The sequence below is a fragment of the Arvicanthis niloticus genome, chromosome 30 (assembly GCF_011762505.2).
Source record: "Arvicanthis niloticus isolate mArvNil1 chromosome 30, mArvNil1.pat.X, whole genome shotgun sequence".
Lineage (NCBI taxonomy): Eukaryota > Metazoa > Chordata > Mammalia > Rodentia > Muridae > Arvicanthis > Arvicanthis niloticus.
The window spans coordinates 19198701-19342879 of NC_133438.1; the positions used below are offsets into that span (position 1 = coordinate 19198701).

The 144179-nt window shown below is 41.4% G+C and overlaps 2 protein-coding genes and 1 long non-coding RNA gene across 4 annotated transcripts; 1 reads left to right on the forward strand and 2 right to left on the reverse strand.

The window, feature by feature from the left end:
• The first annotated feature begins 674 nt into the window (after positions 1–674).
• Enpp1 (ectonucleotide pyrophosphatase/phosphodiesterase 1) lies at positions 675–61544 on the forward strand. Of its 2 annotated transcripts, XM_076928028.1 has the most exons (25): positions 675–888; positions 26005–26077; positions 27350–27466; positions 28527–28652; positions 29821–29881; positions 32898–32995; positions 35043–35122; positions 35254–35373; positions 35969–36078; positions 37796–37861; positions 38154–38226; positions 40850–40958; positions 42517–42648; positions 44628–44659; positions 45254–45381; positions 46616–46685; positions 47591–47678; positions 48716–48882; positions 49781–49832; positions 51329–51480; positions 53089–53218; positions 54332–54412; positions 55163–55295; positions 56582–56744; positions 59762–61544. In XM_076928028.1, the coding sequence occupies exons 1-25, from the start codon at positions 703–705 to the stop codon at positions 59930–59932; spliced, it is 2718 nt and encodes a 905-aa protein (XP_076784143.1). In that variant the 5' UTR covers positions 675–702; the 3' UTR covers positions 59933–61544. The 2 variants fall into 2 exon arrangements, with proteins under 2 accessions (XP_076784143.1, XP_076784144.1); XM_076928029.1 differs by lacking the exons at positions 675–888; positions 26005–26077; positions 27350–27466; ... (4 more) ...; positions 35254–35373; positions 35969–36078 and having other exon boundaries at positions 37797–37861; positions 38180–38226; positions 59762–59965.
• On the reverse strand, positions 10979–14780 carry LOC143441000 (uncharacterized). The gene is made up of 4 exons (XR_013108264.1): positions 14585–14780; positions 14214–14362; positions 13815–14031; positions 10979–11110 (listed from the first exon to the last, which is right to left on the reverse strand). It is a non-coding gene; the product is annotated as an uncharacterized LOC143441000 (long non-coding RNA).
• Positions 61545–114569: 53025 nt separating the features above from the next.
• Positions 114570–117723, reverse strand: Ccn2 (cellular communication network factor 2). Its single transcript, XM_076928030.1, has 5 exons — positions 117449–117723; positions 117139–117361; positions 116658–116909; positions 116313–116524; positions 114570–115939 (listed from the first exon to the last, which is right to left on the reverse strand). The coding sequence occupies exons 1-5, from the start codon at positions 117509–117511 to the stop codon at positions 115643–115645; spliced, it is 1047 nt and encodes a 348-aa protein (XP_076784145.1). The 5' UTR covers positions 117512–117723; the 3' UTR covers positions 114570–115642.
• Positions 117724–144179: the final 26456 nt, after the last annotated feature.

Consider the following 144179-nt stretch of genomic DNA (forward strand, 5'->3'; position numbering starts at 1 on the left):
TCTTGATATACTGCTCAAACAATTAAAGTGCTGATTTCAAAGGAGCAAGACACAGACACCCGGAAGCCTCCGGAAGTCTAAAATAGCTATTAAGTAAATATATTAGGATAGCAACCTCAGATGCCACATATCCCGTTTGTGTGTTTGTGCAAACCCATCAGTGTTGTGTAAACCCTGTGTACCACGTTTAGCAGCTCCAGGCAGAGAATTTTTGTTTGCACTCGTGGGAGAAAAAGAAAGTCACCTCTCCATGCTCTCATTTGCATTTCCCTGGTGAAACTCGCGCAGGTCTGCTCCGGGCCACCTCTCTCCCGCCTTTGAGACCTCGGGGCCCGCTGCATCCTCTCTAGGCTCTATTTTGGGGCTCCATGATCTCATGCCCTCTGCAGACCACACAGTGATTCCAGTCCAGCCCTCGCTGGGCCACGCGGGGCGATTCCAGCAAGGGTTCGTAGGGTGCCACGATCGCGGGCGGGGACAGGGTTTGGGGTGGAAGTTAAAGACACGCCCACGTCAGGGACCCAAAATAGCCCACGCGCCCAGGGCCCGAAATCAGACAGGAAGCCAAATACCCCGGGCGTTGAGCGGCTCGGGCCGGAGCGCTGGCCGAGGGCTGGAAGCCAAGGGTCCGGCGGGGGCGGCGCGGGGCGGGGCGGGGCTGCGAACCTATTAAAGCTCGGCCCTCGGGGGCAGAGTGGGGCGATGGAGCGCGACGGCGACCAGGCAGGGCACGGGCCCCGGCACGGGCCAGGGGGAAACGGACGCGAGCCCGAGTCTCCAGCCGCGGCTTCGCTGCTGGCGCCCATGGACCTAGGGGAGGAGCCGCTGGAGAAGGCGGAGCGCTCCCGCACCGCCAAAGACCCCAACACCTACAAAGTGCTGTCGCTGGTAGGTCGGTGCTCGCCGCGACCCGACACCCGGGAGGGAGCGAGGGTGAGCAGAGAGCATGGTCAGCACCCGGCACCGGAGAGGGCGCCTCCTGCGCCAGCACGGGGTGACCTGCAGGGTCCTTACCCTCGCCCAGCAGGAGCAGACTGCTAAAATAGTCACCTTGAAATACTGTCCTCTTCCTCCAGAGAATACAGGATACTTAGAGGCGGAAACAAATGATCAGCTAGTCTTAGGATAGCGCAGGGATGTTTGTAGCCTTTTAGGTGGCCTGCTTCAGGGAGCAGGTGGTGCTCCTGGCTTTTTTAGATGAACTCATTCCAGTTGAAAGATTTATCACAGCTTTTTAGAGTATCGGGAACTTTAGAAAACACCCATGTTTGGCTCTGCCGTGGTATTTCCTGGCAGTTGTTTAGAAGCACCATTGATATTCATGTTTATGTGACTGGGAAGAGGCCTGGGATTCATTGCCCACTCTTTGAACCACAGACAGCGCTGTTTGTGTTGCAGGCACAGCTGCCTGCTATATCCTTCTGCTATTTTGTTAGGACAGTTGCGGGATCCACAGCCAACTTTTTGGAAACGGGATTTTTCACTCCGGATCTTCCTTGGATCAGAAAAGCTGAGTCCCGTAGTCGTTCTAAGTTTTAGTGGGGACTTCCATTATTCTTCCCAAGCTCAATTTTGTTGTGTTAAAATGGGAGCGCGTAGCATAGTTTCAGTAGTACTGGATGCGGGAAATAAATTCAGAAACCGAAGGAAGATGTAGTTATTGTATAGTATGTGCAAACCACAGCTTTCTGTGGATAGCGCACCCTCAAACATATGGCTACACTTTGTGGCTTGAGCACTGTTTTGTTGAAAAAAAAAAAAAATCTCCTTTCCGATGTTTGAAGTCTCCTGTTTGGCATCATTTCCATGTCCACTGCTCATAAGGTTCTATGCAGACACCGTCGCACTTTGAGAACCAGAATTCCTAGACTGAAGAGATGGTGTCATATCCTTAGGGTTTTTTTTTTTTTTTTTTTTTTTTTTTTTTTTTTAAATAAGTCTGAGGTTCAAAGTAGAAGTCTCTCAAACCACAGGCTGCTGTATCCCAGGGTATAATGTTGTATCATATGTCACTCATACGATATTGATGGGCATTTATTTAGTTTGAGTCTAGAAAGTCTTTTTGTTGTATTTTTTTTAATGGAAGATCGTAGGTGTTACAGGACTATTTAAATTACTGAGTATCAATACCTTTAGCTACTATGATATCCTCAATAAAGACACACTGAATATTTATGAAATTATAACATAAGACATGTTTATAAACTTATATATAAGCCTTTAAAGGGTTTCCAGTTACTGAATTCTGTTTTACTCATTTGCTTACAGGCTCACAATAGATGTCAGCGCAGGTCCACCTTTAGAACACAGAGCTCTCACTCTTTGACACCTGCAGTCAAATGGTTGGCCAGCATTCCACCATTACAAATGGTTCTGATGGTGCACCTCAGAAATTGTCATGCATGTGCCCTAGAATTTCCTCAGACAGATCAACCATGAATGTCTGGTATATTTGGATACTGCATATTTTATGAGTTAGAAAGAATCCTTGCCTCAGATAAGATTTATCTGAGATTTATATATTTTTTAGTTAATGTGTATGACTGTTTAGCATGCACACGCACACATGTATATATACACATATATGTGTACAAATATATTTGTATATATATATGTATATATGTATGTATGTATGTATGTATGTATGTATACATATATGCTTTATCCATTCTCATCCCCCACTCTAGCTGTCCAGTGTTCTCAGCAGAGGCCCAAAGCAATGTAATGGAACCTCCAGATCATATGTGTGTGTCTGTGTGTTTGTATACCTTGTGCCTGGTACCCACAGAGGCCAGAAGAGGATGTCAGACCCCTTGGAACTGTACTTTACAGTGGTTATAAGCCATCGTATGAGTGCTGGAACCTGAACCTAGGTCCTCTGCAAGAGCAACAACGTACTGACCTGCTGTGCCGTCTCTCCAGCCTCAGCTTCATGTCTTTTGATGGGCTACTGAGAGACATAAAGTATAAGCCGCTTGATTCCCCACTGGAGGTCTTAGTTCAGGATGGAGCTGGAAGTGGAACCTATTTTTTCTCTTTTCCTCCTCTACTTTAATAACCCTCTATCAGAAGCCCTCAAAGCAATTTGATAACTGTCATCAAAGAGCTCTGGGATATGTTTTCTAGAGACAGCCATAATTATTGGATTTATCTTGTTTCTTTTTTTTTCAGATTAAGCATCAGCACATTTTGTATAAAGCTAAAGAATCAGGTTAAACTAATTGCATCCTGGGTTAAATCAGGGAGGCCCCCACTCCCTGGCCACAGGATTCCAATGGAACAGGATAATCACAGGGCTGCCTTGCACAGAGGGAGCATGAAGCAGCGGTGATACGATTGTGGATTTTTCTCAGATTTTCTCTCATTAGTCAAAAGAATGTAGTTACATCAGAGTAAACGAAGAAAGGGGGATCTTGTCCTGGGCTTGCTTGCCCGGGTGCTACTTCATCTCAGGACTTTGGGCAATGGTAAGGATTCTGCCTAAGTACTCAGCAGGACTAAAGAAAGCAAGAGAGAAAAGCAAGCACTGCTTTCAATGCCCTCTGTGACATGGGTTAGCTTTCCCTGGCTGTGATGAACTACGCGGGCAGTTAAGTTGCCAAGGGAAAAGGCTGAGCAGGTCATGGTACTGAGATCAGGGTACCAGAGGTCCCATTATGTTTGGGCCTCTGCTGAGAACACTGGGTGTTGGGGTGGGGAATGAGAATGGATAAGCAGACATAGATGGAGCTCAGGATCCCACAGTCCCACAGAATGAACGCCATCCATGACCCACACCCATCTCCCACGAGGCAGATTCTCAAATCCACTATCTCCTAATAGCACTGCCCTGTGGACTAAGAGTTTTAGCTCATGAGGCGTTGGGTAGATATTTGCAATCCAAAGTATAACTGTGTCGGGTATGAAGTGCCTTTGCTTGGTTCCACATCAAGCTTGAACTGAAATATTCACTCCTAAAGTTGAGCTCAGGTATTTATCTAAAATATCATTGCTTTCTATTCTAGTTTTAAAAGGACAAGCAGCTTTCCAGTAGTTTGCAGTATGTGCTGTAGTTTGGGCCCTCTAAAGCATTACTTTTATGAGTTTGTGATTTTTTTTCCCCTATAATTGTGAAGACGGAGATTTGCTGTAGGGCACAGGCTTTGCTGTTGGCAGTAGTAACCGAAGACTGCTTTGGCCTTTCCATAGAAGAATTCTTTCTAAGAAATGGAAGTTGACCTTGGTCTAGCTAGACGAGGGTGTGACAGGCTAATTCTCTAGCTCTCTCCCTCTTCCCATCATCCTATCATTAGACTACAGTGTTCACAATAACTCTCTCAGTCAGGTTTGGATTGACATTTAATTTAATATCTGCCTTGAGCATTTTATTTCAAAATGACCAGGCTATCTCCAAAGCCAGAACAGTCTAAGGTTTGTCTCTAAAGGTATTTGTTTCATATGCTCTAATATGTACAGAGGATTGAGGGGCCCAGGTACATCATGTTCCTATTGGGTCTATGACAGAACCTGGCTCACATCAGCAGTTTGGTTTGTTGAAAGAATATACCACACGCTTTATTTCTAGTTAGCACCATGGGAAGACAGAACACTAAGTCAGAATGTAAGGAATCCAAATACTTGGCTGTACCTCAGGGTAAGATAAAAACAGGGATAGTGTTTTATTTGGATGGCGGTGATGGAAACGGTAATGAATGAACAGGATGAGTGAGAGCCACCTGTCTTAATTTAGGTTCAGGATCAGAAACGTAACCCTGAGCTTTCTTCCCCATTGGCACATACAACTCGGGTGTGGCCAGACCAGGATATATAGAAAAGCCAAAATAAACCTCCCTCATCTATGGCAGGACTTCTTGTGCTTTGGTAATTCTGTTGTCTTACTTGTCTTTCCCTGAATTCAGCTATGGATTCTCCTGCAGATGTTTTCCTGGGTCTTGTCTCCTGTTCCTTCTCCTCTGCCTTGAGGTCCGTCCGTTCAGTTTCTTCTGACAGACTCTATAGCCCAGCGTTTGTACCCCACCTAGTCTCTTTCTCGGGAACACAGCCACCTTCTCAGAACCTCTTTTATTCTTCTTCTATTTCACTCTGCCTCGTCCCTGTCACTGAAACATCTCAATCATGACTCTGGACCGTTGCCACAATGGCCATGTTGAGCATGTTAAACCGTCCTAGGATATGGACAGAAATTTTGATTGCCAACCCCTTATTTTCTTCCAACTACTTTTTCTTTTCCAGATACCAATATTTAAAATTAAAATAGTTTTATTTTTATAGGCAGTATTATTTTTTTTTTTGAGTTTGATAAGTACCATCGAAATCTCTCTGTCTCTGTCTCTGTCTCTCATGTTTAAAGATTAGCAGATATATTTCACCTGAATTAAAGGCTTTGGAGATAAAGCCACAGAACCTAATCATGATTCATAACTTACTTTTTTTTTTTTTTTTTTGCAAGAGAGCAGCATTTCAATTTTCAAGTAGCTTATCAATGAACAAGCTTTGGGAAGATAACATAACTGGAGAACTGTCTTTCAGTAAAATAAACTTGATTCCATCGACCATGAAATATGTCCTGCCCAAGGTGATCAATAAGAAACTTTGGGCTTTTGGGGTCAAGAAAGAACAAATTATTTGTGTTAACATAAATCTGCACTGGAAGATAATCAAAATGTTGATTCAACATGAGAAATACCTCACTGCCTAAATGAAAGTTATGCATTTACTAAGGAGAGAAAGAATTGAAGAAGGTTTTTCAAAACAGTGGGAAGAATGTTGTATTAAATATTAACTGGAGCACGTGACCACAGTCTTTTAGTTAGCGAGGGCTTCAGGACAACAGTTGAGTAGTCTGGAATGGTTGTTGTTTTCTCCTTTTGTTTTTCAGGAGAATTGGTGTAAATGTGGGTGGTAAAGTCTTGATGGTTATAAATGTTTATGCTGTGTAAGGAAGTTTCAAAAGCATCTTCCCATATATGTTTTTATTGACCTATGGTACATGAATTCTGTATTAGGAAAACAGTTCTATCTTTCAGTTAAGGAAACAGGTGCAGAGGGATTCTTTCGGGATTCTAGAATGCTTGTGTGCCTGGAAACCATCTGGGGTTGCCTTAAAGGCAGAGATTCCAGAGGTCTCAGGTTCTGATTTGGAAGATCTGGAAGTTGTGGAATTCATCCAAGAACTCTCTCTCTCTCTCTCTCTCTCTCTCTCTCTCTCTCTCTCTCCCTCCCTCCCTCCCTCCTCTCCCCCCTCTGTGTTTGTGTGTGTTGTATATGTATGCAACAGTGTGTTTGCTACAGATAGACATCAGCTTGTTCTGTTGTTCCTCAGGTACCTTCCTCTTGTGGTTTAAGAGGATTCCTTCAGTAGCCTAGGCTTCCCAGCAGCCCAAAGTTCAGCCTGTCCCTGTTTCCCCATCTTTGGGATTACAAGCACCTGGCTTTTTCCTTTCCTTTCCTTTCCTTTCCTTTCCTTTCCTTTCCTTTCCTTTCCTTTCCTTTCCTTCCCTTCCCTTCCCTTCCCTTCCCTTCCCTTCCCTTCCCTTCCCTTCCCTTCCCTTCCCTTCCTCTTTTCTTTTTCCTTTTCTTTTTTCCCCTCCTTTCTCTCCTTCCCTCCCTCTTTCCTTTTCTCCCTTCTTTCCTTCCTTCATGGGTTCTGGGGACTAAGCAGAGGTCCCCGCTCTGACACTGTAAGCTCGTGCTATCCTTCTGGTCTGGTGTGTACTATTAATGACTAACCAAGGGTATTCAGGTGCAGACTATTACTTTTCTCTATCTCTACTTCTAGAAATGTACATTGCTGAGCAAAATCCACGGCATTAATTATAGCTAAGACCTTAGCCCTAATCCCACCTCATCTGTTCACCCTCCCTGTCACATCCAGATGCATCACTTCTGGCTACCCCAGTCTGTTCCCTCCTTTTCTTTATGATATATATGTATGTATATAATGAATGATAGAAATCCAAGAGCTTGCTGGTGTGGTGATGCACAGTTGATTATATGGTGAGACATGTTTCTCTTGATAATTTGCTGGCTCACTTTTCCTGGGCAGCCCACAATCCATGCACATTTAGTTACTACTGATTCAGCAATTGTGTGTGTGTGTGTGTGGGGTGGGGTGGGTGTATGGTTGTGTGATGTTCACAACCAAGGCCATCACTGCTTAATTCTTTCACTGTACTGTAGGACTTTGCAATTATTCAGCTGTCAAACATCCTCTCCAGCTGTGAATTGGGAACTGTAAGGAATAATGTTCTAGCTTGTTCCTGTGCAAGGCATTTTTGAGAAGAAATTTTTTTTTTGTTTCTAAAGTTAGTTTCTTGCCATTGGAAAATTTGTGGCATTGGCGCACACTTGTAATGGGCCATCTGAGGCCTGTAGTCTTTTACAGAGAGAACCAGACAGGGACTCAGTAGCTTTTATGGCGACATTGTATGTCTTACCAGAATTCTCCTCCATAGAATCTCACATTAATCTAGACCATCTTCATGTGATTTTAGATAAGTAGGCTTATAATTCAAAGGCAATACAGCTGGAGCAAAGTTTCAGCCAGAATATTTAGGCAGCAGTTTTCAAAACGAAGTTAGCAGATTCTTGGGAGTTCCCTAAGGAACTTCCAGGGGGAACTCTGGCTCAGAATTACCTCCTCCTCCTCCTCCTCCTCCTCCTCCTCCTCCTCCTCCTCCTCCTCCTCCTCCTCCTCCCCCTCCCCCTCCCCCTCCCCCCCCCCCCCCCCCTCCCCCTCCCCCCCCCCCTCCCCCTCCCCCTCCCCCTCCCCCTCCCCCTCCCCCTCCCCCTCCTCCTCCTCCTCCTCCTCCTCCTCCTCCTCCTCCTCCTCCTCCTCCTTCTCCTTCTTCTTTTCTCCTTCTCCTTCTCCTTCTCCTTCTCCTTCTCCTCCTTCTCCTTCTCCTTCTCCTTCTTCTTCTTCATCATCATCGACAAGGTTTCACTATGTCTCCCTGGTTGTTTAGGAATTCTATGTGTAGACCAGGTTGTCTTCAAACTCCTAGAAATTCCTACTGCCTCTACCTTTGGAGCGTTGGGATTAAAAGGTGGGTGCATCATACCCATCACAAATCAGTCTTACCTTAATATAACAGGAAGACGGTTCTTGTCCTTTTGCCATGTTGGTTTTGGATGATAGTGTCTTAGTGTAATGGAGTGAATGAACCCGATGGTGCCTTGGTGGAAGGGGGTTAAGGCAATGTGTGTTCGTTCACAACCAGTTTAAACTAATCCCTGACTAGGTACAAATGAATGAGGCTGTGACTATAGATATTTAATTTGGCTTTGGCAATTCCTGGGGGTCACTCCTAATCTACTCTTCTACCTGCTGGCCCAGCCTCCTCCCCAGAGGTATACCCCAGACACTTGCTGTTTCTCCTGGCTATGTGTACATTGTCCATCTCCCCTCATGGTGACTTCCTCCACTTCTTGTTCTTTTTTCTTCCTTTCTTCTCTTTACCCTCAACCGGGCAACGCAAAACCCACCCACCTCTAATCCTTCCAGTAATTGGCTGTAGCCAATCTTATTTAACCAATAGTTTAAGGGACACGATTTGCATAACGAAAGCTTGTAACCATGAAGATTCGCTGGTTGGCCTAGACTTTCGGGTACAGAATTTAGCATTATAACACATAGCGACAGACCACACCTCCATAGCAACGGGGCTCAATTAGACAAATAGTCATGGACTTCTATTTAAACATCAACCATAACACGACCCCCCCCCAAACTTTATTTTAAAAGAATGTCCTAGGTAGAGCAACAAACACATCCCTTAGTATACTAATTTTTATTAATTTTCTTTTTCTTTTCTTTTCTTTTTTTTTTTTTTTTTTTTTTTTTGGTTTTTTTGAGACAGGGGTTCTCTGTATAGCCCAGGCTGTCCTGGAACTCACTCTGTAGACCAGGCTGGCCTCGAACTCAGAAATCTGCCTGCCTCTGCTTCCCAAGTGCTGGGATTAAAGGCGTGCGCCACCACCGCCCGGCTTTATTAATTTTCTAATGATAATTATTAAAGCTGTCATTCATTTTTATGTATGATAGAACTGAAAGTATGCATATAACACACCAGCCAGTGATGGAAGTACAGTAGTTTTCTATCAGAAATGAGAGCCTGCATTTAAGTTAAAACCAGATGGCTTCCTCCACTGGGGGTGGTTTACAAGCATGCACCACTATACCTGGCTTTTTTAATGTGGGTCTTGTATGTCTAGCAGTTTCCTCACTGAGCACTGAGCCTCCCCCTCAGCCTTTATAGATTCCAGACACTTCTCCAGGCACTGCATCACTCAGTCCTGTCAGCCTTTTCACCCTTTGTTGGAGGAGGAAAAGTCACGCCTCCGAAAAGGTTGAGAGATTTTCTAAGATCACAAAACATGTAACTCTGTGGATCTCACCCGTGTGGTTGTCGGTGAATAGTTTTAGAGTCAGACAGAATTATGGTTAAACTAATACTGTGATTAGCTGATTGAGTAAGAAAAGATTGTGTCCTGAATCTCATCTTCCAGAGCTGTGAAGCTAAAACCACACTGCGTATTGTTTGGAGAGTCAGATAATATATACGAGGTGGCACATTGTGTTCCCTAAGCAAGTATTGTAGTTAATATAGTTAATAGTGTGACCTGGTAACAGCTCAGTGTCATCCCTTTGGAATTTATAAGAAATCAAGTGTCACGGACCCCACCCCAGACATTCTGGGCCATCATTTTTTGAGTTAAAATTTGGAGTGTCCCAGCATACCATGGGTTTGAGGCCCAACAAGTGTTTTTTTTTTTTTTTTTTTTTTTTTTTTTTTTTTTGTATCTGAGAGTTCTAATCAATAACCAACCATGCCACTCCTATCATGCATTAAATACAGAAAACAATACAAAAAGCCAAAGCTAGCCATGGCCTGGATTGTGGGAATCGGGTTGTGTGCTGGTCTTACTTCCAGTGGCCCATCTGCCTCCCTGGACAACAGTGGGTCATGTGACAAGGGACTCTTCCCTCAAGGCACAGTTTCCCTCTCACAGAGAACTAACTCTCCGTGCCCTTGCCCGAGGCTCTTAGTTTAATTACCATCCTCACCCTGCTCTGACTTGCCCCTTAATTGTTGTTTATTGCTCCAAGTATAGCCAAGTTTCTGCTATGATCATTCTGAGTTTGCCATTTATCTATCCAGACACCATATTGATTTTTCTTACAGCACACGGTCAGGAGAGCTCTCCGGTTAAATGTCCACCTCAGCACGCTCTATGTGGTAGGGCAGATACTTGACACAGCCAAGCAAAGGGGTCTCTTGGTGGTGCTCCTCAGATGATGGTGAATCAGATTAAATATTTATTCTTGGCGCTGAGTTTGTTTTGAGATACCGCATTGTTCAAAAACATTGCCTTTCAATGGAATTCCACCTCACATCATAGAGATTTGAATTTCTGGGAGTAACGTAAATGAAATCTGTTCAGGTGGGTGTATGTGGAGCATCGTGGATAGATAGACTCCCAGCCTTAGCTGTTTTTAGGTACCCAGGGAAATGAATACAAAACCATTTGTGTATTGTTTATTTAAATACTTTATACAGTCAGTTTGAAGAAGGTTGCTGTGAAGAACTCCAGCAGATACAAGTATTTGTCATCCTTTGGAAACAGAAAAAAAAAGCATCGCTTGTTTTTCTGCAATGGTTCAAACAAAATGAAGGGATCATGTAGAGTAAATGTTATTTGTTATTCGATATTTGTTATTGGATATCTTTTCTCTTTAGACTCTGTCAGTTAGAGAATCAAAGAAGTTGTCAAGATGTCTTTCCCAAATGTTTCAGCTAGATTTTCCCCATTATGTCTGTCTGTCTGTCTGTCTTAGGATTTTTTTCATTGCTGTGAAGAGAGACTATGACCAAAGGCAACTCTTATAAAAGACAACATTTAATTGGGGCTGGCTTACAGGTTCAGAGATTCAGTCCATTATCATCAAGGTGGGAGCATGGCAATATCCAAGCAGGTATGATGCAGGAGGAGCTGAGAGTTCTACATCTTGATCTGAAGGCCTCTGGGGGAAGACTGACTTCTAGGCAGTGAGGAGGAGATTCTTAAAGCTCACTTCCACAGTGACACACTTCCTCCAACAAAGTCACACCTACTCCAACAAGGCCACACTTCGTAATAGGGCCAAGCATATTCAAACCACCACATTATCTCTTTCTCTTCATCCATCATCTCTATCTATCAATCTATGAATCAATCTATCCAGCAATCTATTCATGTATTATCCATCCATCTGTGCAGTGAATGTGTGTATATGCAAATAGAGGTCAGAGATCAGTTTTCATATCATTATTCAGGAGCTAGTCACCTTCCTAAGAATGGTTTTATAAGGTTTGCTTGTTTCCTTCTGTGTGTTTTCCTTCATGTATGTGTATATCACTGCACACATGTGGGGGTCAGAGGATAACTTCCTGGAGTCTCTTCTCTCCTTCCACCATGTGGGTACCAGGGTGGAACCTAGGTCATCAGTCTATACAGCCAGCACCTACCACTGGAGCCATCTTGCTGAAGGTCCTTCACTGGAACCCAAGAATTTCTGCCTGTCTCCACCCCTTCACACCCAGGACTACAGGCATATAGCACCATGTCTCACATGCTTGCTGTAAGGGTCCACAATTCACCAAAGAATGATACCCTGTACCCAAATAGTATGCAAAAGCAAAGATCGTTTTATTCTGCAGAAGTCCAGCATTCTGGGGTCTACCGTCTACTAAGATGTAGGTGCCTAAGTGAACTCACAGGCCCAATTTAAAACATTAGGGGAGTTCTGGGGAGAGGGTAAGTGACCTTTTTCTTAATATGTTGATTCTATATCTAGGGACATTTCAGAAACATTGCTGGGGAATGGGGGGCCATAAAATTGTTGCTGGAGAAGTCTGGAAACTATTGCTGGCCCACTGCTCTTACCTGAGGCCAGGTGGTGGTGCAGCTTCTGACTGGCTGCCTGAGGTCTGGGTTTTTTTTTTTTTTTTTTTTCAATAACTGACTCGCCAAGTTCTTGAAAACAGAGATTTAGGCCTAGTCTCCTAAAGCCTGTCATAAAGTCAGCCTGTCTCATTCCCTTATTCAGTAATGGGTCATGTTGAATCCTTGAGATGTTTTTATGGGTTGATATTGTTTGAGAATCATCAACTGAACAGTGGAAATCTGTTCTTTAACAAACAGGGACCATAAGTCGAGGCTAATATCCATAGGATAAGAGGTCTGGTCAGGGCAGAGACAATGATGGTCAACTAAGGAGACCAGTTGAAGAGGAACTCACATCATCCTTGAGTCTGTTCTCTTTCTATTCTTTTGTCTTGTAGTCTCTTTCTGACTAAAGCCATGGATTCTTTGACCACCTCTGAGTGGTCAATATAGAAGCAGCATTTCTCACCTAAGGCTGCACAGTCCTCCCTGCTGTAGGAACAGCAAACCTAGGCCTCTTCTCCTCTGTAAGACTATTTCTGCCAGGGAGGATAGGGAATCCTGCAGGGCCGTGATGGACTTTTCTATTTCTTATATACCTGCCTCTATCACCATCCATAGGCTTTATAATTTTTATCTTAGAGTATTTGTGTCGGGGCCCCTACACTAGCAGCTCTGGCCAGTCCTATGCCAAGAAGACTTGTTACCTAGTAACACAGCAGAAATGGCCACCCTTTTTATCTAATTGTTTGGAGGTGCTAGCTGGTTGATGACATCTTCCTCAGAGTAATAAGTCACTATAGGCACAAGCTGTACTAGAACACAAAAATCATCAGTTGTAATTACAACTAGTCCATAAATGCATAAGGTAAGCCCTGAGGTACAGGTTCACCAAGTGTTCTCGGGGGGGGGGAGCAGCATGTATCCTGCAATGGTAGGGGTTACAGCATGGTTGCAGAGGTGGGAGTAGGCTGAGGGTACCTCGTATCCAATGCAGAATCCCTGTCTAGTAACCAACAGTTCTGTATTAAGTCTAGTGTGAGAGGAGTTAAGAACTAGTGTCCAGTTGGCCTCTTGTCAGCCATTGTGAACCTGACGACGAGGTTGTCCTATCACCTCTTGGGGTACCCAGATAGAAAGGGGTTCCCAGTTTATCCACCACTGCAGCATTAACTTGGGAGTGTTATATCCACATCCTGATTCCAACTATCTTAACAGCCATCAGCATGGTCAGGATCACAGAGTGAGGTCCTGTCCAGTGAGGTTCCAGAGTCTTGTGGTTGTGTCTCTTAAACCAGACTTTGTTACCTGGTTTCAAAGCAACAGGTGTTAGGTGAAGGAGCAGACTCATAAACCTGGCGGATGTCAGGCCACAGTTTCTTCTAGACCCTATGGAGGGCTTCCAAGGATTAAAAAAATTTTATATTGGGCATATTCAGCTAAGATATAAGACTGGAGGTTAAGCAGCATAGGAGGGGGCTTCCCATATAGGATCTCAAAGGGGGGGGTGAGGACTTAAAGTATAGGGAGTGTTCCTAGCATTATATAAGGCATAAGGTAGGAAGGATGCTGGTTTCAAGAGTTAATTTGGTCAAGGCCTCCTTCAGAAATTCCCATACTTGCCTTTGGGTTGATGGCACTGGGATGCTAAGGATGGTTTGCTTCCAGGCTGTCTGACAGCATGTGTTGGCTAGACCCCCTTGAATATGTACCCCAGATAGCTGACCTCAAGTTGACAAAGCTGGGCCTTCTTAGCAGACACTTGGTAGCCAAGTTGACTCAGCTCCTGTAGCAGGTCTCCTTTGGCCTCCTGGCATATTTCCAAGTCGTCCCCACCCCACTCAGGATGTCATCTGCATACTGGAGTATAGTTATTTGGTAGTACTCACCCACGTCCTGATGCAGTGCCTCGTCAAAGATGGAGGGTGAGTTCTTGAATCCTTGAGGCAGGTATGTCCAAGTCAGTTGTCCCTTGAAGCCTCTTTCCAAATCTTGCCATCCAGAGGCAAAATAGGCTGACTTTTGGGTGCTGAAGCTTCCAATGGATGTTAGGGGCTGCTTGGTTAACAAAAGCCATGTTCATGGCTGACCGGTGCTCTCTGGCTTCTGGGTCAAAAGGAGTGTTGGTCCTATAGGCTTCAAAAAGCCTTTTAAAAATATTCCCTGGACTCTCATTCTTTTCCTGTATCACGTGGCTCACCTTAGATAAATTTGTGGGCCATTTGGCGGTCTCTTGGACCACCCCTCTCCCATCAGAGTCTGGTGGTAGACCTGGAGCCTCTCCTTACCTTCAGCTGTGTTAAAATTCCAGTTGGGTAAAGTCAAAGGAAAGGCTGCACTGATAGCATCCTGGACTTGAGTGGGCAGCCCATTTGCTCCTGGAACCAATTTCTGGGTGACTCCCATGATCCTCTCTCTCCTCTGTTGTGAAGAGGACCTGGAACAATTCCTCAGAGTCAGCCCAGGTGGGCAGGTGAGTGAGCATGACTGAATCTAGAAGACCTGTGAGAGCTGATGGTCTCTCTAAAAATGGGGGCATCTGTAACTTCCAATTGTAAAGATCATTACTGGCAAATAGCCCATATGCCATGAACTGCGATTTAGATCTGGTCTCCCGAACTGCCAATCTGAAATTTGTCATAGAGTCAGCCTGTCTCACCTCATGCTTCAAGGCACTTTACACACGCTGGTTATATTCTGTCTCCTGCGAGTGATCTTTCCATCTTCTGTCTTCAGTCAACACCAGGCTCCCTGGGATGTACCTCAGTGTAACTTCTCATGTGAAATATCTCTTTGCTGCTCTCTGGCCTATCTCCCGTGTCCCTAAAGCATTCCACTGCTATTAAGTCATGTGGAGGCCACAGCACTTAGTGGTTAGGGGACAGACTTTGGAACCAGAATCCTGGGGTGTTGACTTTACCTCTGCCAACAACTGCTGTGTGTTCTGGGCAGGACCCCAACTTTCCTGTGTCTTAGTTTTTTATATGAAAAGGGATAACAGTTGCCACCTTTAACCTGATAAACTCCAGATGCAGAATTAGTGTTTACTGTTCCTGCTGTGCTTTGTGATTTATTCACTGAGAAGTTGGAGCTTCTCGGGTAGCACTGCTGTGTGACTGGCTGGACTCTGGTGGTACACAGTCACCTGGAAGATACGAGCTTTGTTCTCATAGTCTACACCCGGGGGCCTACGTAGCTGTCCTAGGTTCACCTACGGGAGTTATCAAGTGGCAGTTGTGGGAAATGCTGCCCAGGGCAGAGGGTGGAAAATAAGAAGATTGTGGTCTTGGAATGAGGAGGCAGGGAACTAAGAGGAGGCTGCAGCCTTTACAGAGGCCCTGGGAAAGAGGAGCATGTGTCCCCGTCTCAGCCCTGCCATGTCTGCTGTGCAGAACGCCTGTTTGAGACGTCTCTCTTTCCTTCCCCACCCCCCTCTCTTGCATGTGTGTGTGTAAATGTGGTAGGTCCAAAGGTCAGTTCCTGGCAAAGTCTTGCAGTCCATCTGAAGGGTTTGGGTTTTTCCGAGTGACTGGAAAGTACTGAAGTATTATTCTGATGGTTGTTTGGTTTTGTTTTCTTCTCTTGGTATTAACAACAAGATAAGGTCTGATTTACATTTTAAAAGATCGTTTTAGTTAGCATTAGTGATAGGAATAGAATGGAGAGTGGGTATAGCAAGATATGCTGTCTTATTTCTATTTCTGGGACACTTTGTGACTTCTACCCCATGGGGTGGGCACAAGTAGTTATTGTATTAACATTCTAATGAAATAATATTAAATACAGTAAAAAAATTATTACCTGAGCCACATTTCCAATGTGCAGTACTAAGTTTTACTACAACAATGAGATTTACAGGTGTATAGAACATTTCTGTTGTCTTAAAATTTCTATTGGACAGCAACTATGCATTGTGATATCATAGAGGTTTTGTTTGTGTAATGTGGGGATCAAACCCTGGGCCTTGTACACGCTAGGTAAACAGTTTGCTACTAAGCCTCAGACCCAAAGTTCTTTTTTTTCTAACCCTTTATTGTTCTTCACCTCACAATTGAAAGGGTTAAGCATAAATGTTCTTATAAATATGCTTCTGAGATTCTTTACTCACATAAACACGTGTAATTAAATTGAGTGAAGTCATAACAAACATGTTAAAAGTTATTATGGTTGGAAAACTGTCATCCCTCCCTAATTATAAACCCACATATCCATTACCTGTTGGTAAAATCTGTCCTTAAGTTGCCAGTATTGTTGCGATTGTGCAACTCCTGGGTCTTTCTCAAAGGTTAAAGGTTGCTCGATCGCCTTTATACTGTTGCTAGTAAAAAGAAAGATAAATAACTGAAATTTATTTGACTTTCTCTCTGTTTCTATGGAGTCTTCCTCATTATTTATTGCATTTGTCTTTTGGCCATTTCATAATGCACTCTGGTTCATCTCACTCCCACCCTCCTACCTGCCTCTCATACCCCAGTCACCCCACACTCCTCCCTACCTGTGCCTATTCCAGTTTACCTGTCATAAGCCTCACGTTCTTTTTACCTGTGCTTCTGATGGCTGGCTGGAAGTAAGGATTCTTCCAGTCTCTGTCTTAGAAGCTCTGTGGACATTGTCTTTCTGAGTTTTATGGAGACTTCCCTTCATATATGATTGAGGTATGGACAGCCTTGTTGAACTCTGACAAAAAGGGAAGCATCTACTGATAACACACTGAAGTGGATGTCCAGCAAGGCTTGCTGCAACTCTCTTGTCTCTTTCTGTAGCATTCCTGTCTTCAAAGTGTGAACGAGATGTCCTTACTCCAGGGTAGGTAAGACACTCCTTGTGTTTTATTGTCTAGTATCCAGCAAAGGAGGCTCACATGATTTCCTTATGGCTAGTTACCAGAAAGAAAGATTAGTGTTTCAGTGACCTGCTCTGGGGAAGAGAAATGCTAGTTTCTGAAGGCTTGTAGGACAGAAATAATTAATAAAGGCTGAAGTAAGTATGAATGTGGATACATTTAATATCACACATTGTTGGCAGGTTTTTGCTGTTATCATTTTGCTCCAATAAATGTCTGTATGTGCATATATTTGTGTGTTTATGTATCAGGTAAATTAGTAGCATTGGACTCATAGGGTAAAAGATGTTCCATTTTGAGTTTAGAGTCACCTAAGTGACCATCAAATGAACTGAAGCATTTGAGAAGATGTGATGAAGACACCCGTCGTTCATCTTTGCCGAAGATTTCCAGTTATCAGTCTTTTCAATGCTTGTTAATAATATTGGTTTACAGCTTTTAATTTTTTAGAAAATTAACATTTGTGTATACATAAGGGGTAGGGGATAACTTCTGAGAGTCAGTTCTCTCTCCACCACGTGGGTCTGAGGGTCACACTCAAGGTCTCAGGCTTGGGCCAGCTCCTCTATCACCAAGCTGCCTCACTGGTCCTAGATTTTTACCTTAAATGAAAGAGAATACTTACTATCCTATTTCTGGGTTTTGTTGTCCCCTGTCCCCATTTTAAAACAATTTGGAGACACTTCATTTCAGTAATTTCACTTTATATCTTTAAAGATATGTCATTTTAATTTTTATTTATGTGTGTGCATGTTGGTATGTACATGGGGTTCCTTTGGAGGCCGGTAGAAGGTGTTGGGTTTCTGGGAGCTGAAATTATAGGCAGGTATGAGGTAATCCATACGGGAACATCTACTGATAATGCACTGAATGTGAACGCCCAGCAAGCCTGGCTTCTTTTAACACATTTCTTCCTTCAAAGTAGGAATGAGATGCTTTCCTCCAGGGTAGGAATGAGGAGTCTCTTGTCCAGTATCAGGCAAAAGAAGGTCACGTGATTTCTTTATGAACTTAGGTCCTGGGTGAGCACGCTCAGCTACTAAGTCATCTCTTTAGTGTCTCATTTTACATCTTTTAATATTTTCTTCATCTACTATTTTATTTTTTATAAGGCATTCCTTCTACTGGACACCTCCCCTCAAGCTCACTGTGTTAAAAAAAAACGTTAAATTTATTTATTTATTTATTTATTTATTTATAGGTGACACTAACCTGCTGCAGCTTGTGCATGGCAGTCAGAGTACAGCTTGTGGAAGTCAGTTCTTTTCATTACTTTGTGGCTTCAGAGGATTGAATTTGGGTTATCAAGCTTGCTGGGAAGTGCCTTTACCGCCGAGCCATCTGGCCAGCCCCAAATCTCTCTTTTGAATAGGTAACTTTTCTTCAGGATCAGAAATAAATAGACTATGTAAAGGAAGGTCACACAGAAGAATATTTTGTTATACAAAAAGTTCTATCAAAGACAAAAGACAGTTAAAATATCAGAGCAAGAACACTCTGGTGATATTTACTGACTCCATGATTGATCCAGGGCACCCACCCTTGAGAGCATAAACTGAAATTCTCCTGTGGGAGGCTGCGTCTGAGTTGTATCTTCTAGCCTTTTGAAGACTGATCCTGCTTTGCTTTTGTGGGTTTCCTGCCACTGACAGAGTGCCTTGATGCTTGTGCCTCAGGCTTCAGTGAAGGCATAAGAGTCATGGAGGGGTGACATCAAAGCTGAACCAAGACATTACTTTACGCTATCAGATGGACATTTTCTTCTTGAGCCTTTAACTTCAGAGAGAAATAGTCTGTGGGAGCACACAGGGAGAGACTGGAGGAGCCTTTGCTCACTGAGGTGGAGGCTGCAGACAGTACTTATTCTCCTCTTTGAAGATACTTGGTACTTATTAAACACAAATTGTGATTGAACACAAGCGGAGAGTAGATAACTTGGTTCTCTGCAGATCTTCCCCACAGATATCTCATTTGAAGGACATGACAAAGGTGAGCTCCCAGTGACCTTCCTCTTCTGTGTCAGGGCTGATGCTGGAGGCCTCATAGTTAATTCTAGTGGTCCATGTTCAAGGGAGAGCCCTCTCCCTTACAAGACATAAGAGATTAAGTTGTCGGGGAGAAGTAGGTTCATAGATAGTGCTGTATTTTATCAGGGAGGAGGAGAGGTGCACGCCGCTCAGAATCATCACATCCTAAACGTAGTTTGTGTCTTAATTCAGCTTAGTAGAGGTTTGGCATCTGTAGAGGTCTTTGTGACTGACTGCCCACAGTTCCGAGCTCCGTTAACAAGATCTGGCTGTAATTTAAAGAATATTCTTATAGTTTAATTTGTATTATTCCTTTTCTAATTTTTAAAGGCTAGCCTTTAAATTTGTTATTTCCTTTTAACGGATCCTTTTCAAATCTTTTTAAAATTATAATTTGCAACTCCCCTGCTTTCTGAATGGAAGGCTCTGAGTCCTTTCTCCAAGTGCAAATTTACCAGAGTAGTTCATCAAAAAGCAAAGACATAATATGTAGGTGTTGGCTTAAGTACCCAAGGTACCAACACCCTCTTTTGAATCTTAATTGCAGTTTATAATCTGATAGAGCTCTGTCTACAAGACAAGTCCAGCCAACTGTCTGTGTTTAGTTAGTAAACAAATGCTTGCACGGGATTTTCTGTTGTCAGGTTTCCATTAGCTGCAGGCTTTGTTTCAATGATCTTCATTCATGAAGGGTGAACTTGGGAAAGTTGAAGACATCTGCCATTATCTTTCTTTCCCCTTAGGAAAAGTTTCAAGTCTCAATGAGTGACACATAAGAACAATCTAAAGTGCTTCTACTGAATAACTTAAGAGTTTGTTTTGTGCTTTCATCACAGAATTTTCCCCCATCTCCTTTCTTGCCTCTTTTGTCCTTTTGAGAAGGTGTGTGACTACTGATGATTGATTGATTGATTGATTGATTGATACAGGAATTAGAAAGGATGTCAACCAACTCTACTTTGTTCAATGTTCATAACAGCGTGATAGACTGTTCTCTTGGAAGACTCTCTGGGTGGCCTGGTTCTCTCAGCATCTTGGATGCTCTCCATGGAAACTGATTTACCTCTAACCCCAGGCATATTTGGGAACTTCTTGTGTGTTATGTTCAAGGCTTGGTCCTTTCATAGGTAGAAAAATAAAACAAAACAGAAGCCAGAAGTCCCAGTGATCCTATGAAGTGTTCTCAGGCTTCATGGCTGTCAGTTTTCTAGAAGTTGCCATAATGTATGCCCTAGGAGGCACTGGCTTGGTTCTGTTCTCTGGTCTGTCTCTAGCACTGCATAGTGGAACATGTTGTTCAGGGAAGTGCTGGTTCAGTAAATTGGCTTTAAACCATCCTGTCTGAAGCTGGGGCTCTTTTTGCCAGGCAGGTGTGTGCTTTTTCAGTGTTAGTGTTTGAGGGAGATCCAAGCATGAGGTTTGCCTAGGTGATGTGCCTGTTCGGGCTGTGGCCTTTCTCTCCCATTTCCAGTAACACGAGTACCTTAACATACAATTCCACTCTAGCTCGGGAGGATCTACTGATAAGTCAAACAGTGGAAGAGAGATGCCCACGGGTGGGTAACAGACACCAAGGGCATCAACACTTGCCTGGATAGAGCTCCAGAGGAAGATTATAGTATATGCTTGAACCTTACAATATTTAGAAGATCTCCAATAAAACATTAGCCTTTGCATGTCCTGTGGAAGTTGGGTTTACTTTCCTCTAGTTGCCATACCCAGCAGAGGAGTCCTGGAAGACTAAAGTGCTGCTGAGGCATGACTTCTTGCAGGGTTGGTTTCATTTTGTTTTTTAATTTCTCTTGCAGATTGGCCTAAGGTTAGAGGTCTCAGAGGCAATGCATCCCCTTGATCCATTTTCATAAAACATCAGCATCCTTTCTTGCCTGTTACGCTTGGGTGGCAAATACAACAGTTGCCCATTTTGGATTTTTTCCCCATGTATTTATTGTTGGTATCCCTTTATGGGCTGGGCATAAAGACCCTTAACAAATGGACCAACTGGGTCAAGTCAAATGTGAGAAAAGGGCAATTTCTGCTTCTTTCCTCAAATTGTGTTTTAATTCAGGCACTGCTTGCTGGTTTTTTAGCTTGAGGGTTTAATTTGTGCAAGGTGCCTTGTTAAATGTGGAAAGCACAGAAGGAAATAAATATGTCTATAGCTGCCTGGAGCTCACAGTCAGTCAGAGACAGGCAAATAAACAAACCCAGGTCTGAGGTCTGGGTTCCCGTAACCTAAGGAGGAGGAGACTCTGGTCCAGAAGAGCAAAGAGCAGTGCCCTTCCAAAGTGAAGCAGACAAGCCAAGACTTCATCTTGGTATGAGACCATGCAGACTTATACCACAGCCTTCCAGGATGCTGCTGAAAGACTTTTCTAGAAGTTTCTAGAACAATCCATCTGTGTTACTTCCACAGCTAAAGGCTTCAAGTTCTCTCCACCGTTCAGGTCTCTTCCATAACCCCTGTGTCCCACTTCATACTGAGTTTCTGTCTTGCCATTTTTCCATTAAACTCCAATACCCTTGATGAATTATTCATTTTTCCGTACTTCAGTTTAGTGCAGTCATCACAATCACTCTGAGAATGCTCTTGGGAGGATTAAGTGACTTAATATAAAAGTCTAGAAAACACTAGGATGGGCTGTGGAAGTGACAGGCGTTATTGTTATTTTCTCAGATTCTATACCTGTATGGGGCTTTTGAAGATCCTGTAGCACATGCTGTGTTTCTGTTGGTTAACTGTTGCTTCTTGCTAGTTGATGGAAGGCTCCTTCTGGAGTTGTTCTTGGAGTTGTTCTTGCTAGGCGGTTGCTCTGAAATGAAGGCTTTCACCACAATGTCTTCTGTTTGCTTTGTGTTTGTGCTTCTCGTTGAAGCTCGTTTTGTTACACACTGCAGACAGGTAAGCACTTATTCACTGATAGAGAAGGAAATCACTTTTCCCTCCAATATCTTTTTGTGGCCTCGTTCTCTCTCCTTTTGGCTCTCCATAGGGCTACCAGTATGTTAGCATCTTTTGCGTGTTTTCTACTGTAGCTCTTGTGAAATTCTGTTGTGTTAATTTATTTTAATGTCCCCTGCCTCACATTTTATGTCTTCATAGGCTCAGAGTTGCTTCCATTGCTGTCCTGGCCATCGGTGCAGGGAGTACACACAAGTAGGCATTCACATCTTGGTGAATACTTGATTAAAAAAAATAATGAAAATTAAAATAATGTTAATGGGAGCTGGCAAGATAGCCCAGTGGGAACAGGTGCTTGCTACTTAGCTTAAAGAGCTGGGTTCAATCCTCACTACCCACTTATGGAAGTTAAGAACTGACTTCCATGTGGGAGCATGTACACACACACACACACACACACACATACACACACACAATTATAGGTAAATGTAATATAAAATTAATGCTATTATGTTTGAAGGAATCTGTGAGAAAAATGAGGTTTGTGAAAATGTCTGGTTTTTTGCTTAATGTCAAAGAAAAACCTAATGAGTTAGTTAAGGACTCTTATTAAACAGGCAGGGAGCTAAAAAAATAAATATCCTTTGACATAGAGGCAAAACATTTCAACGGCTTCGTTTTTTACTTCATGAGTCTCAGATTTCCAGGATTTTTTTTTTTGATAATTTTCAAGAAACTATCAAAATATAAATTGAATTATTCAGATTATGAATGGAAAATACCAATATATAAAAGTGTCTGAATTGTTTCAGAGATGAACAGAGTTTGTTGAGGGGTTAGAGAGGTGAACCCTGGTACAGTTCCCAGCATGCACATGATCCTCACAACTGTTTGGAACTTCAGGGATCTGCTGTCATCTTCTGGTCCCTGTGGGCAACAGGGTGCATATACATACACACAGGTGGCACATTCATATACATAATAAAGAACATTAACATAAATGCCAGCTGGACTTTGACCTCAGATTAATCTACATTAAGAAGAAAAACTGAGCCCAAGTTTACAGTTCTGAAAATGTTCCAGGGAAATTTTCCACTAAAATGATCTCAACTAAGTGTGCTACAATAGAATAGCAGGCACTGCAAATTTCGTTTTTTTTTTTTTTTTTTTTTTTTTTTTTTTGTTGTTGTTGTTTTTTGTTGTTGTTGTTTTTTGTAGATATAAGGATACATGAAGAACATTTTGTTGTTATGCGTACATGTTTTAATTCTGTTACACATTATATTATAAAATGTAATTACAAGGAACTTAATTTTTGACAGTGAAGAGCTAATTATGAAAAGAGAATTGTGTGCTTTCTGGTAGTTAATAAGCGGGCAGGGTGTCACGTATACACAGTTACGTGTAAAATGGTTAAGCCAATGGGCACAGTTTAAATGGCTGTTGAAAATCAACTCTTTTCACTCTGTTCTTTTCCCTCCATTTCTCCCACACAAGTGTTCAAGTCAGCTTGATCCTATTTAGCTATTCCACCCACGCCTTGACTCCCAAGTCTCTGTTTCTGTGTTGTTGATTCTTTCTTCCCAGTTCCCAGGCTGTGCCAAGTTTTCAGCCAGTCTCCCACCCCATGCCTAGACTTTAGGTCCATTGTGATCTGGATAGGTCAAGGTTTGCTGGCTGAACCTGAGGGTTCCCAATCACTTGGTCGCCCCCATCTCTGACGTTACTGCCACCCTTCCCCATGGTGCAGTCTGCATCCGGTTCGTCACACCAGAGCTCTGCCGTGACTCCCTCATTCCCGGTACTCCCGGTAGTGCTCCCTGCTTGACCAGCCTTGAGCTGTTTCCGCTTCCAACCAACCAGGCTCTTGGTATATGTTAGGTCTTTTACTTTTTTTTTTTTTTTTTTTTTTAAGTTTTGTCAGTCTTCTCTGAGGCTAGCTTCTGGAGATGCTTCCACGGTAGAGAAGAGAACGTGACTTTTTGAACCAGTTTTTCTGTTCTGTTCTTTTTTGTTTCAAGTACAAACAGTTTTGAAGTAACTGCGCTCAGATAATCTTTGCCTGCCTCTAACTGTATAGGCGGTGCTGCTTTCCTGGTTCTCTGATACCTACCATTTCACTTGCCATGATTTAATTAGATAACACTGGCTTGCCAACAACATTGTTTGAAATTTAGGTATACTAACATTGAATAATTACAGGTTAACTTTATTGCTAGCCCAGTAGTGAGCAGATCATCAGTAACCAGTCCTATCAAGTATTTCAGAGTCAGTGATTGGTCAACAGGCATCTGTCAGTCAGTCCATTCATAGGCAGCATGGTGTGTTTGTGTTGCTACCTTGGCGACCAGGGTTATGCCTATGTGACATTCTATAACAGTGGGTAATTGAAAAGGCAGCTGATTGATAAAGCAAGTGCAGAAATGAGCAGAAAAATGATAGTGCTGCAATTAAAATTCAAACAAAAATAAAGATGGTGTTTTTGAGGGCGTGGCTTGTGTGGGACTGTTGACCTTACCACAGTTTGATGGATGAAGACAGGAAGGCCGGGGAATGGTGTGAAGACTGCTGCATGGGTGTATATGAGGAGAGTGGTTGTACCCATAAGAATGGGGAGCCCCAGGAGAAGTGACAGTAAAATCATTAGTGAGGGGTCACAGTGGGATAGCAGTGTGAACTTAGGAAGGAAAACCAGTCTTCACAGCACAGAAACAATCTTTATTTTGTATTGTAGGTTATGTAAAGGAGGGGAGGGGAGCAGGCACATAAGTCTAAGCTGCTTTAGATGGACTCTACAGGACAGACTTCAGTTCTCCACCGCCTTAGTGTTTGTGCTTACAGTGTGTGAAATATAGATTAGTAGTTCTCCTAGCTTATCCTCTATGTGGATAGTTTACGGCAAAAGACATCTGGGTGATTTGAATAGCTGCACACTGATTGCCTTTCTGTAGCATCACACATTTATGTCACCATATAAACAGTTCCAGAGAATCCCGTCAGTACCCTTTTCTGATACTCTATTCTGTTCTTTTGTCCTTAGGGCGTTACTATTTACGTCTTCCTCTGATAATTCCCCACTTTTATGTATATGCTAATAGTTATACCAGGTATGTGGAAGACTATATATATATATATATATGCTTACATATATATATATAGTCTTCCACATACATATATATATATACATATATATATGTACATACACACATATATGTATGTACATATATATGTATATATACATATATATATATGTATGTCATATATATGTATATATATGTATGTCATATATATGTCATATATATATATATGACATACAAGTATATGTAAGTATGTACAATACATCAGTGGATACATGAAACTGGAGTAGTACTGGACTCTATATCTGTATCATCTCTATAGTTTTTTTCTCTCTCTCTCTTTCTCTCTTTCTCTTTCTCTCTCTCTGTCTCTGTATCCTCTGTATACCAGTCTGTCCCAGAGGTAGCTCTTACTCTTCCCTTGGTCACATAGCACTTTTGGGCACAGTCCTTTCTCTGTGAATGCCTAAGTGCCCTGTGAGCTGACATTTCAGGGTGCTTTGAAGGCAATGCCAACTTGAAAAGGTGGGCAGGGGATTGCTTTGTGGGTTATTTTCCTCTTTGTCTTCTGGTCCTCCAAATTTGTTATTGACCTTAGGGCTTTCAAGCTCAGTCTACTTCATTTTAAAGGCAGGAATCACGGGGAGGGAGAAGGTGAGAAAACAAAAACCCTGGAAGGAACCTTGAGAGATTGGTACAGTTGAGCTTTCTACTTTTATAGATGCATAAACAGATGTGTAGAATTTATGTTCTACCCTGGAGCTCACACTGCCAGCTCCTGGCAATGTTGCAGCCCAGTGGTCATCCCCGTGACCATGCATGGTGCATCTGAAGGTGCTGTGATAGGTTTAGGCTTGAGAGTTCGTACTTAAAAGAGGCCTGGAGTGTTCCTAGACGGCAATAAGAAGTGAAGTCTCTTAATAGATTTTTTTTTTCTTTTAAGGATTACAACTTTCTTCCGGCTAATTCCTTTGTGTGAGCCAAGTGTTTCCCTCATTGCGTTAACTTTGGATAATTTAGAAAGTTGCTGAGTGACATTTATCACACTCCAAGAACACGACTTAAAGCACAAGTGTGTGGTTTGAAATGTTCAAAAAGTGAACCTGTTTCTGTGATCAGCTGCCACATCTGGAAACACCTTCACTAGCAAAGTTAGAAGCACTGAAAAGGATGAAGTTGGGGGAGTAGGAGGACTTTAGAAGACTCTAACGGTCTTTTCTCTCCTTACAGGTTTTGTCAGTATGTGTGCTAACAACTATTCTTGGTTGTATATTTGGGTTGAAACCAAGCTGCTCCAGAGAAGGTAATTAATGCTGTGAGGTTCTTTGTGCCTGTGTACCTATGGATATATATGGGTATGTGTGCCTATGTGCTTCTCTGTGTGTATATGTCTGTGTGTGTTTCTCTGTATGTGCATATGTGTACACTTACATCTGTATGTATATGTGCATGTGTATTCAGCATTATGGTATGATTGAGATAACTGTAACTTTCAAGTCCTGTGCCTACTTCACAGATGTTGACAATTTCTTAAGTTTGATGCTGGTTTAAGCATTCTTCCTGATGTCCTATCTTATTTTGGCCATACAAAGTTTTTTGTTTGTTTGTTTTTTGTGTTTTTTTTTTTTTTTTTTTGCTTACAAATTTTTATATTAAAATGTGGAATAGAATCTTTGACCAAAAAACCCAAACAAAACAAACAAACAAACAAACAAACAAACAAAAACAAAAAACAAAAACCCCAATTCCTCCCACCAAAAATCCCATGAAGACATGGCCAGAGGTTCCTCCAAGCCCCAAGGAGTTAGTTGCTAAAGCATCTCTGGAGGTTGCTAGGAGACCAGTTAGTATCCCTAAGGGACCAGAATCTCAAGAGGACTTTAGATATTTCTGCCATGCTAGTTTCAAAGTAGTAATGAAATCATCACACTTCTAATTATGTTTTTCTGGTATCAAGAACAGGTTCTACACAACACTGAAAAACCACCATGTAGATAATGAAAACAAGCCACAGGCAATTTCAGTGGTCATTCTTTTGTTTCAGCAGTGTTTCCCCCTGTACCCCATATGGTAGGATATTGGTCATCCAGTTTTCAAGACTAAATATATTTTTGTCCTGTTCAATTATCCTGCTATTATAATACTACCCATCTAAATGTTTAGTGATTATTTGAAATATGCCTATTTTACCTGTCTGGTTAGGACACCCTAAATACACTCAAGCTTAATGCAAATGAAAAGGTGTGCTTTTGTATTACTTAAGCACTTCTTCATAAAATGAACTAATTCACCTCACATCAAAGAAACTATTAGCCATTTTAATCTGAGTTCAGGGTAGCTAGCAGATGCATATGAAGCGACAGCAGTTACTGTGGCACCACACCCTGCCCCCTTCCTCAGATAGTTTAGGGAAGTGAGTTTCCTCACTCTAGTTTCTCTTTGTAAAATTGCCTGGTTTCCAAGTGACAAATGTATTACACTCCATGGTGGTGGCATCTTGACTCAGGTGTGCCTTAGCTGGTGCATGCTTTGTAATTGTGTGATTGACAGTACCTGACTTATTCATAATTTTCAGTAAAAAGTTGCAAAGGCCGCTGCTTCGAAAGGACATTCAGCAACTGTCGCTGTGATGCTGCCTGTGTCACCCTTGGGAACTGCTGTCTGGATTTCCAGGAGACCTGTGTGGAACCAAGTAAGTGTGGCGGGAGAAGGGGCGGGGTTATAGGGAGGGGTGGAGTCACGGGAAGGGGCGGAGTCACGGGTGTCAGGAAAAGATCTCCCAGGAAGCTGTGTAGCTCCCTGTCTGTGGTTGGATTAACTCAATTTTTTTTTTCTTTTCTAGACACCATTTATTAGGTTTTGTTTGTTTGGTTATTGAAACAAGGTTTCACTATGTAACCCTGGACATCCTGGAACTTGCTATGTAGACCAGGTTATACTTGAACTCACAGAGCTATTTCTGCCCTGAGTACAGAGCTCAAAGCATATACCCATCATACCCAACTTAGATTTTCTTTTTCTACTTTAGAATGTACATGTTTTCTACTGTAGCCTTTCCCTTTCAACACTTAAAGAAAAACCTTCACTTACTTTATCTCTAAATTGTGTATGTGTTTAATGTGTGACAAAACTTTATGGCTTAATTTTTTTAAATGTCCCAAAAGAATACTTTAAAAATGTGAATATTTTCATTATGGATCTATTAAAGAAAGAATTCTTGCCTATTTACTGAACATTTTAAAAAATAAAACCATTGAGACAGAAAAAAAATTGAGTCAAATTTAGGGGATTTTGTTTGTTTGGTTTTGGTTTTTTTTTTTTTTTTTTTTTTTTTTTTTTTTTGACACAAGAGTCTTGTTCTATAACCCTGGCTGGCCTCCAAATTGCCATTCTCCTGCCTCTGCTTCTTGAAAACTAGAATTATAGTCGTTTACTAGCGTGCATAGTTCTAGACTAAACTCTGAGAACCCTGGCAATGGCTGCTGGGACCAGCCAGGGTTTTCTTATGCTTGTACAATGATGATAGTGATGTGCCCAGTTTAAAAACAATGAAATCCCGGGTTTCTAGTGAAATAGTACCAGTGTGAGCCTGCCTGTTTGCCATCTGTCAGCTCAGAAAGGCTGAGCAGAAGCAGAATCTCAGGACTCAGTTATAAAATGAGTTGCCGTCTCTTATCCTCTTGTCCAAGATGGTGTTGATTTTACGAATGTGTTGAACCGTAAGTATTTGTTTGTTTGATGCTGGTGTCTAGCACACATATGGACTTGCAACAAATTCAGGTGTGGTGAGAAGAGGCTTGCCAGATTCGTGTGCTCCTGTGCAGATGACTGCAAAATCCACAACGACTGCTGCATCAACTATAGCTCGATGTGCCAAGGTCAGCTTCCCTACACTGGTCTCTCCTGGAGCCTGGCATCTTCCAGGACCTTTGGGGGGTTTTTACATCACCACTGCCTTTCCTAGGAGAAGCTGCATTCATTGTCATTACAGGAGCAGATGTGTTGATGGGCCAGTTCCATTTGCTGAAAAGGACTTGTAAAACTTACATTACATTACATCATGAACGTGTGATGTCACCCAGCTGAATGATAGTCACTATCTGTACAAGGTTGACCTTATTTTACCCGAAGCCAATTTTCGATTTTTTTTCCTACCACCCTCCTCATGCCATTTAGATGGTGTTTGCAATACTTAATACTGTACTTGAGTAAGGATCCTGTTCCAGTTCTAGCCAAGGTTTCCTTGTAATAAAGGAGCACAGTCTTGGCCATGGTTTGATGAGACCAGGCACATTCAGGGTGGAATGGCTGGAGACCAAAAATTACTTTGAAGGATGCTAACAGTGTTCTAATGTTTTTGCTCAAGAATTATAAGGTATCTTGAAATCTCTAACAGAACTTGAGTCTAAATGTGAGGGAACTAAGCCACCAAAGTACCAATTGTGTAGAGAGTCTGGGACAGGCTATACATTCTGGCTGAAAATACTAAGATTGAGAAAACAGGAATGATATCTCACAAAGATGGAATAGTCCCTGTATTTCATGGAGACAATCTGAATAAGTTGTGAGGATATTTCAGTCCACCAATACTAAGTCCCTTCTATTAAATTGCATAGTGTTTGCACATAACCTGTGCATATCTTCACACATACCTTAAATGCTCTTCAATTACTCACAGTACCTGTGAAATACAGGAACTCTGTAAATAATTGGTATACAACACCACTTGTGAAATCGAAGTGTAATGTTCAATACAGATGCCATTCAAAACAATACATATTTTCAATCCACAGTTGGATGAATCTGTGGGTGCAGAATATTCAGAGACAGGGGGATGTGGAGTATATTTGCATCCTGCAATTTTGTTTTCTCCTGTTGACTGTTATTTTGAAACAGAATAACGCTCTATATTCATGGTATTTGTCTTCTGTCAATATATCCTGATGTCTGTTTGTTTTGCTTTGGGGATCCCTGCTGCTGTGTCTAAAAACACTGCATTCTTGCCATTATCAAGTACGCTAACTTTATTTTTTGAAAATATTCCAGAAGAGAAGAGTTGGGTAGAAGAAGCGTGTGAAAGCATCGAGACACCACAGTGTCCAGCAGAGTAAGCTCATGTCCCAAGACATACATGTTTTTCCTTTTTTAAGAAGGGTCTTTTTTTTCTCTTTCTAAACTAAGTTTAAAATAGTAATAAATCATTGGCTAATTAAACATTTGCTTTCACCAGACCATGTTTGCTGCTGGTTCTCCAGAAGTCTGTGGTATGATCCTCACTCTGGAAGCTAGTAGAAGGAGACACACCATGAGTAATAGTGGCTGTTATCAGCGAGCGTGGTTGGTGTGTTTGTAGCCTTCTATGGAAGAAAGCATCTTGGCTCTAGTTTGGAGTTTTTGGTGTTGAACTTGTAGCAAATTATAGTTCTTTAAAAAAAATTGTTTGTAATTGTATGCAGTTTTGGCATAAATAACATATCCATGGGAGAAAGTTACATGAGTTTTGCAATTCATTGGTGTCCTTTTTTGAACTATTCATGTCAAATTACTCTCTCTCTCTCTCTCTCTCTCTCTCTCTCTCTCTCTCTCTCTTTCTTTCTTTCCTTAACTAATTATTTCGAGACAGGGTTTCTCTGTGTAGCCCTCACTGTCCTGAAACTCCCTCAGTAGACAGGATGGCCTAGAACTCAGAGATCTGCCTGCCTCTGCCTATCTAGTGCTGGGATTAAAGGCACATGTTGCAGCCCAAGCTGCCCCACGGTGGGTGCCAAAAATGTTGAGAACTGCACTACACCACGTTTGGGGGCCAAAATGTCTTGGACCATTCTGTCAATGTTGGAACCTGCACTGCCAAAAGCCTTGGGGACTAACTTGTTAGCCCACACTGCCCCAAGCAGCTCCGGTCTGCTGGTTGGGGTTCAGCAAGAGAGAGAGTGAGGACGGACTCAAAGAATGGAGACCAGACAGAGTGTGATTCAATCCTGTTTATTCTTCAGTCTCTCTTCCTAGTCCAAGTCCCAAGTCTTGAGTTCCTAGTCCCTAGTTCCTAGTCCCCAGTGCCTCCAAGTTCCAAGTTACTTTTTCCAAGTGCTAAGTGCCTAATGTCTAATTCCAAGCTCTTCCTCCAAGTGCCAAGACTCAAGTGCCTACTACCTAATAATAATCTCTTCTTCCAAGTTCTTTAGTCCAAGTGTCTTCTACCTAATAATTCCTTCTGACTGCTTCTTGCCTTTTATATATCTCACTTCTAAGCCACACCTTTAAGTCACACCTTTAAGTCATGACCTTAGGTCTTGTCTCTAAATCTGATCTCTATGTCACACCCTCAAGTCACACACCTTTAAGTCTCACACACCCAAGGGAAAATCCTGGGTATCTAAATCAAGATGTTATCAGAGTGTGCTCAGCCGTTGTAGGCTATTGTAATCAAGTCTCTTGTCAGGGTATATGGCTCAAGATGGCTAATGGATGATAGCCACCTTCTGTCAGCTCCCCACAGGCATGTACCACTACCACCTTGCAGAAATACATGTATTTTACCAGTTTAAAGTAATGTCTTTCAGACTCTAAAATACTTTAAATCTGTATTTTTATCTTATTTTGTTCATGTGTGTATTTATTTTGTCATACAACTTTTTTTTGTTTGAAACAGTAGTAATGACAACAGAAACTAAGTCTAAACTAAACAATTTCATCAGTAGAGAGGTTTTTTTGGGGGGGGGTCCTCTCTAAGCTGTTTTATAAATGCCAAGATATACTAATATTTTAGACTTGCTCAATATTTCTTTCTAAATGTTAGTCATTGCTTTAAAGTTAATGTAAGATCTTTACTGGAAAATAAAACTTCTGTCATAATTTAGAGCATGCTATTCTGGGAAATTTTATGTCAGTGTATTTACCTGGTGTTCCACTCACCCGGATTTTCATTTTTTTTTTTTTGTTGACTGATATAGTTTTGTGCAGTAACTGAGACCATACACAGTTGATTATAATTACCCAGGAGGGCTAGGTCATCAAGAGTAGTTCCTGAGAATTGTACAGCAAAGTTATTCCTTTGGTATGGTTGCTTTTAGGTCTGGATGTTTGGTTAAGATGGGAGGGCTGTGAAGATAAGAGAGAGAAAGCTCACTCACCCTCAGATTTTGAAGTTCTGGGAAACTGTAGGAAAAGTGTTCACTGTTATTTAGTTATTTAGTAATGCAACTTTTCTACCATCCATTAGTAAAACTATCGTGACTCAATTTCTGAGCCATGGCTGTTTTTTTTTTTTTTTAATCTATAGCTAGCTATCCTCTTTTGCTAAGTATACTTGATACGTTGTTTTATGCCCTCTTGGGCTTTCTGTGGTACACACCTTCTGCGTCTCTCTGTGAACTCATGTTTCAACATTCCTAGTCACTTCGCTGTTTAAATATGGGAACACTGTGTTTCTCACACTTCTGCACCATATACTTATCTCTTTGAAATATACTGAACTTAAATACATCCAGGGATGCAGCTGATGGGCATAGCGCATGCATAGTATTAGTGAGGACAGATCTGGGCTCGATCCTCAGCATATAAAAAGAAAGCAACAAAGCCTAATTATAGCATATGTTTTATGTCTAATGAGGTACCATCTACTGAAGGGAAGACAGAGGTTTGTTCAAAAAAGAATTAATAAGAAAGATGTAATTTATTTGTCAAATTTAGTTTCTTAAAAAGTGTAAAAATCTTATAATATGACATTATCATTTGACCAAACATTTGTAATGGCAGGAATTGTGATTGAAGTTTCTGTGTTCAAAAAGCTCAAAATAGTATGAATTCTTATAAATATTATTGATAATACGTATATGTGAATTACTCCTTGATAAAATATGTGTACAAATATAAATGCGTAGAGGTTGTTCTCTTGTCTTGCTGACTTTTCAGATTACCTCAGTTGCATGCTGACCTCACTGAGAAACGTTCCACTGAGTGTGGAGCCAGGGAGAGGGTGGGACCAGGGAGAGGGTGGGACCAGGGAGAGGGTGGGACCAGGGACAGGGTGGATCCAGGGAGAGGGTGGCGCCAGGGAGAGGGCATCTTCATTAGATGTGTCTTCATTTTGTGTCTTTACACAGTTTTCTTTTTCTCATTACCAGATTTGAGTCACCCCCTACTCTCTTGTTTTCTTTGGATGGATTCAGAGCTGAATATTTGTCCACCTGGGGTGGACTTCTTCCTGTCATTAGCAAGCTGAGTGAGTAACTTCAGAGTTGAGTACTGAGGGGTCATGACTTCGGAGATGGATGAGGGAAGGGGGATGTTTTTGGAAAAGTACTGTGAAGCCTCTCACTGTTTTACCAAACTTCTTCATTGCAGAGCAGTGAACTTGTGAGACCACTAGTGTTGATATTGTAGATCTTGGAAACTGCCCCAAAATACTTCTAGCTTAGTCGGTTGTCCTGGTATCTTAACCCTTGACCATGGCTACTCATATTTATTCTTCTTAAGAATTTTAGGAAAATATTTACTTACTTCCTAAGTTTTCATGTTAAAATAGAATTGAGAAAGCTGACAATTTTGGAAACTAATATACAACTCGTGTAGCCTACTAGCCTCTGTTATCATTTGGGTCAAATTGAATATCCATTCACTTTTGTGTTTTATTTTTTTGAGATGTCTTATGTAACATAGGCTAGCCTTAGACTTCCTGTGTAGTTAGAGCGTCTTGAATTCTTGATCTTCTTAGCCTTACTTCCCAAGTTCCAAGGTTATAGGCATGCCCAGCCATGCCCACCTTCAGTTTCTTTATCTTAAAGCTCTCATTGAATGACTATCCTCCAAACTACTGATGAGCTAGGATGGTTTTTATCTCACTGTCATAAATAAAGGCTTAAGTCTTAACTTTAGTGAGTTAGCATCATTGTTGGAAGTGGGAGATCACAGTGGATGTGACACCTGTTAGACTTTGTTAGCTGTTACTGCTCAACAGTCACTATCCTGTTCTCCATGCCCAAAATAGAAGGAGATATGCACAGTTATTGTAGTATTCTGGAATTCTAAAATAGCTCTTAGACAAATACATTATATCAGTTTAAACCTTAAACTTACTCTCAGTAAATGCATATATATATATATATATATATATATATATATATATATCAATCATTAGGCTGTATTGATTTAACATTTTCTGTTTTTAATGTCTGCCTGGAAGATAATCTTTTCAGTAGTCACTTGGCATAAATCAGGCCTGTGGACTTGGAAGGTGTTAGCCAGCCCTCTGTCCTTCCCTGAGACTTATCTCTGTGGTACCTAACATGGTCCCTGAATTCAAACTTAAGAAGCTGTCGGCACTCATGTGTGACATTTAAACCAAATCAAGGCTTAGCTAGCTTAAGGTACAACACTGGGTAACCAGGACTGTTGGGGCTTGTGGCATGACTCAGAGCCCTTATGTATGCAGACACATGTCAATCTGGGGACTATTTTCAGATAACACATTTCAAGCGCTGGGGTCAACAACTGTATATTCCTTTCCCGAGAGTAGACAGTGGGGAAGAGTGAGACACAGGGATGGATCAGGAGAAGGTCACCAGCATCTGACTCCTTGGTTCCCTTTGACATGCCTTTTGTTTTTAAAGTAACTAAGGAGCTCATCCATGGGTGGCTGGTTTGTGCTTATTTATAGCCAGGGACAATGTCACCTTAACTACCGTGTCGTGTCTTCTTAGTCTTCATTTATGGATTTAGCTGAGTGCAATCACTTTTCCCCTACTCTTACTGTTACTGAGCTATTTGAACACTAAGTACTAGACTCTTCCAAGCATTAAGTTAGTACATCTGTCCAACTATTCAGGCAACTGATGATTGTAGGATACCTGCTTACTTGGCTTAATCACTTTGCTTATTGTTTTTCTAACAAAGAATATAAGGTCTGGAGTCGAGGCTTAGGTGGTAGAGGGCTTGCCCAGCATGCATGAAGCCCTGGGTTCAGTTTCCAGTACTGTATAAAACATGTATAATGGTGGACAGCTATAATCCTAGCACCGGGGAGGTGAGGGCAGGAAGCTGGAAGTTTAGTTTCTCCCTTGCTGTACACCAAACTCGATGCCAGCTTGGGTTACATGGAAGAGAGGAAAAGAGAAAGAAACAAATAACACATTTTATTTCATTTTAATACTAAATTTGTAGTGGTTGTGTTACTTTGGACTCATTCTGAATTTTGATCTGGCTGTGTGATATAATTACTTTATATGATATGTCTAACAGCAATGTCTGTTACTGTTTTGTTTTCTGTCTAGAAAACTGTGGAACATACACTAGAAACATGAGGCCTATGTACCCTACCAAGACATTTCCCAATCATTACAGCCTTGTCACAGTGAGTAGGCATCCGGGCATTCTGTGTTGGGACCAGGAAGGTGTAGTTGAAGGGCATAATTCAACTTCAGATGAGGCTGAGAGAATTTGCTTTGGAATATGAACTATAATCTGCGATCGATCTTTCCTTAGGGACTTTATCCAGAATCCCATGGCATCATCGACAACAAGATGTACGATCCCCAAATGAATGCTTCTTTTTCGCTTAAAAGTAAAGAGAAATTCAACCCTTTGTGGTACAAAGGGCAGCCGGTAAGCTGCTTGTTGTGGCTACTAAAACAGTTTATTATTCATACTTATTTTAATCAGAGAAAATTAAACTGCTTTCGTAGGAATTTCAGCAATGTTTGATCTCCCTTGTGTAGTGCAGGCGACTGTTGACAGTCTCATATATATGTATGACTGTGAAGTTTGCTTCAGAGTTAGGTTTGGGTTGTACCAAGGCTCTTTTTCCCCCAGGCTGAGCCTTCTCTCCTGAAGTTCTAGTTGTTTGACATAATAGTTTTTATTACTTACTATTTACCTTTATATGTTTATGGTGCATTGTGTGATAATTTGATGTAGGTACACACCACGTAATGATCAAATTAGTGTTCTTCATATTTTCAGCTTCTTTAACATTTAAATTTCTTTAATATTTAATTAAAAAAAATTCAAAGTAATGCTAAGGGGATATAAATGTTAACTACTATGGTTTGGTAGCATACCTCATATACAAGATTGTGGCAGCCTAACAGCTGGACCTTGAGAACACTGTGTCACTGAAGGAGAATGCATTGGTACTGTTGTCTGTCTCCTTAGAGGTTAGTATCTTCATTATCCAACCCCCTTCCATTGTCTTTGCCAGATTTGGGTGACTGCCAATCATCAGAATGTCAAGTCCGGCACATACTTTTGGCCAGGATCAGATGTAGAAATTAATGGGATTCTACCAGATATCTACAAAGTGTATAATGGGTACGCACGGATGAACTTTCCCTAGGCTTCGTAACGTAGTACAACTTCTATTTCTCTTTACTCTTCCTTTTATTCAATCCTCAGTTCCAACACTTGAATGACACTCTGCATTAAAGATCTTCTGAAGAAGAACTTCTTTAGAGAGTCTTAGACGGTACTGAATAGAAAGTGAAATCAGATGAACAGTTTATAGAAACACAAAATGTGTTTTGATCTTGGGCAGTGTTTTTTTTTGTTTGTTTGTTTATCTGTTTTGGTTTTTTGTTTTGTTTTTAATGAGGTAACACTGGGCATGTTAGTGCAGGACTGTAATTCATGTAGCAAGGCACTGAGGCAGGACGGTTGTGTTTCAGGCAAGCCTAGGTGGCAGAGTGGGATCAAGGCCAGTTTATGTGAATGCAAGGTCATCCAGAATTTCATAATCAGACTTGGTTTCAAATAAAACAAATAAAAATAGCATAGAAGGAAGGGAGAAGAAGAGAGAGAAAGAAGGGGGAAGGGAGGGAGAAAGAGAGAGACAGAGAGAGAGAGAGACAGACACAGAGAGATCACAGCGGAAACAGTTCTGAGCATAGAGGTGCTATGTATTTTAACTCTAGAAAGTAAAAGAAGAAGAGAAGGAAAGGACAGGTGCATTAAAGAATCTAGAAACAGGATGTACGGCATGGTGAGGTCTGGAACATTGTTTAAAAGAAGATTGTTGTATCTCTGTGCTTCCATCTCTAAATTGCTTTAATATATTTACTCTCTAACAAAAGGGCATATTAGATGGGCTCTCTGGTTGATTTTCAAAATTGTACAAACACTTAGGGAGGACTTTCTTTCATTCATTTTAGCAAAAGTACCAAAGTAGTTTCTTTTATACTTTGGAAATTTATGATTAGAGAGCCATACAACATACCGTACCTGAGCATGTCAAAAATACTCACAAATCCCAGCCTAGCAAGGGATGCATCTTCCTTGGTCAGCTCTTGGTACCATGTGTTCTGTGTGGCTCACGGAAGGCGAGTGTATGGTCTGTTCTTGTCTCAGCTGCTGGCCATAGTTTTTATCTCATAGATTGAGTGATGGGTGAGATACGAGGTGCATCCCACTAGCCTAGGCGAACCTACAGATTAGTGAGGGGCAGCCTAGATTTCCTACATGTAGTAAAGGGCACAGTTGATGGTTTGTGAGGTGAGCAGGCTTTGGAAGGCCTATGTTCACAGAACCCAGTGACCAGAGAATTCAGAAATAATTTCACTGAAGGAAAGTTGACTGGAGGATGGTAGTCTGCTTTCCAGTCACCAGTGAGCAAGTCTTTCAAGACACCAGTTTTTCATGTGACAGTGGCTGTTCTCAACTGAATGTATAATCCCTCAAAAGAAGACAAGAAACAATTTTCTAAGCCCAATCACATTTATTTGTATAAAGTTAAATCTTGGTCTTCATTAGAAAAGCAAGTTTAAGTTTGAAAATAACACCTTCCTGTGTTTGTTGTGTTGGGGTGGGGGGAGTCTGTGGGGCAGGGTCTTTCTTTATAGACATCAAACTACAGTTCTGCATCAGTTTCCTGGTATTGGAATTACAGGATGGCAAATAAATTTCAAATAATTTCAAATGCAGCAGATACCTCTGCTTGATCTGGTATCACTTACTCCTATTTTCAATAAGAAAAAGATTTACATTTGACATAGTTATTTCAGATTTGGTTTAATTTGCTTATCCTCCATTTTAGGTCAGTGCCATTTGAAGAAAGGATTTTATCTGTTCTTGAGTGGCTACAGCTTCCTAGCTATGAAAGGTATGTAGGCAGTCTCTGGGACAAGGGCCGCTTTGTTTCATAGACGTCATGTGCTTCCATACAGACTATAACAAAGTTGTGGTTTGCTCTGGTGACTTATATTCAAAGAAACTGGTCAACAATTACAGCTTCATTCTGAAGAACCCCAAGCCTGTAAACAGTTCCTCAGAGTTTTAGGGATGCTACCCCCAGTGCTGTAGGGTTTTTGAATCAGGATCAACTGTTGAATTATTCTTTCCACTGTTTTTCAATGTGTTCGTAAAATATTACATTTTGATACTGTTTGATTTAGACCACACTTTTACACTCTGTATTTAGAAGAACCAGATTCTTCAGGGCATTCACACGGACCAGTCAGCAGTGAGGTAAGTTCATTCTTTTATTTATAATCACTTCATTAAACTTAGTATTCTTGAAGTGGACTTCAAGAACATTTCTGTAAGGTACTGTGACTTCTGGAAAGAAAGATGTTGTGGTTTTTGGAAAGCATGTTACACAAAATTCTACGTAACCAAAGATAACAATTTAAACAAAGCAAGAACTGAGCTGACAGAACTGGTCTTGCTTACACTTTTACAGTGCTACATTGAACTTTCATTAAATCATGTCTTCAGCTCTGAATCTTGTATCCTCTCTCCATAATCTTCACATCCGCTTTTTGCCTTTAACCTGAGCGCTCTATGAGAAGTCTTTAAGTATCTAAGACTCCAAATTTCTGTGGAAATATCCTCTTCTTACTCTTCTTAGCAGACACTCTCCTGACTGTGAGCTATGCTTATAATGGAGCTGGGACTTCAAAGCATGAAAGACACTATCAAAAGGGAAGAAGCAGGCAAACAATAACTATTTATATTAGTTGCTGTGACACTACAGATGGGAACCAGTCACCTATGGAGTAAAGATCATAATGTGTCTTGTTTGACCTGCTGTATTTTAGAAATGTAGCCAGTTCCTGGCCGTGGTCACTGTAGCTTAAAGCAGCACGTCCCGCTTTCTGAGTTCATGTCACCGTCACATTCGCATGCTGTGGCATAGGGAGAGCATTAGCACACAAGGCGACTTGAACTTCTTCCTCCCTGCATCTGTGTTCTGTTTTCTTCTGACGCATGAATTCTTTCCTATGGCCTGAGACATGAATGGAAATACAGACTAAGGACTTGGGAATCCTGTTGGACATAGGATGGAGAAGAGGTGTTATCAGGTCTATTATCTTTCTTCTCCTATGTGTCCAGAAGACAGACTACAAACCCACTGTCTTCCTTAGTAATAAACCCTTCCCCCACATTCCCACTAATTCCCTGTCCAGGGGATGAAGGATGGATAGTTTATGAGTCTTTAGGATTCTATATTGCTTGTCCAGATGGAAGCTTGGTCTGCTATGTCTACCGTGAGCTCTGTTTTGAGTAGTCATGTCTATGCTTCTTGGTCTAAGTGCAAGATGGTTGCTAAATGTAACAATAGGGAAGAGGCAGCAAACCCCTCTCCCCACACATACGCACTTGAATTTAAGCCTCTGAGGAGACCATCTTTCCTTGTTTTTCAGCTCTGTGCTTGGCACGGACTTAAACCCTTTGAAAGAGAGATACTATTCTGCGCTGCTTTCATATCAGACAAAAAAGGGAAATTAGTCCTCAGCCAGGTCTGTTTCTGTCCTTGGCAGTCTTTCCATCCAGATGTGTGTCCAGCAGCTCCATGGCAGATAGCAGCTCCACTTTACCCAGCTCCGACTCTGTCGTCCGTAAAGCAGACATGTTCCATGCTAGAGGCAGGGTTATGAAGAAGTGTGGCCAGACTGGCCGTCTCACAGCAGGACCAGAGAAACTCTTCTCATGATTATTACTATGGTTTGAACAATTGGCTAGGCATCCAGTGCAATTTCCATTATTTTACTTATTAATTTGTATTATTTCACTGGTATGTAAGACCCATGACACAGTCAGTTTGGCTAAAAACCAATTGTTTATTAGGTCGCATAATTAAGATCCATGCAACCCTGTTGGATTTGCTCATTTTTCTCCTTTTTTCCTAATGTATTCTTGTTCTTGATACTACTTTAAAGCCCACTACTTTTTCAAATCCTACCAATCAATTCTCTTCAACTCTCTTAGTATTACTGGCACCTGAAAACCACTTCAATATTTAAAACTTAAAATCCATGTCATTTGGGTGTCTTCCTGTGAGTGAAGGATCATATTGAGGGGTCTTATCTTGTATTACTGTGAGGTGTAAACGCTGTAAGTGAAGATATAGTACAGAGAATATAGGCAAGAGCCTGTTTGTGTGGCTTTACAGTGCACCAGGAAAAGAAAATGCCAGAAAGCAGGTTACCCAAACCCATACCCATTCCGTAGCTTTGGAATATCAGTGTACAAAATAGATGCATTTTGTAAGAAAATAAGGGTCTCCATTCCTGAGAGTTGTAAGGTGTTTTTTTTTTTTTTTTAATTAAATAGAACTGTATGAAGCATTTATGGATTAATTTTAACCCCTTTGAAAATCAGGAAACATTGTGCTCATAACAGTGACCATTTAAATGATTAAAAAGATTAAGACAAAGTTGTTAAGTGGGAAGTGAAATATTAATTAAGAATGCATTGGCTTCTGCCCAGACACTGCAGACTTGAGTGGGCATTTTTTTGTTTGTTTGTTTGTTTGTTTAATCGAATCTAAGGGAGGAACTAGCTAATGGTAACCCCAGAGTATATAGTTAAATAAATATACAATCTGAACCATTCGACTCTTGATGATTGGCAGAGGTTTTATGATCCTGACCTGTATTAGTTTAATGTGTATTTATCATAGGTTATCAATGGCTCAATGCCCTTCCTTCCCTCCTTCCCCTGTTTCCCTCCCTCTATCCATCCCTCCAATCCTCCCTTCCTTCTTCCCTTCCCTCCCTCTCTCCCGTCTTTCCTTTCATGAGACTGTGATTATGTAGAAATAGCTTTAGCATGGAATGCATCATACACAGCTGCTTGCCCTTCCTAGGTCATCAGGGCCTTGCAGAAGGTTGATCGCATGGTTGGCATGCTGATGGATGGCCTGAAGGACCTGGGCTTGGATAAATGCCTGAACCTTATCCTCGTTTCAGATCATGGTAATCTGAGTTCACGCATTTACTCTGTGGATTAAACAGTGTGTTTTAAAGAATTCATTCGATTGATTCCTGTTTCGTTATTTTTACTCAATGTTGTAGATAAAGCCTTTTGCTTTTAAATGTGATTTCTTAGAGGTAGATTTTAGGAAAAATACCTTAAATATAAAATGTAAGTAAAGCATAAAATTAAAGAAACTTGTGGATATGGTCAGCCATAACATATCTTTTCTCTGATTTGATAAAATTCTACACTAGTATTGAAAGTACTAAAAATAATCTCCAGCATTAAATTTGGGTAACTACAGTTTAGGTTTAATTGGGACAGATTCTTATATATCTCTTCAATTCATTTTAGTATGATAAATCTGATTTTGGAGGTGGTACATATTACTTTTTTTTTTTTTAGTTTCCCACAATACATTTTATTAAGAGCTTTAACTTAATTATCACCTGTGTATACACTGCACCACGGTGTGCTGTTGGAGGTCAGAGGACAACTTTTGGGAGTCAGTTTCTCCATCCACCATGGGTTCTGGGGACAGAGTTAAGGTTGTTAGGTTTGTAAAAGTGCCTTTTCCAGGTAAGCTACCTCACTGGCCCCCAAAATGAAATTTTTGTGATTATGTACAGCTTTGGGGCTACAGAGCACTGTCCATACAAGAAAGTAGTAAATAGGCTTTTTCTGGTTCCTTTTGTTAATATCGCTTGGTTTATTTGCTTCAGAAATAGTCGTGGACTGCTGTCTCAGGAAACAGTCCTAATACTGTATGCTCAGGGATCTCCTCCTTCAGGAGTGTACTCCAGTTTAATATGAGGTGTTTTGAGGTAAATTGCCCTCTTCAATTGTGGAGAGACATCCGGCTATGCTCATGTGGTGATTGCATAAGACACCAGGAAGAAGGCACATTCAGTTAATGACAAATTGGGGGATAAAGGAATGGGAGGTGTGGATAGGTTGGAGAGATGGCTCAGTGATCGAAGTGCTAGCTGCTCTTGCAGAGGACCTGGTTCAGTTTATAGCACCCACGTCAGGAGGCTCATATCATGTGTAACTCCAGTTCCAGGGATGATCTATATCCTCTGGTTGTCTGTGGGTACCTGCACACATGTCATATGTATATTTATGTGTATGTGTGTGTGCATATGTATACATTCGTACATATATACATACATATACATATATATATGCAAACTCATGTAGGCACATGCACATATGCATACATAAAATAATAAACATTTTAAAAAGAGAAATATAGAGAAAATGTGCACCTAGCTGAAACTTTGTGTCTTATCAGATGATCAACTAATATGAATACTAAATTATATGTGTCTAGACAATCAGTTAAATTCTGGAGGTATCAGGTGGCTGAGGCAGGCAGGTCTCTGTGAGTTCAAGGTTAGTCTGGTGTATGTGATGAGTTTCAGGACTACGGATAGACATCCCGTCTCGATAAAACAATAAGAGACAAAAACTGATTCTGGAAGTGAAAGAAACTATGCTTGACGTATTATTTTCTTTCATCATGTTGCAACATGTATTGTGATTTAATTCTTCCAGGCATGGAGCAAGGCAGTTGTAAGAAGTATGTGTACCTGAATAAGTATTTGGGGGATGTGAACAATGTTAAGGTTGTGTATGGACCCGCTGCTCGACTGAGACCCACTGATGTTCCGGAGACATACTATTCATGTGAGTGAAGCTATTTGCTAACTTTAGATATCACTGGAGACAATTTATTCCTCTCCATCAATACATGTCAGCCCGAGGAAAGCATGGTGAAGTCTCCACACAGATACTGACTATCATTGGAGTGAAGATAGGGTAACCATTTACCAACTATATATTCTTTGACCAGACACTATTTGGTGATCTTAATATGATTTTATATTACAGTATATAGTCTGATTACTTTTACACACTGCTTATGGGAAATTTTTAACTATTTTTTTTAAGCATTAAATAATGGCATTCCATTACAATAACCCACCATTTTAGAATATTATTGTTATGAAGAGGAATGCAATGCAGGAAAAATTATTCACTCGATAGGCAATCAATTTCTTTACTAAGAAACAACTTCCCAAAGCAATAGCATGCACCTTTTGCATAAAGAGAGGCATCTTCTCTCTCGACCACATTGGAACATAAACCACCAAGATATCTTTAAAGGTATTTATTACTTTGCACAGCAAGCTCACTTCATAACTGTCTCTGATCTTCAAGGCCCCCTTTCTGATTTCCATCTTTGGTTTTTGTTTATCTTTTTGACACAATTATTTTTGATATCATTGTGCAATGGAAATATAAATGTGTCTGAATTATCAGAATTGGGCTAAGTTTGGGTTTTGCAATGAAACAAATTTCAGTAGAGATGGTTGAATACTTTGCTGCTGTTATCCTCTAAATAATACAGTCTTATAATCGGATGCAGCTCACTTACTTTGTATTCAGCATTATAGTAATTCAGAGATGAGCTAAAATAGACAGGAGATCATGTAAGTTTCATACAAGGACGACCTGACTTTGTAGGGGATGTGGCCATCTGAGAATGGCAGTATTTGAAGGAAGGCCCTAGAAACATTTTTTTTTTCATGGATTCTGAGGCAAACTCTTCCTGGTTAATGGCCTGTTATAAATGCGTAGACTGACATTCTTGGGTGACATTCAGCACAGGGTGGTTGAGGTTGACAGACTGAGTGGTGTTTGGCAAGTGTTTGAGCTTTTATCCACAACATCATTTCAGGTAGGACTCCAGATCTCCCAAAGTAAAGCAAAAGCTGTGTATTAATTTATCTATATGCATACATATGGATTCTTTTGTGTAGGTAATTTTCTTAAATGTATGTGACTAAGTACAGAACTAAAGGGATTTTTAGAAAACTAGACAGTTGCTGATATATAGCACAAACTGCAGTGGGAAAATCTAACGGACTACCCACTTAAATCCAGCCTTTATGCCACTCTACCTGCCTCTTCATTTGTGTCTGTTGCATTTGAAAATCTCATTGCCTCCTCTACACTGCAACTCACTTCTCTTTAGAGACTGCTTGCTAAGTTTGGAATATGTCTTCCTAAGTACTTTCTATAATGGATCAGAAACTCATCTTTTTATTATTACACAGAGAAGTTAGGCTGGAACTGGATGGTTGGACAACAGCTGATGAGTCAGGTGGATGAGTGGGCAAGCATATGGTTGCACAGATGGATGGGTCGATAGACAATATATTAGTTTCCTTTTTATATAGCAGTGTGACATCATTTTTTTGGTACCATCAGGACAGAGTGGTACCTAAGGACTTGTCTGCTCTTTTTAGTGCCCATGCACTGATGTAAGAGGAGCTTTTTGAAAGCAGCTTTGGGGCTGTTGATGTAGCTCCATTGGCAGAGAACTTGCTTAGTTTGCAACCCTGGGTTTGATCCCCAGTACCACACGAATTGGGTATAATGACACATGCCTGTAGTCCCAGAGTTCAAAGACATCCTCATTGCATAGTTTGAGGCCAGTCTGGGCTACATGAAATCCTGTTTCAAAAAAAGAAAAGAAGAATGCACTTTGGTATCTCATTGATAAGTTTGTGTGTAACAATATAAGGCTGTGGCTCTTGTATTATTTTTACTGTTAATTGTAGCATATCATTAACTTTTAATTCTTTTGTTTGTTCCTCCAGTTAACTATGAAGCCCTTGCAAAAAATCTTTCTGTGAGTATCTTAATTTTTCATTATTTAGTTATTGCTATTCTTGGTAATACATGTGATATGGGTCATGGTTTACCATTGTGCTGCATGTCTCTAATCTTGGTTTTGATTTGGTTTATACTAAATGTATCTGTTTTTAAAATATATATTTGTCCTAGTCTGATATATATCATATTCAAAGGAATGCATATTTATATACATTTGTGACATATCATATATGATAACATTATATATATATATATATATATTTCATATTTGATACAGTCTAAGTATTGAAGAATTTTGTATAGCTGCATTTAACGGGCATGTGAAATTAGAACCTTAGTTGTAACCCCACTGTAACTCAGTGACACTCTAAGAATCCTAGGTCTTTTGCTCAGTAGTTACTATAATTCTCAATTGAATAGTTCCAATGACTATTCAGGTCCCACGGCTAGCAAGAAGCATTAGTTTCCTAGCTGCACCTGTGTCTTCAAGTCAGCCTGGTAAAATGCTTGTGAGTAAAGCCTACCTGAAGTTAAGGGGTTTTCGAGATATTTATGCCCCAAGTGATGTAAGAATAATGGTTTGGTTCTGTTTTGCCTTTTGCTCTATCAGTGTCGGGAACCAAACCAGCATTTCCGGCCTTACCTGAAACACTTCTTACCCAAGCGGTTACACTTCGCTAAAAGTGACAGGATCGAGCCACTGACCTTCTATCTGGACCCCCAGTGGCAACTTGCATTGTAAGTCATGAAGACACTCTGGGCATATGCAGCCTGACATAGTATCCACTATGGGGAGGTCTGGCGCCTTTCTAACAGTACATGTAGGGTGTTCTTCACTCTAACTTTAAACTCGAAACGTGTTGAATTGGATAACGCTTGTCACTGTGAGCTGCTGTTCAGTTCACTGTAGGAACTTTGATAGGAACCTGCACTTCGTTTTGCATTCAATCTCAACTTACAACAGTCTGGAAAGTTTACAGGTGTTACATAACATTTCCTGGGGCTGAGCGATCAGCTCTGACTAAGGCTGTTGCTTTAACTGCTCACATCCACGTTGCTGGCTTCTAACGATCGACATGAATGTATTACCCACACCTCCGCAGCTCTTCAGTACAGTAATTATTCCTAACTGTCCCTCCAAGTCCAGCAATTGTGAAAGCTCTCTTTAACAAGCACGCATCTTTGTTATACATAGCTGCTCCTTCCCACTGCCTTATACCAACCCATCAGGAAACCTCAGTTTGTGGGGGGTACTCACCAAAATAGTTGCATGATTGATCATATTCATATCTCAACACTTGACCATTACATTATTTTGGTGGCCACCCACAAAACCATTAATTGTGACAAACATCCCTGCTGAATAATACTCGAAGCATCGAAACAGTTCAGTCAACAGTTACACCCTCTTCTTTTCTATTACAGAGCAAGGCATTTAGTCCAGAAGATGCAAAATGGGCCAATCATTACACTCGGGGGATTTAGTATATAGTGACTATCTGAATACTATATATGAAGGCTAGGCATATAGCTCAGTGATAAAGTGCTTGCCTAGCACTTCTAAGGCCCTGGGTTCAATCCCCAGTACCTCCAACAACAGCAAAATACTATATCTAAGTATTATTATAAATCCATCATTATTGAGGTTTTATAAATGACCTAAAAGAGAAGTTGGAACCAAGTGGAGTGAATATTAATGCCATTATTATTTTAAATCACAGTCAGCATTCCAAGACTTTTCTATCTCTGTGCTAAGGCTTGGTCACCTCAGTCTGTTTTTTTATGAATGGATCAACTCTGAGCAAAACAGTATAAAGAATAACACCCAGGAGTTTCAAAGCAAGGTGGCTTTATTTAGTTTATGGTGACTTAACAATAGCCACTTGTTCTTCATGAATGAAGATTTCAGTGTGGGTGAAGTTTTGTCCAAGGACTAGAACCATATTACTAATTTCCATATGTCAAAATTTAGGAATCCATCAGAAAGGAAATATTGTGGAAGTGGATTTCATGGCTCTGATAACCTGTTTTCAAATATGCAAGTGAGTAAAGCTTTTATACTCCACTGATGGGATTCATCTGAAGAAAGCCAGATTTAAAAAAATCTGAGTCTTAAAAGAACAAACTGAATGTGTAGTGAAAGACAGTTATTGAACTTTGGGGGGGGGGGAGAATTAGAGAGTCTGTTAGAGTTTGTATTCATGTGTCTGTGGATGTGTGATTTATTAGCCACCTTCCTAAGTGTCTAGTGATCATTTTGAATAGATCTGAGCTCTGTGAACTATTTTGGCTCGTGGTAAACATCAGTGATTTCAGGTGATCATGTTTATGATGTGACAGGAGATACCATGTGGCATTTTCCTGGCATTTAAAATTTTTTTTCTGAATATAGCTGTAAAAATGATCAAAATGTTTCTCCAGAAAGCACTCTGTGAGGTAGACAGTGTGAGTTTACACTCCAGCTCTGGGGGATAGGATACCCTCTCTGGGCTCTGAATGTCCCCACACACAGGTGACATATATTCATTCACATAGACACATACATGGAAACACAAATTAAAAATAAACAATGAGTCCCTTTTATGAAAAGAACATTTAAAACTCAGAAGTCCACCATAAACCTACCAATTCAAAAGTCATGGATTTCTATGAAGTTTGTCCTATTTCACAGATGAAAAAACGATTTCATCAATCACTCTGTTCTGACTATCAAGTTAAAGATTATAGTAAAAGTAATATTCTAGGTATCTTCATACATGATGAAAATTAAAACAGTGCCCAAGACATCCCACTGGACATGATGGTTCCCTTCTTATCTTATATTGACAACTATATACATATGTGTGTATGTGTGCATATGTGTGCAATGCATATAATATAAAGTTTTGACCGGCTACATGCATAACTGAATTAACCTGATAATCTTTTATATTTCTGATGAATTCAGGCTCTCTTTATTGGCTATGGACCTGCCTTCAAGCATGGTGTTGAAGTTGACTCCTTTGAGAATATTGAAGTCTATAACTTAATGTGTGGTAAGTGTGAGTAGCCATTCTGACAAGTGTAAGATGGATGTTCTTACAGAAGCCCTGAGCTTGGTTTTCAGCGCCTGTGCTGGGTGGCTTACAACCACTTATAACATTAGCTCTTGTGGGACAAGTGAACTTTGGCCTCTGTTGTCACCAGCATTCACATGTACATACACAGGCTCACACATACATATGATTAAAAATAAATATAATCTTTTTGTTTGTTTGTTTTTTTGAGACAAGATTTCCTTCTGTAGCCCTGGCTGTTCTGAAACTCACTGTATAGAGCAGGCTAGCCTTAAATTTGGAGATCTGCCTGCCTCTGTCTCCATGTGCTGGGATTAAAGGTGTGGGGCATATGCAACCATGTGGTTAAAAGTAAACTTTTTTTTTGTTTGTTTTTTTGAGACAGGTTTTCTCTGTGCAGCCCTGGCTGTCCTGGAACTCACTCTGTAGACCAGGCTGGCCTCGAACTCAGAAATCTGCCTGCCTCTGCCTCCCAAGAGCTGGGATTAAAGGTGTGAGCCACCACTGCCCAGCTAAAAGTAATCTTAAATAAATGAAAAGTTCAGGAATTTTGGTGGCATAGCACTTGTGTCAGGATCACAGCACCGCATTTGGGGTGGAGAGATGGTTCTATAGTTCTTCCAGATGAGTCCAGCTCTGTTCCCAACGCTGCCATAAGACAGCTTACAAACAGCATCTAACTTGAGCTGCAGGAGATTCAACACACTCTTTTGACCTCCACAGGTCACCTACATTCACATGCACACATGTGCACATACGTGTTGCACTCACATGCATGCATATACGTACACGTACAGCTTTTATAGAATAATTATAATAAAAATAATTATATATGGGTAAAAGAATCACAGGTTCCCATAATTAAAAACCAAGCATGTTCTATCTTCATTGTAGTTAAACAGAAAGAGAATCAAATATATCAGATTTAAAACAATGAAATGAAACTTGTGGTACAAATCAATTTGTGTGGTCTCGAAACGTCTGGTTAACTCTTTACCATCCTTGGGACTGTGCAGATTTATTAGGTTTGATCCCAGCTCCTAATAACGGAAGTCATGGCAGTCTCAACCACCTTCTAAAGAAACCCATTTATACTCCAAGTCATCCCAGTGAAGAGAGCTTCCTGTCCCAGTGTCCAACCAAATCAATATCCAATGACCTCGGCTGCACATGTGACCCCTCGGTGAGTACGGCCTCAAAACTTAACATTGTGTGTGTGTGAGTGTGCATCTCTCTCTCTCTCTCTCTCTCTCTCTCTCTCTCTCTCTCTCTCTCTCTCTCCTCCCTCTTCCCCTCCCCCTCCCCCTCCCCCTCTTACTGTGTGTGTATGTGTAGAATGTATTATAGAAAACACAATTAAAATGTAGAAGTTGATGTAACTTGTTTATTAAGCGTATGTATGCTTACTTTTAAATCTAAGAACACATGCAGACCATTTCTTAGACATCCCCCCATCTACCTTCTGTATCTTTAGCTGTTTGTATTCTCTGGGTGTTATGGCCCCTCGAGGGCAGGTGGGCCCAATTTTGAGCAGAGCAAACCTATGTCACTGAATGTTTCTTCTCTAAAGTAAGGCCCAACCCCCAACCTACTCCAACTTTAGGAGAAAAACGTGCGTGGGGGGGGGCGGTGGTGCGAGGAAGGGTTGTTGTTGTTGTTCAAATGGATATAACACGTGGTTCCATTTTCATTATTGGTAACTGTCCTAATCATAGTGATAATGTCTTACCTGTTGTAAAAATGTAAAAGTACCCAGTAATCTATGAGCCCAATGGACAAGATTCATGACGTTAGTAGTTAGAGCTTGTTTTTCACGTTCTCGTTGGTTTGCCTTTGGTTTAGACTTGGAATAGGGGCCAGCCTGTAAAGCACGTTGATAGTTTCAGTTGCCACAGACAATTTTGTCTCATGACGACTATGGCTTCTCCTCTTTCACCCCCTTGTCAAAGAAGGAAAACACCCCACATGATATTTTATAAATTTTGTTCCTTCTTGGATTAGTTAAGCTACAGAAATGATATAGTACAAAGTTGAAGTGTGTGTTCTTACTCCTTAAAAATCCTTTTATAAATCTCTTTTAGATTGTGCCAATCAAGGACTTTGAGAAACAGTTGAATCTGACCACGGAAGACGGTAAGGCCTGTTTATCTCAGATCTGAAATGTGGACAAGGGTCCTTCTCTGTGAAAGCTTCAGAGAGTTGTTGGGTTGCGGGGGCATTCTTTACAAAGAACCAATAAACTATTTAATGAGACACAGTTTTCTCTGCCAGATAGTCTAGCACGTTATTCATAAGGCAAGAAATGTCGTTTTACACTGAAAAGGTATACACCCTCTTTTGTGAAAGCCATGTCTTTCTGTACATGTTGAAAGTGATTTGAAATTTTTAAGATTTTTGTGTTTATAGGAAAGCTCAGATTTCCATTTAAAATACCTGAAAATTTTCTGTTCCCTTGTTTTAAAATTAATTGTAAGAAATTACAGGTTGATTTATCTATCTAAATTTACTTCCTCATAATTCTTTTAAAAATTAACTTATTTTTTATTTACCCTTTTCTCATAGCTTTCTAATGAAGGCTTTGACTTTGTAGGCAACAGATGCAATGTTTCTAATTGTGACTTGGATGCTCAGAGTGGCTTTGGTCCAATTTCTAATCTTTAGATGATTTGACTAATACTATCTCCTTGCTGAATCAAAGGGATAAGGTCTACATTAATCCTAATTTGAGCTGGTCTTGTCACTGTTGGGATTGGGGAATCTTTTATCCCCAAGATGGCACAGTATTCGATAAAGACTGACGCCTTGAGACCATGGTGGAGCTGAGTTTGTGGGCTCAGGAGCAACATGATGTGGGGAGTATTTATTCTGTGCAAGCCTCCATCATCTCATCTGTGAAATAGGTGCAGGACAGTAACTTCTTAAGGAGATGTAGGAAACAGGTTGAGGACCGTTCTACAAAGCACCCGACCTTTAGAGAAAGGGCATGAAGCCATTGTCTACAGTGATGTCATATCTGCCTGCTGCTCCTAGTCTTTGCCTTCTAACTACCCACATGTGCCTTCCTCACTTACCAGTCACTTAGTGAAGAGTGCGTAAAACAGTATTAAAGAGTTTCAGGGGACTTGTGATGCAGTTAAATGGGTCGATTGCTTGCCAGCATGCATGAAGTCTTGGGTTCACTCCTCCAGTGCCACAAAGAATTAGGCATGCTGCCACGCACCTGTAACGCCCGAACTCAGTAGGCAGAAGTAGAAGGATCAGAAGTTCAAGGTCAGCCCTGGCTGCACACCCACTTTGGTACCAACCTGGGCTAACCTGATACTTTGTCTCAAAAAAATACTATTTATTTATTTTTGGGGTAGTGTAACAAGAATGTATGGTAATTCGATAGTACTCTCTTGTGATACTTTAAAAAAAAAATAGAACATTGATATTTCAGTAGAAAGGGCAAAGTTTCATGGACTCACATTTGCCTGTGGTTCTGTACCCTGCAATATTTGTGATGTGTTTACGGTTAAAAGCAAATTTCTCTGTGTGCTTCAAAAGAGGAGAGGGTTACATGAGTGTTCCATTTTATAGCACTAAACAACGTGAAGCGTGGTTTTATTTTCCCTTTGTGACCCAAATAGAGGATGTTTACCATATGACTGCACCCTATGGGAGGCCCCGGATCCTGCAGAAGCAGCACCGATTCTGTCTACTCCCTCAGCAACGGTTTTTGACCGGATACAGCCTGAACCTCCTCATGCCCCTCTGGACGTCTTACACCTTCCTCAGAAATGCAAGTATCTGTCCCCTCTTGTGCTATGTTGAAAGCAGTTTACTGCTGTTAATCCGTTACCCCTTCCTGAAGGAGGAGAGGACTCCAGAAGTGAGGGTGCAGCTTTGGCTCTGCCACTGTCTCTCTGTGTGACTATGAGACTCAGACGAACTTCTCAGTAGCCGATTTCCTTTATGCCCCTCTACCCCCTCCCTCTTCTTGACTTTTCAAGACAGGGTTTCTCTGTGTTACCCTGGCTGTCCTGCAACTCACTTTGTAGACCAGGATGGTTTTGAGCTCAGAGATCTGCCTACCTCTGCCTCCTGGGTGCTGGGATTAAAGGCTTGTGTCACCACCACCACCACTCCCCCTCCCCCGCTACCTCACTATTTTTAATATTGTGTGACTCTGATTTATAATCCTAGAAAATCAGATTGACGATAGGTCACAATTACTCTTTTTGAAGGGAAGGAATGGCTATCTGAGCACATGGGTTGTCTCCAACTGACCAGTGTTAAGGAGACCCATGAGAACTCTGTCCAGTTGCTGCCCCTCATTCACCTGAGAACCCCAGCACAGAAGGACCAGCAGGCATTTGTGTCCCTCTCCTGCCCCTACCAACAACAGAGAAGTGGGGGCTTGAAAGGATTATGTACGAATATCCCAGAATCAGGTTCCGTCTTCACTCCCTCCAGCCCCATGGCGCTTAGATGGAAGGAGAATGGTAAAGGAACCATGGGTGATTGGCAAGCCATAAAGATCCCCTTAAGGGATTTGAAAGGCATGGAAGAGAGCTCCATTGAAGGAAGCAGTGAGGCTTAACGAATAAATTTAGTGTTGATACTCTCTGAGAGGCCTAGATAAAAAGATAGGGACATGCATATATGCATATTGTTTCTATTAAAATATTCATTTTTATAGACATTCACATTGCGCGAAACTTCTTGGGCATTTAAAAAAAAAAATGTTTGAAGATTACCATCAGTCAGTTTCTTCCCCCTGTAGTCTGTAGTGGTCGCCATGTTTGGTGTGCAAGGCGTTTATTGTGGCCTACTGCTGAAATTTGTGGTTGATTCTGCTTGCTTCTGGTTTTCTTATCCAAGCAAAGCTATGTGAAGTCACTTTCACTAATGACCACTGAGAGCTTCATGGTTCTCTCTCTCTCTCTCTCTGTCTCTGTCTCTCTCTCTCTCTGCCTCTGTCTCTCTCTGTCTCTCTCTCTCTCTCTCTGCCTCTGTCTCTCTCTCTGTCTCTCTCCGTCTCTCTCTGTGTCTCTCTGTGTCTCTCTGTGTCTCCCTGTCTCTCTCTCTCTGTCTCTCTCTGTCTCTCTGTCTCTCTCTCTCTCTCTCTCTCTCTCTGTCAGAAACGTTTGGCTGTATTTTTAGATGGAGAAAACTTCCTAGAAATCGTTTAAAACTGTATAAACAAAACATAAGCATCAGAGCAGAAGACGCTTGAACATATAGGAATTAATAGTCTTCCGATTGTAAAATGTGTTTGTGCTTCAGGTAGAAAATATCCATAGACAGATGGGAAATGGAAGAGGCAATGCAGCTTGCCTCTCGTTCATTAGCTTCCATCTCTGCTCCATGCCTGATACCTGCTGATTCTTCACCATTTGTTCCTCAGGACCAATTCTCCACAGATGACTTTTCCAACTGTCTGTACCAGGACCTTCGGATTCCCCTTAGTCCGGTGCATAAATGTTCCTATTATAAAAGCAATTCTAAGCTAAGCTATGGCTTCCTCATGTCACCAAGTAAGTACTTCCCCAACTCTGCACCAGGACTTTCCCTTCCCCTAGTTTTTCTCTTTGCTTGCTTAGGAATCTCTCCTGGGTCTGGGGGTGTGGCTTACTGCCGGAGAACTCTCCTGGTGTGTAGGAATCCATGGGCCAAGTGTCAGCATTAAATCAATAATGGCAATAATGAAAGTAATAAAATATATTAGTGAGAAGTATTTCCCGTGTATCCTGTGGCACTGTGTAGAGCCTTCTTTTTAATTGACCTTGTGTAAATACTTCAGGTAGAAGGCTCTGTCTTTCCCCTGCATTTCCCTGAAAACTTGGAAGTGAATGGCTGTATATAGCTCTTAGAAAGGAGTAACCCCCTCCCTCCTCTCCTTCCAGTTCTACCCCCACAAAACTTTCCCCCATTGCCCCCTTCCTTTCTCCTCAGAGAAGGGGAAGACCCCCTTGGGTACCAGCCTGCCCTGGGACATCAGTTCACAGCAGGACTAAGCACATCCTCTCCCACTGAGGCCCAACCAGGCCCTTAACAAGAAGACTTTTAAGGCCAGCCTTAAAAGGCAAAAATCAAAAGGCCCCAGGTGCCCAAGCCCTCAGCTTCCAGTCTAGCCCTGAGTAAGTTCCTGCAGACAACACTTGGCCACTGGACTACAAGAGAGCAAGTCCTAGCTCAGTTTACACAAAGAAGCCTTGTGTGGCATGCTGGGGCAGACTCCTGGGTTGTTTTTTCTGGGTGGTAGGTGTTGTGCTGAAGCCAGAACTTCTGAACTTTCTTCCTTTGGCTGTACAAAAAAAAAAAAGTTTGAGAAGTTTGTAAACACAATACTCTTTCAGCTGAAATAAAAGAAATGAAGGTAAAAATTTGAAAAGATATGGTTTGGGGCTTTCTCACTAACATCTGTGTTTCTTTGATAAATGATCAGCACAAAGAAATGAGTTTACATTTTTATTTTTCTAAAAAACTTGGGCAAATATATTGTGTTTCCTGTCTGCTAGAACCTGGGCAGGTTTTACAGGCTTCAGCTGACTTTCAGCTGACTGCTCCTCTCCACCCAGAAAAATTGCAAAACGTTCTTCATGCTGAATGAAAGAGTTGTTTTCTTTCTTTTTTTTTTTTCTTCACAGGACTAAATAGAGTTTCAAGTAAAATCTATTCCGAAGCATTGCTTACTTCTAATATAGTGCCAATGTATCAGAGTTTTCAAGGTAAAAACCTTTAACGATGGTTTCAGTATACGTACATTTAGTCATTGTATAATATAATTTATAGTGTTGATTAAATGTATACTTATCATATGCCCTCTTCAGGTACTTGAACACACAAAAATATTCTATAAATACTAAGAGGTATATTCTAGTATATGTTTGCTTTGTATTTATGTATTATAAGCATTTTTGGCAAAAAGTATATTATATGTTCTCTATAGTTTCATAGGGAATCCCATAAACGAACACATCAGCTTTCAGTATGATTCCTCATTTAAATAAGTTTGGGTAATTATTTTCATTTTAAAAATGAATAGATTTGACAGCATTCTTAGCCGTTTCAGTATCTGATTCCTAGAAGAGTAAATAGGCATTCTTAGGTAAACTTACGATACAGAATATAAAATCTACGTTTTATTTGAACTTTTGTCATGGCACATGTGTGTTTTCAGAGGGCAAATTCTGTTATGGGTAGTGCTTCTGATTCCTGGTTTCTTCAGTGCTCAGCGTTGACACACGGTCATTACTGCAGCTTAAGGTACTTATTTCCGAATGCAGAGATGAAGTTGAATCTGCGTTTGCCCTTTAGTCTTTCTGAAAGACAAAAGCGGATCACACATTGACTGAAGCCAATCTTGACCAAGTCTTCAGTTATTACAGACTAACATTGCTTTGTGCCACTTGCCAGTTCCACACAGCAGCCTGGCATGTCCTTCTTTTAAAATTGCAACATCTTCTCTTGTCTTTCAGTCATATGGCACTACGTTCATGACACCCTACTGCAAAGATATGCCCAAGAAAGAAACGGCATCAATGTTGTCAGCGGTCCTGTGTTTGACTTTGATTATGATGGACGTTATGATTCCTTAGAGATCCTGAAACAGTAAGAACATATTTTATACTCTTAAAAGTAGCTATAGAGGGAGATTTCCATGTAGTCAGCAGACCCTTTTCTATACAGCGCAATTTGTCTGTACATAGGAGACACGTATCACCCAGAGGCATTTGAAACCTCCACAACAGATAGAATATTCAGTTTCAATCAAATATTTTTTTTTTCAATGGGAGAAGTCATATCTCCCCATTCCTGAGCATGGTGTACATGTTGATCCCAGTTTCAGTGCTGGGATGCTCCTTTTATAGATGGTCAACTAGAAGCAGCCACTTTAAACCATTGCGCTGGTATGGTGTGGGGCAGGATTCAAACTCAGGATCTCCCACAGGGAAGACAGGCACCTACCACTGAGCTATGAGCCTCACCCTAGTTGATCTCAATTAAAGCAAATAACTTAACAGCATTTTCTAAAGAAAATCCGCTCCTAAAACCACCAGACCAAAGACCCTACTGAGATTTTTGTCCCTTACAGAGAACCTTCTTACTGCTTTATAACAAAACATCTTGGGAGTATGTTAGTTTGTAAAATATGTACTTTTAAACTGTGTCTACTATTTTAGGTTTTTGCCTGCTTGTTTGTTTGTTGGTGGCAGGGTTTTTGTATGTAGTCCTAGCTATCTTGGAACTCGCCATATAGACCAGGCTGGCCTTGGAGACACAGAGATCCACCTTAGTGCTTGGGTTAAAGGTGGGTGCCAACACACCCAAACAGCTTAGCTGTGTTTATTGAAGCAGATTTTTTTTTTTTTTACATAGCTAGCCTGTAAGCCATGTTGTAGAGGTTGTAGAAGAGGCTTTATCTACTCCCCCCTCACACTGTTAGGAAAAACTCTTGTTTTCAATGTATGTTACAGGTTATGACTCAACACAGGGTCGTATTTGGAAAATAGTGATGTCACTGCCTTAAATTTTGAAAAATGCCCAACAAATATGCACAGGTTTAAAAACAGAGGTCATGGTCTTAACAAGAGACTGTGGTTAGTTTGTGATTCTTTTTTTTTTTTTTTTTTCAGTTAAAGTTTAAGGGTAAAAATAGAAATTCAGTCAAACAGATGGAGAATTCCTGACATGTCTTCTCTGAAGGGAAGGAGGGGCCTTGGTTGATTCTGTCATTGTGTGGCTGACAAAAAGACCATCAGTATTGTCTAGAGTTAGAATATTGGTTGTAAGTTTATAAGTGTTCGAAGACTATGTATATGTATATATAATACTGAACTGTTATTAAAAGAAAGATAAATGTTTCTTAATGAAAGTGAATATTGCATATTTTACAGAAACAGCAGAGTCATTCGCAGTCAAGAAATTCTGATTCCAACTCACTTCTTCCTTGTGCTCACCAGCTGCAAGCAGCTATCTGAGACTCCCTTAGAGTGCTCAGCCTTAGAGTCCTCGGCCTTCATATTGCCTCATAGGCCTGATAACATTGAGAGCTGTACAGTAAGTAACCTCCCTGCCTCCCTCACATACTAACGTGTAACCTGTGTGTGCCTTGCATTGCTTATACTCGGGAAGAAACAGAACTCCTGAGTGTACATGGGCTTTGGATTTACCTGATGGTGTTAAATTATAGAGAGCATGGTGTGTGTGTGTGTGTGTGTATCTGTGGACATGCATGCTGCATGCCTTGGTGCATCAGGCAGGTTGGAGGCACGTGGATGTGTGTGAAGAGTTGGTTCTCTTCTTTCAGCATGTGAAGTTTAGGGATTGGACTCGGGTTGTCAGGTTTGATGACAAGTGCCTCTACCCACTCAATGGCCCTTAAATTAATATTCGAAACTGACACATCTTTGTTGAAGACCACCTTGTCCTTCAAGACATACAAATCATGTCAGAAACTTCTAATATGGATTAGTTGCTAAAGTCTAGATTGATTTGTGACAGGAATTTTCTTGGATTCCAAAACTAGACTTGTAACCTCGCTGTTATAAATTAGTATTAAAGCTGTAGTCAGAAGGCATTTAAATATGGTTCTTCCACATCTAATGTTATTATGAAGATCTTTCTTATACCATTTGCCATTCCAGTGGGGGTTTTTTTTTTGTTGTTGTTGTTGTTGTATTGAACAATTGATTTTTTTCCACCAATTCTTTTCCTTGAGAAGTTAAATTGCTGATAAATACACATCAGTTGTCCAGAATGATGCAAAGTGTATTAATCATTAGAAGTGTTCTGGAACAATAGCTGAAACATCAATCAGAGAAGTGAGGAGGGAGCCTCCAGTAACAGGGTCAACTGTACACTGCCGCAGCGCAGTGCAGTGCTTTGAGCAGCGGAGCCATAAAGGACCCAGACCATTAATCTCTTCTGTTCCACTATGCTCAGCTCGTGGCTTTGGCCCACATGAACAAAAACTGGTTCCTGCTTTTCAGATTTCACATTTGAATTCTGCACTGACCTGCTGGGGGCAGGGGGAAGGTAGCCCCAGGTTTATTCTTTCATCAAAATGTTGAGTGACTTGAGTCAAACATCACAAGCCTGCTCTACTCTGCTATTCTGAAAGAGTGCCCTCCATTGTTGATGGGAACATTGTATTCAGTTCTTTAATAGCAGTTTAAAAGACACTAAATATTGCACGAGAGCCAGAAAGAGGGCTATTTGAAAGCTTGTTACATAGTTCCTGTTCCTTCTGCTGCCCCTCTGAAGGAGTGACTAAGCGTTAGTTTCACTAGCCTGAAGAAAAACTGATTATGTGTCTTCTTCAACCGTTCCTAAGAACGTTGAAACCAATGGACACTGCCTACAGATAAGGAGTTCACAGGGTCAGTAGCTCCCCTTAAAGCCAGAGAAAGGCTTGTGGTGGGGAGGGAACTGAGCAGCAGGAGGTTTAAGTTTGATGGTAAATAGGGGATTGTTGGTCTGCTTTGTATGGGAAAACTCTTGCTTATTATTTGCTACTAAGAAGATCCCAAGAATGCATGGGGTTTTTAGAACAATTACATTTATTAGTAATACGCATGTATTTGTGCAAATGCTATGTAGATCTCAGAGAACATCTTTCAGGAGTTGGCTCCCTCCTTCCCTTCCCTTTGTCCTGGGGACTAAATTCATGCAGCCAAGTTTGGCAGCAAGGACCATTAGCTGCCGAACCATCTTCCTGGACCCATAGGCCTTTTTGATACACGTCTTTGACCTTTTCCCATGGCCATTTTCAGAAATGCTGATAGCATATGGTTGTATCATTTCTATACATGTTTCCTGATTTAACTGCAATATCTACTTCCATTGACCAGAAAGTCTGCTTTTGGTTCTTTTCTGACCACACATTATCTAGGTCTTTACTCTCTTCGGAAATGAAATTTTATTTTACCTATTTTTCAATGGCATTTCCATGGGATCATAAAGATGATATATTCCTATGGTAACTAGAGTTGGTGTGATATAGTTGCTCACAATTTTATGTTTGATCTTCGAAACCACCCTGGCACATGGGCAGAAGAGATGGGTCAGTGGTTAAGAGCACTGACTGCTTTTCCAGCAGCCCTGGGTTAGATTCCTAGCACCAGCATGGCAGCTAACAACCATCTATAACCCTGGTTCCAGGAGATCTGACCACCCGTGTCTCATGATGCACAGATAATGCATTCAGGCAAACACACACACACACACACACACACACACACACACACACACACACACATATATATATATATATATATATATATATATATACACACAAATATATAATATATATTTATAAATATATAAATATATATGCACATATACAAATATATATCTTTATATATGTGTATATAAATATATATTTTTATATATGTATATTTATATATGTATACATATTTATATACATATATAAAAATATATACATATATAAAGATATACATATATATTTATATATGTATATATATACATATGTATTTAGTTATTTAGTTGCTTTTATTATTGAGATTTATTTTTAAATTATATATATATATGTATGTGTATATATACATATATAATTTAATATATATAATTTAAAAATAAATAAATCTCAATAATAAAAGCAACTAAATACACCCTCCTAGAAGATATGATAAAGACGTAAAATTTTACGTAAGTATTTTTTCAATAGTACATTCATATGACCAGAACTTTAATCCATTCCTCCCCACCCCATTTCTTCTCTACCATGTTATATAGTTCCCATTTCTGGTATTTTTTTAATACCAGAAACTTCTAGGAATAAGTATTTTTACAGCCATGTGGCGTGTAACCAACTGTTCTCAGTTTGCTTTCTTCCCCTTAAATCTGATCTAATTCAGCAGTTATACCTGTTGTATACACTGGAAAATGTTACTCAAAACTGTGGATTATGCCTAAAATGGACCCTGTGACTTCTGTCATTTTCCAGCCTAAAATGTCCTAAGTTAAAAAAAAAAAAAACTGGGAAGAGGGGGACCTTATTGGGACCATGGACTGAGTGTTCTCTGGTGACTCTTCTTCATCTTCTGTCCTTCTAGCATGGGAAGAGGGACTCTTCATGGGTTGAGGAGTTGCTGGCCTTGCATAGAGCTCGGGTCACAGACGTCGAGCTCATCACCGGTCTCAGCTTCTACCAGGACCGACAAGAGTCAGTTTCAGAACTGCTGAGGTTGAAAACACACTTGCCAGTCTTCAGCCAAGAAGATTGATTGTTTTATATATATAAAAAAATACACCATGGATCTTTTGGAAAGAGTCTTATATTTTATACAGTCCGCTACACTTTTGCGTTGTTTGGAAACCGTCAAGTGGAGTTACAACTGGGAATCCTGTGTGGTGCTGATGTCCCTGGGCTATGTGACAACGCAGCACATCTGCAGAGTGTTCCTGTCCTGTGCCGTGCAGATTTCCTATCTAAGAATTAGTTGTGTTATATTGCACTGGGAGTAAAGACACTTCACCTCAAGCCCAGAAGTGCTCTTGGGTTTCTCGTAAGGGACAAGGGACAGTGAACATGGTCTGGGGACCTGACGTTGGAATTGTATTGTTAATAAAACTAAGTAAAGAACTGGGATAGCTCATGTCTGACTAAAAAGATGGTTCTGGATTAATTTTTACTTGGAGTTTCAGGTATAATTAAATGAGGTTCTGTTTCTATCTTTTCTGTCTCCTCCTCCAATAACCAAATCATTAGTCTTGTGCTTTTAAAGCAAATTGTAATTGGATCTTTTCAGGTTTAGTGGCTTTCAAAAACTGGACTTTGATGGGAAATTTGTGAATTGATTATATGTAGCTTTTATAAAAAATCACTCTTATGTTTGTACACGCATGCGTGCACATGCATACACACTTGCACACACACGTAACACACACACATGCGTGCGTGCACATATGCATCCAAGTCCTCTTCACTAAAAATAAATGAAGACTGAAAAGCCCTGAGCATGGTTCTCTCAGGCCATGAAAATTGTTTCCACGAAACCCCAGAGAACTCACTGGCACTTGCAAAGTGACATTTTTTTTCATTGAGAGGAATGTTTCCTCTGCATGAGAGACCCGACAGTGGGAGAAGGGCTTTGCCTGGCTTGGGTCTTCAATTTGAAGCTGTGTAGATCTGAAGAGAATGCATCACCCATCACTTAACATCTTCACTATGCACAGGACAAATGACATGATGATGTAATTTCCCCTCTGCATTGACTGTGCCCTTGTTCCAACCTGTGAATCTCTGGAGGCTGTATTAAAGTTTAGGTTTCCTGGGTCCATTTTGATATAATATTAGTCTACCAAAGATTTTCATATGTCCTTCCCAGGATAATCATTCCTTTTGTCATCTGTAAAGATGTTTAGGTAATAAAACATGCAGCTGACATTGACATAATAACTTAGAAGGTGTTTTGTTTTACCCATAGACTCTGGATGCATATCTTTCAGTCTGTTCTTTCCATGTTTGGCACTTCCTGCCAGTTTGTCCAGGGCTTTGTTTGGTTTTATGTTACCTTTTATCTCATCCATTCTGCTCTTGTTCCCAGTGGGTTTATACATAAGCTATTGTTTTATTTGTAAAATGTTATTTGTGTTTCTCTTCTTTACGTCTTCTATTTGCTGAGAGTTTTATCGCTTCCATTGAGTATCAACACCGTCATTTGTTTCTTGTGTATTTGTGGCTGACGGAGCGTTTTTTATGATGCTATTGTACAGTCCTTACTGGTACATCCACATTCCCAGTGTACGTTGTTTCTATACATAGTGGGTTTTTCTTGTTCTCAACGTAGTTTTATCCTTCTGATGATTGTTTTAAATTAAAACCTGGATATCTTAGGCGTTCTGTCTTAACACTCTGCATCATGGGTAATTCTCTGATATCATGCCAGCAGGAATACTGGGCCTCGGCCTCTTTCTTACTGTCTGGGAGCTGAAGTGTTCCACCTTTTCCAGTGATATTCGGATGACAGGAGGTAACAGGGTGGGGATTGAGCTCGCTGTTAGTTCATTGCTGGTGTCTCCCATGCTGGGATGTGAACAGTACCACTTACTGCTCCTGGCTGGTCTCCAGTGATGCTGGCATCCTGGAAAGCTTCATCACTACTGGACAGAGATGACATTCTCAATCTCCTCAGCCTTTGTTAGCACTGCTCTGGCAGTGGAGCTGGAGAGCTGGGCATGGCTTTACAGCTTGCTGAAGGTAGACCAGGTAGACACGTAGGTTCCACACCCTTTGCTGGTGTAGGAGGGTCTTTTTTGTGTGTTTCACAGGAGCAAGGTAGATTTGGTAGAGTCCTATTTTGCCCGTTTCCTGCCCTTTGAATGGGGAGAGCAGGCCATGTCTTCCATTCCCTGCTCCTCCCATTCTGACATTTTTATATTGCTCCTTCACCAGGTCTGAAGTAGATGAGCTAAAAGGAAAACTTAGAACACGAAACGTTATTTTTGAGTCCTGAGATACTTAATCTGCCTATGTATTACTCAGTCCTTCTGGGTTTGTTTTATATATAATATAAAGGCTTTGTCACCAGTTCAGAGGATGTTTGCTCTACTTCTGTAGAAGTGTTTCACAGAATATATATATATATATATATATATATATATATATATATATTCTTCATATATATATATATATATATATATATATATATATATATATATATATATATGGCATCCCAGTGGGGCTTCATTAAATGGATAGGTTTCCATTCTCTGAGCTAGACCCAAAGTTGTAAAGAGAAACTGGTTACAATTTCTATAATCTTGAGGAAACAGGCCACTTTGGCAGAAGTGAGAGTGGCTTCCTAAGGAGTAGGAAGTGTTAGTGAAACATGAAAAATATACTGGGTACTTAATTCAGAGTCCATAGCTCTTAGGGGCTACCTGATGGTGGCTTTATCCTACCTTTTCTGACAAGGACAATTATGCAAAATGACCCCCCCCCTTTAAATCCTAAATTTGACTTCTGTACCTTGGGAGTCCATACTTCTCAAGGGAAGTAAGTAGATTCTTAAGAAAATGGCCCATGTAGCCAGTACCTTCACTGCTGAGAAAGAACCAGGAAGAATTTTTTTAAAAAAATGTTTTCAAGAAGCAGAGATGCAGACCGGACTATAGTGGGGGAAAGGTGAAGGCTCAGAGTCTATAGGGAAAGCGCATCTGAAGCCTTCAAGGCCTGTTTAAACGGAGGCTGCCATGGAAAGGTGTGTAGGAGACATGGGGGAGTCATGCCTTCAGGAGGTGTCATGGGATGAGGCAGATGACTCCCCTGAGAAGTTTGGTCCTCTTTGACTTCTCCTCTGTTATTAGCCAGGGTAACTTCTGTCCTGTGGGTACATGCTTACCTGCCAGAGGAACTGGCACTTGAACTTTGAAACAATTAAGCTGATTACCCTTCGTGTAGAGACTTGTAACAGGAAGAGGGTGATGGTAAACGCATTCCTAAGCTGAAGTTTTAGCCTACCTACAAAGCAGGGATATTTGAAGGCTGTTTTTAGCCATTCTAAAGACAACCAGAAATTCTTCTACAGGATATAGGTATGTCTATACTGGAAAAATGCCAATTTCTTAATAAAACTTTAATATACGGAGTCTTGTCAGCTTTCCTATGTGGCTTTGTGTGGGGGATGGGGTGGGGGAAGGGTGGAGCTCCCCACAGGGGAAAAAAAAACCGATATGGAGTCCAAGCAGTGTTGACATTAAACCAGAGATGCACTGATGAAGGGAGAAAAGAAAGTAAAGTTCACTCCAGGTTTGCAGAACAAACACGGCCAGCCTGCCAGCCTCTGTCCTCTTTGGGGGCAAGGGCGTGTGACTGTCGTTCCAGTGTCTAGAAGAGTCTGAAACTTGAGGAAGGGTGCTAACTCGTGACAACTATAGACATCTTCAGTGTGAAATGTTTGCACTTATCCCTTTCACTATAAGTAATGATTCAATAAAAAATCCTGTTCACTAGAAATTGTATCTATTATCAGAAACTATAAATACATGAAATATGTCTTAGTTTGGTACAAATGGAAAAATCAGTCTGGATGCCACAGAAATTGACACGAAACAAGGCTCGGGTTTTCCCTCGTAGCTTTGCATAGTAGTCTCAGCTTCTTTCTGTTTTGTGAAAAGATTTCTTTCTTTTTTTTTTTTTTTTTTTTTTTTTTGATTTTTAAATGTTTTCAATTTAATAATTCATTCATTTGTGTGAAAAGATTTCTTATGGGTTTACAATGCAACTGACCTGCAGTTTACTGTTCTTCCCAATGCTGTTACAATTTAACTCTATGCTAAAACGTAAACTATCAGGCTAGGTGACAATTTCAAGGTTTTAATAAGAATAACTAATGCTTTGACTTAAAATTCTAATCCTGTTACCTATCAAAAATTCAGAATTCAGCATCTGGGGAGATGGCTCGGCAGTTAAGAACATTAACTACTCTTCCAGAGGTCCTGGGTTCACTTCCCAGCACCCACATCGAGGCACACAGATATCTGAGTCCAATTGCTGGGCAATCCTAAAACCTCTTCTGGCCTCTGCAGGCACTGCATGGACGTGGTACATGCAAGCAAGAACACTCATACCTATAAAGTAAGAAAACTCAGAATTCACGAGTGGAATTCGTTTCAGTCTTCATTCACATAGTAAAAATACAGAACACTATTATACAGAAAGGGAAGACTGTTAATGATATCTCAATAATATTATCTTAGAATGACCAGATATTTTTCACTATAAAAAATATTTATGGGACTAGGCATGGAGGCATAGTCCTGTGTTCTCAGCACTGGGAGGCTGAGGCAGAAGGATCATGTGTTCTGTCTGAGATTTTTGAAAAGCGAAACCATTTTCAGCTCTGCATGTACCAGTGTGGTAACTAGGGGCTGCTGTGGTGAAAGGGCCTCAGAACTGGACATACAATATGGAAAACTTCAAAGTGTTTTAAATGAGGCAAATTTTCTTTGTCTAATGAGTGTATTTTATTGCTCAAATTTGCAGTTTTTAAATATTCCTTAGGACCCTCTAATCCTGGATTCTTATCATTCCCTGCAGTGTACCTGGACAATGTCACTGTTTCGAAGAGCTACCCTGTGTATTAAGTTACAAACAGAAACAAGCTCGCCAATCCCTGCACTTGTATCTAAGACGTGGCCACGTTGTTTCCAACAGCTCATTTAAATCCAGGAATCTGATAATATTTAACCAGAGCAAGACTAGCAGTGGCTTCCCAAGCTAAGCTGATTATTCTGTATCAGGGTGTGAGGCATTCGGGGCAAGTAGGAGTTGAGAAGTTGAGGGAAGGACAGATGGAATTCCTGTCCCTCTGTGTTCACTTGTAAACATTAATCTTGAACACTGCTTCTCAAACTGGGGGTCTGATATCAGATATCCTACGTATCAGATATTTACATTATGACTCATAACAGTAGCGAAATTATAGTTATGAAGTAGTAAAGAAAATAATTTTATGGTTGGGGGTTCATACAACATTAGGAACTGTATGAAAGGGTTACAGCATTAGGGAGGTTGAGAACCTCTGATGTAGTACAAGGTCTGTCAGACCCTTCAAGATGTAAAATAGCAGACAATACACGCCCTAAGGCTCCTGGTACTTTTCGTGTGGCTGTAAGAAATGTGGATAGATGGCACTGTGTATCAAGAAGTTGTACCCAGACCCTAGCCACAACACCGTGCTTGCTAAAGGTAGTTTCTACAGCCACCACAAGAAGGAAAATAGTTTCAAGAGTGCTCAGTTGATTTACAAGGAGACAATTGTCTGCATCCTGCCATCACAGGGACAACTTCTTCTTGCTGGCAGGATCAAACTGAGTTCATGGTCCCAGGTCCACAACCAGCTCCTTGTTCTCTTATCATCTTTAGTTACATGTCAAATATCCAGGATGAGGTCTGACCACCAAGGCTCTGAGTCAAAGGCCTTGAAACCAGGTGGGTGGGGAATGTTGTTTCCTGTAACTTCCTGGCCCCGAGTCAGGGCAAAGCCACAATGGAGACTCCCTTGACCAACCCCTTGTGTCAATACGATTGGACAATGCTACAGCCCACCCCATTCCTCCTTGATTTGTGGCCTCATCCTTAAATATGCTGTACAACTTCTCTTCATGGATGCAGTCAGCTCTATAGTCTGTTCTCCGGCCCCAGTGAATCAGTAACAGTGTGATTACAATACGTTTTTTGTCATCTACATTGACCTGGTGTTTGAGTTATGTTGGATTTAAGTGGACCCCATAACAGCTTTATACATTCTGGCAATAAAATGCTTAATCAAGGCAACTTAAGGGGGAATGGATTTATTCTGGCTTTCAGTTACAAGGGAATACAGTTCATCATGGCAAGATCGAAATCTTGGAAGCAGAGGCAGAAGACTGTCCACAGGCAGTAAGGAAGCAAAGAGAAAGCAGGAAGTGGGGAGTCAGACTACAAAACCTCAAAGCCTGCCCCGATGTTTCCTCCTGTTAAAGTGCTATGTTCTTCAAGTTCCATGACTTTCCCAAACATTACTTCTGGGGGAGGGGTGAGGCTGGGGGCATGTGTTCAAATACAAGCCTATGCGGAAGACATCACATTCAAACCGTTGGGTGATGTGGTTCTAAGTGTAAGGGATCATGAACTTCTACAGCAAACCAAGAGACCTGCCACGATCTCGTCTTAAAGAGAATGTTATCACCACAGACTTCATAAGACAACAGATGCTAAGAAGCTGTGCCACAGACACATCCCTGGCTGGGCTCCCTGCTGAGTCTGCTGTGATTGTAGCCTCTGAACCTGTCCCCAGGGCTGCAGCTGATACGGTTTATGGTCTTGTAAGTGTTCTGTTTCACAGGGACTGTAATTCAGTAATGCAGCATACTTTCCCCTGGTGGTTATCGGCATGTTTTCATACTGATATATAATTTCTCAGATATTTATTGTCATGTCGCCAAAAGTCACATGTTACTAAAAGCAGAAATAAACCGTGCATCCGTTTTCAGCACAGACATACATTTGTGTGCCTTAAAAACCTGCTCGGGTGAGCAAACAGCATTGTGTCATTCCTACCAAAACATCTACTTGAGGGCAAATGCATTGCAAGACGGTTAGGGGACAATTGCACAGAAAATATGGCTGGTATTCTCAATTTGTATATTCATTTAATTCTGACCTTTTTTTTTTTTTGAGGCAAGGTCTCATGTAACCCAGGCTGCCCTCATTTCTTCTGAAGGAACTCCTGATTCCCCTTCTACCTCCCAGGTGCTGGGATTACAAGAGGGCTTCACTGGGCCAGCTTTAATGGGTTACTTTTTTTTTTTTTTTTTTTTTTTTTTTTTTTTTTTTTTTTTTTTTTTTTTTTTTTTTTTGGCTTTTCGAGACAGGGTTTCTCTGTATAGCCTTTGGCTGTCCTGGAACTCACTCGGTAGACCAGGCTGGCCTTGAACTCAGAAATCCGCCTGCCTCTGCCTCCCAAGTGCTGGGATTAAAGTCGTGTGCCACCACCACCCAGCAATGGGTTACCTTTAAAAGAGGTTTATTTATAGATACTGTACCAGTGTACAAGTCAGAGTGTTTTTAAAGTTAATAAAAGTAAAATTGCCTTTCAGGGGCCTTTTACAATTGCTTCAGGCACTCCACCCGGGGGAAAGTCTGCTTCCCTCTGAAGGGAGGAGGAAAGAAAGCCCTTGCTGGGCTTTGCCCTCTCACACAAAGCACACAGGGGAGCTGTAGCCTGCAGAAGCACTCACTTGAGTTATCACACCCACCGACTCACATCAGACATTCTAGAAAGAGGCAAAGAGCTGGTAGCAACCAGACAGACAGCAGCTGGGACAAGCAAGTTGCCATCAGCTTCTGGGCATCTTCCCAGGGAGGAGAAATATTTCTTCACTACTTTGTGTTTGTGAAATCCAGGGTAATGGGATGAAGCTAGGCTCAGGTTCAGAGAACTAACAGTGTCGTGTGTCCCCACAACCATCCTATCCATCCATCCATCCATCCATCCATCCATCCCATAAAAGACTGACAGAGCCAAAGTCTTCTCCGTTGTGAATCACGTGACACCATCGCTGACGACGCCCATCATACCTGAAGCTGGCTGCTTCTCTTGCTTCAAACTTTTGTGCTGAATGACTTCCGTGGCTTCACAGTAAGTTTGTAAATGTAACACTCTAATCCTAACCCTTCTGAGAAACGTCAGTCTGCAAACAAGATTAAAATCACATTTATCATGTTCAAGTTTGCTCATTAAAGTTTCTGTCCAAACCAGAATAATGCCTTTTAAGTAAACTGATTTCTGATTTTAGTGTGTGTGTGTGTGTGTGTGTGTGTGAGAGAGAGAGAGAGAGAGAGAGAGAGAGAGAGAGAGAGAGAGAGAGAGAGAGAGAGAGAGAGATATTGAGAGAGAGAGAGAGAGAGGCACACGGAGTGGCAGGATGCATACACAGAAGCCAGAGGAGAAAGGTGTTCCACTCAGTCCTTTAAGAAAGAGTCTCTCACTTTATTCAGAGCTAGGTTGACAGTCCGTGATGGCCAGTGGGGAATTAAAAGAATGTACCTGGATTTTTACACAGGTGTTAGGGATTTGAACTAAGGTTCTTGGTTTTCACAGCAAGTGCATTTACCCACTGACCCATCTCCTCAGATCTCCAAGAATATATTTTGAAATAATGTGGTTTTGGTGCACTGGGAGCAGGAAACCACTACTAACGAGCAAGCAGAAAGATCAAGAAAGGCTTTAACTCTCAACTGAGGAGTGAGCACGCGGATTATGACGTTCATGGGAAACAGAGACACAGGAAAATATTTTCACTCATTTATTAAGTCACATATGAAACGGTTTTTCTGTGCTTGGCACTTGAGAATAGGTGCAGAGTTTTAGCCATTGAAGAGAAGGTGGGGCCCCGGACAGTCGTATCTCAGGGCTCGTTACCCAAACTGTTGTATGCTATTTGAGGGTGAGCCGACAATTTGTTTAAAAATAAAACAAATAACAGTTCATAAACTGTAACATGAATGTCAGGACTTTGTTTCGAGGAAAGCATTGTACAACTTTAGAGAAATACAACGATGTCAAATCGAAACATTAGCTCAGTAGACAGATTATAGAGAAGTCATAAAACAGGCCATGGTCTTGCAATCTGACACTTTTTTTTTTCTTTATCAAAGCGGAAAGTTGTACAATATATAAATTGAAAACAACAGCTTTTTAAATCAGAGCAGTGAATGGGAAAAGAGAATGCCCCACCCCCTTCTCGTTGCCCCACCCCCTTCTCGTTGCCCCACCCCCTTCTCGTTGCCCCACCCCCTTCTCGTTGCCCCACCCCCTTCTCATTGCCCCACCCCCTTCTCGTTGCCCCACCCCCTTCTCGTTGCCCCACCCCCTTCTCGTTGCCTCTGGGCTCTTCTGTTCCTCTCCTTTTCTCTTCCTCCTCCTCAGTTTCTCTTCCTACTCTTCCAGTGGTCCTCAGTTTTCCCAAGACTGCCACCCTTTAATATAGTTCCTCATGCCCTAGTGACCCCCCACTCATAAAATCATTTTGTTGCTACTTCACAACCGTAATTTTCGCTACTGTTACGAATCATATTTACAAAGTATTTGATATGCAGAATATCTGATATGCAACCCCTGTGAAAGGGTCCTTTGGCCCACAGGTTGAAAATGGTTGCTCTAGAGGCAGTGCCCTGGAAGGATGGCACAGTGCTGCAAGCACATCCCTAGGACTTAACTGTGCTGCACAATGAATGTGTGTAAGGAACCTTGTAAGATCTCTCGGTCTCCACTGCAGTCGCTCAAGGAAGCACTGCCTAGGTTTCAGATAAAGAGAGATGGCGTAAAGACAGAGGCCATGTATGTCTACAGCTGTCACCAAGACCTCATGGAGGGTGAGGGAAGACCACCTCAGACTGTCTGGCTCTTGCAGATCTGCTCGATGCCCCTTGCTGGGGGAGTGACCATAGGAAAGAGCCCAGAAAAGCCACCTGGCAGAGCAGAGACTGTCCTGGGGATTCTGGAAAATGGAAGTCGTCATGTGAAGCCAACAGACCACTGTTTGTTGTGTAGCCTCAGTAAGATCAGACAACCACTTTGTATTACAAACCTGTCAGAAGAGAAGATGGATGAGGGATAACCCACAACCTGTTTTCTTCTCTTTTTAGTTTAAATTTTATTTTCTGAAATTAAAATATTATTACATCATTTTCCCTTTTCATCCCTCCCTCCTACCCTTCCCATGCAGAGCACCCACCACCCCTTATGTTTTCTGAATACTTTTCTTCTTCAATAAGAAGATTGGTAAGATAAGTCAGGCCTCTGAGGGATGTAGGCAGGAGACACGTTTGTATTTCAGAAGCTTTTGATGTGGTTTCTCCAGAGGGCTGCTGGTGGTGGTTTACATCATTCTTGTGTCAGCCTTTTCCTTGTAAGACATCTGCCCCTTTGGACATATTCTGCCTTCTGTCCCTTGAGTTGTGGGAATAAAACTAATTATTGTCTCCTATAGTCAGGGGTGGCTGCTACAGTTTTACAACCTCCTGACCTTAAAACCCAGCATGCAGCATTGACAGGGTCCATCACATCCAGGGTCCGTCACGTGAATCTTTCAAATTAGATTCTGTGTAATTCCTAGGCTACTTGGCATTTGGAGAAGCACTTGACACAGACAGAACAACAAATAGATGTGGTTCTGCTAATTTACATGTAGATGTTTGTTCCTTAAAGAGATACGCTATTTCTGTATGTGTGCTGGTTCCATATTCTTCTGTAGACAGCGGCAGGACTCATCACAGACAAAGGGAGGAAACATTGTGGGTGTTCACTGATATGTGAACAAGAAGGTGGTGCGTGGATGCACACCGTGAGACACTATTCTACTGCGTGCTTCAGCTTGAATAGACCTGGAGGGTGTCAGGCCACATACTCAGATGAGAATATCTAAACAAGTCACATTTGTAGACACAGACAGTAGCATGGATGTTTTCTGGAGTTAGGGAAAGCGGAGAGGAGATAAACAGTCATTCAGTGCTGTATAGGATGAAAGCTTTGTTTTGTTTTTGAGAGGGTTTCTCTGTGTAGGCCTGGATGTCCCAGAACTCACTCTATAGAAAATGCTGGCCGGGCGGTGGTGGCGCACGCCTTTAATCCCAGCACTTGGGAGGCAGAGGCAGGCGGATTTCTGAGTTCGAGGCCAGCCTGGTCTACAGAGTGAGTTCCAGGACAGCCAGGGCTACACAGAGAAACCCTGTCTCAAAAAACAAAACAAAACAAAACAAAAAAAAATGCTGGCCTCAAACTTACAGAAATCCTTGCCTCCTAAGTGCTCCATCAAAGCTATGCACCACCACGCCCAGTCTAGGATGAAAGTTTTTGATATCTTTTACCAGACAATGATTATATATATATATATATATATATATATATATATATATATATACTGAAATGTACTTTGCTTCAAATTATGTTTTGATTTATAAGCCATCACTTAGAATAAAATCACGGTGGAAGTGAAGGTTTCATTGACATGATAGGTGGGAAGTCCTGGGGACAGATGGAAAGCACGCTTGATTGTTACTAATATGAAACACACACACAAACAAACAACTCACAAGAACAGTAAAAAAAAAAAAAAAAAAAAAAAAAACCAACCCCCATGTTATAGCATTGGGACTGCATGAACGTGAGCGGCAGAACAAAACTAAACAGGGGTCTCTCTGTGCTTAGGAGTTGTTTGCCCCCTGCTGGCCAGTCTTGAAATTGTTCTGCTTGAAAATAGTATGGTAGGAGTGAGAATGCTTTCAGTAAGTTATTCCTGTTACTAAAAGGTAAATATTTTCTTTCACCAAAATGTTCTGTGTATAAATATCAGACGCCTACACTTGCTCCTGAAATCACTCATTCATTCATTCCTTTGTTTATCGAACACACCAGTCTTTGCGTAACTCTCACTATGTATTATGGTTTCAAAGATGACATTGCTGTGAACTTACTGCTTCGTAGAGGGACGCAGGCATGCAAGTCATGTGAAATCAATGTTGTGGAATTGTGGATGTAGAAGAAGCTCACTCGATTCTAGAGTATAAGAATTGGGAAGATGGAATATTCCATATTCCAAGGACGCCCATTAAGCTCAGAAAGTAAAAACTGAAAGGCTTCAGGAAGTCCCTGAAACTGACCAGATACATCGATCCCCTTCTTCTTTAAACACACATAAGCAGTAAGGACTGCGGAGAGACATGGAGACAGACCAGCTGAGCCTCCTGGAAGACAAGAGGCCAGCCAGGCTGCCAGCATAAGACAGAGACAGTCTTTACCCTGTTGTGGGTTGGAAGGAGTGAAGAGTCCCATAGGTCTGTAATTAGCGAATTATATTTCTTCCCTTAGAATTCACTTTAAAAACATGTTATCTCTGTGTAATTTCATCACATGTGTAGATCTGATAAACACTAATACAACCAGGATGGAGAAACATTCCATTCCCACAGGTCTTCCAGGCTTCCCCTATTCAAACCTCACTCCTTTCCTAAATTCTGGAAACCGCCAGTATTGTGTGGCGCATTCTTGGGGAAACATGACCAAGCATCTACTCACTCCGGATAGGGAACTGACAACAGACTAAGTATGGAAACCCCTGAAGTTCAAATTGATAAACCAATGAGTTTCACTAAGGCTTCTTACAGGAGCAGAAATGACTCAAAGACCACTATATCACCAAAGCCCATCCTGGCATGTATGACATTCATGAAAGCTGGGATCCTGGACCACATGCACAACAGGTTAGAGACAGTCTCTGCCTCATCTTGCTTGGCTGGCCTCTGTGTCTTCCAGGAGGCTCAACTGGTCTGTCTCTGTGTCTCTCAGTCCTTACTGGTTATGTATGTTTAAGAAAAAGGGGGTCTGATGAATCTCGTCAGTTTCGGGGACTTCCTGAAGCCTGTGAGGTTTTACCTCCTGAGCTTAATAAAGTGCCTTTGGGCGATGAACTATTTCATCTTCCCTCATCACATCTTGTTGCCTCAGCCCTCTAACATGCCACATGTTAATAAACTGCCCTCTAAGGTGGAAGGGTTAATCTTAGAGGAGACTGTTAGATGACACTTAGTCCTCTGAAAGATGATGCTCCATCCAGAGATGAGCTGAGATGCAGAGATGTGTAAAAAAACAGCCTTCATGTCAGGAAATTTAGTTATCATTTCAAGAACACTACATAGATAAACATTATGTGACCTTTTGAAATTGGTCCTCACTTGGCACACCTTCCTGTGTCCCGTCCCGTTATGTTACTTTGTATCAGCAAACAATGTCCTTGCTATAGGTGTGCAACTTGGATTACTCATTCCCCTCTGATCCACATTTTGTGAAACTTTTCTATTTTTTAATCTATTTCATAAGAACAACTATGGGGTTCCCAGTTTTTGTGTGAACAAAATGTTTTTATTTCTGTGTGTTTAGTGACCATAAAGAAAATGTCTTTGTTACATAGTAAGCGTGTATCTGGGTCTCTGTTTCCACAGCAGTTGTAACATTTTGCTTGGTCACCTCATTCTAGATCCACTTATTTTTCATATTTGCTTTTAAAGATATTTAGAGATATCTCATAGCAGACAAAATTTGCACAATTTTCTAACGATGTTGAATATATTTCTACTATAGTTTATTTACTATCTGTATATTTGTCTTTTAAAACTATCTTATTATGTCTTTTACATACTGCCTGGGAATAACTTATTTTTTTCTGTTACATTCTGAATTTCTTTCAAATTCTAGATATGGTGCCGCATCAGTTGCAAATATATTTTCACACCTTGTGCCTTGTCTTTCAGACTCTTATAATAGCTGATCTTCTCCAGCACAAATACTTTAAATTTTGGTTGATTCTAACTTGGTTTTATTTTAATTTTTTTCTTCTATAAATTATAGTGTTGAGTCAATGAAATAATTTTTCACCAAGTCTAGATCCCGAAGATTTTTATCTATAATCTCTTCTGAAACTATTACAGTTTGGGGTCAATTTTTGAACCATCTGTAAGGTTTAGATCGACGTTCATACCTGTGTGAGTATTTAATAATTCTACCACTGTATGTTGAAACTGCATTCTCCTTCTACAGACTTGCTTGCAGGCCCTTGTCAAGATTAGTTGGGCGTATTTCTATGGGCTCACGTTGGATTACCGACTCTGTCCTGTCACTCTGTTTATCTGTCCCGAGTTGATACTGTCCCTTCGTGTTGAGTCTTAAAATCAAGGAGGGTGAATCCTCCCAGTTTAATACTTATTTTTATATTTGTTTTGGGTGTTTTGGTTTCGTTGATCTCTACAAATTCCAAGACACTCATGGCTTTCTCAAAGCACACATCCTGCTGAGCCTTGACAGCGAAAAGTGTCCTGCTTTAGGGATACTTTAAGCTTTGAATTGTAAGAGCACACTTGTACTTCATACTGTTGAAAAGGATAGGGGCCCTTGACTCTCTGAATGACGAGAACCTGTTTGCACTTCTCACTGTATGAAGGATGTGCACACCGTACACCGTAAGCTATCAAACAAGTGCACATTGTTAACTGGCTGGAGTTAATCTTTAACCTAAAGGTAACTCAGATAATGATTGGGAAGAATCATGAATCAGAGGGTAGCCTGGGTGTATAAAACTTGCTGCACAGGGAAAGAGGATAACGAGGGGAGCATCCAAGAGGAAATACTTGATGACTCCAAAGACAAGGAGAACAGCGTGACCAGACAGGTGGGACTAAGTGTTGTTCTGAATTCTTTTTTTCTCTGTTTTTCTTCATTTTATTTTATTTATAATCTTTTACATTTAATTTTTTACATTTCAGATGCCATCCCCTTTCCTCATTCCCCACCCCCGAAACTCCCTATCCCACCCCCTCCTCCTTTTTGGTTTTATACTGTTTTAATTGCATGCAAGTATTAAGGTCTGTTCTAGAATGAGGAACTAGCAATACAATGGATGCCAATAGTCAAGGAACAAGCAAGACAATGAACACAAATAGTCAAAGAACAAGCAAGGCAATAAACAAAGTTCCATGATCACTCCAGTGATCACTTTTTCTAAGGGCTTATTAGGATGACCAAAATATCTGAGCCTACTTCCCTGTCCTAGCCCAAAGTCATTTTTATGTCTGAAGCCTACTTCCTTGTTTTAGCCTAAGATTTCGATTTCTGCCTGAAATTATTTGTTTGTTTTAGTCCAATAGATTCCTGCCTGAAATTCTTGTCAAGTAGCCCCAAAAGCTCTCCACATCTCCCCCCTTTTTAGTTCATAAACCAGACTGAGCCTGTCTTAGGTCATTCTGACAAGAATGCCTTCTTTACCTGTCATGTAATATGCATTATCAAAAGCAATGCACTTCTGTCTTAGGTTAGTAAAGCTCTGAGCAGAATCTTACCTATCCTTGACTCGCTACCCTGTTAAATAAATAACTCTGGGCATCCATTTTCAGTTTCAAGCCATGTACTTTGTCAGACAACATGCTGATGTTAAAGACAAGCTTTAACATGATGGGCAGGTATAAAAGAATTCCCAGGACAAAAAGGGCTAGCATGATCAAGCTATCTATGTCATTCTTGAAGCTTGACCAAAATAGAAATACTGACCTCAGACTATGGGTAATTTTATTAGCAGTATTTACCACATCAATGCTCAGCAGAGCAACATTCTTTAAATTCATAAGCTCACTATGCAAAGTTAAAATATCCAGAGATGTGTTAGAATTATGCCAAATACACTGCAAGTGTCTTTAAACTTTTTCCTAATTACAATGACTATCACTGTAAGTTTTAGAACTAACATGAATTCAATGGTATTTGGCATGACACTCGAGATGGCTCCTTACTCTTAAACTCTGAACTTCCTCCTAATAATCTGAATAGGATACAGAGCATCAATCCATTGTTCCAAACACCTATCTAAATCCTCTTGTTTATTCAAGCCATTAGTAACATTTTTTGCTAAATGATTAACAAAAGTAGCCGTCTTAACTTCTTTTGTCAAAGCAGTTGCAGAAGCAGTGGTGCTAGCAATTAATGTAATTAAAGCTGTCATACTAGCAATAATCAAGCCCACTAACCTCTTGCTTTTGCTTAAAGCCTGACTCACTTTTTCCAGTACTTGCAAGATTTTTTCAGAATACCAAGGTTCTGTTATACTCAGGGCAATAAAACAAAAGCCAATTGACAGATCTTTGTAACAGACATGGCAGGTTTCAACACACTAACACAATTAGAAAGTGTACAATCAATGCAACATATATTAAATACTATAAAAGAAACAAAAGTAATTTTAGCTTGACAATTAAAAGAGCCTTAACACATGTACTAATACTTGTTTGAAATCCAGATCCTGCCCCAACTTTAGCTTTTGCTAACATAACATCAAAGAGAACTGCAGCTAATTTCCAAATATGTCTCTGAAAATGTTCAGAACCAGCCTTCCAAATGAAGACTGTTATTTCCAATATTGGATTGATTTTTAGACCAGTCCATGATTGACTCCAAATAGCTGGTCATCTTTAAGAAAAATACAAGGGTCATTATAACTTCTCTTTTTGACTCTCTGTTCCACAAGGTCTAAAAACTTGAGGCAAGGCAGCTTTTCCCATCTGGGTATAGGCAAGCAAAGGTGGGAACACATGTCCAATACAGCTCCCCAGTCACCATTGTCAGGGCACTCAGCAAGCTCACAGGTCAGCATCATTCTTTGTCCTGGCATCAGCATATCTCACCCATCACTCCGGCAGCCACCATGCTCCTTCAGCATCCTGTAGAAAAAACATAAACATGCCCTCTTCCCCATATTAAATACCTGATCATGCCATATGTCAGTAAGTGGATCCTTCCCTTTCACCTAGGCATAAGTATGCCTAGTTGTAGGGTGCCATAGACACTCATCAGGCCCTTCTTAGAAAGAGTAACAAAATACTCATGGGAGCAAATATGGAGACAAAGAGTGGGACAGAAACTGAAGGAGCGGCCGTCCAGAGAATGATCCACCTGGGTATCCATCCCTTGTGCAGTCACCAAAGGTAGATGCTGATATGGATGCCAGGAAGTGCATGCTGACAGGAGCCTGATATAGCTGTTTCCTTAGAGGTCTGCCAGAGTTTGACATATTCAGAGGCAGATGCTCACCGCTAAACATTGAACTGATCAAGGGGTTCCTAATGGAGGAGTTAGAGAGAAGACTGAAGGAGCTGAAAGGTTTTCAGCCCATGGGGAGAGCAGCAATACCAAACAACCAGAGCTCCCTGGGAGCACATAAAGAGGGACCCATGGCCCCAGGTGTATATGTAGGGAAGGATGACAGTGTCAGGCAAAGGTGGGTGAGGAAGTCCTTGGTCCAGTGAAGGCTGGATGCCTCAGTGTGGGGGAAATCGTGGGTGGGGAGGTGGGAGTAGGAAGGTGGGTGAGGGTATATTCTCATAGAAGCAGGAGAAGGGGGAATGGGATGGATGTTCCTGGGGGGGGATGGGGAAAGGGGATTACATCTAAAATGTCAATAAAATATCCAATAAAAAATTTAAAAAAAGAAAGTTCCTTGGCATCCAAATTTTAAAAAAACTAAAATAAAAAGAACATGATTTAAATAAATTTGTGATGTACGAGGATATACCTTCCCCTTTTTAATTTTATGAAGATATTGTTTTAACGTTCCTTGGGCCCCTTCCACAGTTATAAGGAATCCCAGTAATATGGGTAATATTAAATTGTTGACAAAATGTTTTGAATACTCGACTGCAATAGCCAGTTCCATTATCTGTTTTTCTTTTGTTGTTGTTGTTTATTATTGGGTAATTTATTTGTCTACATTTCAGATGTTATCCCCTTTCCCCATTACCCTTCCCAGAATCCCTTATCCCATGCCCCCTTCTCCTACTTCTATGAGGGTGTGGTCATCCACCCACTCCTGCTTCCCTGCCCTCAAATTCCCCCACACTAGGACATCCAGGCTTCACGGGACCAAGATTCTCCTCTCCCACTGTTGCTCAACAAGGCCATCCTCCACTACATATACAGCTGGAGCCACCAGCCCCTCCATGTGTGTTCCCAGGCTAGCTGTTTAGACCCTGGGATCTCTGGTTGGTTGGTATTGTCACTCTCCCCATGGGGCTGCTAGGCCCTTCAGTTCCTTCAGTCTTCTCTCTAACTCCTCCATCGGGGATCCTGTGATCAGTTCCAAGGTTAGCTCCAAACATCCACCTCTCTATATGTCAGGCTCTGGTAGAACCTCTCAGGAGACAGGTATATCAGGCTCCTGTCAGCATGCACTTCCTGGCATCCACAACAAGAGTGTTTGCATTTGGTGATTGCACCTGGGATGGATCCCCAGGTGGGGTAGTCTCTGGACAATGGTCCGTCCTCCAGTCTCTGCTCCACAGTTTGTCTCCATATTTACTCCCATGAGTATTTTGTTCTCCCTTCTAAGAAGGGCCAAAGCACCCACACTTTGGTCTTCCTTGTTCATGAGCCATGTGGTCTGTGAGTTGTATCTTGGGTATTGTGAGCTTTGGGGCTAATATCCACTTATCAGCGAGTGCATACCATGTGTGTTCTTCTTTTGTGATTGGGTTACTGCAGTCAGGATGATATTTTCTAATTCCATCCAATTGCCTAAACAATTTATGAATTCATTGTTTTTAATAGCTGAGTAGTACTCCATTGTGTAAATGTACACTTTTTCTTTTCGTTTGGTATCGATTCCTCTGTTGAAGGACATTTGGGTTCTTTCCAGCTTCTGGCTATTATAAATAAGGCTGCTATAAACATAGTGGATCATGTGTCCTTGGTATATGTTGAAGCATATTTTGGGTATATGTCCAGGAGTGGTATAGCTGGATCCTCAGGTAATGCTATGTCCAATATTCTGAGGAACCACCAGACTGATTTCCACAGTGGTTGTACCAGCTTACAATCCCACCAACAATGGAGGAGTGTTTCTCTTTCTTTACATCCTCGCCAGCATCTACTATCACCTGAGTTTTTGATCTTAGCCATTCTGACTGGTGTGAGGTGGTATCTCAGGGTTGTTTTGATTTGCATTTCCCTGATGACTAAAGATGTTGAACATTTCTTTAGATGCTTCTCAGCCATTCAATATTCCTCAGTTGAAAATTCTTTGTTGAGCTCTGAACCCCATTTTTAATAGGGTTATTTGGTTATCTGGAGTCTAATTTCTTGAGTTCTTTGTATATTTTGGATATTAGCCCTCTAGCAGATGTAGGATATAAGATTGGTAAAGACCTTTTCCCAACCTGTTAGTTGCCATTATGTTCTATTGACAGTGTCCTTTGCCTTACAGAAGCTTTGCAATTTTATGAGGTCGCATTTGTCAATTCTTGATCTTAGAGCATAAGCCATTGGTGTTCTGTTCAGGAACTTTTCCACTGTGCCCATGTGTTAGAGGCTCTTTCCCACTTTTTCTTTTATTAGTTTCAGTGTATCTGGTTTTATGTGAAGGTCTTTTATCCACTTGAATTTGAGCTTTGTACAAGGGGATAAGAATGGATTTGTATTCTTCTACATGCTGACCTCCAGTTGAACCAGCACCATTTGTTGAAAATGCTGTCCTTTTTTCTACTGGGTAGTTTTAGCTCCTTTGTCAAAGATAAAGTGATCATAAGTATGTGGGTTCATTTCTGGGTCTTCAGTTATATTCCATTGATCTTTTTGCCTGTCTCTGTACCAATACCATGCAGGTTTTTGTTTTTTTTTTTTTTTTTTTTTTTTTTTTTTTTTTTTTTTTATCACTATTGCTCTGTAGTACAGCTTGAGGTCAGGGAAGGTGATTCCCCCAGATCTTTTATTGTTGAGAATAGTTTTTTCGATCCTGGGTTTTTTGTTATTTCAAATGAATTTGCAAATTGCTCTTTCTAACTCTGTGAAGAATTGAATTGGAATTTTGATAGGAATTGCAATGAATCTGTAGATTGTTTTTGGCAAGATGGCCATTTTACTATATTAATCCTGCCAATCTGTGAGCATGAGAGGTCTTTCCATCTTCTGAGATTTGCTTCGATTTCTTTCTTCAGGGACTTGAAGTTCTTGTCATACAGATCTTTCACTTGTTTGGTTAGATTCACACCAAGGTAATTTATATTATTTGTGACTATTGTGAAGGGTGTCATTTACCTAATTTCTTTCTCAGCCTGTTTATCCTCTGAGTAAAGAAAGACTACTGATTTTTTTTTTTGAGTTAATTTTATGTCCAGCCACTTTACTGAAGTTGTTTATCAGGTTTAGGAGTTCTCTGGTGGAGGTTTTGGGGTCACTTAAGTATACTGTCATATCATCTGCAAATGGTGAAATTTTGACTTCTTCCTTTCCTATTTGTATCTCTTTGATGACCTTCTGTTGCCTAATTGCTCTGGTTAGGACTTCAAATACTATATTGAATAAGTAGGGAGAGAGTTGGCAGCTGTCTAGTCCCTGATTTTAGTAGAATTGCTTCAAATTTCTCGACATTTAGTTTGATGTTGGCTACTGGCTTGCTGTATATTCCTTTTACTATGTTTAGGTATGGGCCTTGAATTCCTGTTCTTTCCAAGACTTTTACCATGAAGGGGTGTTGAATTTTGTCAAATGCTTTCTCAGCATCTAATGAGATGATTATGTGGGTTTTTTTCCTTTGAGTTTGTTTATATAGTGGATTACATTGATGGATTTCCAAATATTGAACCATCCCTGCATTCTTGGGATAAAGCCTGCTTGATCATGATGGATCAATGTGTTCTTAGATTTGGTTTAAACTTTATTGAGTATTTTTGTGTTTTAATGTGTTTTTGGATTCGGTTTGTGAGAACTTTATTGAGTATTTTTGCATCAATATTCATAAGGGGGATTGGTCTGAAGTTCTTTTTTTTGTTGGGTCTTTGTGTGTTTTAGGTATTAGCGTGATTGTGACTTCATAGAATGAATTGGGTAGTGTTCCTTCTCTTTCTATTTTGTGGAATAGTTTAAAGAGAATTTGTATTAGGTCTTCTTTGAATGTCTAATAGAATTCTGTACTAAAACCATCTGGTCCTGGGCATTTTTTTTTTTTTTGTTGGGGAGAATTTTAATGACTCCTGCTACTTCTTCAGGGGTTATGGGACTGTTTAGTTTATCTGATCTTGATTTAACTTTGGTACCAGGTATCTTTCTAGAAAACTGTCCATTTCATCCAGATTTTTGAGTTTTGTTGAGTATAGGCTTTTGTAGTAGGATCTGATGATGTTTTTAAATTTCCTCAGTTTCTGTTGTTATGTCTTCCTATTCAGTTCTGATTTTGTTAATTTGGATACTGTCTCTGTGCCCTCCGGTTAGTGCCCTCCGGTTAGTATGGCTAAGGGTTTATCTATCTCATTGATTTTCTCAAAGAACTATTTAATTGTTTATTTTGTTGATTCTTTGTATACTTCTTTTTTTTTCTACTTGGTTGATTTCAGCCCTTAGTTTGATTATTTCCTGCCATCTACTCCTCTTGGGTGTATTTCCTTCTTTTTGTTCTAGAGCTTTCAGTTGTGATGTCAAGTTGTTAGTGTATGCTCCCTCCAGTTTCTTTTTCGAGGCACTTAGAGCTGAGTTTTCCTCTTAGCACTGCTTTTATTGTGTCCCATAAGTTTTGGTATGATGTCTTCGTTTTCATTAAATTCTAAAAAGCCTTTAGTTTCTTTCCTTATTTCTTCCCTGACCAAATTTTACTGAGTAGAATGTTGTTCAGTTTCCAAATGTATGTGGGCTTTTCAGTGGTGATCTGACAAGATGCATGGGATCATTTCATTTTTCTTGTATCTGTTGAAGCCTGTTTTGTGACCAATTATATAGTCAGTTTTGAAGAAGGTACCATGAGATGCTGAGAAGAAGGTATGTTCTTTTGTTTTTGGATGAAATGTTCTATAGATATCTGCTAAATCCATTTAGTTCATAACTTCTCTTATTTTCACTGTGTCTCTGTTCATTTTCTCTTTCCATGATTTGTCCATTGTTGAGAGTGGGGTGTTGAAGTCTCCCACTATTATTGTGTGAGGTGCAATGTGTGCTTTGAGCTTTAGTAAAGTTTCTTTTATGAATGTGGGTGCCCTTGCATTTGGAGCATAAATGTTCAGAATTGAGATTTCATCTTGGTTGATTTTTCTTTTGATGAGTATGAAGTGTTCTTCCTCATCTTTTTTGATAACTTTTGGTTGAAAGTCCATTTTATTTAATAGTAGAATGGCTACTCCAGCTTGTTTCTTGGAGCCATTTGCTTAGAAAATTGTTTTCTAGCCTTTTACTCTGAGGTAGTGTCTGTCTTTGTCATTGAGGTGCGTTTCCTGTATGCAGCAAAATGCTGGGTCCTGTTTACATATCTAGTTCGTTAGTCTATGTCTTTTTATTGGAGAATTGAGTCCATTGATGTTAAGAGATATTAAGGAAAAGTGATTGTTGCTTCCTGTTATTTTTGTTATTAGAGGTGAAGTTATGTTTGTGTGGCTATCTTCTTTTGTGTTTGTTGAAAGATTACTTTTTTTGCTTTTTCTAGGGTATAATTTCCCTCCTTGTGTTGGAGTTTCCCCTTTATTATCATTTGTAGGGCTGGATTTGTGGAAAGATATTGTGTAAATTTGGGTTTGTCATGGAATATTTTGGTTTCTCCATCTAAGGTAATTGAGAGTTTTACTGGGTATAGTAGCCTGGGCTGGCATTTGTATTCTCTTAGGAGACATCTATCCAGGATCTTCTGGTTTTTATAGTCTCTTGTGAGAAGTCTGGTGTAATTTTTATAGGTCAGCCTTTATATGTTACTTGACCTTTTCCCCTTACTGCATTTAATATTTTTTCTTTGTTCTGTGCATTTGGTGTTTTAGTTATTATGTGATGGGGTGAATTTCTTTTCTGATCTAGTCTATTTGGAGTTATGTATACTTCTTGTATGTTCATAGGCATCTCTTTCTTTAGGTAAAAGAAGTTTTCTATAATTCTTTTGAAAATATTTACTGGCCCTTTAAGTTGGGAATCTTCACTCTCGTCTATACCTATTATCCTTAGGTTTGGTCTCCTCATTGTGTCCTGGATTTCCTGGATGTTTTGGGTTAGGAGCTTTTTTTATTTTGCACTTTCTTTGACAGTTGTGTCAATGTTTTCTATGGTATCTTCTGCATCTGAGATTCTCTCTTCTATTTCTTGTATTCTGTTGGTGATGACTCCTATCTTTTTCCTAGGTTTTTTTTATATATACTTTTTTTTATTCGATATTTTATTTACACTTCAGATGGCATCCCCTTTCCCCATTCCCCCCAATCCCCCTTAGGAAACCCCTATCCCATGCCCCCTTTTCCTTTTTGCATTTATACATTTTTTAAAAATAATGTTAATCATAGGCTTTATAAGTTTGGAATTGTTCAATCAGAGGTGTAACCCACTGACCAACCTAGATATAACAACTATCTTTGACTGGTGGAGATACTTGAACATCTGTCTCCCTGTCTCCCCCCTCTTTCTCCCTTTCATCACCTAGCTTCTCCTCTCCTTCTTCTTCTCCTCTTCTTACTCCTTTTCTTCCTCTCAGTACTCCTCCTACCTTAGCTCCTCCTACACATCACCCTTCCTGTTAAAATGAAACTTTTCTCTCAAAATACAATTAGAGCATAATTATGCCAATTTGTACCAGTGAGGTACAGGATAGTCCTAATACCCAGTCCATCCTTTTATTGACTAACCAGCTCCTCTGTCATCTATTCTAACTAAAACATTTAGTTCTGAACCTGGTTTTAGGATGAATGTCAGCTGACGACCATCCACTCAAATCTTTTCTCTTAAGGTTTCCTAGGTTTTCTATCTCCTGGGTAGCCTTCCTTTGTGATTTCTTCCATTGTTTCTTCTTCTTCTTCTTCTTCTTCTTCTTCTTCTTCTTCTTCTTCTTCTTCTTCTTCTTCTTCTTCTTCTTCTTCTTCTTCTTCTTCTTCTTCTTCTTCTTCTTCTTCTTCTTTTTTTTTTTTTGTCCTGGATGGTTTTGTTCAATTCTTTTCTTTGTTTGGTTGTTTTTGGGTTTTTTTTTTTTATTATTATTCTTTAAGGAATTTTTAATGTTTCCTCTTTAAAGGCTTCTACCTGTTTACCTGTGTTCTCCTGTAGTTTTTTGAGTGAGTTATTTGTCCTTCTTAAAGTCCTCTTTCATCAACATGAGAAGTGATTTTAAATCCGAATCTTGCTTTTCTAGTGTCATTGGATATTCAGGACTTGCTATGGTGGGAGAACTAGGTTTTGATGATGCCAAGTAAACTTGGTTTCTGTTGCTTATGTTCTTGTGCTTGCCTTTTGCCACCTGGTTATCTCTAGTGCTACCTGCATTCACTGTCTCTGACTGGAGCCTGTCTCTCCTGTTATCCTGGTTGTGTCAGCACTCCTCAGAGACCAGTTGTCTCTGTGATCCTGTGATCCTGATATTCTGGGTGTAAGAGCTCCTGGGAGTCAGGCTGCCTCTGGGATCCTTAAATTCTGGTGGGACCAAGCTCCTGAGATCCTGTAACCCAATTATCCTATGTTCCTGGGTATATTATAGCTCCTGGGAGTCCAGCCTCCTCTGGATGTTCTGGGATTGGGTGCAGAGCTAGCACCCTAGAATTTCTCAGGGCACTGGCACAGACCATATGGTTTCTCATAAAACATGCTACTGGAGGAAGTCATGCTTCTTTGCCAGGTTGCCAGTCTTCTGAGGGAAGCACTGATCTTGTCTGTTCATTAGAGTCCATACTGATGAGTAGCAGGGGTTTCTATTCTGGTTATAACTGGAACAAGGCAAGATATCTATGTTTTGTCGACTCTCTGCTGCTTCAAACACGGTGCTATATGTCCCAGGCAGTGGAATAAGGAAAATGGAAATAAAATAACACAGGTTCAGAAAGGAGAAATGAGAGTAACGTCACAATTGCTTATATACACAAAACCCAACAAACCTACAAACGAACAAAATAAATCACTAGAGAAGTGGACCTCAACCCATGGGCCCCAACCCTCAGAGGAAGGGGTCACATATCAAATATTTACATTAACATTCATAAAAGTAGCCAATTGTTATGAATTGTTATGGTTGGTGGTCACCACTGCACGAGGAACTGTATTAAATGATTGCAGCATTCAGAAGGTTGAGGACCACTTCTCTAGTGCTATGGAAAGCATTCAGCAAGGTCTCAGGCTGTAATATCACACTGATTCAGTGGACTCTGGTGTCAGCTTAGGGAGAGATGAAATTTTCATGCCCTTGATCAGTCTGTGATTCCATCTGGTCCAGTCTTTCTTGCATAATTGTCTGTAGCTTTCAGCACATTTATCTTGAATATATACCCAAGTTCTCATTTTCTTTTAGCAGTTATAAGAAGCATTATGTTTTAAATATTGGTCTCAATATGTTCATTACTGGGATATAGAGTTAAAATTATTTTTTTGTAAAATTGTCTTATATGTCACAACCTTGCTAAACTCATATCGGCTCTAGTCTTAGCATGACTTTTAAATTTCTCTGATGTTTTCACATAGATGCCCGTGCCGTTCGCAAGCGAGAGAATGTTCTTCCTCATTTTCTGCTGTCCCTGGCCTTGTTTCTTGACTTGATCTCACTGACCGTAACACATGGTGCTATTCAGCAGTCATTGTACACTATCCCAGCATCAACACGTGACATCTCATCAGAAACTGTGGTTTTCTTAGGTAAGAATGGCAGTGTTCTTGGATGGTGGCAGCAAGGTTAACATTTTAATGTATATTCACCATAACATACAAGAAACAATATTAGTTCTTTTGCTCCTAATAATGATCTTCCATTCAGGGCATATATATCTCAATTGCTAGATTGACAATACAGCCCCATGGTAGAGCCTTCTCCTTGATACATAAGCCTAGGATCACACACACACAAACACACACACACACACACACACCACATACACAGACACCCCCACCCACCCCCACACACATACATACACAAACACACACCACACACACACACCAAGTGCGTTTAACATCACCTAGAAAAATAATACAAAAAAATTTGTACTCTGGAGGAAATTTTAATATAACTACATTAATTTAATTGTAATTAAATTTTACATTGTAATTACATAAAAGTCAGTGATAATATTAATTATTGCTTCTGTGATGACCCCTGTGTCTTCTTTGGGGTTTGATTTTGTTTTTCTCTCCATACTCTAAAGTTCTCATCCTAAGAAAGATAAATAATAGTAAATTCTAGTTGGCTCTTACAGTTATATTTGATGTAGAATTGATAATTAGCTAGCTAGCAGAATAATTTCCCAGTTCTGGTATATTCGATTCCATTTGAGTCCAGCCAACTTACTAATATTATTTTTCATTTTTTTCTTTTTTTAATGCATGGGATGAATTTTATTTGCTTTGGTTTTATTACATTCCACTGAACGAATTTTTTTTTTTTTTACAAAACACTTTATTTATCAGTATTTGTATATACATATATACTTATACATGTATACACATATGAACAATAATTAAATAATAGGATGTATTTTAAAAGTATGGGGGGGTTGGGGAGAGTGGGAGGAAGGAGAGAAAGGGGAAAATTATGTAAATACAGTGCTCATATATAAAATTCTCAAAAAGGAATCCAGTTTTTAAAAATGTTCAACAGATTAACTAGCATTTTACAATATAAAAATAAATATGACCTATAATTATGTTGAAGGACATTTTAGCTCATTACAAACTTTGAAGTTTAAAATGAAATTAATAAAAATTATTTGACTCAGCATACTAACAAAAAACCACAATAACGTTTTATAATTCAAAGTATTTCTGAGGACAAGAAAATGGATTGTCAGGAGCTAAGTCGGCAGAGCCAGGGGGACACCGTGTGTTATTTCTTTTTTCTTTTTTTTTAATTATCAAATCATAATTTTTACTTTTTAACACAGGGGTTATAAACACGAAAATGCAGGATGTGGGGAAGGGGATGATATTTTTCATTTTTTAAATCAACTTGTTATATTTGGTGCATTTTATTGCACACTATGTGTAATCATTTGGCCAAAAAATTCATTTCTCACGTGATTGTTAAAATACAATGGAAATTATGGGACCTTTGCAATATCGTTGTATCTGTGAAATATCAGCCTTCAATATGGTTGGCTTAGGCCATCTTAGGGACATTTGAAGCTGGTGTGTTAGTGAACCAGACGCAAAGGCGCCACATAAGTTGCTTGGGAAACAAGAATTGCTTGTCCAAAGACCTAGAGCTTCGTATCTGAGCATCTTCTGAGGAATCTTAGCAACGAGGAACACTCATACAGGGAGGCCTGGCTTTCTTTGTGTCTCGAGGGTCAATGACGTCTGGGCTTGTCAAGTACCTGACATGTACGTGAGTATTTGGTAGGACCGTCAGTGCATTCAGCGGCCACCAGGGACATTTGCTTTGTGTTTATAGTGACACAGAAGAGGACAAAGGACTGGAAGCCATAGCTGCTTAGGGTTCTGTTGCTCTTCTAGATGCCCTTCTGTGCTATACAACTTTTAGCCAGCAGGTGGCGATTTGTGACTACTGGAACTACGGTAACAGGCATGGATGTAAAGGACCTTCAGAGTCTAAGAGTGGGGTTTCCTGAAGCTAGCTCCAAGAGCGTGTTGAGTATTCTGTGCATCTGGCAAGAGATTTGTTTTTGGATATCAAGCTATCTGCTCATTTAGTTGGCACTCACATACTATTTGAGCATAAACAGATTTATTCTAGAGATAAATCCAGGCTTGCTGTCTGGAGTCACTTCCTAATGCCACCTCTCCCAGCACAGTCACATTTGGGCATGTTGAATGCAATCTCTGTTTTGGATTATCGTCTGATTGGAAGAACGAGTCTACAGTTCTTTCTATTTACCTCCGCGGTAGTTGCTTGGATTCCTCACACTCACCTCAGATTAACACATTCAACACAAAGCCTGATTGCAGTAGTAGTAGTCAGTCTGTCCTGGTAAACCCGGCCAACCGATAAAGCATCCGGTAGGTATTGCAAACTTTGATCGACTTCAGGTGGCCAGTCTGAAACTGGGTGCGGCGAAAACCCTGGCAATAGATAACATTTTACTGCTGCAGCCAATATTTCTCCCTTCTTTAGCCAGCTATGAAATACTCACCAATACTCTGCTGAACCAGGCATGCTTCCGCTCTCCCTTAGCCACGCCCCTTCCCTGGGTGAAGCGTCCCACAAATGTACAAACCTCCCATTAATTCGTTCCACAAAGTCCAGTCCAAACCCATTTGCCCCTCGGTGACATGGAATATAACCAGTCTGTCACAATCACTTCTTCCCTTACCTCTGGCTCCCCAAATCCATTTTTTTTTCGTCACAAGGTCAAATATTTCATGTGTGTCTTTCTCAAAGGCTGAGTGACTAAACACAGTGCTATGTGTTCCTGGAGGGCTTTGAACCCTATGGCTGGGACAGTGCAGTAACCTTAGTGGTCGTGGAAGGACTTGGCATGTATGAGATGCTCACTAAATGCCTGTGACTTTGATTCAGTGCTGCAGAGTAATTTCCGGGTTCCCGTATATCCTACCATTTGATTCCAGACAACTTATTAATATTATTTTTCATTTCCAATCATCTGTTATATTTGGCGCCGTTTGCTGCACACCGGTATGCCTTTTGTCTTCCTCATCTCTCCCCGCACTCACCCCCACCTCCCACCTTCCATTTTCTTCAAGATCTCGCTGCAGTGGCGTTTTCTCTCTGGAACTGCCCCTCTCTGTCTCCTTCGAGCGCTGCCATCTGAGAAATCTGATCTTGCCACACTACAAGCCCTTAACTTTGCCAATCAGCTTCTTGAGTTCCATTGAAAGGGGAAGCTGAAGTAATCCACGGTGGTTGACAAGACCACAGGGAGGAATGCTGGGGTTCGCGAGGAATATTCTGAGTCTTGAGAAAGTTCCTTCCTTGTTCAGACCAGACAGGACCATGATTGATGGATAAAGATTTCGGATGTGGGACATGCTGAAGCAGGGCAGGCAAGCCCGTGGAGGCCCACTTCTGTCTATTTAAAGTGGTTGTCTCTCTGCCAGGGCTCCCTAGAGGCTAGTGGGCTGTTTGAGCTCTGGTCCCCATCAAAGGTGTCCTTGACATCCTACAGTCCAGGTCTGTAAGCTGCCCTCATAAACCCATGTTTGGAAAGCTATCTCTTGCGGTGGGGGGCATGGTTTGAAAGCGGAAGAAAGGAATCTTGAAAGTTAGTTGGAAGTGAAATACATCGAGGTAGGGAAGGCAGTGGATCTGAAGGGGATGATATTCTGTGAGTAAAAATAGTACGTCTTGAGGCAGCATCTGAGGTACCTGGCTGTTAACTCTCCCATTAGCTGCCTTCCTCATCCTACTGGCTTGGTCCTTCGGGGTTGGGGTGCAGTCTCTGATGCCTCTCCTCAGCTGCTATTGCTCTTTGGATAACAATTCCAAACGAGTGAGGAAGTTCTGTTTCGGGAAGGCTGACCAAGCAATCGCTTAAGAATCCACTGAATCCCGCTTATGGACCAGGAACAGTGGCAGATTCGTGGCAGAGTAGGGTAGAGAGAGATACAAATATACACACCATGTCTCGATGTTGGTGTTACGCATGCTGTGTCGTCTTGTCGTAGTTAGTTTGGACTAGGTGGATAATTTTCATTTGCTGTCGAAGTCAGATTTAAGATGAATGAGCATATTCTTTTCCAGCAGAAAAGGAACACTAGAGAACCCTCGGCAAGCTTTGCCACAGGACCGTTGTGAGCCCCTGAGTCTCCACATGCTTCAGAACACTTCCGACAAAATGCTTAGGGGAGCCCTAACTGGCATTTCTGTAGAACACTGACATATTTCTCACCTACTCTCATTTCTAGCTGATGTCCTGTTTTTCATTTTGTTAATCTTGCCAGGTACAATATTTCTGTCTGTCCTCCTCAGATGGTGTCCTCAAGAATTATTTAATATGTGTTTTAAAAAAGATCTATTATTTTTATTTTACATGTTTTTGTTTAGATGTGTGTGCATGTAGTATCCAAAGAGCCCAGAAGAGGGCGCTGGATTCTATGGAACTGGAGGGACAGATGGTTGTGCGCCCCCATGTGGGTACAGGGAAAATTTCATTGGGTTGCTCTGATTAAGCAGCTAATGCTTTTAATTGCTAAGTCAACTCTCCAAAGTCTTAATACATGTTTTGTAATCTCAAGTTGTAAACTCATCTTGGGCCTTGTCCATAGACATTCCTGCAGCCTGACTTGCAAATATACTTTCCCCAAAAAACTTCCACATTCCTTTAAGCCAAGTGGCCTGGAGATTATAGTGTTTTCGGAATAAGTCTTATGTTAATCCTTCGGCTTGGGGTTCTCAGACTGCAGAGGTAGGGCTATGTCAAACCTCAAATTGCTTTGTGGGAAGACCCGTGATTATAGCCTCGCCCCACCCCGTCCAGACTAAATAATTTTTCTTCTTGAACTTGTGGAATAGATATTGTAGCTCATTCTTTCCATTAAGATGTGATAAAGAAGGAGTCCTGGCTTTATTGGAAGAACGACCATGGTGTGGAGGTCGGAGTTTCAACTCTACCTGCTATGCTTACAGTTTCCCATTCTCTGCTCACAAGAGAGCTAAGACCCAGGCCCCTTGTTACTGACAGCAGAAGCCTCCCGTCCAGGGAAGCCCTTGGCCCTCACAGCTGAAGATGTTCTTTTTTCATTATTTCAAGGTGCTGCAGAAATTCCCATCATTCCTGCGAGCTCAACAATAGATTTTAAAAGAATATTTATATTTTTGTCTAGCACATCTAGGTTTTGAAGTATGAACCTGTTCAATGCATCTAAATCTCTGAGAAGGGGGTCCATCCAGAAGATTTCTAAAGCTAACGTGGGCCTTAATTCTATCCACCTAACAACAGTGCTGACCTCTGCTCTCTCTCTCTCTCTCTCTCTCTCTCTCTCTCTCTCTCTCTCTCTCTCTCTCATCTCTCTCTCTCTCTCTCTCTCTCTCTCTCTCTCTCTCTCTGAGTTTCAGACACACACGGTATGGAGGGTAGAGTTCTGCCTGAGTTTCCCTGTGGTGGAAGCAAATAATCTATTTTAGTCATGACCCATGTCACAAGTTTTACTGTTCGAGTATGGTCCCTTTCCTTGATTTTTTGGATACTTTAGTCTGTTTGCGTATGTTAAGCTATTTCAGCACCTCCATTGGGAGGCCTTGCCCTCATCTGTAAATAATTCAAGAACTTGGCCAAATTGTTCCTTACAGAAGGTGTCAATCCCTTTCCCAGTGCCAGCAGAAAGAACCTGAAACTCCTTCAGGGAAGCTATGCCAGTTTCTGCCACTTGGTAGAACTGTTGAGCATGGGTCCTCCTGGCTTCGGGGTACAGAATTTGGTGTTCCTCTTTCTTCTTTGGAGGTAGCCTTATTTGGACAGCAAGGTTACACTTCTTGGTTCAATCAGATTTCCAGCCATTGTATTCCAAGGCTACACCACCATAGCTGGTCCCAAAGGCCTTTTGGCCCCTGCCAACCAAGAGTTTAGATTTTAAATACTTTGGCGAATAATAAAGCTTTCCCATCCTTCTTGTTTCTTTGTTAATAATATCTAATTAAAAACATTCATGGATACAGTGCCTTACCATTTTACAATGGCTCCATTCACAGGCAGCAGTGGAGCCCAGAAGGAAATGACTTTTCCCAAAGAATTCTACAAGTTGATAAAAAGATAATTGACTGGTGGCAGTACCATCATACCTTTGGACCTCACTTGGTAAGTAGGTGTAGGAATCTAAATTTCTTCTATGTATCTGTCCACATGCTTGTACATTCAAGTGTGGCTTCCCCAGAGAGGAAAGTGTCAATGGTATCAAACATACCAGTGTCAAACATACCAGTGGTTCCCTGGTGTGCTCCCCAGAGCCCCCAAAGTATTACCACATCAGCAAGGAATACAACATCTCAGATCCTCCCCTAGACTGGTGGACCTCTGTGGGGAGGTGATAGACACTCATCCTTTTATAAGCCACTCAAGCATCCAGGCAAGCACTTAAATCTGAAAACCCTTCCAATCCAAACAGCCTCTTATCTAAGATGCTCTCTGGATACAGTACCCATGGACATTAGTTATTTTCAAGCTCTATAGAATTTTCTGTAATTTGCGAGAGATGGTTAATTGTCTAAGAAATGAAAAGAGTAAATAGAATCAAATTAGATTTCTTTATTTTCGTGGAGTACAAAACAGTACGTTATTTATTCAATTAATTTGAGTCCTTAAAATTATCTCAGGAGTGTGTGTCAAGCCTTTGCAAGTAGGTATGCTCTTGTTACTGAGTTCTTCATGCAACTTCTCTGAAGGCAACACTGCAGATGCAGATTTAAAATGTGGGGACGACAAAACAGATGTTCCAGAGCCATCTTGAGATAACCCTAAGTTGCTGGTCTAAGAGAAAGACGAAAGAAGCTATTTTGTCATATTTTTAGTGAAGTGCCTTTAAAACCAAGACATCACACAAAAAAATGAGAAAAACATGTCCCAAGTGACATGTGATTCTGTCTGTGTTTTGTGACAGCGTGTTGTGTTTTATTTCTGATTCTTTAAAAAAGATTTATTTATTAATTTTTACGTGTACTAGTGTTTTGCCTGCATGTATGGATGTGTACCAAGAACAGACATGGTGTCGACAGAAGTTGGAGGAGGATGTTGGATCTGGAACTGGGGTCACAGATAGTTGTGAAGCATCATGCAGGTACTGGGAATTCAACCTGGGTCCTCTGCAAGAGAAACCAAGTATTTGTAACTGTCTCTCCGACCCCCAGTTTCTATTTACTTGTTCTGCTTTCTTCCAGATGTGTTCATTAATACAGCCAATTTACCTTTTCAGTAACACAGTGGACAGAGGCAACAGCACCTAGAAAGCGTGACTTGCAGCAGCTCCTGTGCTTGTGCCCAACAGGAAATCAAATGCTTAAAGTAACCCATTACACACAATGAGGAATCTGCTACACTGATTCTTAAGACATTTAATGTTTTCTTCTATAGATGGGAAAACTGGAATTTAGGAAACATTCTTTGTGTTCTCTCATACTGGTTGCCATGGATCTAAAGTTTAAACATAAGTCATTGTCAAAGTAGGAACCGGTGACGGGTCCCATGGCTCCCCACCGCCTCTCTGAGCAGTGGTACTAATGATGACTGCTGCCTTTGCACGCCTCTCTTACCATGCAAAGCATATTGGTGCCCCTCGCTCTACAATTCTGGAAATGTGTGAAATGAGTTAACCCCCCGGCCGGTCCGTGCAGGCACACATTTAATGTTATTCCTGAAGTATGAGGAGTCCAGATTTGCTATGTTTGAGGCGAACTTCAAAAGCTAACATTTACAGGGGAAGTTTTCTATAAGAAAGTTTATTTTGGGACTTTATTAATCCCTGTTCTCTTGTAAGACTTAAAGTGCAGTGAGCCCCGTCAATGTGTTTGGCCTCCGTTGCTCGAAAGCAATGTATGGCCAGTTTAAGACTTGTCAACTATATATACAGTCACCTCCTAAAAATAGTATGTATTGCTCGATCCTAAACCCGTGTGACAGACTAACTCACAGATACCATTGGCATTCAGCCATCCATCCATCATTACCTCAACTAGAGTGAGCGCACTAGGAACGCACCTCTCCCTTCATCCTGTCTCTACAGAGATCCTTCATGCAGTCCTATTCAGGATCTGAGCATAAAAGCCATTGAAAATGATCTAAAACATATTCTTTGCCGAGGAATCAGGTTTTCCTAGCAAATAAGGACACCCACTTTTCAGTACTCACGAGGACATTGATAGGTATCTTCAGATGCAGCAAGGTGTTACTGAGGTAGTGAGAAGTGAAAAACAGTCATCAAATAAATACTTTACACATCATCCAGCCATTAAAAATAATACGTGCTAAATATATGGATATACACACCAGCATGAAATGGTAGTATTGCCCAACTGAAATATGAGACTTATGTGAAATTTAAAACTTTTAGGGGTGTCATTTAAAAAGAGAGAGAAATAAGTACAATTAATAACAAGGATTTATGATATATTAATTTATATAGAAACATATAAATTTATAACTGGTTTTATATTGTCTACCACTAATAGTGTACTTTAATGTTAATGCTATATACGACATGTTAGTGATAGATTTTATTTAATTCAATTCAGTATTGTTATTTTGACATATAAACAGCATGCACTTCTTGATACTTTTATGTATTCCAAATAATTAATACTGGAAATTTGGTCAGATGTCTGAGGGAGGAAGCCTTGGGGGCACTCAGTGAATGGAGATTTGAGTGAGGGTCTGAGATGGGAGACAGAGGGCCTTGGAGAACCTGAGAGAGTGTGCTGAGATGGCAGAGCAGGAGCTGGCCCCAGGCTCTTCTCATGGTCCTCCACCACACCCATCTCATTAACTCAGCCTCCCACCCAGGACTCCCTTCCCTCCTCAATCAACACTAAGGTTCTGTCTTAGTTCAGGTTTCTATTGCTGCAATGAAACACTGTGACTGAGAGGCAAAATGGGGAGGAATGGGTTTATTCAGCTTACACTTCCACATTGTAGTTCATCACTGAAGGAAATCAGGACAGAATTTAAAAAAACAAAAACAAAAACAGAAAAACCAAAAAACAAAATCCAAAACAACAAAAACAAACAAACAACAAACAAACAAAAACAGGACAGGGTCCCAGAGGCTCCTGGAGGCAGGAGCTAATACAAAGACCATGGAGGTGTGCTGCTTACTGGCTTGCTCCTCGTGGTTTGCTCAGCCTGCTTTCTTTTAGAACCCAGGACCACCAGCAGCCCAGGGATGGCCCCACCCACAATGAGATGGGCCCTCCCATATCAATCACGAACTATGAAAGTGCCCTAAAGACTTGCCTACAGCCCCATCTTATGGAGCCATTCTCTTAATTGAAGTTTCTTTCTCTCAGATGACTTTAGCTTGTGTCAAGTTGTCATGGAACTGCAGTGTCAAATTGGTTCAAAGTAAGGAATTACGGTAACTTCCAAAATAATTTTAAAATGCAATAAAATTTATGTGAATTCTAAATTAAAGTTGATACAGTGTTATATTTGTAGGTTTTTTACTTGAGTCATTTGATTTTCAACTTTCTTATTTTTCAACTTTCTCGTTTTTCCAACTTTCTTATTTTCTCATATTATTTTGACCTTACATGCGCAAACACACACACACACACACGTATGTTTACATGTACTATTTGCATGTTTACGTGTGTGTGTGTGTGTGTGTGTGTGTATGTGTGTGCATACTCACCCCTGTGTGGGCCTCTGAAGAGCTCATAGGCTCCAGCACCTGTGTGTGCACTACCCAGAAGTCAGTGAATCTCACAGAATGATTGATCCAGGAACTATTCTAAGTTAGGTAAAATACATGCCAAACATGCACCTTGCAAAGAAACAGAAATTGCATGTCTATCACTGTCGAAAGGTCCATCAGCTCAAGCTTCCAGGTTCCTGCCCTGAGTAAGTTCCTGTCCCGACTTCCTCCAATGATGGACTGTGATCTGGAGGTGTAAGCCGAATAGTCTTTCTCCCTCAACTTACTCTTTGATCATGGTGTTTCACCACAGCAAGAGTAACCCTACCTAAGACAACATCCTTTCAAAAGAAAACAAAAACAAACCAAGCAAAACCAAAACCAACTGAAACCAGAATTTAACGTGGGATGAGGCTTTGTTTGGATGTTTTATATGATATAGAGGGGCACTTCCATTATAAGAATGCTCAAAGCCTGCTAAGGTCTCACTCCTGAAAACCCATTCCCACCCAGCTCATAATAGGCCCTTCCTTCCCGTGAGTAGGGGAATTCTATCTGGTGGACAGGGGCGTACTCTGGTCAGCGAGCTATTTCTGGGCATGTTAATTTGTCTGGCAGTGAGAATTTGGCCCATCAACTCTTTCCTTTATTTGAATATGTAAATATTAGTGGAAAGATTACAGGAGATGACAAATTAGTCTGGTACCCAGGAGACTGATGATGTTTTGAAGGACAAATCCTTCTGATACCCAAAAAGGTACAGATATGCTCCATCCTTGCACGCAGTGGAGAACAGGACTGAAGAGATGGATGGGATCGAATTCGGGATGAAGGATTTAATTCAGAAATTAAAATTTTCAAGAAGCTTTGGAACGTCATACCTGCTGAGGTTTAATTGTTAAATACGTTTGAACTCTTGCATCCCTAGCTGGTAGTGCTGCTTGGAAAAGTTCCAAAACATTTGGGAGGTGGAGCTTTGCTGAAGGAAATACCTCCCAGGGAGGGCTTTGAGGTGTTATATCCTGGACCTCACTTCCTGTTCTCACTCTGCTTTCAGACTACAGATGTAATGTAGCAACCGGTTATGCTCCTGCCACCGTGCCTTCCCCGCCTGATGTTATCACCTAATGAACTGTCAGCCAAAATAAAGCCAAAATGAGGTTTTGTGAGTATTGTTTAGTCACAGCAAGAGAAGCAGACACTAAGACAAACGTATAAATGTTTCATCAGTTGGTGGAAAGATACACTGAAGGTGGTTTCACTAATTGGTAGATTGAATTACCATTCCCAATTCTTCATTCCCTTCACTACGAGAACATCATGCATCACCCACACATAGTCATGTGACTTTCAGAGGTCTGTTTCTGCAAACTACACTTCCTGTTTCAGATCTGCTTGGTCATGTGACTTGTTTCTGCCAATGGAAACACAACCATGCCCGGTCCAACCATTAGCAATGGTGTTCTTCTCACTTCCCCGCCTCAGAAGAATGTTGCGTCCCAAATAAGGTTAACACTGGTATCCGGAATGAGAAGTAACTCGGAACACAACCATGGTAACTAAACCCCAGCAAGTAGCAAATATGTGGAAACAAATGTTTTTCTGAGTCATTGAAATGTAGGTGAAGCCACGGGAGAGCTGAGCAATACTGGCTTCCATGAGGAAAACTCACTTTGCTGAGAACAGTCTCATAGTTTTGTATTGATGTAATTTGAAAAGGTTTCATATCAAGCAGCAGTAGAGACAACCAGCATGATAGTTCTTCCTAGAATTACGTTCTATGAGCTATATGCTATAAAGCAGTGCTTGAGTAGAATTTGCCTTTTAATAAAAAGGTAGTTCTTATGTGTCACTGTGCCATGGGTCCCACGTCAGGATGCAGGGAGTGAGATCATGAATATGTTTGAGAGACCAATAAAGTTACTTATTGGTCCCTAACAACACCTCCTGGAATTTTCTGATGTGCGCATTTTACATTTCAATTACAAATGTGACATTTTCCTTTTTGCCAGTTTTGCTAGAGTTAGGGATTCTTTCCAAGGTACTATCTGCACTTCATAGAAAAATCAGTGTTAAATAAACCAGCTCATTCACCAATGGCCCAACTGAACATGGCATTTATTCTTACATGGTGTGATCCTGTTCTTTCTTCTCTGAGCTCTCAATAAAGTAAGTACCTTGGCTCAGAAAAGTGTAGTCATTCTGAACATTTCTGCATTATCATAACATACGTATGTTTCCTAATTTATCTCACACTGTATCTTTCATTGCACCCAGCAAAAAAAATGTATTGCTTGCTTATCACATGTCAAGTACCATTTAACATCTCTAGTACATAAGGAGAACAAGAGAAATCACAACTTCTCCTGAATTTAACCCCTTCACAAATTCTTAGGAAAATAGGTGCCTGGGTAGAGGGATTGGAAAGCCCTAAGGCCATGAGGCAGAGCTGAGCTCAGAACACAGGTGGAGTCCAAAGCAGAGTGTTGGGACCTGAGCCTCGGGGACTGGAGTCTAGACCAGAGTGCTTGTGAGCCACACCGTCTTAGCCAGCCTTCTATTGTTGTGGGGAGATACCATGACCAAGACAACTCTTATAAAAGAAAGCATTTGACTGGGAGCTTGCTTAGAGTTTCAGAGGGTCAGTCCATTATCATCACGGCAGCGAGCATGGCACTGGAACAGTAGTTATGAGCTACATCTTGATTCACAAGCAGAGAGAGAGAGAGAGAGAGAGAGAGAGAGAGAGAGAGAGAGAGAGAGAAAGAGAGAGACTAAAGCACTAAACCTGACATAGGCTTTTGAAACCTTAAAGTCCACTCCCAGTGACATACGTCCTCCAACAAGGTCACACCTTCTCCTACAAGGCCACACCCCCACAAGGCCACACCTTCTGTCACAAGGCCACACCCCCACAAGGCCACACCTCCCACAAGGTCACACCTTCTCCCACAAGGTCACACCCCCACAAGGCCACACCTTCTCCCACCAGGCCACACCTCCTAATCCTTTCATAAATTTCACTCCCTGATAACTAAGCATTCAAATATATAAGCCTATGGGGCCATTCCTTTTTGTTTGCTGGTTTGTTGTTTGTTTTTTAACTTTCTACTGATTCTCAGTGAGTTTCGCGTCATTCACTTTAGTCTTGCTCATCTCCCTATTCCCTTATATCCACCCTTAGCTCTTGCAACTCCTTACAACTAACACACACACACACACACACACACACACACACACACAGCACAATATCTCATAGTGGAAGCTGCAGTGTGTCACAGTGTAGCCTGCCGTCTCAACATCTTCACTTGCAAATGTTCATTGCAATGAGTCATCTGTATGGTCTGAGGTCTCTGGCTTCTGTGACACCATCAATATGGAATCCTCCCGGGACTCCTGCTGGTTATCCTGTTGTTGCTGTATGTCATGTAGCTCCTGCAGCTTCGGATCAGCAACACTGCCCCTTCCACTTGTCTGTTCAAAGATGATGTAGATTGTGCAGTGGGCCAGGGTGGTAGCTGAACTGATCGGTGCTCTAGCTTTCTCTTATCCACCTGCACTGCTCTGGCGAGGCTACCCAACATATGGGAGTCATTCTTATTCAACCATTGCTCATTCTGAGAAACTTAGATCTTGCTTTAAACATAGTATAAAACTTAGAAAGGATTTATGTTTTAGAAAGGTAATTCCAGTTCCTGGGAAAGGGACAAGAGAAGAGCAAGGGGGAGAAGGGAGATTTGGTGTGGAGGGTACTGGAAAGGTACAGGATGACCTGGGCTGTATTGCGGGAAGGAGAAACAGTCACATCCAGGATGCTTCTGGGACATGGAACTTGCTGACAGGTTGGCTGTTGGGTGTGAGCCCTAAGAAGAGTGTACCTCAGCATTTGGCTTGAGTGTCTGGAAAATCTGTGGCATGCTATTGGCTGGCACGGTGAAGACTAACAAAGAAGTAGGTTATTTGGGGCTTGAAGAGGGAGATTACCTGCCTTGGCATGTGGAAGTGTTCTAGAGGTAAATATGTGTAACTGAGGCTGCCACTGGATATGGGTTTGATGCAGTGAAAGCTTTCTATTATCTTTCCTCTTGAGTTGTATTCTTCTGCCATAGCCACCTGAACTGTGTACGCCACCTTAATTTGAGGCCAAATAAACTTTAAAATAAAAAGACTACCCCAAAGGTCTTTGGCTATGATAATCATTATAAGAAGGAGAAATAAAAAGACTCCGAGAAGCAGCCATATCTGTGTGCATTGTATGTGAGCATTTATTATTCTCATTTTTATTGCTTGACGCTAATTCTGGGGACTCTATCTAATTTCTCTTTAGGCTGGGAATGGACGAGATATAGCCTACTGGTTAAATCTGGCTTTCTTCTTGATTTTGTAGATGAAGTTTTCTAACATATATTCATATCCATTTAATGATACATTCCTCAAGGCAGCTTCCAAACTCCAGTGACAAGGTCAGATAGGAAGGCTTTCAGGCCTCAAGTGGCTAACATAAACACTGTGAGGCCCACCCATGAAAAGGTTGCCACCCCTTGCTCTGCTGGAAGCAACACAGGCCAACTTTCAAAGCCAACTTTCATACACAAGAACTGCAAGGCTCATTTGCGATAAATTCTTCTCTGTTCCTTCAACTGGTATTGATTTGTTCAGGGTACCAATTTGTTCAAGCTTGCATCATCCATGAAGACTCATGAATTTTGTTTGGAATTCTGGAATAAAATCCAAGATTTTCATGTGTGTTCCTAATTTAGATGAATACCCTGCTGGTCATGGGGGAAGCTGTGATGGTTTGTATATGCCTGGCCCAGGGAGTGGCACTGTTGGGAGGTGTGGCCTTGTTGGAATAGGTGTGGCCTTGTGGGTGTGAGCTTTAATATTCTTGGCCTAGCTGCCTGGGAGTCAGTGTTTTATTAGCAGCCTTCAGCTGAAGATGTAGAACTCTCAGCTCCTCCTGCACCATGCCTGCCTGGATGCTGCCATGTTCCCACCTTGATGATACTGGACTGAACCTCTGAACCTGAATGCCAGCCCCAATACAATGTTGTTTTTATAAGACTTGCCTTGGTCATGGTATCTTTGACAGCAGTAAAACCCAAACTAAGATAGAAGCCTTCTCAGGATGGAAAGCTTCTCTTAGCTTCTAGATTGAAGTTACTACAAGTCTGGAGAGAGAAAAACATTCTGGTGGTGGTTCTCTCTCTCTCTCTCTCTCTCTCTCTCTCTCTTTCTCTCTCTCTCTCTTATCAAGACAGTCTCCATGACTTTGCTGTTAAATTACTTTTTTCCCATAAATATCTTCTTGTTTAGGCCAGTTAAATCAACTTGCTATAATTTTTTAACAGAATCCACACAGATATGTGTACATACAATATTGGTTTATTTAATATAGAGATGAAATAAAGAAATAAATGCTTTTTGACACATCCCAGCCATTTGAGGTGTCATTCAGCCTTCTACTGGTCTTTTCTCCTATACAACTCTCAAGACATTTAACATATTTGATCTGAGTTCATGGGTATTTGAGGGCCAGCATGTTTGCCTACACATCATGAGTCTGTAAGAGCAGAGACCACATCTTACCCTTACACCAGCTCTAGTCTCTAGCACGGTGCATCAATGCACCACAGCAACTATTTAAAAAAAAAATCAAGTGACTGAGTGGGGCTTGGGAAGAGTGGCCTGAGAAGCTGATTGAAGACCTGTCAAAAAGAGCTGGGCAAAGAGAATGAAAGGAAGTGCTTCCCCTCCCCATGAGCTTCCCGTCACACCCTGAGCCGAGGCAGGAGAAAATACCTTGGGCAAGACCAAATTTTGAGCTAGATCCGATTGGATTTAAAAACATCTGAAATAAAAATAGCATAATGACCAAAAATAACTTGAAAACTATGGTCTGTGCCCTAGATGTTTTAAGAAATGGGATTTGAATATGTATCGAAACATGCTTAATATCTAGGAGTTGGACACGGGTGGAAAATAAAGCCTTATCTGTGCCCCAGTTTACCAGTTTCAGTCCACTTCATAAGCTGCTTAAGTATACTATGTCTGATTATCTTTCTGACATATAAGACTTTGGAATTTACATTCAAGATATCAATTATTTAAGATACTTTGGTTCTTTAAGTCATCTACTGATAATATTACATCTAGGAGATAAATTAAAAAAGAGACTACCTCTGGGTTTCTGTGATATAAATACACTCAATTTGATTTAATAGCTATTTATGAAAAGCTTTCATATTTGAAATGAGTTTCTGAGCTTTCGGGTTAATAAAAAGGGAGAAGACAAGGTCAGAAAGCATCAGAACAGTGTTTCTGAGTGTAATTTCCTTGGTGGAAATGCCCCTTTTACGTGCTATCCTGTACTGAACCACGAGTTGCATACTGTGACAAATTAAATATTGCTAGTGTGACAGAGAATCTCAACCTTATACTGAATTTCTTTGAAGTTCATTGACCTTTTACTATACATATTTTTTTTTTATTAGTCAGTGTGGTGGTTTGAATAGGTTTTGCCTCCACAGACTCGTGTGTTTGAATGCTTGGCCCAGGGAGCGTCACCTCTAGGAGACTTATCCTTGTTAGAATAGATTTGGCCTTGTTGGACAAAATGTGTCATTGTGAGGGTGGGCTTTCAGGACTCTTAGCACTCAAGCTCTGCCTAGGACAGAAGAGAGCCGCCTCTTTAGGATTTCTCTATAGATTTCTCCTGGCTGCCTTTGGAACGAGACATAGAACTCTCAGCTCCTCCAGCACCATGTCTGTATGGATGCTGCCATGCTTCCCACCATGATGATGGTGGACTAAACCTCTGAACCTGTAAGCCAGCTCCAATTAAACATTGTCCTTGGTCACGGCATCCCTTCACAGCAATGAAAACCCTAACTAAGCCAGCTGGTGTGGCTCCAAAACCACAAGCATGTGAATAAACCTGGCCAGATAGGAGAAGGAGAGAAGATTTTGGGGCATTCTAAAAGGACAAGGGCTGCTGGGGTGATGAAGGGTTCAGGGGAGACACTTCTAGGAAGAGTGCAAAAGATGAATTAGGATGGTATGTGTGTGCCTACACACACACACACACACACACACACACACACCCATGCACACATGCACACACGCACACACACACACCCATGCACACATGCACACACACACACACCCATGCACACATGCACACACACCCATGCACACATGCACACACACACACACCCATGCACACATGCACACACACACACACCTATACATACGCATGCACACACACACATTCATACACATACATACACACATTCACATACATGCACACATTTGTGCACACAGTGACTCACACACATGCATACACATGAAAAGCACAGACACCTACACACATGCATGTTTCTTTACAAACACATACATGCACATACACACATATACACACAAATGTACACACACACACACACACACACACACACACCACCCTAAAGTTGTATATCATGGAAGCATCAGAGAGAGATTGTTTCCACACAGAGGCCTACAGTGAGTAAAATTAAAATATGAAATCTTTGCAGGGAATGTGAGTAAGTTTAGTTTGAGCATAAAACTCATGCACAGGAGTACTGGGGGATAATGCAGTGTACATCCTTTGAGGCCATCTTGTCTACCCTGCTGAGCAGGAGAGTACTGATAAGAGATAGGGAACCTCAGCCCTTCTTGGGGTGGAATGAGAAAATTAATTAGTAGGCTTCCACAAATATTGCAGTAAAACATGATGAAATGCACAACAAGAATTATGAGAACACAATTGCTTGTGAAAAGATTTTTGATTTAAAGTGAATGTGTGAATATGGATTGGTACTTGCTTCTTCTCTGGAAATTTCTGCAGACAGGTTGGTTTGCTACAGCATCTTCCACTGCTAGAACATGAAATGACTTTGTCACCTTAGAATAATATGAGGGAACCCCTAAACTCAAGCTCAGCCTTCTGAAGCCCTCTGCGTAAATGGAAGGAGGACCCCTGTGCCTTCAGTGCTCTCTCAGACACATGACAGGGCAGAGGTGCACAGAAGTGACAGAGAGATCCGACCGCTCAGAGCCCTGGAAAATCACACCTAAGAAGACATGAAGATGGTAGATGGGGCAGGAGCATCACACTGTGGCACTACGAGGTATGTCTCAATGATGGAACAGGATGGGCTAATACCGATCTCCAACCAGTGACACCAAGGCCACCTTAGCAGTAGTCACTAACAGTAGCCAGTTAACCAGAGAGTGAGCAAAGTGATTGCCCCTCCCACTGACATGGGCCCAGATGTGTAATGTGACTGCTTCTGCTGTCTCTCCTGGATCTTCCTTCAGGCCCCAGTGACTAGCTGTAGAAGAAGGTGGGGCTGTGCTCACATGCTTGGGCTAAGGGACTAAGAACATGTTCATCCAGAACGAGTTTACTTTTTCTCTTGTCAGTTGCTTTGTTGATGCCACAGCCTAGGACCATGCTTTTGAGTTGATCGAACTATTTTAGAGGATATTTGTATGTATTAGTGCATGTGTGTTACTCAAAATCAGTGTTCGCAGACCGGGTAAAAGTAGACCTGGGTTAGTTATAAACATGCCATCTGAAGATTAGAGCAAGCACTAAAATCAGTTTAAGGATATAACTGGTGTTCTAAGAAAAGAGAGAAAATTGAACCATGTTGTAGTACTCAGTGGAGTACCACAGCAGACAAGATACGTAGAAGACAAAGAAGGGGAAGGACATAGGTGAAAACCACTCGCAGTAACAAACATTATAGATAATAGTTCAGTTGTGCTAGAAATCCCTTTAAAAATCAATGATCTCAACGCACTAATTAGAAGAAAGTCAGAAGTAGATTAAAAAACAAGACCTAACCGTCTGTCTGTTGACCACAAGAAGCCCTCTTTAAGTGGAAACCCTCTTTGAATGGGTTAGGTTCTGACAGAACCATAACAGGTGTAGCCCTGGTAAATCTAGTGGTTTCTCCCATACACAGCTTTGTTAAGAAAAACACAACAATGTGTTCTATCGATTTTAACATGTCCATTTCCCCTGCCCCCTCCCTGGACCTAGGGTTTAATTTTTCTCTATTGTGCACTGTAAAGGCACTGAAGAGCTCCTGGGTGTGACGCTCTATGGAGTGTTTTTGGGAAGGTCAGGTGATTCCTGGCTCTCGGATCATTGTTTATACAGATGAGTTTCCAAAGCAGAGTTAAAAATATCTGCACGTGGGTGAGGAAAGAAGAAGCACCAAGAATAATGGAAAATTTCCACCTGGGGAGCAAGCCGATCGGTGCTGTTATTAATAGGCTCACAGGATCGCACGGGCACCCTGGTTTTAAAGGAAATTTTGATGGTCAGTGTCAATGCTAATAAGACTAACAGTTTTTCTCTTTTTCTCTAAAATCAAGGATGAGTCACCTAAACATGTTTCAACAAAATAGTGACTAAAAGAAAAACAGCCTCCGTCCAAAAAAAATTCTTCCCATAGCTGGTCCTTGCTAGATACACCCAATGATGCTTCCAGTCAGTGGGCTCCCAGAGGAGCCTTTTGGCTGTAGTGTCTGGCAAGTATAACTTCTAGGAGTTTTTTTTTTTTTTTTTTTTTTTTTTTTTTTTTTTTTTTTTTTTTTTCAACAGTGGTAATCATTTGTTGCCATGACAGGAGCTTCCAGGGCCACACCCACTGGTCTACATTTTTACCAACAGTATGTCCCAGCAGCTGTGTGCTGAGGATTCTTTTCTAAAAGGTCAACATGAGCTTCTGACCCCTATGTCCCTGGAACATTAATAGATTCTGAAAGGCTTGGCTTTATAGGTTTTCTCCATAATTTGCATAATTTACACACAGATCCTGAGCTGTCAGTCTAAAAATGTATTTTACCATCATGGGTTTCTCTACATCAGTTGGTATTGACCTGTGGATCATGACCCCTTTGGTGATCAAACAATTCTTTCACGGAAGTCACCCAAGAATATTAGAAAACACAGATATTTACATTATGGTTCTTAGCAAGAACAAAATTACAGCTTTGAAGTGGCAACTAAAATAATTTTATGGTTGGGGGTCACCACAACGTGAGGAACTGTATTAAATGGTCAAATCGTTAGGAACATTGGGAATCACTGCTCCATGTACTTAAATATTTATTACAATAAATGGAAAACAGATAGCCCCGACAAAGGGTTTGAAAGTCACTGAGAACTGTGTACCCAAGTCATGAATGGATGGATGTGATATTATTCAGGGTTACATTTCTAGTTGCTTGCTAAGTCACCAAGGTCAAACTCAATGCCACACACCAAGCTCCTAGGGTCACACAAGAAAGCTGGTCATTCTTTTCCCCAAATATCCTAATTTAGGGAACTGTGGTGTTGGCCCATTCCCCCAAATGGTTCCCTCTCTCTCACCACATCCTGACATTGTGGCATCTACGTCAATAGCATTCTGGGAAATGCCCCAGACCTCCCAAAGCCCCTTGATATAAATATGTAAACTTGCCCAGAAACCCTAGCTTAAACATTATAAATGACATGAAATAATTTCTGTGTTGAGATTCATCAACCCAAATGATAGGTTAAGTTTAAAAACACAAACAAGGGGCTGGTGAGACAGCTCACATGGTAAAAGCACCCAATGACCTGAGTTCAGTCCCTGGAACCCACGGTGGAAAGAGAGAAGTGATTTTCAAAATGTAGTCTTTGACCTCCCCGTGAGCCACGACATTGACAATCCTGCACAGACAGACAGACAGACAGACAGACACACACACACACACACACACACACACACACACACACACAATCTATCACAATGATGATGATGACGATGATTAAATGAATTAAGCACTTTAAACATAAAATTAAGTAAACTGAGAAGCAGTCAGTGTTGCTGAGCGTTCTCCCTAAGGTCTTGGATTGAGCATCATATTCAGTTCTCAATGGCTCTCTCTGCAGAGGGTGTAACAAACACTGAACAAAGCTGACACATACTGGAAAGAATTTAGCTGAGGAATTCAGATTGTGATAAAAAAGAAAAGAAAGTTTTGTCTGTTCATATAAAAAAATCCTCTGGAATGACATAAAAGAATATATTTTTTAAAAAAACATATAAAAATAAATGGAAGTTTATCTTTAATGTTTTTATGGTGGATGTCTCAGTTTTAGAGGGGCTCAGGCATAGAGTAAGCCAGATGCATTGGGTTTTTAAAATGAACACAAGCCAACCTTGCTGAAAGAGGATAAAAATTTATAGGTTTGAAATGTGGATCAAAGTTTCCCAATACAAACAACTTTTGAGATTCTTGGGTTACACATGGTTTGTATTAGATCTATCTTTGTTTCCCAAGTTGAAATTGCTTTGTGTAGCACCCAGAACAATGACAGATAACTTGGAGTGCTTTGTGGGTTACTGTATAGAGATGATGCAGATCTGAAGTCACATGAAAATACAGGATAATAACTACAGATACCACTCAACTAGTTTTCCTCCGAAACCTTATTTTCCTAGCTTTGTCTTTTTAGCATCTTGGATGGAAACTGGACGCATTTTGGTGTTTCTTTATTACCCAGCCTTTGTAGAGGAAGGACTTAGATGCTCCATGAGTCATTCAGGCCTGTTTTCTTGTATAAAAGTATGTTTACACAGAATACTTTTTAATAATTTTGGTTATACACATGTGAGTACAGATGATTGAAAACATCACATTGTTTGGCTCCTGCTCCTGGATGTGTCTAGCTTTCCTTTAGTTAGTTTTTGATATTTTTTTAAATTAGATCAAAGCAAAGTAGAAGAGAATAATTTTTGTTCTCCATAAAAGCAGCATCACCTATCAATTCTCCCATCAGGATTCTGATGGAACCCATTCACAAATACATAGTATGTTGATAATTCCCATTTCTAAAGTGGACAGCACATGGCAAGAAACTATTTTCCACATGGGACTCTGAAAGCCTTAGAACCTGTGGATTTCTGTAATCAAATGAAGTCCTTCAAGTCACATGAGTATAAAAACATGCATAATTCATCTCTAAATTCATGTGTTCAGGATCATGGTTGATAAGCAGATGTGAAAAAAAGATACTGAGGAGGTCAGCATGCTCTGTAAGATTTAAGTAAAAGTCAGCATGAGCCCATCAGATATTTAAACAGATATAATTTGTCTGTAAAAGCATTGTATCTTGGGAAGTTTCTCAAAGGTGTTTTTGGGGTGAAAGGTTTTACCCTTGTTAAATAATACATTTGATTTTCCATTCATGTAATACTTTAGTTAATGATACTATAAAGCTTGATATATGTATATATCTTATCTTTCAAGAAAGCAGAGGAAATATTAACAATAGTTTTTTTTTTCTGGCTGAAGAGTAATAGTTGGTTTTTGTAGATAACTCAGAAAATACAAAATATAAAGAGGAAAATTTCCTCTAGACAATTCTTTTGAGTGTTATGGAAAATCACTAAAAGTTCTTGACCTCATTTGTCAATGATATTATTAATAAATAATATCAATTTATCAATGTTAAGCTTTTAAAATAGAATGGATATATTTAACGATTTGGATTAAGTTCTGTCTCCCAAGAGGCTACAATTCTGACTTTCATCATTGTTGATTAATTTTGCCTGTTTCATCCCATATAGATGGAGTTGTTCAGTTTATTTGATTTTGTGTTCAACTTTTTCCCCTTAAAATAACACAGTTCCTTTCCTGTCATTGTGTAGCATTGTACAGAATAAATATTCGTATTCTATCTGTTCTCTTGGTAAGAGACATTTACATATCATATTTTTTCAATTTGTGGATGAATAACATTGTTTTGAAACATTCATACATGTCTTTTGTTCATTTCTTTTATATATGTAACAAGGAATAAACTTTTATAGTGTCATAGACATAAGGTTAGCTCTTATTAAATATTGGCATGTGTTCTGATGCTGTTCCTTATGAGTCTCAGAAGGTGACTGTCACATTTTTCTGTTGTGAAAAGAAGACCTAAGGCTGGGGAATCTTTTTTTTTTTTTTAAATAGATTTATTTTACTTTATGTGTATGAATATCTTGTCTACCTGTATATATTGTAGCATGTGCATCCTTGGGACCCTTGGAATTCAAAGAAGGGTACTGGGGCTCAGAGCCACCTTTTGGGTACTGAGCATCAAGCCCAAATGGTCTGGAGAGCAGCCAGCTCTCTATCTTCTATCTGCATCTCCCCAGCCTTTGTGTTCTTTTCCTTAAAAATTAGGACTGGTTGGCACAGTTTTGAGGCTGAATGTCCAAAACTGGCCATTCTCATTGAGCCTCTGGTGTATGCTTGCCTTCTGGCCACACTGATGGCATCTTGACAGGAATGAACAATGAACAAGAAGGGGGAAGAAGACTGATGAGCCATGACTGGGAGCAAGGGGAATTCGAGGGGCAGCGCTGCATTCTTTACCAGCATTCCTTCTTGTGGAAAACAATTGGTTCCATGAGAAGCACATTGACCCTTTTTGAAATTAGTATCATCAATTACCTTTTATCTTTCTCTTGGCTTCACTCTTCAAAAGTTCTAGTACATCTACTACCAGGAAATTCTTTGTGTTCTAGTATTTCCATTTTGCTGGGGGCCAGCCCTGGTGGTGTCGCTACCCACGTCAGACCCGCGGAATAAGGCAACGGCAACCGTGTTCTTCTTCAAGCGGTTTATTCAGCTATCCCTGTACAGCGAGTTTCTTCTCTCTCTCTTCTTTTCTCTTTTCTTGTCTCCCCAGCTCCCACAGCCCCTTATAAGCATTGCCTTGATCCTATCAGCAGCTGCCACGAAGTCACTAATTGGCCACTCTCAATGACGCGAGGTGGGGTGATCGGGTAACCACACCTCTCAGCACATACAACTCCATATATGGAGTTGTCTTTTCTCTCAAGCAATGCCTATGCCAAGCACCACCTTGTAATGGCGAGAGCAGAGCCGCTTCCCACATGGTGGTTCTTCTTTCTTGTTCTGGTTCTTTTGGGGGCAACAGCAGGGTGGGGGTGGGGTAGTGGGGAGTGCCAGTAGGGGTAAGATTTGGTCTGAGCAAATCTTAGGGTTGCTGTATACTAATAAAACATTTACCTGCCCTAAGTCCGCTTTGCTTCAGTAGCTGACCTGCCTTCTGAACTTCTCTGTGGTGAGAAACTGCTTAGCAAGTCCTCATAAAACAGCAGGGGATCAAGTAGAGCAGCCTTTGTAGAACAAAGAATGCAGAAACTGCACAGCTCTAACTTTCACCCTGTTAGTTGAAGTTGCAGGAAGAAGTTGCAGGAGACACTTTGAAAAGTGATTTTAGTGTTTATTTCTAAGTTCTAAAATGTTTCATATGGAAGCTCTCTAAGAAAAAGGGGAAAGGGGCATCTAAGAAAAATGAGGATAAGGGTTGTCTAAGAAAAAAATGGAATAAGCAGAATGTTCTCTCTTTGTCCTCAGCAGTTATACATCTTTCCGAATGCATGGCCACATGGTAAAAAGATCATCACAAGTTTACACATAAATTCAAATCATAATCATAAATCAAATAAGTAGTTTACATCAGAGAATGTTTGCATGCATATCCATTAGGAGTAATTATCTGGCCAAACATACACCACCTGCCACCAGCTCTGCAGGTTCATGAAGAGCTAAAAACTAAAGGTGTTAGTAAAGTTTTATATAGATAAAATCAGTCAATATTTTATCTTCTGTCCTGGCATCTATAGTAAATCATTACTTCCTTTTTTATGACCTTTGGTTAATGGTTTACAACCTCTTGGAATATGCTCTGAGTAGTGGATGCCTGCTTTCTATTTCAGACGCAATTAGCTCATGATGTTAAAGACTGGTAGAGTTCTCCATGCAGTTCTGATTATCAGAGAGAAACTAATAGCAGTCCTAGCATAAAGGAGCTTAGCAATTACTAATATAATTTTAGGAAGTCTTATAGGGTCATCATTAAAGATTAAGAAATCATCTATTTGTCTATATAACATCATGACAAGACAGTACATCTTCATTGTTCAGCAGAGATCTGGTCAAAAGGGTGGGCTAATACTTAGGGATTGTTATACATATTTAATAATAAAAGAAAAAGTGTATTATTAGCAGGAATATTTCCTAAAAGAAATTTCTCCTGGGCCTTGTCTACTCCAACAAATCCACCTACCAAAGCAAATCCATCATAAATTTTAATCTAAAGCAGACCCGTCTCGGGAAGATCACCTGCTAATTATTAGCTTCTACTTGTCAACTCCTGACAACATTTCAAAGTAAAATCTGAGTCTAGAGATTCTTGATTGCTAAGTTCTTATTCTGTGAAAGCTTTCCCAATGGGCAATGTAGAGAGAAAGAAGTGTGTGTGTGTGTGTACATGTGTGTACACATTTTTAAACAAAAAGAATTTTATGTGGATGAGTGTTTGTTTGCATAGATGCATTTCAGCTCGTGTGTGCCTGGTACCTGAGTAGGCCAAGGAGCAGGCCTCTTTTGCCTTGAATCTGGAGTTACAGATAGTCATGAGCAGCCATGTGGGTGAGCCACATGGTTCTCTGCAGGAGCAGTAAGCACTCTTAACTGCTGAGTCATCTTTCAGCTTCCCTGTGAACTCACAGATGCAAACTATTCTCTTATATTTTTGGTTGTGAGCCTAGCCTTTAACGGCTGAGCCATCTCTCCAGCCCTGCATACTATTCTCAAGCCCAGTTCAGGGGTGCAGTTGGAGTTCACCACTGTTACACTGTGGCTGGTTTTCTGTCTCCCTTCCTCTGTGTTCAGCTTTGTGGGGTGCACACACAGGGGATAACAGGAAGCAGAAATATTTGGGAAGATGTAAAATGCAAGTACAAAATAAAGGAGAAGGAAAATGTGGTGGGTGAATATGAGCAAAGTACATGAAACATATGCAGATACCAAAAGAAAATTGGTTATTTTGTGCGCCGAGAATACATTAAGAGTAATTTTAGAAAGAGATAAGCTGTATTTAATATGACTGACAAGTCCTTATGTAAGCATCTCAAACATGTTTGAAGCTTGTTCACTAGTACATTCTGTTAAAAGATTTCATAGGATCAGTATGCCTTGAATTCTCCTATGTTTTTAAAGGCTTGATTGTGTCCTTCATATGTTGCTTTCATTTATTTTCTTTTTTTCAATAGAAGCCTTTCAGTGTGTTCAAAGACACACCAACTTGTTTGTGTAATCCAGGCTCTTTCTCTGTAGCTGGAGAACTCAGAGCTTGCTCATCCATCTGCTCCATCATCCGCTCTTCAGAAACAGACACTATCCTCTGAGACTCTGAGATCTTTGTTTGTTTGTTTGTTTGTTTTTTTTTTTGTTTTTTTTTGTTTTTTTTTTTTGCTGTTGTGGATTGTTGAATCAAAGCAATTATATTTGAGACAAGTCTAATACTGTTTCCTTGACAGGTTAATCATCTTTCTAGACTCTCAGTTCAGTGTAATGGTTAGTACTGAGTGCCAATAGGACTGAGAGCCATGGAGACAAGGACTTGAAGGTTATGTGTGACATATGGGTGAGATGTTTGCATGTCTAGTTGACAAACAATGGACTTGTGGTGGCTAGTATTGGTTATCAACTTGACTTGGTCTGTTCTTCCCCCAGTGGCTCTTCCCTACGTAATGCAGCCTTGAATTATATTTTGGATTATATTAAATATTATATTACATCTTGGTTACCTGCCTTTTTTCCTTTTGCCCTCTTGGCTGATGCACCTGATCCTGCCCCACCCCCACCCCCATTCCTTTCCCCTCTCTTCAAATGGTCATGTTCGCTAAGGACTCTCCCAGATGCCCTGCCTCTGGCTATGCTTTCCCTTTTATCTACAATAAACCCTCTCCTCCACCACACCTAGGAGCAGCCATGTCCTTTCTTCTTAAAATTTATTTAGTTTTTCATTTATCTGGTACCAAAACCAGAAGGTAGGGTATGTCAGCCAGAAGGACCCTGTAACAGGTAGGGACTGAAGGATTCTGGGAAAAAAATGTCAACCAAGTCCACTTTGATATGTTAAATAGCACCTCCGCACCTCAGTTTGTCCTGGGTTTGAGGCCTAACAACAAAATCTAGATTCATCAAGACAACTGCCATAGTTTTAATTGTCAACTTGGCATGCCAGGGAAGGGGGAGCATCAACTGAGGACTGTCCTGCATTGGATTGGCCTGTGAGCATATTGTTAGGAGAATTGCTTAACAACTTGTTGATATAAGAGGGACCGGATTCTGTGGCTATACCACTTCTGGCTAGAAAGTCTAGGCTATGTAGGAAAGAAAGACTAACAAGCCCAGGGATGCAAGAAAGCACCATTCCACATGGTCTCTGCTTAAGTTCCTGCCTTCAGTCTCCTGTCTTGAGCTCCTGCCTCACCTTCTCTTGACGATGGGGCCAAATACTGGAAGCCGAAATAAACTTTGTTCAACTTGTTTTTGGTCAGTGTTTCATTAGAATAACAGAAAGAAAAGTGAAACAACAGGCCTCTGGGGATGTTTGAGAGAGGGTTTTCTAGATTACGGGAACTGAAATGGGGGATGTCTATCTACCTCAGTTCTGGGCAGTACCGTTGCATGAGACGTGGTCTGGTCCCAGAACGAATAAACACAATGTGCTAACTGACCACTCTAGCATTCATCTCTCACTGCAAGTTGACCAGCTACCTGAAGCTCCTACCACCTGGACTACCCCTCCCCCACCCCATGACAGGCTGTGACTTTTAACTGTGAGCCACAATAAGTCCTTCCTTCCCTCTCTCCTTCCTTTCCTCCCTCCCCCTCTTCTTCCTTCCTTCCTTCCTTCCTTCCTTCCTTCCTTCCTTTCTTCCTTCCCTCCCTCCGTCCCTCCCTCCCTCCCTCCCTCCCTCCCTCCCTCCCTCCTTCCTTCCTTCCTCCCTTCCTTCCTTCCTTCCATTGTTTTTGGTCAAGCATTTTGTTATGGCAGCAAGACAAGGAAGTACCCAAGATGGTCAGTCTCCTAAGCTGGGCTCACAGGCCCCTGTCACCAGGCTCCATTTCCTATTTTTATCTCAGTCTTCTTCCTCAATGTCTGTTGCTCAATGTCTGTTGACTGGCTCAATTTTGATCCCGTTTTTAAGTGTTTGTATCTTGTCTCAGTAAGCAGCCCTGAGTAGTATAAGCCCCTACCCATGTCCACAACTGTTCTCAAATCGGCTGTAGTTCTAGCCCGTGCCTGCTGCTTCCCTGGAACCTTTCTTGTTCCCAAAATATCACATGCTCCCTTCTTTCCCCTTTTCCCACGCCTGCTGACACAACTCAGGCCTTTGGGTGGTTGGCAATTTGTCTTCATTACTATCTCGGGGTCAAGGGTGTCTTGTCTCCTAATTTTGTTACATACTGCTCATGGGAGTTTGGTTATGCAATTTACTAACTGTTTTTGTGTGCAGATTTGGAAACATCTCAAATCCCCTCCTCCTTGCGGCTTCGTTTTTTTTCCCCCCACAATTCTTTGGTTCCTTTCAGGAGTTTTGCTTTCTCCATGGCTTTGTATCACGGTGGCTGGGCATCAGTTGATGGAAAAGAAACGGGACTCGGCAATGTACTGTCTGTGTGCCCTTGGGTGTGCTTATTTGGGGTGTGTTTATTTGGGGTACGTTTATTTGAGGTAGTGGCTGCTGCTGCCAGTATGGCCATATACTGAAAGGGTGCACCCTAAAACCCAGTGTTGTGACTAGAAATATTTTTCTCATGGGAAGTTTTTCATTTGGTTTGTGGCGTAGGCACTGTTTGTAGAATGTCTCTGCTTTCAGGTATATTTTTGTCTCTCTGAGTGACAACACGATTGCTAATCATCACAGGAAAGGTTAGTCTGTCTGCGGTGTGTTTGTCTCTGGAATCCACAGCTGTTCTCATCTAGGAGAAGAGAATGTCTCTGGAGTGTTTGTCATTCGGTTTGTTTCACTGGTCAGTAGCAGCTAGGTATGTCTTATATTATTTTTATATCAGGGTTCTTGAAGAATTTAATGTTGTCACCTATAAACTATTTTGGTTAACGTGGAACAATAGTGTGGAATCACCTTCAAATAAAAACCATTTTCAGTTAACATTAAATTGACTTCTCCTACCTTTCACTGTTCGCCATGAGTTGTTCTAGCAATAGAAAAATGAAGTTTGTGCAACAAAACTTACCTGATTTTCACTCTAAGGTGTATGTTACCCTGTGCTTCTCATTTAACAGCAAGGTCTTCAGGTTTCGAGCCAGAGCTATAGTCAAACACACGAGCTAAGATTTAAGCAGTTTTCCCACGTGAGGTACAGACTAATCTGTGATGTGAAAGATTGTGAGTTAACTTTAACGTCCAGATGTACCGATGCAAAACGGACGGAGAGAAGTTTGCTGTGGGGTGGGTGGAAGCTGGAGTCAGCTACACGGAGCAAACGTCAAGCACTCCTTAAGCACCATGTGACAACTGATGTGCATATCTGCTTGGTTCAGTGTAAGGGATACGTTCACAAAATCCTGTTGATTTCATGTGACGCATGCATTCCAAAGGTATTTATAAACTTCTTAGTGAATTACCTTAAGAGAAATATGAACTTCCTGCTTACACCCAGGAAAACCCAAGAAAAGTTTACAAGAACGAGCAGCCGAGCCTTTCATATAAAAAATATATATACTTTATTTTCAACTAGAAAGGTGCAAACATGTAACTTTTGGTCACACTCTCAACAAATAAACTGCCCCCCACACCCCCAAACATGTCATAGTCAAAGAAGCAGCAAACACTTCCTCGTGGAAATCTGACCAGTTACCCCCGAGCCAGACATTTCTTAATAAAGGCCATTTGTTCACCAACAGTGATGTTACCACATTGCCTACTAGAAACCTGACTTGCAATTTGTTGCTTTACCATTTGTTCTGACAAACAGTCACTCAGGTTACAATTTCCACTGTAGTATCTCCTTTGTTTTGAAGCACAGACAAGCTTTATGTCCTACTATGGTGTTTGGAGTTTGAGGCTCTCAATTTAAAATCCCAAAAGCACTTAAAACAAAAACAATAGGCACAAACAACTTTAAATTAACTTAGATAACTGTACAAATATATATATATATATCCACAATATTTACAGTATCAATAAAAATCTGGCTTGTTACAGGCAAATTCACTTGCCACAAGCTGTCCAGTCTAATAGACAAGGTTCTGAGTCCTGACAAGTGTCATTGGAATCAGAATGTCAGAGCTGAAACTGCTGTTCTTAGTTAAAGAACAGCTGGACTCAGCCTCATCTAGTGGAGGACACATGCCCAGCTCTTGCAAGAGCAGGTCTGTCTGCAAGCATGCTATAATTTCCCTCCTCTGTTACACTCCGAAAAGTAGGCACATCACTGCTTTTAAAATGACCTCAGATAGTGCCTGTCTTTCTCCTGGAGTCTCCACTGTTCCAGGAGACTCACCTCAGAGTGTGGTCTGGCACTGTGCGCTAACAAACAACTAAACTGTCTAAGCGAACAGTCTAAACTGTCTCGAAACCAGTGTCTGAGATTGACCGGCTATTTGTATGACAATGACATAACGTTCTCACTTGGATGGGATGTTTCTCCCACAGCAGTTAGAAACACAGATTTAAATTAATGTGCTACTGTAATCGTTTTTTACAGAAGAAAATGAGATGTAACTCAGTTCAAGTTATAGTCTAATAAGTTCATGTCCCTCACTCCCTGGCTTTATGCCATGTCTCCATACATCTTCCTGTAGTATAGGGACTCAAAGATGTCATTGTCCCCAGGACAGTTGTAATGGCAGGCACAGGTCTTGATGAACATCATGTTCTTTTTCATGATCTCACCATCGGGGCATTTGAACTCCACCGGCAGTGTGGTGGTTCTGTGTGGTGTGCAGCAGCGGCCGTCTGTGCACACCCCGCAGAACTTAGCCCGGTAGGTCTTCACGCTGGTGCAGCCAGAAAGCTCAAACTTGACAGGCTTGGCGATTTTAGGGGTCCGGATACACTTTTTGCCCTTCTAAGGAAGACAAGAAGAGAAACAGCAATTACTACAATGGGAGTGGCCTTCCTCAACCCTCTGTAGACTGGCTCTATGTCATCTGACTTGTGTTTATATTCTGAGGGGAGAGACTGGTAGTTTCATTTGCCTGTTTTCCAAAAATAGCCATGGCCTCGTTTGGAGTGTCTTGAATTAACTAACGCTATGGGGAATTTTGTAGTGGAAAACTGGCAGCTGCTGTTACAGCATCTCTCATTCTGTCCAGACAGCTCCATGGTTAGATATTTCTGGAGACAACAGGCCTATAATAACAAGGGAGGTGAGACAGCCAGCTTTGGTTCTCTTCCCTGTCATTCTATAAAAATGAGTGTCTAGGGGGTAGAGTATGTACCTTAATGTTTTCCTCCAGGTCAGCTTCACAGGGCCTGACCATGCAGAGGCGACTCTGCTTCTCTAGCCTGCAGAAGGTATTGTCATTGGTAACCCGGGTGGAGATGCCCATCCCACAGGTCTTAGAACAGGCGCTCCACTCTGTGGTCTGGACCAGGCAGTTGGCTCGCATCATAGTTGGGTCTGGGCCAAATGTGTCTTCCAGTCGGTAGGCTGTGAGAGAAGAACACACAAGCACAAGGTAAAACATCTGGATAAGACAATGTCCCCTTAATTTAGTGTACTTGGGTACTGGCCCTGAAGTTGGGGAGGATGCATAACAGTAACTTAGATGAAGACAACTCACCAGCTAGGGCAGGGCCAACCACGGTGCGGTCCTTGGGCTCGTCACACACCCACTCCTCACAACATTTCCCGGGCAGCTTGACTCTTCTTGGGAAGGGGCAGTCAGGGCTGGGCAGGCGCACGTCCATGCTGCACAGTGGCACGCAGCCCACGGCCCCATCCAGGCAAGTGCATTGGTATTTGCAGCTGCTTTGGAAGGACTCACCGCTGCGGTACACGGACCCACCGAAGACACAGGGTGCACCGTCTTTGGCTGCAGGAGAGGGGAAAAAAAAAAGATGTAGAGGTCAGATGGAGGGTCCCAGGGATCAGAGCAACTATATGTCAAGGTGGTGAGCTAGGGCCAGGAATGCAGGTGGCCGGTGGGAAGCAGCTGCAGACAAGGGCTTTTCTTTTTCTAGAGGGTATCACGCTGGACTTGAGAGAGGTGGTGGTCCAACACCAAAGAGTGAGGGCTCGGCACAGGGGGCTGCGGGTCTTACCAGTGCACACGCCGATCTTGCGGTTGGCCGGGGAGCCGAAGTCGCAGAAGAGGCCCTTGTGTGGGTCGCAAGGATCACGCTCCGTGCACAGTTCTCCCAGCTGCTTGGCGCAGACGCGGCAGCAGCCGCAGCCGTCCAGCACCAGGCTCACGCCGGCGGGGCAGCTCTGCGCCACTTCGGCTGCGCACTGACACTGCGCGCTGCAGTCCTGGCCGGTGGCAGGCTGCGGAGAGAAAGGGGAGGGCGGTCAGTTTGCAATCGCAGCTCACTCTGCCCTCCCACTGTCCCTTCCGTCAGTCCCTGAGCTTACCGGTGTGCAGAGGGCGAGGAGTACCAAGGCGAGGCTGATGGGACCCGCGACGGAGGCGATCATGGTCGGGGCGCGGCGGGAGGACGCACAGCGGGATGCAGAGGCGACGAGGGGCGCGGCTGGAGCGGACTCGGGGCGGAGGTTGGTGTCTGGACGCTCCAGGCGGTGGCGTCTGGGGTTGTCGACTGGGCTGGGGCTGCTGCCGTCTGGAGGAGGTCGGTCTCCTGGGGTCGGAGCTTGAGAGGATCTGGCTGAGTCTTCTTGGAGAGAAGAGCTGTGTGAGGCTGGGCGGGCGGCGCTGGCTTTTATATGCTCCCGGCGGCCGGCTTGCCAAAGAACTGAATGGAGTCCTACACAAACAGGGACATTCCTCGCATTCCTCCCCACCTTCCTGCCTCATCAACTCACACCGGATTGATCCTGACCCCTTGACACTCCACATTCCTCCGTCTGAAAAAGCTGGCACACTTTAGCTCGCCAGGAAAAAAAAAAAAAAAAAAAGAAAGAAAGAAAAAAAGGCGCTGTGTTGCCAGCAAGAAGTAAAACTTTCTTCGTATCCTCTTCGCACCCCCTCCTGATGAAATATAACTTAGAAATACACGAACAGCTATTATTTCTAGCATCTTTTCTTTTTAAAAATCTCTTTGCCAGTTGTGGCTACTGATATAAAAACGTCTCAAGACTTAAGTAGCTGAAGAGGCAAATACAATGACCCCCTAGAAATCTAAAAATATTTCTTTTTCATTTTTTTTTTTTATGGGACTGTAGTCTCTTAGTGTTCTACTAAGAGAAGAAGGGTGCTTATGGCCATTTGAAACACCCCCTCCCCGCCCAAAATGCCTATGTACAAATTCTGTAACTGAAATACAGGCATTTAATCTTTGGTCACTAGAGATAATCGTTTTTGATGGCTGAAAGATATGAAAGCCAGGGCGCTTGATAAGGATGCAGGTTCCTAGGGAGATTTTCTGCCCTCTTTATGTAAGGACTTGTCTTCAGGGTCCAGAGAGGGAAGGGGAATGGCTGGGCATCGAGTTTCTAGAAAAATAAGTTTAAGAGTTCAGACCAAATGGCTGTGTTCGGTAGGTAAGTGTCAGGAAACATTGTAGGAGAAGAAAGAAGCAGAAGAATAGAGGCCGGTTGAGGGTTCAGTAGGGATATTTTAAGCATGGTTGTACTGAGGTCCAGGCTTGGATGTTTTACTTATCCTAAAACCCATAATCTAAGGATGTTGTTGGGGTTTGTTCTGCTTTGAAGTAAAGCACTTGTTTACATAATAGCAAAACCATACACGTTTGCATCCAGTTATAACCCGGCTATAAGCTAAGCATCCGTGCATAATATGTTTCTGCTGACTTCCCTAAGCGTCCACAAATAGGGATGAGACCTCTTGCTACTCAAGCAGCTTGCAGGCTAGTGGAGGGAGGTTAAGTCAAGGAAAGAACAGGTGTATCCCTAGCCTGTGTGTTGATGTTAAATGTAAACCATGTACCCAAACTTGTCTCTGTTTCTTAACACTGCTACTTAGTACTGTGCATTCATTTAGGACCTATGTTATTTATTCTTCCTCCCTCCCACCCCCACCCCCCCCTCTGTGTGTGTATGTAGCTTCAATTCCTATTGTATGTAGAGAGATTCTGGGACCATCCCATGCTTTCCCTAATGTTACATCATTTACAGCTGACCATACCCAAGAGTGGCTTCCTTGCATAGTTGGAGCTTCTGAGTTTAAGTTTAAGGTGACTATATCTGTAAAGACTAATTTTGGAAACAACACACTATAGATTTATACTATGAAAACAGTCCATTTAAATTGGCCAGTTTTAAAACTTTTTCAATCCATCCATGGGCAATTAGCAGGGGTGGCTGGGGTGGGGTGGGGTAGGGAAGCTAACCTCTTCAAGGGGCTGAGCACATCATCTGGACACAATTGCCTTGTTAAGCCAGCCACGGGCTGTACAGTACAGTTGCATGTCAACAGTGAACGGTGTGCGGCTTGAAGTGTGAGCAGCCTATGGAGAGCAGGGAAGATTTCCAACATTGTTATTCAATGTTCTTTCCAAACATTCCTCAAAGAGAAGAGGCCTATTTAAAGAAAGAACATTCCGAGTTATATGAATAGCCACATGTATATTATAGGCAACTTGGTCTCACACTTTTGCTGTCCTCTTTGATGATTTTTTTTTTTTTAAAAGTCCAAACTATGTGGGAAGCCACAGTGAAATCTTTCAAGTCCTAAACTCCTAATTATATCTACCTGCAATGGTCAGAAAGGTGGGATGGGGGAGGAAGGGAAGGGTGAGCCTCATCTGAGGTGGGATGTGGGCTCTGAGGTAAGCTCTCTAGCTTGCAATGTGATGAGGGGAGCCAGGAGAGCTGGAGCAGTCTCTGAAACCACAAGTACACCTGAGAGCCACCAATGGCTTGCTGTATCTAGGGAGCAGGCTCAGTCACAGGGGTAAGTGGCTGGGTTTTTTATAATTGAGTAACTTGGGCTGTGTTTTTAGAATGGCCATTCATAAAAGCTCAGGGAAGTCACCAAGAGGAACTGGATTCACATTTATAAAATGAAGATAAGAATTTTCAATTTCGTTGCTCTCAGTGAGGATTAACCATATTAAACTTCTCTGGAAACAGATATTTTATGTTTTAACTTTACTTTTCACCTCTCTTTTTCCTTCCCTTCCCTCTGCCTTTCTGCCTTTGCCTTTCCCCCTCCCACCTTCCATTTAGAGTATATTATCATCCTACCATGCTGTTAAAAAAAAATGTCAGCATTATAATATTAGGTTTTACTATAACATTTGCACCTCAAAATCTCAGTAACTCCACCGTTAGTCCCAAATGGATGGTTTTAGTATGAAGAGGAACTAGTGTATTGAAATATACAACCCATATGAAGACCTCAGAACATACTGTGCATTTGAAATGTAGCTTGGAGCTGTGTGATCAAAACACTAGAAACGGTGAAGACAGAAGATTACCTTTACACGAATCATACAGACAAGAGGGGACAGAAGGAGAAGGGTGTGTGACAGAGGACATCCAAGACATTCACAGACTAGAAAGTATGTTTTTATTATGATGCAGACCATTAAGTGCCAGGAAATCCAGAAGGAAAGACTGACACATCAGCCTCAGTTCGTGCCATGGCACCTGAATTCTTACACCCTTATAAATGACTCAGCAAATGTTTGTGTGCGTTTGGGCAGTAAAATGAACGTAGCAGCTTCTTACAACTTCATCCAACTCTGCCCTAATCCAACCTTTTTGATTGACAGCAGGTCAGAAATGGGAGAGACAAGTCCTTGAAATTGTATGCAGAAGAACGGTGTTGTTTTGACTTCTAAGTGGGGGCTTTAGTTAGTAGTGACTCCCAAAGAACATTTCTACCCCAACTAACCCTCCCAGTAGATGATGAATTCGCTAAGGTGGCCACTGAAGGTATGTGTGGACGAGATGGGTCACCCTGCATGCAGGTCTTTCGCTTGAGTCTTGTACAATGTTTTCTGCCCTCTCTAAAAAGGCTACTTGATCCAGCTATGAGACAGAGAGAGAACTATAGCAAAGTGGCCCAGACGTAAGAGTGTTTGTGTCCTTAAGGAAGGAATCTTGCAGATTTTCAATTTTCAGTTGTAGACATTTTCTTATAAGAGCAAGCAGGAAGTCAGTGCCAGCCCTCAAAGAGGAAATCGAAAGTCCCAGGGAAACATACTGGTGGGATGTGACTCAAAGCCAAAACCCATACGCAATGCATACACTGGGCTGTCAGCCTTATGGGAAGTCTGTCCTTAGCCATATAAGGGCATTTGGAAATTGGGTGATTTGTCCTAGGAGCCTTAGGGAATGGGCTTCCAGTGTTTCTGGTGTGTCCTAGGTTCAGTCATGTAAATGAATTACACCCCTCCCCCCCCAAAAAAAAAGGGTCAGGGGGAGTATGCCACAGTGTTTTTGAAAAATAGTAATAAATATTTTTCTGAAACCCTCAGGGCCCCTGACATGGTTTCCTGGACTTATTTGCTTCAGATGAAGTTTAAGGAGAGTGCCTTCTCACAGGGAGTTAGAAGTGGGAAGAAAGCATGCATGTTTACTATGGAAATTACATTCATTGCTTTCCTGCTTTTTCTTCTTTTATAATGAATTCTCTAATTTTCTTAGGATATTTCAGACGCATTGGTCAGAAGGCAATTGCTCCATGTGGTTTGTTTTACAATGGCCTGCTCATTTCCTTGCTTGAACTTGTAGTCTGGGGTAGAGGAGGAAAAGGAGGATACTTGTGTCTTAATGAGGTACTCCCCACACCTTCTCTCACTAAGTTAAACTGGGCTTGTTTTCTCAGCTACCTCAGGAGCCTGTTCTGACTTTAGGCCCATGTTAACAGCAGGTGGCGCGAGAGAGCATAAGCGTTTCCACGACCCAACTTTCTCTTACAGGTGGAGAAGCCAAACCATCAAGATTCCACCTCACACCAGTCAGAATGGCCAAGATCAAAAACTCAGGTGATAGCAAATTCTGGTGAGGATGTGGAGAAAGAGGAACACTCCTCCATTGTTGGTGGGATTGCAAGCTGGTACAACCACTCTGGAAATCAGTCTGGCGGTTCCTTAGAAAATTGGACATAGCATTACCTGAGGACCCAGCTATAGCACTCCTGGGCATATACCCAGAAGATGCTTCAACATATAACAGGGACATATGTTTCACTATGTTCATAGCAGCCTTATTTATAATAGCCAGAAGCTGGAAAGAACCCAGATGTCCTTCAACAGAGGAATGGATACAAAAAAATGTGGTACATTTACACAATGGAGTATTACCCAGCTATTAAAAACAATGAATTTGAGAAATTCTTAGGTAAATGGAGGGAACTAGAAAATATCCTGAGTGAGGTAACCCAATCACAAGAACACACATGGTATGCAGTCACTGATAATTGGATATTAGCCCAAAAGCTCGCAACATCCAAGAGGCGCTTCGGTCCTTCTTAGAAGGAGTAACAAAATACTCATGAAAGCAAATATGGAGACAAAGCATGAGACAGAAAGCTGAAGGAGAGGCTGTCCAGAGACTGCTCCACCTGGGTATTCATCCCTTGTGCAGTCACCAAAGGTAAACACTGATGTGGATGTCAGGGAGTGCATGCTGACAAGAGCCTGATATAGCTGTCTCCTTAGAGGTCTGCCAGAGTCTGAGATATTCAGAGGTGGATGCTCACAGCTAACCACTGAACTGATCAGGGGGTTCTCAATGGAGGAGTTAGAGAGAAGACTGAAGGAGCTGAAAGGGTTTGCGGCTCCATGAGGAGAGCAACAATACCAACCAACCAGAGCTCCCAGAGTCTAAACCACCAGCCTGGGAGCACATAGGGAGGGACCCATGACTCCAGCTGTATATGTAGGGGAGGATGGCCTTGTTGGCATAGGTGGGTGAGGGAGTCCTTGGTCCAGTGAAGGCTGGATGCCCCAGTGTGGGGGAAATCGTGGGTAGGGAGGTGGGAATGGGAGGGTGGGTTAGGGTACATCCTCATAAAAGCAGGAGGACGGGGTTGGATGTGGGTTCCTGGGGGGTGGGGGATGGGGAAAGGGATGACATATGAAATGTAAATAAAATATCAAATTAAAAAAATGCGTCGAGAATGAGGGACGATTTGACCTTCTTTTCCAATTGAACTAAGTACAATATAAAATGTAGTATGTAAATCTTGAAGGGAGATACTCATTCATTAAAATGTGTGCTTTGGAGGGGCTGATCAATAGACTTAGGAGTAGCAAATTGAGATGGAGTATTTATTCCAAGGAACAGGAGTAAATGAAAATGCTGGGAGACCAAGGATAACTATGCATGAGCACACCCCAGAAGTTTGGTGGGGTGTGGGATAAATTTAAACAGAGCCCCATCAGTTCACCTTTGGAAATATGCCTGTGGTCTGAGCCCTGGGGTTGCAATGCCAGGGGTCCCTGGATTAGGTACGTTTTCTACCTGATGTTTACCAGCCCAGGGGACCATTATTCTCTCTGTGTGAATGTCTGTGGGGGTCACTGTTAACAGCTGAGCACACTGAATGAGGCTTTCAGAGAAGGCATTGGATCTCCCAGATCAAAGCTATTACCGTATGTAAAGAAGAAAATTGCATTCTGCGTAGACAGGCATATCAGATGCTAAGCAAGTGAAGGGATGCCTTGTGCTTTGTTTCATTTGTTATTCAAATACAGATTTTATTTGATCAGTTTCACCAGAATACTCCTTAAAGCTCTAGGTGCATGGAGTAGATACCACAAATTTACAAAGCCCTTTACTTAATATCGTTAATTTAGTTTGGTTACATAGCCCACGCTGGCTACATAGCTCAAGCTGGCCTTGAACTATTGCTTCTCTGGCTGTAGGCTCCAGAAGTGCTATGGTTGTAGGGAAGTCCAACACCTGAATTTCTACATACAACGTCTTACTTCAGCTTCATTGTAACCCTAGGAGGTATTATTCTTACCAGTTAATAGAGATGGGAATTAAGGTGCAGGGATGTTCACATAATACAGCTGTAGCTAGAGGTGGCACAGTAATGTGTGAAGTTGAATTTGGCTTTTCTAAAAACAGCACCCTTCTCTTTGCTTCCGAACTTGCTTTTCATCTTCTTCTATATACAGTGTCTGTCCTTTAGATAGTTATCTCAGACTCTTTTAAACTTTTGAAACACACATCCAGAGAGGCATGCAAAACCCCTCAGGCATGCTGGCATGATACTCTGTTCCTTTGGTGTGTCTGATAAACGTGAAGTCGAAAGATAATGCTTACTGGCCTATATTAGAAGAGAGAATTAAACTTAAAGATGTATTTATTTTCATTGTTACCACTTAAGTTGTGTGGCTTTGCTCTATAGACAGATGTGTTGCTTCTTACCCACAGATGAACCAACGCAGCTCAACCAGAAAAGATGAATTAAGAAGATGGCTCGGATCCCAGAGACTCACATCAGGGTGTGGTCTGCTGTGACATCAGCTCTATCCCACGTGGGAAAGGTCTGTGTCCAACACTGTGCTGTCTTGTTTAGGCTGAGAATGGGACCAACCACAGACATCATAAAAAGCTCGTAAATAACCATCCACTGATAAGCTGCCCTTATGAATAAATATGAAACGGGGTGGCAGGCTATCCACACCAAAGATTGTACACGGTAAACATGAGCTTTTCATGATTGGCCCTCAATAGACATGCCCCTGGAGGTCCTGGATGCTACCAAGTGTATTTTATAAACTTGTCTTTGTTGAAAATGCACTTTCCTTGAACTAGGTACCTTGAATGCATTGTTGATTTGAAGCTCTGCCCTCTCCCCCTGGGTGTGGAGTGATTGGCTTTGAACCATGTCTCGGTTCATGCTGTTAATGGAATGATCTCTGTGGTAACTGTGTGTGGCAAGGTTTGAGAGTGTCGTCTAGGAATGGCAGGCTCATAACAAGGGAATTTTCTCAGTGACTCATGCCTGCGTGAGAAAGTTAACAACTGTAGCATTAAGTTTCATCTAATCGTGAACTTACTAATGTCTGAACATATTCTACCATGAAGGTATTTCTTCCATGTATATAATAAATGCTAATTTTGGCCAAATGGATCTCTTGGATCATTTTTCATCATTTCTTTACATGTCCATGCTGGTTTTTCTTGATCTCATTTTGCCCTGCGGTTTCCATATGTAGCTGATTCCCGAGTCTCCATTGATTGGTTTCCAACCCACTAGGTGAGCAAGCAAGCTTCCTGTCCAGCTTCAGATAGACTTTGAAGCACTCTTACTTTGCAGTAGGACTAGGCACTGCCACAGCCAAATGATCCCATTCTGGCTTTGACCACTTTCCAGGCATGCCCCTCCCATACCAGTCAAGTCTATTTTTCCTGGCCAGCTTCTGAAGTAGCTGTCAGAAGGGGGACCACAGGATGGTGGTACAGCATCTGTCTCTCATATGTTCTCATTTTACTCGCTGAAACCTGGTCTTAATCTCAAGTAGACTCCAGAGCTCCAAACCCTTATTTTTCTCATGCTTTACAGCCAACTTTCCAAGAAAGGAAAAAGGTCTTATGTTGAGCAGAAATGGTATCTGGAAGCCATTTTTTTTTTTCCCTTTTTGATCCACAGTAAGTGGTAAGGGTGAGGGGAAATTTTAGGTTCTCTCTCTCTCTCTCTCTCTCTCTCTCTCTCTCTCTCTCTCTCTGTGTGTGTGTGTGTGTGTGTGTGTGTGTGAGAGAGAGAGAGAGAGAGAGAGAGAGAGAGAGAGAGAGAGAGAGAGCAGGAGACATCAAGGTAGCAGCAATGAATTGAGTCCCATGCCTCACTTGGCGCATCCCCTAGCAGTCTTCCCTGGAACCGGGGACCACTCTGCTTTGGTTCCTCAGTGTTACTGGCAGTGTTGGTAGAGGAAAGTATTATAGCTTTGTTGTTGCTCTTCCTAGCTGTTCTTACTTATCCATAATTGGCCTAGAAAAGTGAAGGAGGTAAAACATCATTGAAAGAAATAAGCATTTATAGTCTACCTTAAAAAAAAAAAGATGTTTAGAATAAAGCCAGAAAAAAATGAAGTTGACTTATGTTTAATTGAACAAGAGTCTAAAAAACAATTCTAGTTTCAAATTCTATTATGAAATTTTGTGACTTGAAAAAAACTCACTCTGAAGTCTGAATCAGTTTGTTAAGGTAGCTGCCAATATAAATTATCAAAGCCAATGTTCTCTTATTATTTCAAGTATTCTGTAAGTTGAGATAATATGAGACTTGATCTAAAATGAGAACCTAATTTGTATTTCTCTTTCCCATTGCTTCAGGAAAAAACTGTTATTTGTGTGTGTGTGTGTATATATGTGTGTTTGTGTATAAATATGTGTGACTATGTGTATATGGCTCACAGTTTAGTTAGCTTATGTGTGTGATGTGAAGCAAGCTTCTGAATCTCCTTAGGCCTTTTCTGCTTCACCTAACTCCTCCTGTTCCTCTTCCTCCTCTTCTCCTTCTCCCCTTTCTTCTCTACCTCTTCTTCTTCCCCCTCTTTCCTCTCCTACTCTGACTCTTCCTTCTCCTTGTCCTCCTCTTCCTTCTTCTCTTCCTCCTCCTTTCTTTTCTGTCATTTTGCCACAGGGGGGAATATGAGTTCTCAAAAGAAGTAAAGAATATGGTTTTATATGTAAAATACCTAAACAGTTTTTGCTAATTCACCTTACAAAGAAGGAATAATTGATGGTAAAATATAACAAGTCATTGTTTCTTCTTAAATTTAGTAATTTTGGGATAGAAGTAGATAGAATATGTAGAGAAGATCTGTGTGCAACATGGAGAAGGTGTACGTGCTGTATGTGTGTGTGCATGAATGTGTGTTGTGTGTGTGTGTTCATGTGTGGGTGCATACTTGCGTATGCTTGTATAATGTGACCGTGCATGCGGTGTATGTGTGGCTCTGAAGGAGAATGCATACATTTCTAAGTTTTGCACTGCAATCATGAATTCAAAAGGAGAGGAAGAGAAAAGTGCTCCTCTGTGTAACACAAGGTTGAGCATGGTTGGAATCTAATGGTGATGTAGTCACACCCTTCCAATGGATGACATACTGTCTGTAGTCATCTAACCTGATGCCTGGAAGTGGTACAATTCCAAAAGGGAGAGGACTGTGCAAACAAAGCTTGCAACAGCCTTTGCATATTGGAATTGCCTTTAACAATTACAAAGCCATGGCCTAATTCCTGCCTTTGGGCTTATTTAATATTTAATTAAACATAATTTTATGTTAATGGGAGAAAAAAATCTGTGATCACTCCCTTTGCCTTTTCGAAGGAAGTAAAACACAAACCCGCTAGGGACAGAAGATCTTAACGGGTGGCCAGTTTGATTAGAGCACCCGGAGCCCCTCCCTGAGGGAAATGACCACCACCCAGCCTTCTTCTAGCCTCTCTACTTCTCTGCAAAGTCCTACAGGAGCCTAGGTCAGCACCATAGACACAGCCATTCCTGTCCTGTTGCTCTGTTCCCGATGCCCAGTTCTGTGGGGCTTGAAGAAGCCATATTCTGAAGCCCCTTTTCCTCACACTATTTCCCCGTGTCTTCTCTGTAGCACACTTGTGGTATTATGGCTTTACTGACTTGTTAAAGGTTTCCCAGTTCACCCTCCACAGCACCTGACAGTGGATACTGGGGCCTGGGCTGCCCAACTGAGTACAAATTATTTTTGGGAGTGTCTGTGAGAGTGTCTCCATAAAAGATTAGCATGTGTGTTACAGGATTGAGTAAAGCAGTAAGCTCACCCCAATATAGTTGGGAACCCTGTAACCCGCTGAGCATCAGAAGGCTGGAAAGCTGAGGTTAGCCTTCCTCTGCCTGATGCTGGAGTGAGAGTGTGGATCTCTTTTGCCATGGATTCCAGACTTTCATGCCTTCAGATGCCATCTGGGAGCTGCATCGTGGCTCTCTGGATTTCAGGTCTTCAATCTGTCCGTATGCATAAAATCCCAGGATCAAGCCCCAGCACCACAAAACCAAAAATTCTCACCATCTCTTCCTCTCTCAATGGTCTCTTCTTCTTTCTAAGTAGTCATAATGAGTCTAGATTCTGCATGTGAGAGAAACATCACATTATTTGTATGAGTCTGGCTTATTTAGCTTAATATGATTATCTTTATCATCCATTTTCTTCAAAATGGCAGAATCTAGTTACTCTTAGTGACTGGACAGTTCTCCAGTTTGTGTGTGTGTGTGTGTGTGTGTGTGTGTGTGTGTGTGTGTGTCTGTGTATGTTTCTGTGTATATGTGTTTTTATATACTCTCCCATGTGTAAAAACTGTTGTCTCATTTTGCAGTACAAACCATTCTGTCAGCTCCAGAATTTGCCAATGTGTACCATTTTTTCATTCACATATTTGTGATATTCTGATATAAAAAATTCCTGCATAGCATTAAGATGAAGCATGACTTCACAGCCTTTTATTATTATTTTTTAAACACAGTGGAATATATGAAAGATGGTTATGAGGCAAAACCTTTCTGAAAGTTCTGAAGATTTGGAGGGGATAAGGTAGAGAAATTTTTTTCAGTTTCAAGATATGAAAGACCACAGGGGAGCTTCCTGGGAAATCATTGCCCTTTGAAAGTTTTTAAATAATTTAAGGTATTTCTTGGAAGCTGATTTCTGAGAAGTTATGAATAACTTTTCATCTCACATAGCATTGAGTATAAACAAATCTACCACTCAGTGCATTCCTTATATAAAGTTTGGGAACTAGCTTGAACCTTACATGATTCTATGAAAATTCTATATTTAGCTAAGAATACATACTTAAAGGTCTTAGGAACTATGGTGTTTTACAATACTGCTTATCAGTCTGGTAGTAAGTACTTTGTGTTTATTGATCGCATTAAATAAATTGAGGGACTTTGTTTTCATACCTGGTAAGTTTGTGCTTCTCTGAAGACTAGAGAATACAGTGCTTATGTAACTCAAGCCATCACTTACTAAAGTGACTAGGTTTAAAGCAGATATTATCACTAGTATACATTTAAGGAAAGTTGTGTGACTGGCTAGCGGGCTGATGAAATTTTTAAAAATTAGTTGTCAGGGTCATCAAACTTTAGGTGTAAGAATATTTCAGTGTGAAATTCTCTCAGATTACTATACCCATTCCAAAGTACCAAATGGGAAGCTAGAAACTTATTCTTGTGTACCTCTGAATAATAAAGAAAATTCACAATGTTCTGTGCAATTTAGTTCTAATGTCGTGTTAAGATATGGTGAAATATGAGCAGGTACCTGGTCCTCACTTGCAAGAAGACTCTCATGTGTTTGCGGAAGCCAGGAATGTGTTCTGAGAATAAATCAATGGCATCCACGGTTGTATGAGTTGGGGAGGCCTAGAAGGTTGAATGCTCTGAAGCACCATTGTGGTAGAGTCGGTCAGGAGCCTGAACATGGAGCAGTGAGTGCTCAGATGCATGGGTTATGACGCAGCTATGTGCCCAGGGCATGAGAGACCCTGCTCAACTGTCTGTGACTGTGGGGATTGTCTGTGGGTTGTACCCGAGAGAAGAGAGCTGAGTGCATGGTGAGAGAGGAAGGGGAAGTGACCAACATACAATGGCTGGCCCAGCTTCCTCAGGGAGGCTGCAGGAAGAGAAAGAGGGAAGCAGAGCAGGCATCCCAGACCTTAGGAATGGAAAGCAGAGCAGTCATCCCAGACCTTAGGAATGGAAAGCAGAGCAGTCATCCCAGACCTTAGGAATGGAAAGCAGAGCAGTCATCCCAGACCTTAGGAATGGAAACCCTTGGGAAGAATGAAGAAGGTCCTGGGATACCCGGGCCAGAAATCAAATTCTGCTTTTATTCTACCTTCTATTCATATGTCCAATCTACTGCTTTCATTTCTAATCAATTTAGGTAGGGTATTTCGTGCACTATAACCACCTTCTCTCTCTCTCTCTCTCTCTCTCTCTCTCTCTCTCTCTCTCTCTCTCTCTCTCTCTCTCTAACTTTATAATGGTTTCCAGGGACAAACAACAAGTTTATGGGAGGCAGACTAGTAATGCTTATTTGTTTCTTTTCTTGATTTAGTGACTGATACCTAATAACTTTTCTTTACCTAGTTTGCAAAATTCTATGTGTGTGGGAAAATAACACAAAGCATAACAAATACATAATGAATCAATATATGTTCCTGAGGGAAGACATCATATTCTTTATGGCTCTTTACAGCTCCTGCTGTGATGTTTTGCATTCATTATATGTCCAAAAGTTATAAAGTACTGAGAACATTCACATTCAGCTGTGGGGGGCTGTGGGTTGTGGAGATCACGCCATAAGGACCGATCACTGGTGACATTGGTTCTTGCCGGTCTCTCACATCTGATTCATAGATTTATTGAACACTATGGTACCTTTTCTAAAGTTATGAGAATGTGCTGATGTGTCTGTATTTGTCAGGTGATATGGTTTGTCTAGGAGAGCAAAGCATAGTGTTTCAAGTTATCAGTGTCCCACAGATTCCTCTGCTCATTCTTCTCAATACAAGGTGCATCCATTAATACCCTAATTCGTAGACTGTTTATCTTCTCACAGCTTTTCTGTAGCCAGATGACATTGGTCTTTATTCCTCACTGCTTGGAACCCAACAAGGGCAGAACTGACTTGCTCCCCACCACTAGCTCTAAAAGAACCTCTGTGCTGTGTGTATTGATGCCACTTGACGAGCGTGTTCTGGGTATCAATGCATTGTCAATAATGATTGTCAAAAAACTTGTCTTTGAACAGACCAATAGGCATTTGAACAGGCAGAAAATTAAGTAGAAAAAAAAAATCACCTAGAATTATAACAGCTTGGAGACGAAAGATGATGAAAAAGGAAGTAAAAACTGAAAATGTAAAAACACAATGGAAATCTAAGTCAGAATGCATATTGTCATTTTAAGCTACTTCTTCTGAGTGAGTACTTGTTTTTAATGGCAGATTTTTGGTTTCTATTGAGTGTTTTGTTTTGCAGAACCCCTTGTAATATGCACCATGTGTGAAGACAGCAGACCACAGGGACCTTGGAGATCATTCAGTGCAAACATGAAACCACTCACTTCAGAGTATACAAGGTAGGTGGGTCTCAGGGCTCAGACTCTTGAGAGCCTTCCGACTACCAGTCTTTCCACACATCCCACAACTTTCCCAACGGCCTTGTAGGCTTCAGGAAACAGTTGCTCCCCCTTGGTGTCTGGCTTCCCCGTGTAGTATAGACACTCATGTTTCCCTTTGACCATCACTTCGGGAGGAAGATGGGTGTGGCCACAACATTGGCCTCCCTGAAACCTACAAGAGTCGTCTTTATTTGTGTGAGGATGCAGGTTGAGCATCTCTGATGTGAAAAATCACAAGTCCAGAGTACTGCCAAACCTGAAATCTTTAAACACTGACATGATAGGATCAAGTGGAAAATTCCATACCATGAAAGCAGTTCATGCACAAGGTTATCAATTGCTTAGAATTGCTGAGAGGCAGCTTGTCTGTTGTGCACATAAAAAGAGAAGTGAAAACAATCTAAATCCAGAAATATCCCAATTGAAAACCTTTCTTATCTCAAAATTTTAGAGACACTCTGCTTGTAGGGGCTGACACGCAACAGTGACCCACGAAACAGTGGCTGCACAGGTTCAGTGTGTGTCTTTCACCCAGCCTCATGAGGCTACTTCCCTTTCACACAGACACAGGGGTCAGGGCTGTGGAGAAAACATCACACAACAGATGAGCACGGACCCTGGGGATCTTTCTAGACCTCTACATACCCCCAGTTCATTGGCTTCCCAGAGATGGTGACACTCTGTATAAAGTAGTGACAATGTGGTGGTCTCTTTGCATTTTTCAGGGCATATATATGTCAAGGTGAGCAAAGCATGACTTTTTCTGAAAATTTAAATATCTACTTGGTGTTTTTGATAAACCAGTATGTGAAAGAGCACATGATTTTTCAAGCAAACAAAAAAACATAGTGCCTTGTCACAAGAGATTTATTATCATTTATAGTAAATTACAGTGCCAGGAAAGCATAAAACAGAAAGCCCAAACAGAAAGCCCAAACTCAGGGACAATCATTGCCACAGTGGACTGCGCATTTTTGTTTAATTAGATAATAAAATCACATTTTTTGATGGTTAAGCTTACTTGGAAGAAAGTTCACCAGTTAATAATGAACACTCACCTTTCTTCAAACCCATATAAATGTTCCTACCTTATTATTGATCCAGTAGAGACCTAAGGTTAAAAATCAAATTAAAATCTTTATGTTAATGAAGATACAGTGCTCACGGAGAGTTTAAACTAATAGTGAACTTATGGTTTGCTCAACGAAAAAAAATATTTTCTGACCCTCCCAGAACAAAATAAGAAATAGATGATTATTTTTGAAATGGCAATAAATACTGATTTGTTAAAAAAAAAAAAAAGTTGTTTAGAAAACACGAGTCGACAGAAATGGTTCAGTGAGTAGGAGACTAACGCTATGATCACAAGGATCAGGTCCCTTGCAGCCAGGCTGCATGTCCCAGTCTGCCCAAAGGAAAGGCTTTCAGTGTAGGGGGAGACCACGTCTCAAAGCATAAGGCAGAGGGTGACAGAAGACTTGGGGTGTTCTGTATTGGTCTCTGCACACACACAGACATCATGCATGTATACATTAATGTGCATGCACTATACATACAACACACACAGAGGCAGACACATACATACACACACAGACACACAGACATATATACACACAGAGAAACATACACACAGGCACAACACACACACACACACACACACACACACACACACCTTAGTTGTGTTGTTCATAAGACGCATAATACAAGCTATGGCAGTATCTTATTTACTTGATTGTCGATTTTTAGTCTCCCCCACAACTTTTCAGACTATCCCAAATTTACATATAAGGTTACATAGCAATTGTGAAACAAGTGGAGGCAACCGACACGTCCTAGTGGGACAGCAGCAATGACATCATCTCATCTCCGGCAGCAATGATGTCATCTCATCCCTGGAATGCAGTTTGATAGTTAAATATAAAACTGAGATAGGAGACCAGTGACTCAGAACAGTGGGGTTTGTCTCAAGAGATATCATGAGGTATTTTTAGCTCCCAGAACTCCTTAGGCCCAGCTTGAGGTTGTTTTTATTTTCTCCATGTCCCTGGTAGTAGGAATTGGCATACACGAAATTTATCTTGGATATAAAATTTCTTTCCTCTAACACACAGAACTGTCTCATACTTTATATTAAAGCCACCTTCATCAGATCTAGTTTCTCTCACCCCAGATAATGATAGTAAAAGTTATATGTAAGTGAAGACTGAGCCACACTGCTCTTAGTGCTAGTGGAATCATTTAGGTAAGTAGCTTGCCTTTTATACTTTAAAAACTTTCTTAAAAAATTACCACCATCATCACCATCACCACCACCATTACCATCATCACTATAACCATCATCACCATCACCATCAGCACCACCACCATCATCATCACTGTCCTCATCAGTTGGGGCTGTGTATGAAAGTCAAGGTGTGCATGTGGCAGTCAGAGGACAGTTTTCCAGGGTTAGCTTTCCTTCTCCACCCTGTTTTCAAGACAAAATTTCTCTTCTTGTTTCTAACACACCACACAGTCCAGGCTCCAGTAGCTTGTCTTTTTTTCTGATGTGACACATACACGAAATCAGTGGAGTTCCTTCATTGAACATGCTACAAGATCGGACCTCGTATCTGTGCAGTGTCCGGAAGGTAGGTTGCAGTCATCAAAGAAATGAGAGAACCAGGAATTGAACCAGAAGATGAAACGGTTAAATGATACAGAGTCCGTGTTCAGTGGACGCGGACAAACACTCGAGGACATGGGGCACATCAACCTGAAAGCAAATCAAACTGAAAGTTGACTGGTACTGGTGTCTCTTTCCCCTTTAACTGTGCACTCATTTGATCTGTGGGCTAATATTTAAATCTTATTGTAAAATAATAATTAAAAAACACAAAGTTGAACTTGCACTTCTCACAAAAGAACTTAGAAGTATTTAACAGCTTTCTCTCTGATTTTGAAAGTAACACTGTGAACTTGGGTTTCGGGTGGGAGGAGGAGGACGGAGCGGATGGGTGTGGCTTCCTGCTCTGATAACCACTAGGTAAGAAACAAAGGATCAGGGCTGGTTTCGCGGGGTTAAGTGCTTGCTGCTAGAGTGAGCCTGAGGAGCTGAGTTCAGATCCCCAGTAGGCTGTTTAAAAGCCAGGCTTGATAGTGCCAGTTTGTTACCCAGCCCTGCGGGGGCAGAGACAAGCAGATTCCTGGGTTTGGGGATGAACTATTCTCGCTGCAGTGCCAAGCTCTGGGTTCCGTAAAATATGGTGGAGAATTAACTAAAGAAGAAGCTTGAGATCAACCTCTGTTCTTCTTATGTATACAGATGAGAGAATGTGCATGCACACACATATATGCGAGACACACACACACACACACACACACACACACACACACGCACGCACGCACGCACACGCACGGCGATGGTGGGATGCTTGTAAAAATTCAGGAACTCTCAGACTGAAATGATCCTGCCTTTGCAGGGACTGTAAACTAGATATTCATTGGACATAACCAGCAAAATCAAACGTTTTCACACTTTAGTCTCGTTCATTTTTTTTTTTTAAATCAAGAGATAAGGCATCTGTCCTATAAAATTCGTGAAATTATATGACCCGGGTTGGAGGCAGTTCTTTTCGCTGCTGCTTTTGAGGCCTTTTTCCATAGCCAACGCTAACTTTGAGACCTTTCTAGAGAGCTGAGTTTGGTTCCCTCTGGGTCTGGAATGCTTCAGTTACAAGCATGCACCATTACTCCTGGCCCAACTGGTACCTCTAAGCATGGATCCTGTGAATGTGGTCTTTGCAGGTTATTCGCTGTGCTCTGTGTCTGCAGGAAACTGCAGAGCAAAGAAGGGTCACACAGGACACAATGTCTGCCCAGCTTCTATCTGCAGGAAAAGCCAGCCGCAAGGAACCCGCTCTAAACTGCCTTATAGTGCCCCCCTCTGTCTGTCTCTTGCTCCCTGTGTCTCTGTCTCTGTGTGTCTCTGTCTGTCTGTCTGTCTCTCTCTCTTTCTCTGAATGTGTCTCTCCGTCTCCACCCCTCCCATCCCCAGTCTAGGACAGTATAATAGAAATTACGGCAACCTTTAAGTTTTCATCTAGAAAAATTAGTTTTTTCCCTTTAACTCTAGGAGTATGCCTTTTAAATGTAGTAAGTATATATTTAGAATGCAGTGCTGAGCTGCCCTGCTGCTGGCTGGCTGTTGACTTTGCTTTTTGGTCTTCAGCTCTTTTCTCCTAGCCCCGCCCACTGCCCCTCCCTCTGGTCATTTCCCCTTCTCTCCCTTCTTTCTTCCTTTGTTTCTTTCTCTGCCTCTTCTCCCTCTTCCCTCTTCTTTCCCCTCTTCCCTTTCTCCCTTCTTCAATTTCTTTTACACCCTCTTGTGTTAGCTCCCTAGAGAAATGGCCTGTGAACAAGAGAGAAATAAACTGAGGTGAACAGGTTGAATTCTGATTTGGGGTTTTTATGATTAGGAAGCATCAACACCTTAGCTGGTCACATTCCTGCCATGTTAGTTGGCTGTTGGCTTTTCCAACTCAGAATCCAAGCCTGGGTTCTGGAGTCTGATCTCTTAGGGTCACTGAAAATGAATGAATGAGTGAGTGAATAAACAAATGCATCACAGTGTGCCTGTGACCTCTCATGCATACTGTTAGGTCACGGTAGGGATCATGGAAAAGAAAAAGGAAAATAATATTGTTACTTAGCATACCCCACCCCCACGGGTTTAATTCACAGTTTAGTTATCAAATTAAAGTATTGAGCAATTATTCTTTAAAGAAAATCTGTTGCACTTAATAAGAAGTCTTTCTGGTGTGGCATTGATTCTTAGATGATAATTCTCATGGTTCACTCTGCGTCAATGAATTTAAGATGTGGGTTCCCTAAATGAATGGTGAAGAACTTGGAGATTCACATCTGAACATCTCCCCCAAATTAATCGTCATGAATGCCATCCCACTTCCAGGCCTGATTATAAAAAGTTTGCAGTTCTTCTAGTTAAATATAGGAACAAAGATACAAAGAGCATGCAAAGTCTTTAGGGTCTTAGACACTTTCTAAATGTCTAACAATGGTACCTACTGTATAGATGGCATCTTCCACAGGAACTAAGAGTCACTGCTGCCGTTGTTGCAAGGAAGGCATGGGGCTGTACTTGCCACCCCAGAATTGTAGCTAGGGCTCTGCAACGGGAACTCTGCTCTCCTTGCCTGTGTGGGGAAACTGGCTTTCTAGGAAGGATGTGGAAAGATGGAGATCCAGACAGAAAGTGGATGAAGCAGTTGCTGAACAATGAATGCACCCTGCAGTTCTCATCTTCCGATTGCCTCTTGTACCTTTCCTAATAAGGCACTGCACCCTAGCTTTTGACTCTCCAGATTCCACCCTCCCTTCTCCACTTTTACTAGCATGAGGCTATGCACGTAGGCAGATTTCTTAAGTCAAGAAACCTCAAAAAATCCAGCACAGACACAGACCATTTTTTGGATCGTCAAAAGGCTGATCTGAGGTTTTTGCAGTCACATGGTGTTGGGAAAGGACAAAGAACTCCCAATACTGCAGAGGAAGAGGGCATTGGTACATGACCACAAGCTATCAGTGCAGATCATGTTTGCAAGTTCTAGGGGTAGGGATCACGTCCTAGGGAACTGGGAATTGAAGTTGTTACAAGTACTTATTTTCTGATTGTCAGAAGAAAATTTAACGTCCATTTTTTATGAGAAAGATATTATTCGTTGCCTCCTAACAGCCATATTATTTAGTGTTAAATTTAAAAACGTCAATGTATGCTATGAAACAGAAAAAAATGACTAGAGTAAAGAGATAACAAGCCCACAGATGACATAGATATTACAGTTTTTAGATAAAGACTTAATCATGTCTATGATCAACATAGATCAACATGATAAGAAGACATGAGAAAATAATGGACAGAATACACAAGACGAACTTCAGAGCATTGAAACAATCAAATAGATATTCTAGAATTGAGCCAGATTACTTAACATTAAGATTTTGAACCCCTTAAATGTGTGGTTGCACTCATCAGAATACAGAAGTTTTGATCTATTAAGACAGGTCAAAACAAAATACAGAAGCAGACTGAAAAAAAAATAGCATCACGCACCATTGGCATATGGTGTACCAAATGACCTCTAAACCCACAGTTGTCTGGTAAGAGAGCCCCTACTTCTCATGGTGAATCACATCTTTCTAGACTACTTGATACCCTGACCAACAGGTACAGACTTTGTCAATTCCTGCATAGGTTCAAAACATGTGTGTTTTCAAGGGAATCTGGAAGATGGGAGCTTATTTATTTGTTGTTTTATAACTTTAAATGTAATGGGGAATACGTTTCCCTTAAATACTGTCTTTGCCTAAACTTGACAATTTTTGACAGAGAGCAGGATCTTGTAGGAGAGAACAGCCTGGATCAAATTCTCTTCCTAGAGGAAACAGTGCAGACTTTGAAAGCACCAATGGTTCATGTTTAAGTTCCCTGTCTGCTCTTGTTCTGGTTCTCATTACAAAGCTGTTTGGCTCAGGGGCAGGTCTCTGCTCACCGCACTTTTCTCCTGTTTTCTTCTTTTTCCTTTCCATTTTTTTTGATTGGCCAACACTCGCTTTCCCACCCTCCCACTGTCTTAAAAGCCCATGAGCAGCTCCAATGCTGGAAAGTTAGGCAGAAATCAGATTTTAAAAATCCAGTATCGCCGGGCAGGGCAGTGGTGGCACACAACTTTAATCCCAGCACTTGGGAGGCAGAGGCAGGTGGATTTCTGAGTTTGAGGCCAGCCTGGTCTACAGAGTGAGTTCCAGGACAGCCAGGGCTACACAGAGAAATCCTGTCTCGAAAAACAAACAAACAAACCCAAAACAAAAAAAAATTTAGTATCTTTGTAATTTGAAACGTGAGGACCTTTCTTTTTAGCCATCACACACTCCCACATCTTCTTATAGATTTAAGTTGAAGTTGAAATTTCATGGAATTCTTATACATTGCCTGGAGGCCCTACCCTGATGATTTTGGGAAGAAAGAACACACTATGGATGCAGCTTCATGGGGTCTTAAGGAAACATTGGAAATACGGCAGGCAGACCTACTTATGAAGATGGAATGGTTAGTTTTAAATATTAACCTGAAACAGTCTAAATCACTAGGCAAGAGTCTGAGTAGAGAATTGTCTAGAGCAGGTTTATCTATGGATGTGCCTGTGTGTGTGCGAGCGTGGGGGATTATCTAGATTATTTGATTGAGGCAGGAAGACATAGCCCATCATGGATGGCTCTGTTCTCTGGGTCTGGATTCTGGGTGTAGAAGATCATGGAAAGTAAGCGCAGGGGTAAATGGGTGGGAACCACTGTCCTAGGGAACTTCTCCACAACATGTGGAGCTAGATTAGGTTGACCCTGAACTCAAAAGAGGTCTTGTCCCTTCTGCCCCACCTCCAAGTCCTGGGTTTAAAGGCTTAGTTCACATTTCTGGCAGGATGATTCTGACATCACAAGGAATCACTCACTGCCGGTGGCAACCAGGTAAATAATTGGCCAAAGCAGTCAGGAAATGATACGGAGACAGTCCGGGGACTCTTGGAGAACTCTGTCTGCTGAGCCTTGCAACTAACTGCCTTCCGTCCTTTTATGAGCAGTGATGAGCAATCTGGGAGCCAGGCTTTCAGACAGAAGCACTGCCTTTGGGCAGCACATTGGCAAGTTAGTTTTACTGTGCTAACTAGGCTGCATTTGGACCCCTGGTTTTCTGCTAGACTTCCCCTTCTAACCAACCTCCAGTTCATATTGGGTACGGACAAGTTAAATGCCTTCTTTCCGTATGCTATTTTTCACTTTGATGAACACAGGCACACACACACATGCATGCACACATATGCACGTGCGCGCGTGCACATACACACACACATTCATCTTTTGTATAATTTATGTTTATCAGTGACTGGGGAGCTTCCTGTAGCTTTTAGGGTTGTGGAGAACCCAGGCTTGTATAATAACAGTGACCTTCAGGTTTGTCTCGTTGGATGGATAGAAGTGGATGTGACTGACCCTGCTGTTCATTTCAGTGCTGGACCCCTCCAAGTGTTTACATTTCATTCCCCTGGGACTTGGATCCTAGCTTTGTCCAGTTTGTAAGAGCCTTGCTTATTCTTCTATGGGTTTATCTTCTCCTTTGTAAGCTCCCAGAAGCTCACCTATTTGAATCAGGGTGGTGGCCAAGCTGGGTAATTTGCAGAAGTTCAGCAAATATTTGTAGTATTAGTAGAATATAAGTTCTAGGTCTCTTTATGGACCTGAAATCTTCACCTTAACCAGGACTTTGATTCTTCTCAATAAAAAGCACACAAAGGGAGGGATAAATAATAACAGGAATAAATAATGAAGCAATATTGGTGATGCAAAAACACATTTGCTGAGTTCTTAGTGTCTGCAGATTCTGTGTAAGCACTTCTCATGAGCTATCTCAATTAGACACCATAGACTTTCTATATGACTGTAAATGTTTTACACATTTTTTGTTTTTGGTTTTTCGAGACAGGGTTTCTCTGTGTAGCCCTGGCTGTCCTGATACTCACTCTGTAGACCAGGCTGGCCTTGAACTCAGAAATCCGCCTGCCTCTGCCTCCCAAGTGCTGGGATTAAAGGTGTGCGCCACCACCGCCTGGCTGTTTTACATATTTTGACTAGATAATTTTTTCAAACTCACAAGCCGATAGGACAGAGATTCTATCATTTTCTAAAGCCAGTGGTATCTGGTGAATGTATTTTATGCTTTAAAAAGCATATGGAATCTTTCAGTCATTTTTTTTGTTTTGTTTTGTTTGTTTTGTTTTGTGTTGGTAAGATAGCGCAGACTGATACAGCGTTCCTTCTGATGCCTCCAACCTGTGGTGACCCTCCTTCCTCAGCCTTCCAGTGCTGGATTTACAGGTGCCAGCCACTGTGCCTTGCTGTGCCCTGATCATTTGTTGTTCTTGTTTGTAATTTCGCTCTAGGATGAGGCTAGATTAAATTGGACATACAAATCACATTCTTTTTCCTGGGTAATACGTAGGGAAATGGCAGCCTTGAAAGCTTAAGAAATCAAAGCTGATGAAGAGAAATGAAACAAGCTGACGAGTACTGGATACAGTTCTTCCTATGGGGTTACAATCCCCTTCAGCTCCTTCAGCCCTTCCCCTAGCTCTTCCTCTGGGATGCCCCGGTTGGCTGTGAGTATCTGCATCTGTATTAGTTAAGTGCTGACAGAGCCTCTCAGGGGACAGCCATAGCAGACTTCTGTCAGCAAGCACTTTTTTGTTTTTGTTTTTCGAGACAGGGTTTCTCTGTGTAGCCCTGGCTGTCCTGGAACTCACTCTGTAGACCAGGCTGGCCTCAAACTCAGAAATCCACCTGCCGCTGCCTTCCAAATGCTGGGATTAAAGGCGTGCGCCACCACTGACCTGCCAGCAAGCACTTCTCACGATCAGCAATAATGTGGGGGTTTGTTGTCTGCAGAAGGGATGGATCACTAGGTGGTGTGGTCTCTGGATGGCCTTTCCTTCAGTCTCTGCACCTTTTTTTTTTTTTTCCCTTCATTTCATTTAGACAGGAACAATTCTGAGTTAAAATTTTTGAGATGGGTGTTTGGACCAGACCACCCAGAGCTCCCAAGGACTAAACCACCAACCAGAGAATATACATGAAGGGACCCACGACCCCAGCTACAAGTGTGGCAGAGGATGGCCTTGTTGGGCATCAGTGGGAGGGAAGGCCCTTGGTCCTGTAGAGGCTTGATGCCCTAGTGAAGGGGCATGCTAAAGCGATGAGGCAGGAGTGGGAGAGTGAGTGGGGAAGCAGCCTCAAACAGGCAAAGGGGAGAGAGGATGGGGCAGAAGGTTTCCGGTGAGAATCTGGGAAGGGGGATATAATTTGAAATGTAAATGAATAAAAGGATTAATTAATAAAAAAGAAAGGAAGAAAGGAAGAAAGGAAGGAAAGAAGCAAACCATCAGTGCTGTGCCCAACCCACCATTCCAGATCTCCCTCTTGTATCGATGGAGTGGTTATTAATTTGTCCTTTTTTATTGATACATTTCTTGGCAGATATCATGGTCTCCCTGCAGACCCTGGCTATGAAGGGAAGTGATTCTCTTTGGGGCAAAGTGAGTGGCCCCTATTGCCCTGCCGGTGGCTGGTGTTTTCATTATGGGCTGAGAGTGGTGCAGGGCTGGACTGGGGTTCCCTGTTTGTGTATTGTTGAGAGCAGGGGCTGTGCCTGGCTCCCCTGCATTGTTTTGTGCTGTGTCTGCTTCTAACAAGGTGGTTACTTCATAAACAAGGCCAGTGGAATGAGAGCAATCGCCGTCTTGGATCTTCATGCTCGTCTTGATCATTCTCCTGGAATTTTGCTTATTAAGTTGTTGACTGGAATAACTGGATACTGTATTTTGGCTTCCTATAAATGCTCCTGTATTAGATTAAATGTGACCAGTCTCAGTTTGTGCTCTTTCTCTGTAACCAGAAAAGAGCCTCATTATTCAGCACGTTCATTACTCTTCAGCACTGCAGCACAGATGAGAACGGGTCTTTCTTCTCTCGTTTTGAGGCTACAGAGAGTAGCGCCAAGGAGAAACTGTTTACAGGCGACTGAATGATTGGGTCAAGCATAAGGAAGTTAATGGTATTTGAGTTTTTAACATTATGTCAAAAAAAAAAAAAAAGCAACAACAACAACACAAAAAACCCCAACTCCTTCGGATTAAACTTAGTGGGTTGTCTGTTCTTTTTAAAGAAAAATTTTAAAATGCTTACAAATGAGTACAGTTCTCCACAGACATTTCTACTGTGCTCTCCAGGATATGGAGTCACTTCTGTCTATAATGACTGTGTGTGTGAAAGTGTATGGTGTGTGTGTGTGTCTGTGTGTAGTATGTGTGTGTGTATGATGTGTGTGTATGTGTGTGTGTGAGTGTGTCTGTGAGTGTGGGTATATGTGTGTGTGTCTGTGCGTGGTGTGTTTATGCGTTTGTGTCTGACTGTGTGTGTATGTGCATATGTGTTTGTGTATGTCTGTGTGTGTGGTATATGTGTGTATGTGTGTGCCTGCATGCGTGCGTGTTTCCTGGCTGCATGGCTTTTCTTACAAAACATTTTGCTTTTCCAGTTCCTCTTATTATGTGAGTATGCAAAGAATAATTTATTTCATATTATTTAAAGTCTTCTGAATATTATTAGCATGAGAGGAAACCATGAAAATTATGGGTTCCTGCTTCAGTATTTTAACAAATATTTACTGAGAGCCAACAAAAACAATATTTACTGCATGACTAGAAGACAAAAGGCCACAGTCCTTCCCTCCCTGGAATTTATTGTTTACGGTCTGTATTGTTTATTTCAGTGAGCTCTGCAATTGTCAGCTACCGCTAGTGTGGGGCACAGGAAGTGAGTGTGCAACAGAATAAGAATTAGGGGAGAGGATCAGGTCAGGAATGGGGGTGCTGGTAGGCGTTGGAGATGTTGTTTCTATGTAACCAGGCAGCCAAGGTTAAGTGCGGCTGTTGACCTGGTAAAAGGGACCACTTCAGGGGACATGAAGCAGTGCGGTTCAGCCCAGTTCAATGAGTGTTTATAGAATGCCTACCATACACCAGGCACTGTGCCTGGACTCTGGAAATAAGGAGGAAAAAAGCACATGGTTTGCCTCTGGGAAATAACTCATTCTAATGGGCTCATTGTTGTGAGTTGATGAATTTGGAGAATGCTCTATGTACTTATTTGTCTCTTCACGCACTTACTTCTCTTCAGACTAATTTGACTCCTGTCCAAGGATTACCTCAGAAGGCAAATCTTCATCAAAAGGCCCAGCAGTCTTTTTCACCATATGTTCAAGGCCTGACAAACGCATAGCCATAATTTGTGAGCTTCAGGTTCAACAGTGCTATCCCACACATTGACTGTGTTCCCCACAGCATGCCACATGCCTTTTTCAGTCTGCCAACAGTCTGGTTCCGGGAAGAAAGCTTGGTTGCCATCAAACAACAACTGCAGTATTACTGTTTTAAAAGGATCCATTAACTAAAAATTGAAGCTACTCATAAAAGCAAATTGTCTTTGTGTTTGGTTAACATTTTCATATGGAGCATTCCACATCCCTCAGTCCTTGAGTACAATGTGTAAGTAGCATTCATAGAGAGTACTGATGTTTACGTCCAGACTGAGAGCTGCAACAGAAAGGCAGTGGGTGGAACAACAGGGGAAGAACACCCCAGAATAACTTACGTCACCCTGGAAGGCAGGTCCTGCCCACCCAAAGCACATTCTAGCATTCATAGTTGTTCTGTTTGTGATCCTTATAGTTTTCCATCATCCTAGACATACAAGTATCATGATTCTGGTGGAATATAAGTTGTGAGCCAATTCTGAGTGGCACACACTCCTACTCTGTTAGCTAACTGTACCAACCAACAGGTTTCTTGGCTTGCAGGAAGACCATCAGTCAGTTTGGCTGGTTAACATGCATCCACAAAACGATGGGTCAGGAGGTCAGTGACACAAAGGTCACATCTCAGTCCTGTCTCAAGTCATCATCCTGTTCCTTTCTGCTACGCTGAATGGTGACAGACTAAACTGTGAGTGACAATGACCATAACCAAGGCAATTCTTATAAGGACAACATTTAATTAGACTGGCTTATAGGTTGAGAGATTCAGTTCATTCTCAACAAGGCAGGAGCATGGCAGTGTCCAGGCAGGCATGAGGAAGAGGAACTGAGAGTTTTACTTGTTCATCTGAACACCAAGCATAGTAGACTGGCTCCCATGTGGTTAGGAGGAGGCTCTCAAAGCCCACCCCTTTAGTGACACTTCCTCCAACAAGGCCACACCTATTCCAATGGGCCACACGTCCTAATAGTGCCACTCTCTGGACCAAGCATATTCAAATCACCACAGCCTCTAAGACAGTCTCAGCTGATTCCAGGAAGAAGACTACCTCAGGCTGGCTCTTTCATAAGTAAGGGTAATTGAAATGGTAGACTAAGACTTCCATGACCAGAAACTAGAAGCAGCCTTTTGAAAACACATTCTAATGAGTATATTTTGGTTTTGATCACTTGTC

What these genes read in the sequence shown, in the direction of transcription:
- Enpp1 (XM_076928028.1), top strand. Translation starts at nt 703, where the DNA reads ATGGAGCGCGACGGCGACCAGGCAGGGCACGGGCCCCGGCACGGGCCA. An exon ending in CTATAGCTCGATGTGCCAAG is followed by an intron (nt 28,653 to 29,820) that starts GTCAGCTTCCCT and finishes AAAATATTCCAG; the next exon opens with AAGAGAAGAGTTGGGTAGAA. An exon ending in ATCATTACAGCCTTGTCACA is followed by an intron (nt 35,123 to 35,253) that starts GTGAGTAGGCAT and finishes ATCTTTCCTTAG; the next exon opens with GGACTTTATCCAGAATCCCA.
- Ccn2 (XM_076928030.1), bottom strand. Translation starts at nt 117,511, where the DNA reads ATGATCGCCTCCGTCGCGGGTCCCATCAGCCTCGCCTTGGTACTCCTC. An exon ending in CAAGATCGGCGTGTGCACTG is followed by an intron (nt 116,910 to 117,138) that starts GTAAGACCCGCA and finishes CCTCTCCTGCAG; the next exon opens with CCAAAGACGGTGCACCCTGT. An exon ending in GGTTGGCCCTGCCCTAGCTG is followed by an intron (nt 116,525 to 116,657) that starts GTGAGTTGTCTT and finishes CTTCTCTCACAG; the next exon opens with CCTACCGACTGGAAGACACA.